The sequence below is a fragment of the Erinaceus europaeus genome, chromosome 3 (genome assembly GCF_950295315.1).
Source record: "Erinaceus europaeus chromosome 3, mEriEur2.1, whole genome shotgun sequence".
Classification (NCBI taxonomy): domain Eukaryota; kingdom Metazoa; phylum Chordata; class Mammalia; order Eulipotyphla; family Erinaceidae; genus Erinaceus; species Erinaceus europaeus.
In genome coordinates this window covers 47,895,521-48,035,457 of record NC_080164.1, presented here as the reverse complement: position 1 = coordinate 48,035,457, position 139,937 = coordinate 47,895,521, and the positions used below count along the sequence as shown (strand labels likewise).

The window sequence follows — 139,937 nt, the reverse complement described above, 5'->3', positions numbered from 1 at the left end:
GGTGATTTGGTGGGTTCCTGAAGTCATTCTAGTCCTGCCTTGTTGTGGTCCCAGATGATCTCCTTTGGTATTCCTAGTTGACCTGGGAGAGGAGAGGAGAGAAACACAGCTGCTGCTGTTCCATAGCCCCGCCTCTGGAATGACTTAATACATTTTCAATTCATTTCTCTGAATATGGGTTTTGTTCATCTCCACAAAGAAGATATATAGTATTTCCCTTAGAGAGTTTTTGTTGTGTCTAAATAATGCATATGAGCCACCTGGCATGTATGGACACTCAACAAATACTGATTTCCTTTCATTCCCTTTGCTAAAAGCATTTTGGAATTTAAATGATCAGCGATTTTCAACTCTTGGTCTGTGTTAGGATTACCTATGGAATCCATTTATTGAACATAGGCCTGAGTTCCAACTTTAGGGATTCTGATTTTCTGTGTGTAATTTTTATCAACATTAAAGTTAAAAACCTCCAATAAGGGTGTGGTGGTTTGAATAGACCATGCATGGTTGTGAAATTCTTCCCCTTAAATCTTATAATTCTATAAAACTTCAGAGTACTAGTAAATAAGGAGGAAAAACCCTCCAATAAATTGATTGAATCCCACTAGGTAGAGCTTATATTTTTTATTGACTTATATTTTATTTATTATTTTTTTAAAATTGCAACCAGGGTTGCAGATGGGGCTCAGTGCCAGCACTCTGAATCCACTGTTCCTGGCAGCCATTATTATTATTACTTTACTTTTTTTCCTTCTTCTTTCTAATTGATTTGATAGGACAGAGAGAAATCGAGATGAAGATGGGGAGGTAATGAGGGAGAGCAAAAGATAGACACCTGCAGACTTGATTCACTGCTGTGAAGCATCTCTCCCCAGCAGGTGGGGTGCAGGGGCTCAAACCCGAGTTCTTGCACATGATACTATGTGTGCTCAACCATGTGTACTACTGCCTAGCCCCCTACTGAATGTTATATCATTGTGCTATAACACTATATAAATTTCAGATGTGCATCATTAAAACAAGAAAACAAGGGGCAGCTAGCATAATGGTTATGCAAAGAGACTCTCATCCCTGAGGCTCCAAAACCCTAGGCTCAAACCCCTCCTCCCCCATCATAAGCCACAGCTGAGCAGTGTTCTGGTTAAAAAAAAAAATCAGGCCTACATTAAAAAATAAAACACACATATTAATTTCACCACTTAAATGCTTAGTTATATCGTTCACCACATAATTACTCACTTTTGCTCTTCCTACTTTTCCTAATTGTTCTGAAAATTTCATTAAATTCACATGTTTGTTTCTCTATATATCATACAGGATAGTTAAGTTATATGTTTATCTTCTTCCCTCTGACTTATTTCACTAAGTATAATGCCCTCAAGGTCCATCCACATTATTGCAAATGGCAAGGATTATGTTTTTTTAATATAGCCAAGCAGTATCTGATTATGCATGTATACCACATCTTTATCAATTTGTCTGTCACTAAGCACTAAACATTTCTAGCTTTTGACTATTGCAAATAATGCTGCATTACACTTGGCTGTGTATATATATCTTCAAATTATCAATTTTGTTTGCTGCTTACAGATTGTTATAATAATGTAGGTTTTTTTGTTTTTGTATTTTGCTTCCAGGGTTATTGCTGGGACTTGATGCCTGCACTACAAATCCACTGCTCCTGGAGGCTATTTTTCCCCTTTTGTTGTTCTTGTTGTTTATTATTGTTGTTGTTGTTATTATTGTTCTTACTGCTGTTGGATAGGACAGAGAGAAATCGAGAGAGGAGGGAGAAGAAAGAAAGGGAGAGAGAAAGATAGACACCTAAATATCAGCTTCACCACTTGTGAAACTATCCCCCTGCAGTCGGGGAGCAAGGGGCTTGAACCAGGATCCTTGCACTTCATGCCATGTGCATTTAACTCTCAGTGCTACCACCTGCCCCCTAAAAGACTTCACAAAGCAGCTCCACCTACCTTTTGCATTTAACCCTCTGTGCTACCTCCCGACTTCCACCTACCTTTTGTAACTGTTTTCACTTTTGTTTATATTTCCACTCCAGTCATACTTCCCCCCCACCCCCAATTCTTGGAAAGATCACTCACTGCCTTCTGTAATCTCTTCCTGCCTACAAAGCCCCAAGGTCTAAGTACTCTTGATTCCTTCTCTCATTCTTATTCCTACTTCAAGATCAAGGCTTTAAATTTTTTTAAAAATTATCTTTATTTACTTATTGGATAGAGACATCCAGAAATCTAGAGGAAGGGGGAGATAGAGAGAGAGAGAAACAGAGAGACACCTGTAATACTGCCTCACCACTCACAAAACTTTCCTTCTGCAGGTAGGGATTGGAAGCTTGAGCCAATATCTTTGCACATTATAAAAATGTGCACTCAACCAGATGCACCACTGCCCAGCCCCTTCAAGATCAAGTTTAAGGCCTTAGCTCCTCTCGTTCTTTTTACTTCTCTCTGCTTTTTTGGTAGGCCCTGTAACACCTCTAAATTTCTCTTCTCTCTGTATGGCTGGGCACTGAGCAACAGTCACAGACCATGTTGGTTGAAGTTAGCAACCATATTTCCTGTTTTAGGGTTTGTATTCTAAGGGGCCAGAAAAAGTATCTGTACTTTCTTTTTTTTTCCCAGTCATGTCTAACACTTAATTCAATGTTAGTGCATAACAGGTACTTTGTAAGTAACTATTGGCTAAAAGATGCAGTCAGGACTGTCCTGTTACATTGATTTGATCACTGCAACCATGATGGCAAACACTTTCAGTCTGCTACTACCCGTCTATGTGCTTTGCAGACATGAGTCCAGCTAATATTCATAAAAAGCCTCAGAAGATTCACATCATGTACCTCCCACTTTATGGATGAGGATACAGTGGCACAAAGACATGAAGAAAATAGTTCAAGTTTGCTAAGTGAGAAATCATCAGACCCAAGACTCTACCCCCTCCTGACTACCCTAGAATTCAAGCTCTCAGCCCTCTACTTTAAATAGCCCTTGCAGAATAATAGAGTTTAATTAATGAAAATGCATTCCTGTAGCTTACAGTTCTGTGAGGCAACTTCAATTCCACTTTTACAAATGAAGGAAATGAGATACATCAAATTGCCCAGGAATCCATGCCTGTAGCTGAAGGGGATTCACATTTAGGTTTGCCTGGCTTCTGAATCCATCTGTTTAAATGGCTCTGTTCTATCATGGATATATTTGCTTTTGCCACCTTTTAGCTAGCTATTTTTTTTAAAGATTTTATTTATTTATTAATGAGAAAGATAGAAGGAGAGAGAGAAAGAACCAGACATCGCTCTGGTACATGTGCTGCCAGGGACTGAACTCAGGAACTCACGCTTGAGAGTCCGATGCCCTATCCACTGTGCCACCTCCCGGACCACTAGCTAGCTATTTTGTTACCATAAGAACAGCCTGAACTGGAATTGACATATTGCACCAAAGTAAAAGAATAAAAATAAATAAATAAATAAATAAAGGGAAACCTCTATGGTCAGACAATGCTATGCAAATAGATCTGCAGTGATGATACTGGTTTTGAGGCTTCAGAGGATGCTATTTTCAAAAATTGCCACAAAATATTTTCATAGCTGATTACCTTGTGTATCTCTGTACATACCTTTGCACTTGCATATATTCCCAAAACTTTAAAAAATACCCACTCTACTAATATCTTTGGGTGCATGCATAGAACATAACTGCAGTATAATCAAGTCATATTTTGATGATTTTCAAGTGAGAGGTCCCAGGTTCTTTCTCCTGCGCTGCTAATAAACAGAGCTGAGCTGTACTCTGGTCATATATTAGGGCACCTACCTTGCCGTGGCATGGCCTGGATACAAATCACAGTGCCATATCAGAGAATCCTGTCACCAGGAATGCTTCTGTGTAGTAATATCTCTCCACTCTGAAATAAAAAGGTCATATTTTGTCAGCAATGAAAAAATGAATGATATACTAGAAAAACAGGCAGTTTATCAAAGAAGAAATATGAATATCAAAATAAAGATGAAAAGATGGTCATCACTAATCACAAAAGAAATTCTAGTTATGGGGAGTTGGGTGGTAGCCTCAGTGGGGTTAAGCCCATGCCATGAGAAGTACAAGGACTGGCACAAGGATCCCAGTTCCAGCCCCTGGCTCCCTACCTGCAGGGGAGTTGCTTCACAAGCAGTGAAGCAGGTCTACAGGTGTCTATCTTTCTCTCCCCCTGTCTTCCCTTCCTCTCTCTATTTCTCTTTGTCCTATCCAACAACAATGACATCAATAAGTACAACAATTTTTTAAAAAGGGCAACAAAAAAGGGAATAAATAAATTTAAAAAATTTCTTCAACAAAAAGAAATAAAATGAGTTATCATTTCATATGATTGCTCCAAGTGACAAAAACTAACCACTCCTGGTGTACAAGGGAACTAATGAATTTGATGCACTGATGTTGGGGAAATAAAATGGTGCAACCATTTGAAGAACAGTATGATAATTTATAAAACGGTTAAACCTGGTGGACATCCCACTCTTGGGCCTAGTTTTTTTTTTTTTTCTCCTGTGTTCTTAATTTTTCTCTTTTTGAGAATCCAAAGAGTAAGAAGAGCATATTTTTACATAAAATATGAATATGAATGTCCATACTACCTTTATCAGAAAGATTCAGAAAATGTAAACAACCAGAGTGCCTTAGACACATGCTGTTTATTATATGCCAACTATATTTCAATGAAGACATGCTTTGGAGCTGAGGCTTTGAATTTGAAGTTTGACAAAAACAAGTGCCCTGTTGTGTTTCTAGCTGTTCATGATAACTTCTTTTTTTAAATTTTAATCTATTTATAAAAAGGAAACATTGAAAAAAACCATAGGATAAGAGGGGTACAACTCCACACAGTTCCTACCACCAGAACTCCATATCCCATCCCCTTACCCGATAGCTTTCCAATTCTTTAACCCTCTGGGAGTAAGGACCCAAGGTCATTGTGGGATGCAGAAGGTGGAAGGTCTGGCTTCTGTAATTGCTTCCCCACTGAATGTGGGCATTGAAAGGTCAATCCCTACTCCCAGCCTGTCTCTCTCTTTCCCTAGTGGGGAAAAGCTCTGGGGAATCGGAGCTCCCAGCACACATTGGTGGGGTTGTCTCAGGGAAGTCTGGTCGGCATCATGCTAGCATCTGGAACCTGATGGCTGAAAAGAGAGTTAACATATAAAGCCAAACAAGTTGTTGACTACATGATAACTTCTTTTTAAAAAATATATTTTATTTGTTTATTTTCCCTTTTGTTGCCCTTTTTTATCATTGTTGTAGTTATTGTTGTTATTGATGTTGTCATTGTTGGATAGGACAGAGAGAAATGGAGAGAGGAAGGGAAGACAGAGAGTGGGAGAGAAAGATAGACACCTGCAGACCTGCTTCACCACCTGTGAAGTGACTCTCCAGCAGGTGGGGAGAGGGGGCTTAAACAGGGATCCTTCTGCTGGTCTTTGCATTTTACACCATGGTGCGCTTAACCCGCTGCACTACCACCTGATGCTCCATGATAACTTCTTAACAGAACCTCCCCGATCTCAGCACTATGACAGGCTAGTCTTGAAGTCAGTAGTGACTAAAATACCATCTCTTATTTTTCTCAGTGGTGAGGCAAGAGGCACTTGAGAATAAACTCTAAATACACTAGAATGCTTTGGAAATGTAATGTTTAGCTTGAGATTTCTTGCTCTTTCAATATTAATCAGTTACCCTCATAACATCAAGCCTTTAATGTAATAATCTTCCAAAAGTTGTAAGGTCAGCCTTCTGCCCTGCCTTTCCGTCTCCTTTCCTCTCCTTCCTTCTCCTTTCCTCCCTTCCCCTCCCCTGCCCTTCCCTCCCCTCCTCTGCCTTATTTATTTATTTATTTATTTATTTATTTATTGCCAACAGGATTATCTCTGAGGGTTGGCACCTGCATGAGAAACTCACTGCTCCTGATGCTCATTCCCCCCCCCCTTTTGTTTATTTTGATGGAGACAGAGAGAAATTGAGAGGGGAGAGAGATACAAAGACAGGTAGAGAGAGAGAGAGAGAGAGTAGAAGAAAGACACCTGCAGCACTGCTTAACCTCTGTTGAAGCTTCCCCCCAGCAGGTAGGGATCAGGGGCTTGACCTTTAAGTGCACTGATGTTGCTGAGATTCTTTCTGCTGACTTAAGACCTGCAACACTGCAGGTGGTTTTTATGAGCATCATCTCTTATTGAATAGGCAAGAGAAAGAGATGGGAAAAGGAAGAGGAAGGAAGTGGGTTGTGTCTGGGTAGATTCAGGACACCACTAGGAAGCTGTTTTCTAAGCCACCTCCACCCCTTACATCCTTCATCCTGACCTGTTTCTCTCTCTCTCTCTCTCTCTCTCTCTCTCTCTTTCTGTGTGTGTGTGTGTGTGTGTGTGTGTGTGTGTGTGTGTAGCCTCTTTTAAAAACTGGATTATAGAAGAAAGTTTCTGTTATTTTAGAGTCTTAATCAGTTGGACTTTGCTTCACCAAAAGTTTTCTATAATTAGAGAAGTTACTGCTGAATAATATTTCAAAAGAAATAGATAATCTGCTGTGTGCAAATCTATGAAAATGACTAAGTTTCACAAGAAAGGCCAGAATTACAGAAGAGTTGTGAGTTAACTGGTAAGCTCACGCTATTATGAAATAATGTTCAGACACAAAGGAGTTTAACAAAACGTTAAAATAAGTTTCTTTTTGTAACTATTAAGCTTTTACCCTCAGAAAACATAAATTTGAATAATAGATAACAATAGGTTCTCCCATATCAAACAAGTGTGGACTTGTAAATGGGTGCACAAATGTCAGTCCTGCGAGTCTTGACTCTTCTACCTTTTGGAAAACCTAAAAGATTTGAGGATCTTAGATATCAGCTGACAACTAGGGAGATAGTTTCTTGGGTAAAGCAGCTACTATGATGGAAGTTGCCTTTCTACTCCATGAGGGTGGTGTTCTAAAGGTCTTTCTCTTCACTTCCACACAGACTGTGAAGGACTCAAGAAGACTAGGACATTGACTTAGCCCAGTGAAATATGTATCTCAAAGGGGGTAGGCAGATCATGCCCTGGTACAGTTTAAAGGGACTGCGACTGCTGATTACCTGGTACCAGAGGCAAAGAGAGGGACATGTACTGGAACTAGTCAGTGCCTCCAGATTGTTGGGTCAATCAGCATTTCTTAGGGTGGGCCACAGGTAAGAGACTGTTATTTGGGCTTTAAAAGAGAGGATTGACTGATATGAGTTTGACAAAAGAAGGGGGCCACTGACTTGTCAGAAGATGGACAGTGTAGGCAATCAGTTATGGGCTGGATAGTGTTTGTAAAAGCTTACCAAAGTCTCCCTGAAGTGGAAGATTTCACTTTGAACAAGGAGAGAGAGAGAGAGAGAGAATGCTTGTCATTTTAAACCATTGGAATTGTTTGTTACTACATTATTATTACTTTGGCCATCCTAGTTTAGTCAAGACAGAAGTAAAAAGGCAAAAGAAGTGAAATTCCTGATTAACTTACTCCCCTGAACCCCCATAAATATCAACATTTTTTCTTTAGATTCATCTCTAAGGTCATTGGGTAGAAATAGTAGACTCTTCTAAGGCTTTCCTTGTACTTCTATTTGGACTCTAATCTAAAAGTAGTTCAGAAGGAAAGAGGCAAGCAAATAAAATGTCATCATATATCAACATCTAGTGTGGAATGTTCTTTATTGTTAGTGTCATGACATAGAAGGGAGAGGACTTTCTGGCCGCCTTATCTTTGGGTTAGTAAATGAGGTCAACATAAGGCCAGCAGGTTCATGGCCCTGGTTTGGCCGTTTGTTTCCTGTCACAGGGAGTGACCCAGTTGAATAAGCAGCCTTACTGCTCTTGTGTCTCCCTTCCCTGAGAGCTTGTTTGGAGGTTCTAGCAGGGGAGGTCAGCTACTCTTATACCCTCAATCGAAGATCGGTCTGTCTCTATTAGGGGAAGGTCATCTTCTTCAATCCAGAGCACAGCTTCTGGGAGGAGAGGCGAGGGAGGAAGGGGACACCCACCTAGCCAGCCAGATCAGCCCGAATCAACCCTGGCGATCAATGGGATGACAGATGTCCCAGTCAGATAGCCCTCACATCCAGTGCCCCCCTGCTTCCTGTTAACCTTTCAAAGTTGTGAGATGTTGGTAGTATAGTGGTGAACATAGTTGCCTTCCAAAGTTGTGAGGTGTTCAGACCTCACACTGATTTCATGTTAAGCATTGCTGAGCTAAGATCTTTACATTTTAATATTAGCTTTGAACTTGCCCATGTGTTCCTTGAGAACACTAGTACAGTGCTTTCACTTGATCCTTCAGTGAGTACTATTTTTTTTATTGTACAGTGTAGATCTTTTCTCATTTTCTTTCTTTTTATTTATTTATTATTAATTTTATTAGTGATTTGATATCGATTTATAAAATTACAAGATAACAGGGGTACCACCAGAGTTCTGAACCCCCATTCTCTTCATTGTAAGATACAGCAGTTCTCCCAAGGTTGCAGATAAGGATTACCTATTATTTTTACAACTATCTGTCTACATTTGTATATATTTGCCCATTTTTTTTCCTGTGGTCCCATCTTCTCTTCCCTTACAAGTCACACATACACCTATTACTATATCCAAATGTCCCTCACTTTTAAAAAAGTGTTATTTTTAATTTTTTTATTGTCTTTCTTTACATTTTTTTTTATTTAAGAAAGGATTAATTAACAAAACCATAAGGTAGGAGGGGTATAACTCCACACAATTCCCACCACCCAATCTCCATAACCCACCCCCCTCCCCTGATAGCTTTCCCATTCTCTATTCCTCTGGGAGCATGGACCCAGGGTCATTGAGGGTTGCAGAAGGTAGAAGGTCTGGCTTCTGTAATTGCTTCCCCGCTGAACATGGGCGTTGACTGGTCGGTCCATACTCCCAGTCTGCCTCTCTCTTTCCCTAGTAGGGTGGGTCTCTGGGGAAGCTGAGCTCCAGGACACATTGGTGGGATCTTCAATACAGGGAAGCCTGGCCAGCATCCTGGTGGCATCTGGAACCTGGTGATTGAAAAGAGAGTTAACATACGAGGCCAAACAAATTGTTGAGCAATCATGGGCCCAAAGCTTGGAATAGTGGAGAGGAAGTGTTAGGGAGGTACTCACTGCAAACTCTAGTGTACTTCTGCTTTCAGGTATATATTTTGCAGTAGTTCATGGATACGTGTGAACATAAGCTCTCTCTCACAGAAACTGGTGTATATCTAGGTTATGGGACTTTGTTAGAAAATGAACCACCTGAGTTGGAATTAGAGTATACTATGAAAGGAAAGGTCTCACCCAAGTAATGAAGTTGAAGGGTTGTCATTCCACACGTGAAGTCTCTGGACACAGTCTGAGGTGAAGCATGTTGAGGTGGCAATTGTTGCGTTGGTTAGGTTGTGATCGGCGGATGCAATATTATTTGGTATGGATTGGGAGAGGCATATGGGAAAGTGGGCCCTATCCAAGGGTTCCAGGACTGGGGGAAGTAGGGGCTCTATAGTGGAGATGTGAGGTTCCTGCTGTCTTAGGGTTCTAAAAGACAATCTATAGTTAATGTTATCATCACATTATTTGGTAATTGGGTTAACTTTGAAAAGTCCTTTTGTTATGGTTTGCTGTACAGTACCCAGTATCTTGTATATAGCTGTGCTATTGGATGCTTCCTTTCTTTACATTTTGGATAGAGACAGCAAAATTGAGAAATTCAGAGGGAAGGGAGTGGTAGAAAGGAAGAGAGACAATAAGACACTTGCAATAGTGTTTCACTACATGCAAAGTGTTCCTCCTGCAGTCGGGCACCAGGGGCTGGAACTGGGGTCATTGTACATTGTAACACTGTGTCTTCAACCAGGTGCACCACCACCTGGCCCCAATCAAATGTCCCTCCCTTTTCCCACTTCTTTCTCTGGGTCCAGATGAAGCTGGATTTCAGAGCCCACTGGTAATCTTCCCCCATCATTTTCCTCCAATGGAGTACTGACCAAAATTCTTTATGGGGTGCAAAAGGTGGGAGGTCTGGCTTCTGTAATTGTGTCTCTGCTGGATATGGGTATTGACAGGTTGATCCATACCCCCAGCCTGCTTCTATCTTTCCCTAGTTGGGTATGGCTCTGAAGAGGTGAGGTTCCAGGACACATTAGTGAGGTCATCTGCCTAGAGAGGTCAGAATGGAATTGTGATAGTGTCTGTAATATGGTGGCCGAAAGGCAGAAGGATAGAAATCAGGACAAAATGATTAATGAGCAGGAGTCAAAAAGGAATAGAGCAGATGAGAATAGGGATCTTAATGTGGAAAAAAGTGTGGAAGTCTATTTTAAGTATGCTCTTTGGGGCCTATGACTATTGTGGTTTTTGCTTTAGTTTTATAGCTAACATGGAGTTGGACAAAAATATTGTCTGAGAAGATGGCTTCAGAGTTGAGAAAAGGTCTAAAAAGTTGAATTAGAGGAGAGAGCAACTCACAATCTTGAAGGAAATCTATGAGTAAAATTAACTGTTTACTTTTTCTACCTGACCCAGGCCCATATTTGTTTGTATTCAGAGGAGTCTGTGCAACCTCTGAGTCCCTGTCAGTCTAAACTCACAGCTCATGGTCACAGCTTGGAATATTCTAGGTTGTACTCATTTCAGGATCAGTCTTCCTCGAGTGGCAGGGCAGGGTGATCCAGCCTCCCTTCGGAGAGTGGAGAGTGGGACAGTTCCTACCATTGCTACTTTATAGTGAGGGTAAGGTCCTGGAGAGGCCCACAAGAGGATTTAGGCTGATATTCCTGATGGAAGTTACCAATGATGGTGGAGAGAGGGATCTGTTAGAGGTGTATACCACTCATATTTGCAAGGGAATCCCAGGATTCCCTGGCTAGGGCCCCAGATGATGGGGTGGTCTGGTATTGACCAAAATGGCCATCATTAAAGTGAGCCAGTATCTTGCCCTTTCCAGCTTTTGTAATCCTTTCTTTATCTGAAAAGCTTAGATTTTCTCCCAGTTGTTCAAGTGTTGAGTGTCATTTGGTGTACCCAACCAGAATTAGGTTTGCTAAGGTCAGTCAGTAGTATTTCAAATGGAAAGAAAACCACACTGGAAAACGCTTTGCTGCTTATGGAATTTAGCATAAACAGTAGCTTCAGTGTTCTATTTTCTGTTTCTACTTGAAAAAAAAGTCTCTAGTGGAAAATTATGAATGAATGGGATTGGCAGGGTTAGAGTATCTGGCTTTATTTAAGGCTTGGTGATAACCAGCAGACTCTGCCACAGCCATTCAATTCATCAGATGTGTGATCTTGAGAAAAGTCTCTTGCATAGACTTCTCCACAAAGAGAGTCTCTCTACAAAGTGTTCACAAATCAGCATTTTATAAGTGCATATTGGTCATGCTGGGGGTGTTTGGAACTTGGCATCCATGGAGGACAGTGGTAGTGAGGTCTGTTAATGTAATGCAAGAGAGAAAAGACAAAAGTGAAGGTGATGCAGTGAGAGGGCAGAAAGGGGCTTATGATATAAAAATAGAAGCTTTTAAGTAGGGAGTGTAATATAGATTTTTTTTCTAGGCACATCACTGTGAAACTTAAGACTAAGAGAGAAAAAGGAGAAAAAATTGGACACATATAAGAGACTGGGAATGAAAATGTTATTGGACTCCTTAACTGGCTTTGAAACTAGGACACAACAATAGATTGATGTCTCTGTAATTCTGAGTAGAATTTATTTTTGGTTTCAAATTCTGTATTTTTATTCCTTAAACTAGTATACTTTTCATTCCCAAGCCATTCTGTGTTTCCACAGAGAAAATCACTTCAAATATTTAGCATCTCCCCTGTGGGCACTGAGATTGACCCTCCTCTCTGCTTGACCATTTCCCAACCTCTATTCCATCCACTTCTGTTTTTATTTTGTTATTCAGTTTCTAACCTTCTATCAATAGTATTATTGAAGATGCACTTTGTGTTACTGTGTTTTTTTTCTTGTTGCTTTAGAGAAATCTGAAAATAGGTACACGAAGTTCTCTTTCATGCTGTCATAAGGTGAAAAGCCCTTTCCCCATCTCTTACTCATCCAGTCTTTCAACAGATACTTACTGATTGCCTACTTTTGAAAAGACTGAGAAAACAGAGCAAAAGCACATCTCTAATGGCCTCTTTTTAAAAAAATATTTATTTTATTTATCTATTCCCTTTTGTTGCCCTTGTTGTTTTATTGTTGTAGTTATTAGTGTTGTTGGATAGGACAGAGAGAAATGGAGAGAGGAGGGGAAGACAGAGAGGAGGAGAGAAAGATAGACACCTGCAGACCTGCTTCACCGCCTGTGAAGCGACTCCCCTGCAGGTGGGGAGCCGGGGTTCGAACCGGGATCCTTATGCCGGTCCATGGCCTCTTTTAAGGCAACATATCAGTTGTTCCAATTCTACCTCATTCTACCCAGTCAGGTGGATAGCTAGGTTAGGTTTTTATTTTCAAGAAGCAATACATATATGGCATATTCATTTAAAAATTTTTAATCTTTATTTATGTATTGGATAGAGACAGGCAGAGATTTAAGAGGAAAGGGGAAGATAGAGGGGAAGAGAGAGCGATATCTGCAGCACTGTTTCACCCCTTGCAAAGCTTTCCTCCTGCAGGTAGGGACTGGGGTCTCTAACCTGTGTCCTTGTGTAACATTGTGCCCTCAACCATGTGTGCCACCACCCAGCCCCAGTATATGGCATATTCATTATGGTTTTCCTGCTACATTTTGCACTCATTCATTAAGCTATCATTATACATTCAGATATTTGCTCTAAATGTTCTCTCTCTAGATGGACATTGCTCAGGATGCACTAAAGAAGTCCCCATTATTAAAACTTGGAAAAAAACTTTTAAGTTAGTTCTTTTCTATTCCTCATTGTCTTTATCCTTACCTTTCATTTGCCTTTGCTTATGAACTTCTTGTATTTGTCAAGTGAGTCAGCAAAGTTGCAAATATCCTCTTATTAAACTTACTGTTGTTTTGGGTTATAGCCAATTGTCTTTCCTGAGGATACCATTCTTTCTTAAGTCCAACCCTTCCACCTAGAGGTGAAATAAACTAATTTCAATTCCAGTTACTTGTAACTAAAGAGTTGGACAAATTCCAAGATTATGCAATCAGCAAATACAACTACATACTCAAATTCTTGATCCTGGTAGAAATATTACTCCCTCTGCTGGCAGTTGATTAGAATTGCATCTTTAAAGATGAGGCTGAAAGCTTTGGAATCTTCTTACCTGTGGCCAAGAGGTATGTTTGACCTTTCTAAGGCTACTTTGCTTCTCTATCCTTCTTTAAAAAATTTTAATTATTACCATAAAAATATACTTTAATATTTTTATTGGTGATATAATAGTGATTCACACATTACAAGATATTAGGGCTACAATTCCACACCATTCCCACTGCCAGAGTTTTGTGGCCTCATCCCTCTCCAGCAGAAACTGTCATAGTTCTCCTAAGGTAGCAGATATTGGTTGACTGACTATTCATCTGTGTCTGTCTAATTATCTATATATATTTTCTGTCCATTTTCTTCCCTTCTATTTTTATATATTTCATTATTTATTGAATAGAGACAGAGAGAAATTGAGAAAGGAAACTAGGAAGCAGGGAGAGAGAGAGAGAGAGAGAGAGAGACAGAAAGAGAGAGATCTGCAGTACTGTTTCACCACTCATGAAGCTTTCCTTCTGCAGATGGGGATAGAGGCTTGAACCCAGGTCTTTGTGCATTGTAACACTTGTGTTCAACCAGATGTGCTATCATCCAGACCCCCCCCCCAATTTTTAAAATTAGTTTTATTTATGTATTGGATAGAGACAGCCAGAAATCAAGAGGGAAGGAAATAGAGAGGTAGAGAGATACCTGCAGCACTGCTTCACCATTTGCAAAGCTTCCCCCCTGCAGGTGGCTTGAACCCAGGTCCTTGAGTTATAATATGTACGTTCAGCCAGGTATGCCACCACCTGTCCCCTTTTTATTCACTTCTATAGCTCCATCTTCATTTCCTTTCTAAGTCACATCTACACCTATTATTACTTCTGATGCTGAGTGCCCCTCCATGTCCCTTCTTTCTGCTCAGATAAGCAAAAGAGTGCCTGACTTCCTCTGTTTTCCAGATTCTTTCTCCTCTAAGTGATGATATAAAAACAAAGATTCCTAGTCACAAACTTTCTGGTTCCTGGTGGAACTGAGGTTGAGAGCTCTCTGGTCATCCTCCTCTAATGTTTTCCTCCTCTGGGAGTATGGACCAAAATTCTTTTTTCAGGTGTAGAAGGAAAGAGTTCTGGCTTCTGTAATTGCTTTTCTGTTGGGTCTGGATTATGATGTATTGATCCACAACCCCAACCTGTCTCTATTTTCCCTAGTAGAATAGGGCTTGGGAGAGGTGAGGATTCTAGGACACGTTGGCTAGGACATATGAGACAGAAAGGGAGAGAGAGAGTGCTATTATAATGGGCTAACATTAGAACTAACTTATTAGAAGCATTCTAACTAAGGAAAGGGTCAAAACAAATGTGTCCATAATGTCTATGACTATTTAATATTATACTGGATGATTTTGTAAATGTACTCATCAATGAGAAAACAGAATCATAATAGATATGATGGGCCTAGACCTCTCACAGATGCTTCTCTCAACCATCACTGGTCCTCTCCATCAGGAACAACATCATAACCCCTCTTGTGGACCTCTACAGGACCTTGCCCTCAGTGCAGAACAACGATAAAACTGCCACACTCTCCAAAGGGAGGCTGGGTCAACCATACTCTGCGACTTGAGGAAGACTGATCCTGAAGTGAGTGCAGCCTAGAATGTTCCTAGCTATGACCATGGAATGTGAGGTCAGACTGACAGGAATGCAGAGGTTACACAGGCTTCTGTGCTGAATATGAATAGACAGTGGTCCTAGGTCAGATCAGTGGTGTTTACACTTAATGGTATTTATATACTTTTCCCATATTTGAGAGCTACTCTCTTCCCTCATCCAGCTTTCTAGTCCTATTCCTAACTCTGACACCATCTCCCCAGACAATACTTCCAGCCCACCTGCATGTTACCTGTGGGGCTCAGGCAAAAATTAGTAAAGTCATGGGCCCTTGGAATATACCTAAAATAGATTTCCTAGCTTCTTCCAACATGAAGACCCCAAATCTCATCTGTTCTATTCTTAACTTTAGGTTCCTGATTATTAAACAGTTTGTTCTGCTTTATATCTGAATGCTTTTCAGCCACCATGTTGTAGATGCTACCATGATGCCAACCTGACTTCTTTGGGCAGACGACTCCACTAATGTGTCCACTTCCCCAAGCACTGCCCTACTAGGGAAAAACAGATACAGGCTGGGGTATGGATTGACTTGTCAAAACCCATGTCCAGCACAGAAGCAATAACAGAAGGTAGACTTGCCATCTTCTGCACCCCATGGTGATTCTGAATCCATACTCCCATAGGGATAAAGAATAAGAAAGCTTGCAGTGGAGGGGATTGGGTATGGAACTCTGGGTGGGAATTATATGGAGTTGTACCCCTCTTATATTACAATCTTGTTGATCATTATTTAATCACTAGTAAAAAAGTATAAAAAAGAAGTAAAAAAAAAACCCAAACTGAATCATAAGAACAGAAAAAAAATAAAAGCTCAATTTGCATGTAGTATGATAATACATGTGGAAAAGCAAACAGAATCGATGAAAACACTAATATTAAAAAAATGAAAAAGTGAGCAGGCCACAATTTTGCTCTGCAATATCTAGCAAGGTAATAGATCTCTGGAATGTGTGGGGGTCCTGAATTTTAGCCCCAACATGCATATGTCAGAGAAATGCTCTGTTCTCTTTCTCATAACTAAATAATTTCTTAAAGGGCCACTAAAATTGTGTGTGTTTAGATGCTTGTTTTTCCAGAGGACTGTTCATTTTTGGCTTATGGTGGCACTGGCAATTTAATCTGGCACCTTGGAGTCTCAGAGAAGAAAATCTGTTGCATAACTGTGTTACTATCTCCCCAAGCCTGCATGTATGCTTGCAAATGATAGACAACGAAAGAAAAAAATTCATCTAAAGACTTAAAATATAAAAATACTTGAAAATAAACTTTAAATGTGCAAATTTCACATGAAAATGTTCTTGGCCTTGGATATGACAATCTGACAACTAATAAATGTGAATTTCCTGAGTGTGACACTACTCTAATAAAATTTTAACAACTATTATTCAACATTTAAAAGCAAAAACAGACCAATGTACATGTGTAGAAAATGTGGGTGAGGGGGTTGGACAGTAGCTCAATGGGGTAAGCACACATGGCACAAATCCTAAGGACCAGCGTAATGATCCCAGTTTAAGTCCCCAGCTCCCCACCTGCAGGGGAGTCACTTCACAAGTGGTGAAGCAGGTCTGCAGGTATCTATCTTTCTCTCCCCCTCTTTTTCTTCCCCTTTCTGTTGATTTCTCTCTGTCCTATCCAACAACAATGACATCAATAACAACAATAATAATAACCACAACTCGATAAAACAACCAGGGTAACAAAAGGGAAAAAAAAAGCCTCCAGGAGCAGTGGATTCGAGGTGCAGGCACCGAGCCCCAGCAATAACCCTGAAGACAAAAAAAAAAGAAGAAAAAAGAAAATGTGGGTGAGTTGGGAGGGGGAAATCCATAAAAATTGGTCATACTAAATACCATATAAATACTAATAATATCCTATAATTAAAACTGTATCCTATGAGTATATAAATAAATCTGGAACATAGCTGAAAATTTATGACTAGAACTGACTCCAAAGAAGAGGCATTATATGAAGAAAGTGCAACCTCAATCACTGAGGACAGATAGATAAGAAGAAGTGATGTTAACAGCAACAGAATCATTTGAAGAATATGATATTGGATCCGTAACCTACACCACACTCCAGGAAAATATCCAAATGAAAAATTGAGCCATTTAAGTTCTAGAAGAAAATCCAAGTAAATTTGTTTTTATAATACAGGAGAGGCTCTTAAGATATGCCTATTGAAATATATATGCAGTAGGCAAGATCATTACAGAGAAATAAGAAAAGAGTCAACAAGAACATAAAACAACCTTGAAATGAAAGCTAGAATGGCTATAAGCAAATTACACTTATTGGAAAAAAAAACTATCTTAAATGTTGATGGCTTAAATTCACTAGTCAAAAGATTCAGAGTGACTGAATGGATTTAAAAAATCAAGATTCATGTGTTCTATGTTTTCAGGAAACCTACATTTAAAAGAAAGGCAAACATAAGCTCTGGTGACAGGCTGGAACAAGGTATTCCAAACCAGTAGTGCAAACAAAAGGGCAGGAATAGCTATTCTAAATATCAGATAAAAGAAACTTTCTGACAAAGATGTAGATAAGAGACAGAGATGGATGCTACATATTAGAAAGTTATAATTTTGTCAATATCTAAACTTCCAATATGAACGCACCCATATATAAAAAACAAAGTACTTACTGACCTCAAGGGAGACATTACAGCAACACAGTATTAGTATGAGACCTTAGCACACCACTCACAGCAAGAGACAGATCATTGGGATAACAAATCAGTAAGGACATAGAAGCCTTAACTGAAATCGTAGATGAGATCAACTTAACAGATATATTCAGAACTTGTCATCTCTCCCCCCACAAGAATATATACTCTTTTCAAGTGCACATGGAACATTCTCAAAGATTGACCATGTGTTGGGACATAAAGACAGCCTTAATAAATAATGTAAATATTGAAATCATAAATCATATTTTTTTTGCCTCCAGGGTTATTTGTGCCTGCACTATTAATCCACTGATCCTGGTGGCCATATTTTTCCCATTACTGTTATTTTTGTTGTTGGAAAGAACAAAGAGAAATTGAGAGGGGAGGGGGAAGACAGAGAAAGACACCTAAAGACCTGCAGGTGAACACTCTGCAGGTGTGGGGGGGAACTAGGGGGGTCTAACTGGGATCCTTGCATAAAATGTATCTTTTATGATTTTGAGTTTATGAGGCTGGAAATTGACTACAAAAAGAAACAAAGAAATACTCCCAAACTATGGAAACTGAACAATACTCTTGTGAAGAACACCTGGATCATTAAAGAAATCAAAAGAGAACTTAAAAATTATTTGGAGAACAACAAAAATATAGAGACCAACTACCAGACCCTATGTGAGGTGGCTAAAGAGGGAATATACAGGCCCATAAAAATAAGCAGCAAAGAACTCAGGTAAGCTACCTAACATAACAACTGAGTCAACTAGAAAAGGAGCAACAAAGAAACCCAGAAGTCAGCAGGAAAAAGAAAATAGTTAAAATCAGAGAAAAAATTAATGAAATAGAATTTAGAAGACAATCCAAAAGATTAATGATACCAAGAGGCTGGTTCTTTTAAAGGATAAGTAAAATAGATAAACCACTGGTTAGACTCACAAAAAAAGACAATAAGGGAAAGCTATGACAAAAACAATCAGGAGTGAGAGAAATGAAATTACAACTGAAGATGGGAAGATAGAAGAACCATATGTGGGGTTCAGGTGGCACAAAGCACAAGGACTGGCTTAAGGATCCTGGCTCAAGCCCCTGGCTCTTCACCTGCAGGGGGAGTCACTTCACAAGCGGTGAAGGAGGTCTGCTGGTGTCTATCTTTATCTCCCCCTCTCTGTCTTCGCCTCCTCTCTCCATTTCTCTGTCTTATTAAACATAATGACATCAATAACAACAATAATAATAACTACAACAATAAAACAACAAGAGCAACAAAAGGGAATAAATAAATATTTTTTAAAAGAACGATATGTGAATACTATAAACGCCTTTATGCAAATAAGTTGGACAACCTAGGATGGATCTATTTCTAGAATCATTAACACCTGCCAAGCCTAAACCAAGAGGAAGGAGATAGCTTAAAGTCAGTCACTACTGTAGAAACTGAATTGGTGGGGAGTCGGGAGGTTGCGCAGCGGGTTAAGCACACGCCAAGCAAGGACCAGCATAGGGATCCTGGTTCAATTCCCTGGCTTCCCACCTGCAGGGGAGTCGCTTCACAGGTGGTGAAGCAGGTCTGCAGCTGCAGGTGTCTTTCTCTCTCCCTCTCTGTCTTCCCCTCCTCTCTCCATTTCTCTCTGTCCTATCCAACAACGATGACATCAATAACTACAACAATAAAACAACAAGGACATCAAATGGGAATAAATTAATTAATAAAAGAAATTGAATTGGTGATAAAACAATCTTCCCAAGAATAAAATCTCAGGCCCAGAAGGCTTTACTAATGAATTCTATGACTTTAAAAGTACTAAAACTGATTCCTGTCAAACTCTTCCAAATTAAAGAAGGGCAAAAACTCCCACACACATTCTGTGAGGCTAACATCACTTTGATCCCCAAAGCAGGAAAGGACTCTACCAGAAAACTATAGATCTCTCATATGTTTTCGACTCATTCAGTAAAAAAGTACTGAATGCCTGCTATAGATCACACACTCCTATATGTGGGGAGTGGAAATAAACTAAATATCTTAGATGATTTTCCAATTCTCTTTTCTTTTTTTTCCAATGTAGTGCCAGGGGAATTAACTGAGAGGAGGGTCTTGGGTATCACTGAGTGGTCTCTCTGGACTAATTCTCTCACTCTTTATTGAGAGAGAAAGAGAGAGAAAAAGGGAGAGGGAGAGAGAGAGAGACTGCCACCATAGTACAGCTTCCACTACCATCTATGGAGATTTTCTAGTACCGTACTTAGTGTTACCATATGATGCCCAGGGTTGAACCCAAATCCTTGCACATGATAACACACACTCTTACCAAGTGAGCTCTCTCCTGATCTCTCATTCTGTTTCCTCATACATGAAATGGAGATAGCACTGTCCCCCTGAGCCACAATGTAAGTATTATGCTTTTACAGAGTGAAGATTAAATAAATGGTGGTTATTATAATTAATACCTTTGTTCATGTTGACCTAATTTCATTTGATGGTTTTTAACTGCATATTTAATAAGAATGTGTGATAATTCACCCTATGTATTGTTCTTCCCAATCCACTTCCTGATACTACTATTCATTTTACTTTTGTTAACATTACTGGTCATTTGTAATTTTAGAGCAATACAAAGTTAAAGTGGTTAGTGACATGTTGATATATTTATTAAATTAGGCTTGTACAGACATATGAGTATTCTTTTTTATTTTAATAGTGATTTAATATTGATTTACAAAATTACATGTCAATAGAGGTGTAATTCCAGGACAGTTACAAACATCAGAAGTCTGAATCCCCTCTCCCTCCATTGTAAGCCATAGCAGTTCTCGTAAGGTTGCAAACATGGGCTTACTGTCATCTCTACAACTGTCTGTCTATATTTGTACATAATTGTCCCCTTTTTCTTCCAGGTCCCATCCTCTCTTCCCCTCCAAGCCAAAAAAAACCCTATTAATACATCCAAATGTCCCTCCCAAAACCTCCTCTCTCCAGGTCCTGATGGAGCTGGAGTTCAGAGCCCTCTTTTGTTTTTTAATGTTTATTTATTTATTACCTTTTGTTGCCCTAGTTGTTTTATTGTTGTAGTTATTATTATTGTTGTCATCATTGTTGTATAGGACAGAGAGAAATGGAGAGAGGAGGGGAAGACAGAGAGGGGGGGAGAAAGATAGACATCTGCAGACCTGCTTCATTGCCTGTGAAGCGACTCCCCTGCAGGCGGGGAGCTGGAGGCTTGAACCAGTATCCTTAAGCCGGTCATTGCGCTTTGCACCATGTGCGCTTAACCCACTGCACTATCGCCCGACCCCCCAGAGCCCTCTTATCTTCTTCCTCTTCCTCTTTCTCCTATCACTTCTCCTCCACTGGAAGTATGGGTCAAAATTGGTTTTGGGGTGTAGAAGGTAGAAGTTCTGGCTTCTTTAATTGCTTCTCTGCAGGACACGGGCATTGGCAGGTCAATCCATATGTCCAGCCTGTTTCTAATTTTCCCTAATGAGGTGGAGCTCTGGAGAGGTGAAATTCCAGGACACATTGGTGAGGTCCAGACATATGAGTATTCAAAGGTCTAAAGTTCATATATGCAAACAGATTTTATTCATGATTATTTCCTGGTCCAAAGCTGTGTTATAAGCTACAAGAAACTAAAGAAATGTTTCTAGATTTTAAAAAATTATTGAACTTATTATATATTTTAAAATACTGGATCTTAATTTTTTTGTCTTTAACAATCATTCATTCTTAATAGTATACTTATGTACATATATTTATACAGTATACATTGTGTGTCTTATACAAGTTGTATATTCATCTATGAGTAAGCTCTTCTTTGCAGTCTACTCCACCCATTCCTGTGCTCAAATGCTAGTGGCTTGGGCTGATAAATGCATAGTTCATCCTAAGCCTGCACCTTAGACTTTATCACTATGTTCCAACGCTTTCTTTTCAATGTAGCCTGTAAACATAAATAAGATGCATTTTAGTGCAACAGTGGTAAAAGATATACTTTTCTTTATTTATTTAATAATAATTGACAAGATTTTAGGATAAGAGGGTACAAGTCCATACTCCCACCACCAGAGATCCATATCCCATCTCCTCCACTGCAAGCCTTCTTATTCTTTATCCCTATGGGAGTATGGATTCAGAATCACCATGGGATGCAGAAGATGGCAAGTCTACCTTCTGTTATTGCTTTTGTGCTGGACATGGGTTTTGACAAGTCAATCCATACCCCAGCCTGTCTCTTGTCTTTGCCTAGTAGGGCTGGGCTCGGGGAATCGGACACATTGGTGGGGTCATCTGCCCAGAGAAGTCAGGTTGGCATCATGGTAGCATCTACAACATGGTGGCTGAAAAGCATTCAGATATAAAGCAGAACAAACTGTTTAATAATCAGGAACCTAAAGTTAAGAATAGAACAGGTGAGATTTGGGGTCTTCATGTTGGAAGAAGCTAGGAAATCTATTTTAGGTATATTCCAAGGGCCCATGACTTTACTAATTTTTGCCTGAGCCCCACAGGTAACATGCAGGTGGGCTGGAAGTATTGTCTGGGGAGATGGTGTCAGAGTTAGGAATAGGACTAGAAAGCTGGATGAGGGAAGAGAGTAGCTCTCAAATATGGGAAAAGTATATAAATACCATTAAGTGTAAACACCACTGATCTGACCTAGGACCACTGTCTATTCATATTCAGCACAGAAGCCTGTGTAACCTCTGCATTCCTGTCAGTCTGACCTCACATTCCATGGTCATAGCTAGGAACATTCTAGGCTGCACTCACTTCAGGATCAGTCTTCCTCAAGTCGCAGAGTATGGTTGACCCAGCCTCCCTTTGGAGAGTGTGGCAGTTTTTATCGTTGTTCTACACTGAGGGCAAGGTCCTGTAGAGGTCCACAAGAGGGTTTAAGATATTGTTCCTGATGGAGAGGACCAGTGATGGTTGAGAGAAGCATCTGTGAGAGGTCTAGGCCCATCATATCTATGTGGGAATCCAAGGATTCCCTGACTAGCGCCCCATATGATGGGGTGGCCTGGTAGTGACCAAAAGGGCCACCATTAAAGTCTGCCAGTCTCTTGCCCTTACCCAGCTTTTGTAGTCCTTACTTTCTCTGACAGGGTTAGACTTAGAGTGATTGAGGGAAATGGAATAGGAAGTAGGTGAGAAGGGTATCTAGGTCTAAGTAGAAAATATTCAGTTAAGTACTTTATGGTGTCTGTTTTTTTTTTAGGTTTATTTGCTTACTGCACCTATTGAGTCACTGCAAACTATTGTGCACTTTTACATTAATGTCTCTATCTTCCCCTAACTTATGGATACATGTGCACATGTGCCCCATTTTATGAGCTCTGGCCTACATCTAAGTTCTATAGTTTTGCTAAGAGGTGTACCACCCAAAATGGAATTAAAGAGGCCTATGAGTTAAGAAAGGTCTCATCAGAGTAATGGAGCTGAAGGGCTTACATCCCACACCTGGTGTAAAAGACATACTTTAATACAACAGTGTTAAAAACTCTAAATATCATTCATATAATATGCAAAAGTAATAATTAAAACAGATTAGAGTGATCCAATAATTAAAGATAATAAGCAGTGTTTTTCAGTTACAATAATTTTCAAGTGCTTATTCAAAAACTAAATAATTTCAATATACCTATTTTTTTACAGCTTTTGAAAATACTAGAACAGTTGTTCATATATTAGATTTAATATTAAATATATATATATTTATATTATCACATATAATTTATGGGCTGACAATATAATAAAGTATTTCCAGTACACATTATGTGTAAGAGTAAAGTAAATACAGAAATATTTTAAGAATTACTTATGGAATAGATGTTATATTCTGGGTTTTGAGAATATAGAAATAAATAAATGGTCCCTATAATTAAGAATCTCAGAGTATAAGGAGGGAAACAAACAAATATTAAACATAATAAATCAGCTTTGAAAGTGGTATGTCAATAAACAAATAAACTATGAAAACCTAAAGAGGGCTACTTAATTCTGAACAGTAACATTAGGGATAGTTTCTAGGTCAAGACTTTGAGTTTTATAAGATTTTGGAAATAAAATCAATGGTAGTTGAAAGACCAGAAACTGGATTCTCTGAGCTTTAAGTCCCTTGTAACTTGAAGGGCAACAATGGTGATCTGCTTGATCTTACAAAGGAAATTAAAAAAAATTTTTTTTTGATTTTATTTATTTTCCCTTTTGTTGCCCTTGTCTTTATTGTTGTTATAGTTATTACTGTTGTCGTCGTTAGATAGGACAGAGAGAAATGGAGAGAGGAGGGGAAGACAGAGAGGGGGAGAGAAAGATAGACACCTGCAGACCTGCTTCACTGCCTGTGAAGTGACCCCCCTGCAGGTGAGGAGCTGGGGAGCTGGGGGCTCCAACCGGGATCCTTATGCTGGTCCCTGCGCTTCGTGCCACATGTGCTTATCCCGCTGCACTACCGCCAGACTCCCCATAAAGGAAATTTATATAGTGTATGGGATCTTTCTGATATTTGCCCATTTGCTAAGAAGTTGTTTCCTGGATTCCTATTTTTTTGTTCTTTAGAACAGTTTAAGATGAAAGCCCCATACTAGCTAACGTGTCTTGTAGATACTTTCTACTATCATGCTGATCACAAATTTAGGATGAACAGCCTGCTACAATAAGTACTGTACTATTGACTTTTAAGAAAAAGTGAATAGGTCAGGGGAAGATAGCATAATGGTTATGCAAAGGGACTCTACTGTCTGAGACTCCAAAACCCAGGTTCAGTCCCTAGCACCACCATAAGCCAGAACGGAATAGTACACTGGTTAAAAAAAGAAAAAAAAAAAGAAAAGAAAAAAAAATAAAGTGTTCTTAAAGTCTGTGAACTCAAAAAATCAAGTATTTAGAGTTCTTTGAAATGATATTGTTCTTTTAAATGTGGAGGAAAAAAAGGAACTGAAACTCCTCTGTTTGGGCTATAATATAGTACACTCAAATGGTGATATCAGGCTATTAGAAAGTTTACCAACATGAAAAATGTGGCACTATTGATGATGGTAGCTTGCGTTCTTGAATTATTTCATGTATTTTCAGTGACTGAGAACAATTTCAGCTTTTAGGCAATTAATCTTATTGGTTTTTTATGTCAGGCCAGATTAATTTTAAACAAGTTTAATATATTTTAAAATGGTTCCAACACTTGACTATCCATGTTCTGCTGACATGAAAAATTTAAAGTTATTGAAACATAAATGTGTTCTACATGTAAACAAATTGCTATTCATTTCATTTAGTTAATCTTCCTAAGAGCCTAGTTATACCGACTGCTTACTGAAACTTTAATATGGTTTCTTCAAATGGTTTTCTGAATTTCTGAAATATCAATAAGCTTAAAATACCGGTCAAATGTTTATCATTAAAGCACTATATATACTACCACAAAAACATGAAATAAAGTATTTGGAAATTATGTTATCAGTATAGTATGTTACACAAATATCATTTCATGATTACCATAAAACCAGAAAAAAAATTTTTACTAAAGTGCAAAACTAAAACAAAGCTTGGCTTTGATATTTTTTAAATGCTCAACATTTAAAAATTAAAAAAGAAAGGATATTAGATATACTTTTTCCATCTTAAGTAAAAACTGAAAGTATATTAGATACACCTTCTCCATCTTAAGTAAAAACTGAAAGTATATTAGATATACCTTTTCCATCTCAAGTGAAAACTGAAAGTATATTAGCTATCGTTTCTTTTTTTTGCCTTCAGGGTTATCACTGAGGTTCAGTGCTGTAACTATGGAGCCACAGTACCTGGCAGCCATTTTCCTTCTCCCCTCCCCATTTTATCTGATAGGACAGTGAGAAATTGAGAGAGGAGGACAGAGAGGGAGAGGAAAATTCCAGAGTAGGAATCTCCCAGCCCCTATTTATTATTGTTTTCTTTTTAGTTCTTCATCTAGAATTTCACCCCATGTATCTGCATCCAACTCGCACATGAATATTCCTGATAAATCGTCAGGAGATTGTATATTGCTGTATCTTCCACTTAGCCATTCACATTTCACTTGGCTCGTACGGTAACTCTTCACTAGTATTTCCTGAAAGAGATAAACAGTCATTAAATTGAGAATGTAGTAGGTGGTTGATTATTGAGCTTGTTTGAAACTACAGGAATGAATTGACTGGGTTGAAAAGATTAAGTATTTACACTTATTTACACATACGCAAATGAACGTGTGTGCATGGCTGCACGTGTGTATATTTGTAGAGTTAGTCTTAGCCTTTGCTGGGTGTACTGGATAAAGTGGAGTGAAAAGTAGTAAAATATTCCTTTTATTTAACAGAGGAGAATGCCTGAATTCATATATATTCATATATATATATATGTATATATATATATATATACATATATATATATATATGAGAGGATGTGATTTGCAGGAAAAGGATAGTAATTCAGCTTGAACTCTTTTTTTTTTTTTTGCCTCCAGTGTTATTGATGGTGCTAGGTGCCAACACTATGAATCCACTGCTCCTGGAGGCCATTTTTGCCATTTTATTGCCCTTGTTGTAGTTTAGTTATTGTTATTATTGTTATAGCTATTGTTGTTGGAAAGGAAAGAGAGAAATCGAGAGAGGAGAGGAAGAAAGAGGGGGAGAGAAAGATAGACATCTGCAGCCCAGCTTCATCACTGGGGAGTCGACTCCCCTGCAGGTGGGGAGCTGGGGGCTCAAACTGGGATCCTTCAGCCTGTCCTTGTGATTTGCATAGGTCCTTGTGATTTGAGCCATGTGCGCTTAACCACTGCACTACCGTTCAGCTCCCTTGAATTCATTTTTTGAAAGCCAACACACTGTCATCTGGCATATGAAATCCTACTGCCTCTACAGATATGGCAGAATACAGAAACCTACTACATAAGCATTCTCAAAAACACTGCAGACTACAAATGCAGAACTTACCTTCCAGGACAAATCCCCCTTTTTAATATCATTATCTATTTCTCTTGGGCACACAGATTTTAAAGCAATACAATGTCTCTTCCATAAGGAGTCATTTAATGTTATTATGTGATTCCATCCCTTGCATGTCACTGAAGCATTGGATAAACTCTGTATATCCAGCATACTGAAAATTTGAAGAATAAGTTCTATAGGTAGCTGTTCAACAGTTACTTTGCTTCTCTCTATCATCCTGAAGATCCACAGAATTTGAGTGTATGTCCAAAACTCCAGAATTTTTGTTCCAGTTGGAGTTTTCTGCATAGTTTGATGTTTTGTAAATTTTACTCATGTGCAACCTAAAAAGACAAGGCACAAACATACTCAGCTTCTTCATGTTAGAGCACATGTCCTAGTGTGAGCCAGATACCTTCTGAATTTAATTTGAAGAATTTTAACTTTCATAGCCTGAGTTTTTAAATCTGTAAAATTGGGGCAAGGATGTGCCTCTCCTCAGTGTTTTTGTAAATATTAATAGGAATATTGTGTACACCATTTAGTCTCACATACAAATTGTACACAGGAGGTGCTCAACATCTTTTTAAATACTTGTAAATGGGTTTGTTCCTAAACATTTATTTGGGTTTTCAAAAACCATTCTCTAAAAAATAGAAACGAGTTTTCATGTCAGATTATAATTTATTTTGTTCAGTAGCAGAAATGAGTGGCTAAGAAAGTTGTTATATATATATATATATGTATATATATATATCTTAATACTACTCAGCTATTAAAAATGATGAAATCATCTCTGTTGACTCATCTTGGATGGAGCTTGCATGAATCACGCTAAGTGATAAGCCAAAAAGAAAAGGATGAATACTGGATGGTCTCATTCACGGGTGGAATTTAAGAAATTAGGACAGGAAGGGAAAACACTAATTAAATTAATCTGGGTTTGGTGTATTGCACCAAAGCATGGGACTCTGGAGAAAATGGGGGTGAAGGGGTTGGGGGTCTTGGGACAAGAACCTAATCTGGGAGGTAAGAAGTGTTCTCAAACACCTATCAAAGGGGATGAGAAATTGTACCCATGTGTCAGCAATTATACTCTAATGGATTAACCTCCCAATAAAGTAAACAACAAACAAACAAAAACCACTGAAAGAATACACTGTTTTTTTTTTTTTTTTTTTTTTTTGGCTCCCGAGGGTTATCATTGGGGCTTGGTGCCTGCACTATGAATCCACTGCACCTGGGGGCTATGTTTTCCCTTTTGTTGTCCTTGTTGCTTATCATTGTTATTATTGCTGTCGTTGTTGGATAGGACAGAGAGAAATCGAGAGGAGAGGGAGACAAAGGGAAAGACACCTGCAGACCTGCTTCACCACTTGTGAAGCGACCCCCGCCCTGCAGGTGAGGAGTGATAGGCTTGAAATGGGACCTTATGTGGGTCCTTGTGCTTCACGCCATGTGCACTTAACTCCCTAGACTACCACCCGGCCTCCAGAACACACTGGATTTTAAGTATTAAGAATTTTTCTTAGGGGTGCTGGTAGATAGGTCACTCAATAGAACACACACTTTACTATGTGTGAGAATCCATGTTTGAGTCTTCAGCTGTCACATGAGGACACTTGTAAGAAGACCGGTGGGGTGTGATACCTAAAACAGACTGACTAGCTTTTTCCAAAATGAAGACCCCAAATCTTCATCTGCAATATTCTTTCCTTTAGGTTCATGATTAGTCAACAATTTGTTCTGCTTTATACCTTAACTCTTTTTCAGCCACCAGGTTCCAGATGTTACCATGAGGCCAGCCTAACTTCTCTGGGCAAAGGATCCCACCAATATGTCCTGGATCCCCACCTCCCCAGAGCCCTACACCACTAGGAAAAGAGACAGGCTGGGAGTATGGATCGGCCTGTCAACGCCCATGTTCAGTGGGGAAGCAATTACAGAAGCCAGACCTTCCACCTTCTGCATCCCACAATGACTCTGGGTCCATACTCCCAGAGGGATAAAGAATAGGAAAGCTATCAAGGGAAGGGATAGGATATGGAGTTCTGATGGTGGGAATTGTGTGGAATTGTACCCCTCTTATACTATGGTCCTGTCAATATTTCCATTTTAGAAATTAAAAATGAAAAAAAAAGAATGTGAGGAGTGAGGCTTCATGAGTAATGAAGTGGTACTGTGGTGTCTCTCCATTTCTGTGTTTCTCTGTCTCTCACTCTTTACTAAGAAAACAAAATGTCTGCCAGGAGTGGTAGAATTGTGTAGGCAAGGAGCCCTAGTGTAATTTGGATAGCAAAAATAAATAAATAAAATAAAGACTATTATTTATTTATTCCCTTTTGTTGCCCTTGTTGTTTTATTGTTGTAGTTATTATTGTTGTTGTCATTGTTGGATAGGACAGAGAGAAATGGAGAGAGGAGGGGACGACAGAGAGGAAGAGAGAAAGATAGACACCTGCAGATCTGCCCCACCGCCTGTGAAGCGACTCCCCTGCAGGTGGGGAGCCGGGGTTCGAACTGGGATCCTTATGCCGGTCCTTGTGCTTTGCGCCACCTGCGCTTAACCCGCTGCGCTACAGCCCGACTCCCTAAAGACTATTTTTGAACATGCACACAATTCGATTCTATTAAATTCTTGAATACTTCTCTGGAGGAACTGATGTCTTGATTATTAAGGTCTTCATTTATAATCTATGACTTAATCCTAAACCTGATGAGCTTTAAGTAGTAAATCTAAGTAAGACTGGTTTTGTTACTTGTACCTCATGTATGTATGACACATGTGTGACTGGTGCTTGACACAACACTATATGAAACATCTGAGAGGGACAAAGTGAAGTGGGGTTATAATACAAAGTTTCACACATTCATTTGTAGGATTGGTGTTTTCAAAAGGTCTCTGGAAGTTATTTAACACACATAGTTAATTATTAACTGAGGATAAAGGATACAGATACCATCAAGTAACAGAGATCACCAAGTAGAAACAGTGTTTATTATAATTCTGCTAGGTATATCTGTGACTTAAGATTCAAAGTTCACTTTCAGCTTTACCTAAGAGTTTTGTAGTTAGGTGAACACATGCAGCTATGTTTGCACATAGAGTTCATATTAAGATAATTTTATTACATTCTGCATCTTCTTTTGTAATAAAGCATAGGGATGGAAGAGGGATTTGAGGTACAGCGAAAATACTCCTGTTCACTCAGCAGAAAACAGGACTCCCCCTTCTAGGTCTGTTACTCACTTGTTTCTAGTCTTGCCAACAACACAGTAGCTTCCTTTCATTTGCTTATGATCCAAGTGGGCTATGGTGGTTAGCATTTTAAGGTCTGTATTGCTCAGAAGACACCGTCTTGAGGATTTGGGTAAGCAATAAAGCAAACTGGTAAAAACAAAATTATAAGTCAAGAGCATGGTTTTGTGACATACTTCCTCTAATCAACAAAACAAAGTGAAACCACCATGTTCTTGGATCTCACGACAGGAGGACCTTACTGTGCATTTAAACATTTGCTATTTTTCACTGGCCAGATAAGCTCCCTCCCATTATGGTTACTCCACCTTAAGAGACTTTCGATTTAAAAAACTTTTGACTTAGTCCGAGGAACACTTGAGTTTCTTTAAATCTCACTAGACATCTTCCTTCTTCTAAGTCCAGTTTTGCCATGACTGGAGAAGCATTCTCCTCAGTCCTTTTTCTTTTTTATGAACCAAATTGTTGAACTGTCTCTCCAATTTCAGGTGTCATAAGAAAGGAGGCGAAAGTGAGGCAGCGCTGAATTGCGAGGCAGGTGTCACCCGCCCTTCAGGAGACCTCTTCCCTGTCAGACAGACAGCACCCCGGAGGATCGAAGGAATGGCTTCGCCGGGACTTCTGAACTACCCTCCTCGCACATCCTGCAGGTGTTGGACTTCTAGAAGTATCACCTCCAGGGCTATCTGAGCTACTGTCCTTGCGTACTCGCGAAGGATGCAGATGTCAGAGTTCCATAAACATGGTGTAGAGACACATGAATCACAACAATCCTCAGCGCCTGATACACCCAATTGAGAGAGTTAGCCTGGTGCCAGGGGATGCACGACAGCTTGACCGCCCCGACGACGGCCGTAAATGAAGAACTTCCTACCTCCAAGTCCAAGGCGGCACCTGCGGGGACCAGCCATAGGGCCGGCGGCGGCGGCAATGTCAGCCGTGTCTCTAGGAGGGTTGAGTCCTTTCTTCTGCGAGAGGAGAATTCAAATCCTTCGCGTCCACCTCACAAGCCCCGCCCCCACACAGCCCGCCCCTCGAAGCCCCGCCTCCCAGAAGCCCCGCCCCTGCACTGGAGCCGCGAGCGCCGCGCATCGCCTTTTGGGTATTGTAGTTCTGCTTGGGCTTTTCAGCTTGTCAAAGAAGCACATGCAAGGCTTCCAGAACTACACACAATGTCGGGAGTATTCTGGGTGTTCCTGCGCGTGTCGCTGTTAGAGAGGCGGGGCTCCAAACCCGACGCCGGGGCTGCTTGGGCTACAAGAGTCTAGAACAGTCTAGAAGACTTAAAAAAAAAAAAAAAATCTCCCTCTTCCCGGGTTTACTGGAACCCTGTAGAGCTCCTCCCTTCCGCCTCCCCCACACTGAGAAAAGCAGAAACGGCCGTGGGGGCTGTCTCCTGTCGAAGGGAGCTTGTCCTTTCCGCCATGTCAGGGGCCTTCGAGCTGCAGCCTCTGGATGGTGGTCCCCGGCTGGCCCTGGCGCCCGGGGAGACAGTGATCGGCCGCGGCCCTCTGCTGGGAGTAAGTGTGCGAGGTCCTGCTGCGCCCGCCCTTCCCGTCTGCTTTTTAGCACATTTCTCAGTCCACTTGAGTCCTTCACAAAAGTGCCTTTGAAAAGCAAAGACTTGCGTTAGCATTATTATAGTCTCATCCAGGAGTCGGCAAAACTATGACTCCCTCTGCTTGCTTTTATATAAGCTCACTTAAGTATTTTTTAAATCAAAAAGTGCCAACAAACAGCCTCTCCGGGAGAAAGTCGCCTCGAAGGCTGAGGATAGTTTCTTTTGGCCAGAAAGACAAGTTTGCCAGCCTTTGATCTCCCAGAATATTTTAGGCGTTTGGGTTTTTTTTTTTTTTTTTTTGGACTTTTCCATAGCTAATCTTTATCTGGTTTCCTGACTCTGATTTTAAGGCTGTACATATATCAACATTTTTAATCCCATCGAAACCCTCTGGCTTAGAATCTCTTAGCGTCCTTGTTCCGGTTGAGAAAATTGAATCACAGACTCAAACTTACTTAAAGAGAACACAGAAGTGACATATCATGCTGCTTACTTATTTTTTTCTCGCCTTTTTTTGGGATGTCTGGGAGTTAGAAATGTTGCGTCCTGCATTCTGCAATTCTGTAGATCTCTAGAGGGACATGTATTTATTATGATTATTTTTTGCCTCCAGGGTTATTGCTGGAGCTTGGTGCCTGCACCTCGAATCCACTGCTCCTGAATGCTATTTTTTCCCCCCTTGCAACTCCCACCTTTTTTTTTTTTAATCGTTGTTATTATAGCAGTCGTCGTTGTTGAGTAGGACAGAGAGAAACCAAGACAGAAGGGGAAGACTGAGGGGGAGAGAAAGATGTGAAGCGACCTTCCTGCAGGTGGGGGGCGGGGGCTCAAACCGGGATCCTTACACTGATCCTAGCGTTTCACACCATGTGCGCTTAACCTGCTGCTCTAAGGCCCAGCCCCCACATTGTCTTTTTTTAACATTACACATTTGTTTAATGGCCACTTTGAACAGTGTATTTTTCAGATCCTAGAGCTGTTGGACATGTAATCATGTCCTGGAATCCATTACCTCTATTTTTTTTTTTTTGTGTGCCTCCAAGGTTATTGCTGGGGCTTGGTGCGTGCGCCAGAAATCCACTGCTCCTCAAGACTATTTTTTCCTTTTTGTTGCCGTTGTTTTAGCGTTGTTGTAGTTATTATTATTGTTGTTATTGATGTCGTTGTTGGATTGGACAGAGAGAAATGGAGAGAGGAGAGGAAGACTGACGGGGAGAGAAAGCTAGACACCTGCAGACTTGCTTCACCAATTGTGAAACGACACCCCTGCAGGTGGGGAGCCCGGGTCCAATCAGAATCTTTACTGTGGTTCTTGCGCTTTGCGCCACCTTGTTTAACTTGTGCAACTGCCTGGCCACCCTTCCCTCTAATTTTCTATTGTAATTGTTCAGACAAGTTTAAGATTGTGATGGGGAAGTCAGTACTAAAGATAGGTGTGTGGGGGTGTACCTTTATTTGTATGTATTGAGGTCCTTGAAAATATTCTGCAGGGTATCATTTCTTAAATGGGGAAAGTACTTAAACATCTAAATAATATCTTATCTTCTTTTTAATAGTTTACCAATCCATACAAACATTTATTTTTCTACACAGACATTTGGAGGAACTCTTTTGAATATTTATTGTCCCATCTTTTTATATGATTTTTCTATTTTTTTCAAATTGATACCAGGAATACAGCTGGAGCTCAGTGCCTGCGTGAGGAATACATCACTTCCAGTGGCTATTTTTCTCTCTCTTTTATAGGGAGACAGGACAGCGAAATTGAGAGGGGTGGGGTGGGGGAGATAGGGAGCAAGAAAGGACACCCAAAACACTGGCTCACTGCTTGTGAAACTCCGTCATGAGGTAAGGCCTGAGGGCTTGAACCTAAGCCCTTGTGCACAGTAGTATGTGTGCTCAACCAAGTGCACCTGCTGACCCTGTTTATTTTGGTGTGAGAGAAAGAGAGACAGCGGGTGAGCCCACAACCAGAGCACTGCTCATCTCTGTTTTATGGTGTTTCTGATATTGAACCTGAAACCTCTGGGACCTTGGAATGCAAATCTTTTGTCCTCTTTCAGCTATATCCTTACAGCCAGGCTTTCTTTTTCTTATAATACCTAAGTTAAAAACTTAGGCTATGTACTTCATTTAGAAATCTTAGGTCTGGTAATTAGTGAGTTTTGATTTGCTTGACAAGTTTTTATCACCAAGTACTGTTGATCTGGTTACAAGACTGATGGATCGTAGGTCTGTGTCTTGTGAACATGGCAAAAAGTTGCAGGCTATTTCATTCTTTGTAGTTTCAGCTTTTGTTACAGGCTTACAAATATGAGAGGAGTCTATTTAGGTCGACATCATGCTAGCATCTGGAACTTGGTGGTTGACAAGAGAGTTAACATACAAAGCCAAACAAATTGTTGACCAGTCATGGACCTAAAGGCTGTAATAGTGCAGATGAAGAGTTGGGGGGGGGGGTTCCTCCATTTTGTAGATAGCTAGTAGGGATATTTTAGTTATATTCCAAAGGGCCTGTGGCTATACTAGTGTTTTGTTTTGTTTTTGCCTGAGCCTGAAACCTGATATGCAGGTAGATCCTAATTATTGTCTGGGGAGGTGATGTCATGGTTGGCAGGAGGACCAGAAAGCTGGGTTAGGGAAGAGAGTAGCTAATATGGGAAAGGGGTATAAATATTGCTGACTGTAAACCCCATCGATTTTATGTGATCTGGGGCCCATATTCAGCTTAGGAGCCTATGTGACCTCTGCATCCCTGTAGATCTGAGCTCACATTCTGTGGTCATGAGTAGGAACATTCCAGGCTGCCCCAATGTTGACCCATCTTCCTCAGGTGTAGCAAAGAGTATGTTGTCCAGCCTCCCTTCAGATATTGGAATATTCTCTACCATTGTTGATCCAAGTTGAGGGCAAGGTCTTATGGGGGGCCCACAAAGGGGTCTATTTTGTTGTTCCTGATAGAGATGACCAGTAACAATGTTGAGAGGGATTTATTTGAGGTCTAGGCCCATCATGTCTGTTTGGGAATCTCAGGACTTGCTGGATAGGGCCCCCGCTGATGGGGTGACCTGATATTGACTAAAGCATCATCATTGAAGTCTGCCAGTCTCTTGGCCTTATTCAGCTTTTGCAGTCCTTGCTTTGCTAAGGTTAGCTTTGGAGTAAGAGAACTGTAATAGGAAGTAGGTGAGGAGGGTATCTAAGTCTAAGTAGACACTATTTCATTATGAACTTGATACTGACTCACTACAGACTATTGTGTACTTTTGCTTTTAGGTATATATTTTGCTCTGATTTATGAATACATGCGAACATATGCTCTATCTCATGACCTGGTGTATATCTAGGTTTTGGGACTTTGTTAGGAAGTGAACCACCTAGAATGGAATTAAGAGAATACTAAGAAAGGAAAGGTCTCAAGGGTGAAGGGTTGACATTCCACACCTGATGTCTCTGGACACAGTCTGTGAAGCACGCTGAGGTGGTACTCGTTTCGTTGATTAGGTTATGATCGGTGGATGCAGTATCATTTGGTATGAATTGCGTTAAACACGCATGAAAGTGAGCCCCACTCTAGAGGTTCCAGGACTGGGGGAAATATAGGCTTTATAGAGAAAGTAGGAGGTTTCTGCTGTCTTAGGGTTTAAGAAGACAATAGATAGTTATTGCTATAATCACATTATTTGACAGTTGGATTAACTTTGAAATATCCCTTTGTTAGGATTTGCTGTATCATACACATTTTCACCATAATTTATGTCCTTTGACATTATTTGTATATAGCTGTGCCACGGGTTGCTTCTGTTCTCCCTGATCTAAGGTTTTTTTTTTTTTTTTTTTTTTGCCTCCAGGGTTATTGCTGGGGCTGGGTGCCTGCACCATGAATCCACTGCTCCTGGAGGCCATTTTTTTTTCCCTTTTGTTGCCCTTGTTGTTGTAGCCTTGTTGTGGTTATTATTGTTGTTGTTGATGTTGTTCATTGTTGGATAGGACAGAGAGAATTGGAGCGAGGAGGGGAAGACAGAGAGGGAGAAAGATAGGCACCTGTGAAGCGACTCCCCTGCAGGTGGGGAGCCATGGGCTTGAAACAGGATCCTTAGGCTAGTCTTTGCGCTTTGCATCAGGTGCGTTTAACTCACTGAGCTACCGCCCGACCCCCCCCCATCCCCCCCCCCCCCCCCCCCGTCTAAGTTTTTAAGAGTCAAGTCAACATATCAAAGACTCAGCCTATTCTTCTTCTAGGGTTTGCCCTTCTTCCGTAGCCAGTTTATGGCTTTGAAAGTGACTGGGATCCATATGGATTCAGTCGGCTAGGAAGGATCGTCAGTTTCCCCAATGAATGGGTGTTTTAAAAAGTCTCAGTCTGTGATTTAAAAAGTTTGAGACATTCAATTTTTCCCCTCTCATATTAAATAGTGATCTGTATGACTACAAATTAATAGGAGTGTACAGAAACACCATTCCCACCATCAAAAGACTGTGTCCCATCCCACCTTCCCCCCCCAAACCCCCGCCCCATGAAGCTGCACATCCATCCTCACCCTCAACCCTCAACCCAGGATTTTTACTTTGGCGCCCCACTCCAATTTTAGTCAAATCCTGCTTTGAGTTTCCCTTTCTGTTACTCTTTCTCAACTTCTGTTTGTGAGTGGGATCATCCCATACTCATCTTTATCTTTCTGATTTAGCTCACTTAACATGATCCAACTTTTTTTTAAAGCTTGTTTTCTTTCCTTTTTTTTTTTTTTAAATTTATTTAAGAAAGGAGACATTAACAAAACTAGGATAGGAGGGGTACAACTCCACAGAATTCCCACCACCAGATCTCCATATCCCATCCCTTCCCCTGATAGCTTTCCCATTCTCTATCCCTCTGGGAGTATGGACCCAGGGTCATTGTGGGTTGCAGAAGGTGGAAGGTCTGGCTTCTGTAATTGCTTCCCCGCTGAACATGGGCATTGATTGGTTGATCCATACTCCCAGTCTGTCTCTCTCTTTCCCTAGTAGGGTGGGGGTCTGGGGAATCGGAGCTCCAGGACACATTGGTGAGGTCATCAGTCCAGGGAAGTCTGATGGGCATCATGCTGGCATCTGGAACCTGGTGGCTGAAAAGAGAGTTAACATACAAAGCCAAACAAATTGTTGAACAATCATGGACTTAAAGGCTGGAATAGTGCAGATGAAGTGTTGGGGATATTCCCTGCATGCTCTTGTGTACTTCTGCTTTCAGGTATATATTTTCCCCTGGTTTATGGACACATGTGAACATATGCTCTATCTCAGGGGACCTGGTCTATATCTAGGTTTGGGGACTTTATTGGGGAGTGGACCACCTGGAATGGAATTAGAGAATACTATGAAAGGAAAGGTCTCACCCGAGAGTTGAAGCTGAAAGGTTGTCGTTCCACACCTGAAGTCTCTGGACACAGTCTGAAGTGAAGCATGCTGGGGTGGCACTCATTGCCTTGATTAGGTTGCGATCGGCGGATGCAATGTTATTTAATATGAATTGAGAGAAACATGCAGGAAAGTGGGCCCCACCCTAAGGTTCCAGGACTGGGGGGAATATAGGCTCTATAGTGGAAATGTGAGGTTCCTGCTGTCTTAGGGTTCAAGAAGACAATGGGTAGTTACTGTTATCATCACATTATTTGGTAATTGGGTTAACTTTGAAAGTCCCTTTGTTAGGGTTTACTGTATAATACCCAGCATCTTGTATATAGCTGTGCCACCAGTTGCTTCTGTTCTTCCTCATCTAGGCTTTTGAGAGAGTCAACATATCAAAGACTCAGCCTATGTATTAAAAAGCCTCAGTCTGTGTTTTAGAAAGTTCTAGACATATGATCAATTTTCCCCTCTCATGTTAATTAAATAATGGTTTATATGACTACACTTTAATAGGAGTGTACATAAACACCATTCTCACCACCAAAAGACTGTGTCCCATCCCCCTCCCCGCCGCCCAGGAAGCCGGATGTCTACCCTCCCCCTCACCACAGGGTTTTTACATTGGTGCCCTACTCTGGATTTAATCAGATCCTGTTTTAGTTTCCCTTTCTGTTCTTCTTTCTCAGCTTCTGTTGATGAGTGGGATCATCCCATGCTCATCTTTGTCTTTCTGACTTATCTTACTTAACATAATTACTTCTAGCTCTGTCCAAGATGGGTCAGATAAGGTGGGTTCATTGTTTTTAATAGCTGCAACTTTTTTTTTTAATTACAGCTGTCACAGTGCTGAGACAGTAGTAAGGAGAAGAATTTGTAATGCAGTCCTGCTACTCCCCCAATTCCCACCCGCTGACATTGTCATAGTTGTTTTCAGTATTAGTTAGAAAAATGAATTTCTGGATGTAACCTATCACAGTTAAAAGGTCATTCAATTGGAAGTATTGTTTCAAGGGAGTTGGCAGTGGCACACCAGGTTAAGGGCACACAGTACCAAGCGCAAGGACCCACTTAAGGATTCTGGTTAGAGCCCCTGGTTAGAGCTCCTGGCTCCCCACCTGCGGGAGTGGGGGTAGCTTCACAAGTGGTGAAGCAGGTCTGCAGGTGTCTATCATTCTCTCTCCTTCTCTCTCTTCCCCTCCCCTCTCAATTCCTGTCTGTCATGTAAAAAAAAAATTGAAAAGAGTGGCCACAAGAGCAGTGGATTCATAGTACTAAGGAGCAGGGTCAGAGAAGGCTTCAGAAACTTCGTGACATATCAAACTCAAATATGACGTGAGAGCTATTAGAATTTTAGTGGTAGGGAGGGTAGGATTCTTCCAGTTAAATGAATATATGATTGAAGCTCCTGTGATATGACAGTGTATGGCATATTGATAATTGAAAGACAGGCTCATTATACAACATAGTCATTTGACATTAATAATCCTATTTAAATTTTATAGACATTGCATTTACAATACATATTAGTATTCTGTTAAAAATAGACTTTATTTTATTGAGCAAGGCTTTTTTGTGTGTGTACAGCAAAACTAAACTGAAACTACAGAGTTCGTAAATTACCCTCTGCCCCTATACACAGAGTCAACACCAACAGTCTGTTATAGTAGTATGTGATTGATGCATTATCCCAAGTCCAGAGATTACTCTAGGGTTCACTCTTGGTGTACATTTTACGGGTTTTGACAAATGTGTAAATCTAGTGACATGTAATCACTATAGTGACATGTAATTCCAGTTTCTAGTAGGATAGTTTGACTGTCTCCTCTCCCAAGTCTTATATTCAGTCTGTACATCCTTCCCCCACCTTCAAGCCCCTAGCCATAGGCAACACCTCCATAGTCTTACTGTTTCTAGAGTACCAAACAATTCCAGTTGCAATCATACAATCTTTTAGAATTTTTAGATTAGCTTCTTTAGTGTACTTAATAATGTACTTAAGGTTTCTCCGTGCCTTTTCATGGTTTTTCAGTGAGTAAAACACATGCCAGTGATGAACAATATACCACTTTATCCATTTGCAGTCTTTGATACTTGTGACTAAAGTGACTATAAACCGCTGTTTATAAGGTTTTTTTTTTTTTGGTGTGGGTGGACGTAAGTTTTCAATTTATTTGCGTAAATGCCAAGGAGTGAAATTGATAGACTATATGGTAAAATAATATTTAATTTTTGTAAGTAACTGCCAGTTGTCTTCCAAAGTTGTACCAGTTTGCATTTCTACCAACAATAACAGAGTTCTTATTGTTCCGTATTCTTTTTTTCTTCATTTTTTTGATTTATTTTAGTTTGCAGTTTAGTAAATTTTTAAAATTTTACTTGCTTTGTGTTCATAATTAACTGATCCTAATGAAGTCTCTTTTATACTGTATAGCTTATTATGTTATCATAGTTTATTTTTTTAAATTTATTTTTTATTTAAGAAAGGATAAATTAACAAAACCATAGGGTAGTAGGGGTACAGCTCCATACAATTCCCACCACCCAATCTCCATATCCCACCCCCTCCCTGATAGCTTTCCCATTCTCTATCCCTCTGGGAGCATGGACCCAGGGTCATTGTGGGTTGCAGAAGGTAGAAGGTCTGGCTTCTGTAATTGCTTCCCCGCTGAACATGGGCGTTGACTGGTCAGTCCATACTCCCAGTCTGCTTCTCTCTTTCCCTAGTAGGGTGGGTCTCTGGGGAAGTGGAGCTCCAGGACACATTGGTGGGGTCTTCAGTCCAGGGAAGCCTGGCCGGCATCCTGATGGCATCTGGTTGTTCCGTATTCTTATCAGCTTTTGTGTTGCCAGTTTTTTAGGTTTAGGACATTCTAGGAGGTATGTAATGAACAATTTTCATTTGTGTGCTTATACATATGTGTTTGTTTTCTTATTATTCCTATATTATTATTATCATTATTATTGGTGTGTATAAAACTGGGGCTCACACAGTGGTTCTGGGTTGCTTTTTCATTCATTAGTACCAGAGCTTCTGTTGATGCCATAGCACCTCTTATGTGATGTCAGGTAGCAAACCTGGTACCTGGTTCACACAAATGGCAAAGCGTGCACCTTACCTGGTATACAAATTCTCATGTGTCACCACTTAACCTTAATATATCATCTTCTCATGTGATCCATATATTTTTCTTGAGCTCTTTTTTTTTGCCTCCTGTTGCTGGGGCTCAGTTTTTTTGCCTCTAGTTGTTGGGGCTCAGTATCAGCACTACAAATCCACTGCTTCTGGCTGTCTTTTTTTTTGATAGGACAAAGAAATTGAGAGGGGAATGTAGATAGAGGGAGAGAAAGATAAATACCCACAGACCTGCTTCACCACTTTTTCAGGCGGGGAGTGGGGAGTGACTTGAATTAAGATCCTTTGGAAGGCCCTTATACTTAATACTATGTATGTTTAACTCGCTGTGCCACCACCTGACCCCTTTTAAGCTTTTTTTCTGGTAATGTAGATTTTTAGGTAGCACCTGAATGTCTTTATTTTTTAAAAGCTTTGACAATAATTATTTGTGAAAGTAGAGTTAAAAATAACTTCTAGAAGTATTATGTAAGATGCTTGGCATACAGTAAGCCCTTAAGAAATGTTTGAACTGAACAAAATAAGTAACTATTCAGAAACTTTAATTTTCTAAAGTACCAAGTAGAATTAAATACAGTTTTATCTTCCTGAACTCTGATTTTCACTCTGTCATATTTTATTTTAAGTTTTTAATGTTTATTTATTTTCTCTTTTGTTGCCCTTGTTTTTTTTTATTGTTGTAGTTATTATTTGTTTTTATTGATGTTGTCGTTGTTAGGACAGAGAGAAATGGAGAGGAGGGGAAGACAGAGAGGGGAAGAGAAAGACACCTGCTTCACTGCCTGTGAAGTGACTCCCTGCAGGTGGGGATCCAGGGGCACAAACCAGGATCCTTACTCTGGTCCTTGCACTTTGAGCCACGTGCTCTTAACCCGCTGCGTTACCACCTCACCCCCCTAATGTTCACATTATTCACAACAAAGTGTAGTCACAAATTTCAAAGACCACTTCACATCCAGTATCCTATTTAATAACCTTAAAAAAAAAAGAAAGCTTATTTGTAAATTAGTATGTATCTTAGAAAGCCTGTGTCCAAAATAAAGTCCATTTTTTTAAACCTGGTCATTTTTTAAAAAATATTTATTTTATTTATTTATTCCCTTTTGTTGCCCTTGTTGTTTTATTGTTGTAGTTATTATTGTTGTTGTTGTCATTGTTGTTGGATAGGACTGAGAGAAATGGAGAGAGGAGGGGAGGACAGAGAGGAGGAGAGAAAGATAGACACCTGCAGACCTGCTTCACCGCCTGTGAAGCGACTCCCCTGCAGGTGGAGAGCCCGGGTTCGAACCGGGATCCTTATGCCGGTCCTTGTGCTTTGCGCCACCTGCGCTTAACCTGCTGCGCTACAGCCCGACTCCCAAACCTGGTCATTTTTAAAAAAGTTTTCTTTATTGGGGAATTAGTATTTTACATGCAACAGTAAATACAGTAGTTTGTACATGCATAACATTTCTCAGTTTTCCATATAACAGTATAACCCCCCACTAGGTCCTCTGTCATCCTTCTTGGACCTATATTCTGCCCCCCCCAACCCACCCAGAGTCTTTTACTTTGGAGCAATACACCAGTTAAACCTGGTCATTCTTAACATTAGACATTGAACTGTGATACATTCCAAGTGCATTCCACATGGAGTAATATTAAAATATCTTTTATCAACTGACCTTTGCCCTAGAGTCTCAGTAGTGAGGATTGGGCTCTGTATTGTATGTTGAACCCTTTGCCAGGAAGCTCTCTGGGTAACATTTTTATGGCAGCCAGCTGAGGAGGTGGCTCAGCAGGTTGAGTACATTCTTTGGATATATGGAACTTTCAGTTAGTTTCCTGACACTGCATTTCCCAGAGCTGGACTCCAATTTCTCTTTGTCACTCAATAAATGAATCATAAAAAAGAGAACATTTTATGATGATGTGTCAGCTGGTTCATAGTAAGCAAGTAACCTATTAAATTATTAATTTTAGGTTTTGACACAAAAAAGGGCAAATATTTAGGTAAATTATGCCAAAAATAGCTTCCTTGTCCTTATATCTAAACATCTCTTCGTAATACAAACTCAAATTCAGTACCAGGTGCATTTATGTCTTTTACCACCAAAGGTTTGAATTTCTCTCTAAATTTTTATTGTTGACAGGGTAATCTTGTGTGGAAACACTGTAAATTATAAAGTATTACACATGACAGTTTTTATTCTGTTATGCAGTTTATTCTGAACAAACTAACATTACGTCTTCTCTGCTTTCACATTTATAGAATCCAGGCTAAATGGGAATATTGGATTCATGAGCTGTATTCTGCCTATCTATAATATTCAAACATTTCTCTAGGAAAATGTCTTAAAAATTACCTGGTGTTGATTTTTCAGAAGTATTATATGTAGGCAAAAATGAAATGAAAGGTACCATTCTATTCTATTTCCGGATCTGCAGTCTTTTTGCTTTTACTTTATTCAAGTTTGTTTTTCATTGTTAAATTTTTGAGAATAATAAATAGGTCAGAGGCCTTGACTCAAAACAGCTCAACATTTGCTGGTAGCATAAGAAAATGTTCATTTTGTTTGACTTCAATAAATGCCCAAAATAAATGTTTGGTTAAAAAAAAAAATCACAAACAGTTCTTTTATGTTTTCATGTATTTATCTTTTCTTTGGCCCAAACTTCTTGTCTAAAATAGAGAAAGGATGTGTATGTACATCATAATATATGAAATACTCAGCTCAAAGCCAGAATGTCAAAGATGAAAGATCCACATTGTATGAACACAAAAGTGATATAAAAAACAGAAAGTACTGTCCTCATTTAAGAAACTATGAAAAATTCAAATAAAAAGGACATTTTTTATATTATCTGAAAAGAAAATGCTGTCATTTTAGCTGTTACCCAGCATAGGAATGATTTCAGTGTTTCCTTCAGGCAGTATATTTTATGGTTTATTTCTAAGTTCTTGCCCATGTGCTATGCAGTTCTTGTAATATTAAAAAATATTGTACCTGACCACACACTTTATATGAATATAACTAATATATATTACTGTCATATATATTATTATCACAGAATAAATTTGTAACTATAATACATTTTAATATTTCAGATTTTTTACCCAGCTTTCTAAAACATACCCTTTCAGCATTTCTTTTTATTTCTTTTTAAAATATATTTACTTGTTTTCCCATAGGTTCTTTGCTGGGGTTTCTCCCTTCCCCCTTTCAATAGCATATTGAAACACAGAGAGACACCACAGCACCACTCCACTGCTGCTGAAGTTTCCATTTGTATATGGTGCTCCCATGTGGTGCAAGGGGCTTGAATGCATGTCCTTGTATATGCTAAAGTGTATATGCTATCAGTGGAGCGACCTCCCAGCCCCAAGATATATATATGTATATATATGGCTTGAGAGAGACTACCGTCTACTCAGTTCTAGCAAATGCACTGTGAGGGATTGAATTGGGGCTTTATGCATGCAAGTTCTGTTCTATATTACTGAACGTGTTGGTCCCTTTTTAGCATTAAAACTGTTTTTTAGGATGCAATAAGATATTATTTAAGCTAGAAAATGTTCTGTCTTTTATGACATTAGGTTTCCATGCCAATTGTTTCATGGAATGTCTACAATTTTGACTTGTCTGATTACTTCCATATAATTAGATTTAGGTAAAATGTTGAACAAGAGAGACTAGAGCTCACAGCAGCTTATCAGGAGACTCACCCATTACTTCTCTCTTCTAGTTACGTTCTAAGTATGAACATCTAGGGAAGGTAGAGTCTGCCAGATTTCTCCATGTGAAGGTTCTATTCCTTTTGAGCGTATCTATTGAGTGATCCTTTGAGATTTTAATCATATTCTAGTTTCCATCAAGTTTTCACCTGATAGTTTAGATCCATTCATCCTAAACTGAGCTAATTACTATATTAGTAGTTATAAAACAGTGATTTTATTATTTATGTTTTATTAGTGATTTAGTATTGATTTACAAAATTACATGTCAACAGGGGTATAATTCCACACCGTTCCCACCACCAGAGTTCTGTATCCAAGACCCCTCCCTTGCAAACCACTTCGGTTCTCCCAAGGTTGCAGGCCTGGGTTAACTGTCATCTCTACAACTGTCTGCATTTGTACATAATTGCCCCCCCCCCCTTTTTCTTCCAGGTCCAGTCCTCTCTTCCTCTCCAGGCCACTCATGAACACTATTACTACGTTCAAATGTCCCTCCTTTTTTCTTCCTCTCTCTGCGGGTCCCAATGGAGTCCTCTTATCCTTTTTCTCCTGTCACTGCTCCCCTACTGGGAGTATGGATCAAAATAGTTTTTGGGATGTAAAAGGTAGGAGTTCTGGCTTCTGTAGTTGGTTCTCTGCTGGACTTGACCGTTGGTAGGTTGATCCATACCCCCAACCTTAAAACAGTGATTTTATGGTTTTACTATTTCTTATATATTTGCTGATCTTCTTTTATAATGAATGCCAGCTATAACCCTGGATCCTTTCTTGAGTTAAATATTATTTCATGGGGTTATTTGCTTTATCTTCCATTGTAATGATTCATATTGATGCTCAAATTTTTCCCTACTGACTAGAGCTTTAAACTGTGCTGGATGTGAGTTATATTTTTAGTTTTTCTACTGAGGTGTGACTTTTTTTCTGGGAATTATGTTGTGTCTTGACACCTTTAGGTTTTTACTCTCTTCACTTTCCTTCTCACTTGCCACCTGACTCTTCTGTTCCAGCTTGGGTCCTGAAACTTAATATTCTGCATCTGGACTTTTTTTCATTTTCTCATCTTACATGTATATTAATCTTTGTGTTAATCTCTGTCTCCTAATTGTGCTTTTTATTAGTTATTTAATATTGACTTACAAAGTTAAAAGACAACAGGGCTATAATTCCACACTGTTCCCACCATCAGAGTTCAGAATCCCCAGTCCCTTTATTGTAAACTCCAGCAGTTTTCCTAAGGTTACAGATATGGGTTAATTATTCTTTCTTTCTTTTTCTTTTTTTTTTTTTTTTACTTTTTCTTTTTATTTAACAAAGGAGACATTAACAAAACCATAGAATAAGAGGGGTACAATTCCGCACAATTCCCATAACCCGATCTCCATATCCCATCCCCTCTCCTGATAGCCTTCCCATTCTCTGTCTCTCTGGGAGTATGGATCCAGGGTCGTTGTGGGTTGCAGAGGGTAGAAGGTCTGGATTCTGTAATTGCTTCCCCGCTGAACATGGGCATTGACTGGTCGATCCATACTCCCAGCCTGTCTCTCTCTTTCCCTAGTAGGGTGGGGCTCTGAGGAAGTGGGGCTCCAGTACACATTGATGTGGTCATCTGTCCAGGGAAGTCTGGTCAGCATCTTGCTGGCATCTGGAACCTGGTGACTGAAAAGAGAGTTAACATACAAAGCCAAACAAATTGTTGAACAGTCATGGACCCAAAGACTGGAATAGTGCAGATGAAGTGTTGGGGGTATTCCCTGCATGCTCTTGTGTACTTCTGCTTTCAGGTATATATTTTCCCCCTAGTTTATGGGCTCGCTTCAGACTGTGACCAGAGACTTCAGGTGTGGAATGACAACCCTTCAGCTTCATCACTCGGGTGAGACCTTTCCTTTCATAGTATTCTCTAATTCCATTCCAGGTGTTCCACTCCCCAATAAAGTCCCCAAACCTAGATATAGTCCAGGTCCCCTGAGATAGAGCTCACCCGTGCCCATAATTATTATTTCTACAACTGTCTATATTTGTATATAATTGCCCTACTTCCACTTTTTTTTTTAAGTTCCTATTGTCTCTTCCTTTCCAAGTTATATGCATATAACCCTACTACTACATTCAAAGGTTTCTCTTTTTCCTCTTCTCTCTCTGGGTCCTCAGGGAACTGGAGTTCAGAGCCCTCTTACCCTCTTCCTCTTACCACTGCTCCCTTACTGGGAGTTTGAATCAAATTTTGAGATGCAGAAGGTGGGAGTTCTGGCATCTGTAATTGCTTCTCTGCTGGACATGGGCATTGGCAGGTCGATCTACATCCCCAGCCTGTTTCTGTCTTTGCCTAGTGGGGTAGGGCTCTGAAGAGGAGAGGTTCCAGCACACATTGGTGAGGTCATTTGCCCGATGGAATCATGGTAGCACATGCAACTTGGTGACTGAGGCTGTAGATGTCTCAGTTGTAGTTGGTGGATTTGGTAAGGTCTATAGTTGTAGATATTTGTTGTTTGGGGGATTCATTTCTGTTCATTGTTACTCCATAGCTATGCCTCCTGGAAGTCACTAGTTGTGCTTTAGATATGAGATATAGGTATCCTGTTTGCTTTTTTATTATCGTTGATTTTTTGGAGGATGTGTGATATAACTAGAGTTTATCTATCTGTTCTAAAGAAAATGGGAAGATGTCTGTTTTTTTTTTTTTTTAAGTTTTTATTTATTAAATGGCAACACTGACAAGACCATAGGATAAAAGGGGTACAATTCCACACAATTCCCACTACTGGAACTCCACATCCCATTCCCTCCCTTGATAGCTCTCCTATTCTTTAATTCTCTGGGAGCACGGACTGAACATGGGCGCTGGTAGGTTGATCCATACTCTCAGCCTGTCTCTCTTTTTCCTTAGTGGGACAGGGACCTGGAGAGGTGGGGTTCCAGGACACATGGTGGGGTCATCTGCCCTGGGAAGTCCGATTGGTATCATGGTGTCATCTGGAACCTGGTGGCTGAAAAAAGAGTTAGGATAGAAAGCAGAGCAAATTGTTAACTAATCATGAAGTCATCCTCGGGTGATAGGCGGAGTATGCTATCCAACCTCACTGCGGAGAATGGAACATTCCCTATCATTGTTGATTCATATTGAGGGCCAGGTCCGATAGGGGCCCGAGAGGGGTCCATTATGTTGTTCCTGATGGAGATGACCAGTGACAGTGATGAGAGGGATTTGTTAGAGGTCTAGGCCCATCCTGTCTGTGTGGGAATCCCAGGACTCCCTGACTAGGGCCCCTGATCTCTGTTTTAACTATTTTTAGGGTTTTCTAAAGTGTAAAGTGTCTGACTTCCAAGTGAAGTTTTCATTTAAAGCTGATGATTCTTGGTAATCAATAAGTAACCTTATGTGAACCTTAAGTATGTTTGAAAATTTGGTATGGCGTTCAATTGCTCCTAGGCAGCATCCTGCTTTTGAGTTTTTGAGTTTTTTTGCTTTTCTCTTTCCACTTGCAGACCAATATGTTATGTCCTATAACTGCTCACCCCCACCTTTTCAATGATAATTTACTTAGTCCTTTTCTCTTTATTACTTTTGATGAATAGATAATTAGGGACTGAGATAACTTTTCTTGCTAGACTTGGGTCTAGCAATAAACAGGACCAAATGAAAGCTTGAAGGAAGGCCTCACGGAGATTTATTTAGGGCTTGAATTTTTCTCAGAATGTCAGCTTGCTTATTAAATAGCTATACTGTTTCCAGTTCTTCAGCACCTTCTAGTTTAGACAGTGAAGCTGCTGGTAACTAATCTAAATATTATATATTTAAAAATCCAGTACTGGGGAACCAACCCAGGACTTTGCATCACTGAGCCCAATTTTCTATTCTTTATTTCTTAGAGAGGAGAGAGGCAGAGGTAGAGGCAGACTCATAGAGGTGAGAGATAACACAACAGCTTTCTGTTATCCATGGAACTCCCTTGGTGCCATCCTTGGTGCTCTCATCTGGCTTTGGAATTGGAATCTAGGGCTTCATGCATAGCAGTCACTAGTTGTTTTCAGAGAGCTATCTCTCTTCCCATCCTCCCAACTAAATTTTATGTAATGATAATAAGTAGCTATTGTAGTGTTAAGAGCAAAGGTGTCTCTAGGATCAGATTATTTAGATTCAAATCTTGTCCCTGCTGTCAATTATGTATCTCAAAGTAGTTGTTTAACCTTATTGTACTTCCATTTCTCATATATGAATGAAGACAATAGTATCGGTTTCATGGGAATTAAAATAGGTAATACATGACAAGTATAGAACAGAGCCATGACCTTGATAAAAAAATTGATGCTACAGTAATATATATATATTTAATATTTATTTATTTGTTCCCTTTTGTTGCCCTTGTTGTTATTGTTATAGTTATTATTATTGTTGTTGTTGTTGGATAGGACAGAGAGAATTGGAGAGAGGAGGGTAAGACAGAGAGGGGGAGAGAAAGATAGAAATCTGCAGACCTGCTTCACCACTTGTGAAGCGACCCCCCTGCAGGTGGGGAGCCAGGGGCTCAAACTGGGATCCTTACACAGGTCCTTGTGCTTTGTGCCATGTGTGCTTAAGTAATATATTAATAAGAACATATAAACAATTATTCTGCAGTAGTTAGATGTTAAATAAAACAGGTCATGTGTGGTCTGGGAGGTAGTGCAGTGAATAAAGAATTGAGACTATTAAGCATGAGGTCCTGAGTTCAATCCCCAGCAGCATATGTACCAGAGTGATGTCTGGTTCATTCTTTCCTCCTACTTTTATAATAAACAAATAAATAAATAATCTTTTTTAAAAAAGCAGGTAATGAGCTTTTTTGTGTATTTGTTTTGTCCTTTGTTTTTGGATAGTCTATTTGTGACCTACCCACCACCCACTTTCAGCTTTAGTGATCATTTTTCAAGATTGAATCTTTCCTTTGAGGAAACAATTAATTTGTATTTTACTTAATGTTTAGAGGTATCAATTGAAAACTACAATTATAGCTAAGTGCCCAGTTTCAAAGATTCTTTAAAATACTTTTTTGGTCCTCTATTGAGATGCATGGTTGGTAATGAAATTATGTTGTGGAATCATGTGTCCACTAGAGGTCATATACTTGTACAATATATTCCATAGTTTTTTGTTGTTGTTGTTGTCAGTGAAGCTCAGTTTGTTGACTTATTGTGACAGGAAAAACCCGTTATTGCCTCATGCAAAAAAACTATAGTTTGAAAAATCCAAGCTTGTCTATTAGAGAAAGCGTCACTATGTGTCATGGTTTTATACTGATACATTACTGCTCTAGTGATTAGAAAGTATTTATATTGTTGAAGTTAGTAGTAACCTGTTCATATAGAAACTTTTTACTCCTGGCTACAGAATAATTTGCATTTCTTGAAAGTACTTTTGAATGATGACATGTGGTCAGTCTAAAATCATAAATAGTTCCTCACTTTTATTCATATAAGTACTATGCGCTAACCAATTGCACCACGGGAGCACTCTCACTTTTAATCATAAGAGTATGGATGTGGTGCATTACATACTCAAAAAGTAACCTGCACATTGAAATTTTCTAGACCTTAAATTTCTCAGTATATGGCAGCATTATGCTATATCTCAGCATTTAACTGAAAAACTCTCTGCAAATTATAACACCTTTGCAAATGGTTTTGGCCCACTAGTATATTATGGGAAAGAATGTAGGAACTTTCAATATTTTTATCCTCACACATGATAGACTTGATTATTTATTTATTTGGTCATATGCAGAGAGGCAGAGTGATGAAGAGAGAAAATGAAAGAGACACAGCATTGAAGTGCCCTTCAGTGTGTTGGGGGCCAGGCTGAAACCTGGGTTGTGCACATGATAAAGCAGCGCACTATCCAGGTCAGCTGTTTTGCTGGCCCTACATTGTTAGTTTGTACTTCCCTTTCTCAATAGTCATTGTGGCTAATGGTGATTTATTTTAAATGAACTACTTTTTACTTTATTTTAAGACATTTTGTAAAAAATTAACTGTGACTATGTGGAAAACTCATATATGTATATATATATATGTATATATATGTATATATACATATATATATATATATATATATATATATATATATATATATATATGAAATCTACTCTGCTGTGAGGCTGGATATTTTAGTATAGTCACAATTTTAATATTAGGCTGATACGGAGTTTTAAAAAAATGAGTTCTGGTTGCTAGCGGTTTCACATATTTATAATATTTTTTGGTGGAATTGATGTGTTTAATTGAATTCAGGTGTACCTGTTGTCTGCATTACTGATAATTTTGGTTCTGATTTGGATAATTCCAGAATTGAAGTGATAGATACTGAGGTACTTAGGAGTGACCCAAATAGTTGTGGTGTTAGATAAAATTGGTGCTTAAAATGCTTTCACCAAATACAAAGCAGAACTTGGACCCTTCTTCTTCTAGCGTTTGCCCTTCTTCCGTAGCCAGTCAACAGCGTCAGGTTGAGCCTGATGCAAAGTTTCGAGACCTCCTTTGAATCTGGAGAGGTGGCAGTCATTGACTATGTGGGTCATAGTCTGTCTGTAGCCGCAGGGGCAATTGGGGTCGTCTCTGGCTCCCCAGCGATGGAACATAGCGGTGCACCGGCCATGGCCTGTTCCATAGCGATTGAGGAGGGCCCAATCATAATGTGCTAGGTCAAAGCCGGGTTGACGCTTGCAGGGGTCTGTGATGAGGTGTTTGTTCTTTACCTCAGCTGACTGCCAACTCTGTTTCCAAGAGACTGGAACAGAGAAGTTCAGTGTAGGCGTAGGAGACCAGATTGGGTGACGAGACGTCAAGCGTTGGACAGGGTGGGCGAAGATATCCGCGTATATTGGCAGGTCCGGTCGAGTGTAGACGTGGGAAATGAACTTAGATGATGCCGCATCCCGACGAATATCTGGCGGGGCGATGTTGCTAAGAACTGGCAGCCATGGAACCGGGGTGGAACGGATGGTTCCAGAAATTATCCTCATGGAGGAATATAATTTGGAATTGACCAAGTGGACATGGGGGCTATGGAACCATACTGGGGCACAGTATTCTGCAGTGGAATAGCATAATGCCAGAGATGATGATCGTAGTGTGGAAGCGCTCGCGCCCTATGAGGAGCTGGCCAGTCTTGCAATGATGTTATTCCTCGCGCCCACCTTTGCTGCAGTTTTTATGAGATGTAATCCTCTCATGTGCAATATTAAGTGACAATATTTCATATCCAACCTACTAATTTTAGAAACACTGCTATAGAATTCTTCTTATTCTTGTTGTTTAGAAAGGTGATTGTGTTTGAAATTTTCCTTTTGTTCTTCCCCTGTAGATAACAGACAAGAAAGTGTCCAGAAGACATGCCATTCTTGAAGTGGTGGGTGGTCAGCTTAGAATCAAACCGGTAAATATGTATTCATGATTTGTTTTTTAACTTCTTGTTTATCACCTTTGTCTAACTCCTAATCAGAGGGGTTTATCAAACTTATAGGAATAGGAAATTATGCCATAGTTTATCTTTCTTATTGCCAGAACACACTATAAAGGGTTAGAATTATAATGAAAGTTTGTAATGTATGTTTGTTTACATTATGATTTTTAAAAATCTACCCACCCATCAATCCATTCATTTATTTTTATGCCTTTTTCATTTTCCTAAAATTTTTAGACTTTTATTGATTTACAAAATTATAAGATAATAGGGGTATATATAATTCCCCAACTTTCCCACCACTAGAGTTTATGTCTCCATTCCCTCTATTGGAAACTGCATTAGTTCTCCCAAGATCACAGATACAGATGGACTGTTATTTCTATCACTATATTTCTATCTGTATAAAGTATATATATTTCCCACTTTTTCTATGTTCCTGCCTTATCTTCCTTTTTAAGTTACTCCTACTACTTCTTAGTGTCCTGCCTTCCTTCCTTCCTTCCTTCCTTCCATCCTTCCTTCCTTCCTTCTTTTTTTTTTGTTTTGTTCTTTTCTTTTCTTGCTCCCAGTCCTGATGGAATTAGAGTTCAGAGACCTCTTTGGTCATCTTCCCCCAACATTTAACACTCTGAGAGTATGGACCACATTTCTTTACAGGGTGCAGAAGCTGGGAGTTCTGGCTTCTGTAATTGCTTTTCTGCTGGACATGGGCAGGTTGATCCATACCCCTAGCTTGTTTCTGTCTTTCCCTAGTGGGGTAGAGCTTTGGAGAGATAAGGTTCTGGGACACATTGGTGAGGTAATCTGTTTATATATATATTTTTATTTATTTTACAAGAGTATTACTTAGCTCTGACATATGGTGTGACTGGGGATTGAACCTGGGACTTCAGAGCCTCAGGCATGAGAGTCTTTTGGCATAATGTTTCCCCAGCCACCCTCAGTATGATTTTATTCATAACTAAATGCTATAAATAGGGTCCATAAGAAATATAATAGTTATTTTGGGGGACCTTGGGTACCAACCAAAGTCACTTTAGGTGCTGCAAGGTTATATTTTAAAAGATTTGTATGTCTCTGTGCAGAGCTGAATATTTTTAGGACCAAGCTTTGGAATAAGTTTAAAATTTTAAAAGTAATTTAAAAAAAATTTATATTTGTAATTTGTGTTATTAGTGATTTGGCATTAGTTTGCAAAATTAAGATTTCAGGAGTATAGTTTCATGCTCATATGTATGTGTGTAAGTCAGTGCACTTAACCATCAAAGTTCTGTATCTCCTGCCCTCACAGTTCTCACAAAGTCTTAGAGATAGTTTAGTTATTGCTTACTCTTGGCAAACTTTTTTGACTTAGTTATCTGAATTTCATGCATGAGTGAATGCATCTAGTAGTTGCTTTTTACCTTTTATTTCATTTAACATAATCACTTCCAGTACCATCCATTTTGTCTACAGGGATGCTAACTTACCTTTTTTTTTTTTTTTTAGTTTTCTTTTTTTTTTTTTTTAATTGTTGCAGTTATTATTGATGTCCTCGTTGGATAGGACAGAGAGAAATGGAGAGAGGAGGGGAAAACAGAGAGGGGGAGAAAAAGATAGACACCTGCTGACCTGCTTCGCTGCCTGTGAAGTGACTCCCCTGCAGGTGGGGAGCCGGGGGCTCGAACCAGGATCCTCACACCGGTCCTTGCGCTTTGCACCACATGTGCTTAACCAGCTGTGCTACCGCCTGACTTCCGATGCTAACTTATCTTTTAAAATTGTTGAGTGGTTTTTTTCTCACGAGAGAGGTGCACACTAGATAGAACACAGCTCTGTTACTTGCAGTGCTGGAGACTGTACCCAGGTCCTCATATGTACAAGGCATGCACTCTATTGCTGAGTCTGATTTCAAAAGTAATTTTTTTCAACTCCAATATAATTTTACTGAGAAAATATTAATTTACATGATTTTTGTTTTCACAAGGGTACATTTCCCCATTTTTAAAATTATCTTTATTTATTGGATAGAGACAGTGAGAAATTGGGAGGGTAGGGGGAGATAAAGAGGGAGAGAGAAAGAGAAAAGATACCTGCAGCAGTGCTTCACCATTCACAAAGCTTTCCCCATGCAGGTGGGGACCAGGAGCTTGAATGCGGACCCTTGTGCATTGTAACATGTGTGCTCAACCAGGTGTGCTACCACCTGGCACCCCCATTTTATTTTTAAAGATAGGTATCAGTACTGTCAACCAAACCCCCTGTATAAGCAGACTGTTGCTTAATATTTGGAATTCCATTTTTTTTTTGCAGCTTTGCTTTTTCTTCAAATGAATTCTGAAAAATTCATAGTAACGGAATAGTTGTAAACTAGGAAATGATAAATCAAGTACATCACTTTATATTCAGACTGAATTGTGAAGAACTGAATAAATATATTGTAATTTCTTTTTTAATTTGTGGGAGATAGTCAAAAGGAAAGTCTTCATTAGGCCTTTGACAAACAAGAATGTCGGAAGATAAAGCATGGGAAAGGACCCCATGGCCTTTGATTGAACCCGCAACTTCCCCAGTTATGTCTGCAAACATTAGCAGAACATTCTGACCTGGCCTTGGCTTTGCTAGCTGCTGAATAAACCCAAACATATAGTAAGAGTTCATAAACATCAGGTGCTGCTTGAATTTATGTAACTGCTTGCTTATTCTTTAACTGATGATGTGAAATATATATATACTGTATTATTCTAAATAAAGTTTGCTGTGCTGTGTCTTTGACACAAGCCCTCCCTACCCATCAGCTCTGGTTCGTCCTCTCAGGACCGTTTGACTTGTCCCCACGCAAGACGTGGAGACTAGATTCATTCTTTTTTTATTTTATTTTAATTTATTTTTTAAATATCTATTTATTTATTTTCCCTTTTGTTGCCCTTGTTTTATTATTATAGTTATTATTATTGTTGTTACTGATGTCGTTGTTAGATAGGACAGAGAGAAGTGGAGGGAGGAGGGGAAGACAGAGAGGGAGAGAGAAAGATAGACACCTGCAGACTTGCTTCACCGCCTGTGAAGTGACTCCCCTGCAGGTGGGGAGCTGGGGGCGGAGCACAAACTGGGATCCTTATGCTGGTCCTTGTGCTTTGCACCATGTGCGCTTAACCCGTTGTGCTACCGCTGACTCCCTCTTTTTTCATTCTTTTTAAATTTATTTTTCCCTTTATTGGGAGGGGTTAATGTTTTATATTCGACAGTAAACACAGCAGTCTGTACATTCATAACATTTCTCAGTTTTCCACATAACAATACAACCCCAAGTAGGTCCTCTGTCTTGTACTACTTGGCCCTGTGAGTTTCTAAAGAAGTCCCATTTATACTCTGTGGGTTCTGTGGCAGTTATTCACCATATCTCCCCAATTCATCAGGAGAACAATGTGGAAAGGCTTCCACTATACAGCCCCACCTCTAACCTTCTGAGGTGTAGATATTCTTCTGTTCTATGCTGTTCTATGTCAGCACGGGGCCTTCTGGCTGCTGCTCCAGCCTCCGAGGGGCAGTAGCAAAGGAGACTCAACAGTTGCATTTGGTGAGCCTTTGGAGAGTCCTCTCCTCCCTTCAGCAGTCTTTTTGTTGGTAAAACAAACTGGAGGTGGAGCCTCACCTAATAAACTGCCAGATTGTTACCAGCAGTTTGGGAGTAGATATGGACTTTAGCCCTGGGAATCTCTCATTAGGCTCCTCGCTGTCCATGAGCCACACGTGTTTGCACTCACTGGTGATTTGGTTGGTTCCTAAAGTAGTTCTCTCCTTTTTATATTCTTACTTTACTCAGTACAAAGAAGAAACCCATCTGATAATTAAAATTACATGGGACTGATTTCTTTAAAATCACTTGATTGGGAAAATTAATAATTTCTAAGCTAATTGTTGTCTCATGGTTGGGGGCCCTGTGCACTATGAAGAGAAACATTTGTGCAAGCCAGATCTCAAACATACACGTCAAGAGATATGTGCCAGGACATAAATAACAGAATTGCCTATGTAATAACAAAAACCTGAAATAACAGATTTTCATCAATACAGAAACAATCAGGCTATATTGATACTTTTTATTTAGTGAAACACATATATGTATATATATTTTACTTGTCAAGGCCTCATGGATACATGATTTTATGACTCTGGGCCAGGTCTTTTCATTTAGATGGAGACACAGGGACAGATAGGGAGTGACACCACAGCACTGTTAACTTCTGCCAGGGCTACTGTAATATTCCTCAAGTAGTTTGCTGAGGCTTGAGTACAGGATTAGTTCATGGAAAGGTAGGTGTCCTATCTAGAGCTATTTCTACAGATATTAATGAAAGATGTTACAACAATGAAGATAAATTACAGTGAAAGCACGACTAAATGTGGATTAAAATCAGGAAGCATAACTCAGTGATATAAGCAGCATTGAAGGATATAGGTAATATGGTCCATTTCTATAATTTTTGTATTATACAAAATAAACTATCTTCTCAGTCATAATTATAAGTGATAGGACCACAAAGAAAATCAGAGATATGATAAATTCAAATATCAGGACTCTAGCTGTCCATCAATCACAGATTGATCTGTGAAAATAAGTTTATATATATAGTTGAAATAAGATGTTGAGAAAAATCTTTGTAAGGGCTGAGAAGATGGCTCAGCAGTGGGCATATAAGCACTAGACTTTAATCCCTGGGACTACATCAAATGATGATGTGGTGCTCTGTTTTTTATGTTATTATAAGAATACCTTGTGTATCTGTAAATAAATATAACAAATATTTTGCTGTAATTATTCCTCCTGTATTCTATACATATATTCCCAAATTATGTTAGGAGTCATGATTACCTAAATCATTTTTTTAAACCAGAACACTTACCAACTGTGGTTTATGGTGGTGCAGGGGATTGAACCTGGGATTTCAGATCCTCAGACATGAAAGTTTCTTTGCATAATCATTGCTACCTAGCCTTGCTATTCCCAAATTATGTTTAATTATTAAACATTTTTCTGTTTCAAATTGGAAATCACACCTACTAGCAAATGGAAAAATAGTCTTAACAAAGATGAATATGTTTAGGACAATTACAGTTTTTTTTTTTTTAAATGGGGATAATTTTTTTCTCTAGTATTTCCATTTAAAAAGGCTCTCAGCATTTCTGGGAAATATTACATGAGATTATGTTAATTCTTGAGAAGATGATGTTGGCTATTTCTGTGAGCCATTTATTCTACATCCTGCTATCAGTGGGAAGAGAATGCAGTATCAAGAGGAAGTGTTAATATTCAATTAAATGACTTCATCACCAGTGGGTGGTATATCATAGGGTGAATTCATAGTTACTAATACTTTTATTCCATTTTAATAAAATCTTACTCTGGAGGTATTTTGAATGATCAAGGGAATATATATATATATGTATATGTATATGTATATGTATATATATATATATATATCCATCCATCCATCCACAAATATGTATATAGCAAAATTTTAAATTATAATATTTTACTTATTTTAATGAGAATGAAACACAGGGAAAGAAACAAAGAAAAACCAGAGCACTGCTCAGCCTTGGCTAATAATATGCTGGGCATTGGATCTGGACCCAAGGTCATTGTGGGATGCAGAAGGTGGAAGGTCTGGCTTCTGTAATTGCTTCCCAGCTGAACATGGTGTTAACAGGTCGATCCATACTCCCTTCCTGCCTCTCTCTTTTCCTAGTGGGGAAGAGCTCTGGGGAAGCAGAGCTTCAGGACACATTGGTGAAGTTGTCTGTCCAGGGAAGTCTGGTTGGCATCATGCTAGCATCTGGAACCTGGTGGTTGAAAAGAGAGTTAACATACAAAACCAAACAAATTGTTGACCAGTTATGGACCTAAAGGCTGGAATAGTGCAGATGAAGAGTTGGGGGGGGGGTCCTCCATTTTGTAGATAGCTAGTACACATATTTTAGTTATATTCCAAAGGGCCTGTGGCTATACTAGTGTTTTTTGTTTGTTTGTTTGTTTGTTTTTGCCTGAACCTGAAACCTGATATGCAGGTGGATCCTAATTATTGTCTGGGGAGGTGATGTCACGGTTGGCAGAAGGACCAGAAAGCTGGATCAGGGAAGAGAATAGCTCCCTAATATGGGAAAGGGGTATAAATATTGCTGACTGTAAACCCCATCGATTTTATGTGATCTGGGGCCCATATTCAGCTTAGGAGCCTATGTGCCCTCTGCATCCCTTTAGATCTGAGCTCACATTCTGTGGTCCTGAGTAGGAACATTCCAGGCTGCCCCAGTGTTGACCTATCTTCCTCAGGTGTAGCATAGAGTATGTTGTCCATCCTTCCTTCAGAGGATGGAACATTCTCTACCATTGTTGATCCAAGTTGAGGGCAAGGTCTTATGGGGGCCCACAAAGGGGTTTATTTTGTTGTTCCTGATAGAGATGACCAGTAACAATGTTGAGAGGGATTTATTTGAGGTCTAGGCCCATCATGTCTGTTTGGGAATCTCAGGACTCGCTGGATAGGGCCCCAGCTGATGGGGTGACCTGATAGTGACTAAAGCATCATCATTAAAGTATGCCAGCCTCTTGCCCTTATTCAGCTTTTGTAGTCCTTGCTTTGCTAAGGTTCGGTTTGGAGTGAGTAAGAGAACTGTAATAGGAAGTAGGTGAGGAGGGTATCTAAGTCTAAGTAGACACTATTTCATTATGAACTTGATACTGACTTGTGGGATTATGTGTAAGCTTGGTAGAGTTTAGGGAAAACTTCCCCCATCCCTGGATGGAGGTCTGGGAAAGACACCCCCTTGTTAGCCTCTCTCACAGAGATGAGCAAAGGGAAAAACAGTCTCTCAGACTCAGTTTCTCCTTATCAGACTCTCAAGCCCACAGAGATCTCACTGTTTCTCCCCGCTAACTGAAGGCCACATGGCTGCCTGCTTTAAGGTTCATTCAAAGTTCACATAGTCACCCAGAGTTCACACAACCACCTCATTTTTGATCACTAAAGAGAACATACTCCATCAAACACCTCCCTGACATCAGTCAGTGAAGCCCCCAAAACACTATTTCCGTATAGACTTTGATATCTTTGATTTACATCAAGTTTGTTTATCTTCTCTCTATCTCACCCTGCTGGTTAAACCCCTGTGCTTGTCTCAAATGCCTTAGATAATTAACCTGTTTGCATCATGGAGAATAATTGTCTTGACCTTTATGTATCGCATCAGTTCTTGTCATACCAGCCCCCTACCATAGGGGCAAGCTGACCTTTAAGAAACCTGTAATTTCTGATGTATTTGAAAAATGTTATTTGTCTGCATCCCTATTTAAACCCAAGCCCACCCCCAAATAAATGAGAGTGTTCCAATTCTCCCCGGTGTCTCTTGTCTATATCGTTGAGTCCTCGAGCTAGTGAAGGAGAACCAGTAGTTTACCTTCCTGGCTGAGAGTCACCCTGTGTGAGCCCCAGCACTGACTCACTACAGACTATTGCGTTCTTTTGCTTTTAGGTATATATTTTGCCCTAATTTATGGATACATGCAAACATATGCTCTATCTCACGGCACCTGGTCTATATCTAGGTTTTGGGACTTTGTTAGGAAGTGAACCTCCTGGAATGGAATTAGAGAATACTATGAAAGGAAAGGTCTCACCCAAGTAATGAGGGTGAAGGATTGGCGTTCTATGCCTGATGTCTCTGGACACAGTCTGAAGTGAAGCATGCTGAGGTGATACTTGTTGCATTGATTAGGTTGGGATCGGCAGATGCAATATCATTTGGTATGAATTGAGAGAAGCATGTAGGAAAGTGGGCCCCACCCTAAGGTTCCAGGACTGGGGGAAATATAGGCTCTACAGAGAAAGTGGGAGGTTCCTGCTGTCTTAGGGTTTAAGAAGGTAATAGATAGTTACTGCTATAATCACATCATTTGGCAGTTGGGTTAACTTTGAAATATCCTTTTGTTAGGATTTGCTGTATCATACACAACATCACCATAATTTATGTCCTTTGACATTATTTGTATATAGCTGTGCCACTGGTTGCTTCTGTTCTCCCTGGTCTAAGCTTTTAAGAGAGTCAACATGTCAAAGACTCAAGTTTTTGTATTAAAAAGACTCAGTCTACTTTAAAAAGTTTGAGACATTCAATCAGTTTTCTCCTCTCATATTAATTAAATAGTGATTTATATGACTACAAATTAATAGGAGTGTACATAAACACCATTCCCACCACCAAAAGATTGTGTCCCTTCCCATCTGCTGCTTCCCTCCCCCATCACCCTACCCCAAGCCCATGAAGCTGAACATCCACTTCATCCTCAATCCAGGATTGTTACTTTCATGCCCTACTCCAAATTTAGTCAAATCCTGCTTTTAGTTTCCCTTTCTGTTCTTCTTTCTCAACTTGTGTGGGATCATCCCATACTCATCTTTATCTTTCTGACTTAGCTCACTTAACATAATTCCTTCTAGCTCCATCCAAGATGGGTCAGAGAAGGTGGGTTCATTGTTCTTAATAACAGTGTAGTGATTACATAACTTTTTAAACAATCCAATACTGCATAATACTGCTTCTCCATTCTTAAGCAGTCTTGTGAATAGTATGTAAAATTACATACTAAATGGTAATCAAATTCCTAATAGCTTATCTTTTAAGTTTTTAATGCTTTATTTTACTTTTCTTTTTTAATTAAAAAAATATTTTCCCTTTTGTTGCCCTGTTTTTCATTGTTGTTCTAGTTATTGTTGTTATTGACGTCCTCGATGTTAGATAGGACAGAGAGAAATGGAGAGAGGAGGGGAAGACAGAGGGGGGAGAGAAAGATAGACACCTGCAGACCTGCTTCACCGCCTATGAAGTGACTATCCTGCAGTTGGGGAGCCGGGGGCTTGATCTGGGATCCTTACACTGGTTCTTGCGCTTCACGCCATGTGTGCTTAACCCACTGCGCTACCACTCAACTCCTCCTATTTTACTTTTCTTATATTTGATAGGACAGAGAACAACTGAGAGGGGAGGGGGGTCTAGAGTGGGAGAGAGAGGAACACCTGTAGCACTATTTTACCTCTTGTGAAGCTGCCCCTCCTGCAGGTGTGAACTGGGGACTTGTATCTGGCTCTTGGGCATTGTGCCATGTGTGTTTAGGTGAGTGTGCTACTACCAGCTCCACATAGTCTCTCTTTTAAATTTTCATTAGATGAAAATTCAATACTATTTGGTCAGTACACTTTCTAAAAAGTCAATATGTGTGCTACAGGTATTTAACTGATTCAGAAAAGGTTCTGAATTATAAGGATATCTGTAGTTTAAGATACTTTAATGAAATATAACTAGAAAAACTAGACCTGTTTTGCAAATGTCTAGTTCCAGTGTGGCAGTTAACTTGCTATACTGAGGAGGTTTCTGCTGTCTCTAGAAAAAGTAAAATAAAAGTATATTTTAGTTAGTTAATTGACAACTTTTCTATTTTCTTTGGTTTGTAGAGAAATAGGAGATAGAGCTTTTTTTTCTTCCTGTATATGATTAAATTATATATAGCTATATATAATTATGATACCTGTAAATCCCAGATTTCTTAGATTTTATATCTAACTTTAGAGTTAAATTTTCTTGATACTACAATAAAATTATTTTATATTTAACTATATTTTGTCATAATTTTGAATTTTAGAAAATAATAGTTAAAAGCTGCATCCCTTTTGTTGTTGTTGTTAGATACACACAAATCCATGTTTTTACCAATCTTCTGAGAAGAGCCAGCTCTTACCATTGAGAACAGATCTGTGGCACTGGTTGAAGCCAGGAGATAGTTTTTCTTTGTCACCTGACAAATACATTTTCCGTGTTTACTCTACACACCCTGAAGTGGAGTTGGAATGTACGTTAAGGTAAGATCACTTGATGAAGTGAGATTAATTAATGGCATATGTAATATAAATCTTCAGCCAGCAACAAATGCTTTAGTATAAACAATTCTACAGTTATGCTGTAGTAGGGATATAGGACTTATGTGGGGTATATATGTTTATGTGTTTCTAGAAAACATTTGACCTTGGAAAATTATACCTCCTTTGTGACTGCTTTTATATGTAGTATCTTCTGCCATTTCTTTCATAATGTATTTTCTATCTAATGGTAACGGAGACACTTCATTTGAAACTGATTACCTATTTTAAAGTCTTTTAAAATTTTTCCAAGGTAGTAACTTCTTATTTTGGTGCTCAAGATTTTGCAAGCATGTTGTAATAACTCAAATCTGCTCTTGTAGCACAGAAGCAACTGTAGGCAATATATAAGCAGATAAACATGGCAATTACAGTAATGCAGTAGTTATAGAAATAGGTGGCAGATTGACTAATATTGTAGTCTGTTGACTTATATTAAAATAAAAAAGTTAAGTTGTATAAGCAACCAAACAAAAAACCAAAACAATTCAACTGCTAGAGATAAACAAGATAGACTTTTTTTTTTCTGTTACATAATAGTCTAGAGCTGCAGGTACACTTTCTTTCATGAAGTAACTGGTATACTTCAGCTAATGGAGATGCTCATCCTAAATATGTTGTTTCCAAACTAGCATCATTATTTGTATTTCCGTCTGATGGAAAGAAAACAAAGAAGTGGATCCAGGATAAGTGTCTTACATGTATCTTTTCCATTATATCCCTGTGAGGGGGAAACACTAGACATATGGCTGTGCTAAATGACAAGGAAGACTGGGAATGTAGCCTCTAGGTGGGTGGACAGACATTGATATAGATGTTTATTGTTCAGTGATATTCAGTTTTTTCTGTTTAATATGCAAGTAACACCTCTTTAGCCTTTGTTGGTTAAAGTATTTTTTTAAAAAACTTTTTTATTGGGGGGATTAATAGTTTATAGTCAACAGTAAATACAGTTGTTGCTACATGGATAACATTTCTATTTTCTACATAACACTAACCTCACGCCTAGCTCCTCCTCCACTGTCATGTATGAAGACCTGAAACCCCTCTCCCCCGGAGTCCTTTACTTTGATGCAAAACGCAATATAACAAATATAGTCCAAAGTCTACTTTGTGTTTCCCCTTTCTGTTTGACCACAAACCATTAATCACCTCAATAAAGGAAAAAATATAAAAAAGAAACCTTAGTTCTATTGTCAGCATCCAAGGATTTGTTGGAGTTTTTCCCCTATTAGCTCTGTTTTTTTATATTCCATACAAAAGTGAAATTATCTGAGCCAATAAGCATGTGAAAAGATGTTCCACATGATTAATTAGTAAAATGCAAATCAAAGCAACAATGAGATAACACTTCATAGTTTTATGACATCATTAGTAAAAGATAATAATGTTTGGTCATGAGGAGACAGGAAAATTATATTTCTCTTGTATAGCTTATAGGGTAGTAAAGTGTTATTGTCCTTTTGGAATATATTCTGGCTGTTTCTTAAAATGTTAAAGATAAATTTACACACGGCCCAGTAGTTCCATTCATAGTTCTGTCCCCAAAAGTATTAAAACTATTTCTTCACAGAAAAGTTTGTATGGTTCTATTTACATGAAATGTCCAGAAAATATAAAGCCATCAAAACAAAGCTGGATTAGTATTTGCTAGAGGGTGGAGGAAAGGGAATGACAAGCTATTTCTAAAGCTTACATGCTTTTGGCATAATAAATATGCTCTAAATTAGATATTGATGGTGGGTGCACAACTTTGTGAATACACTAAAGACCGTTGAATTTTATACTTCAGTAGGATAAACTTTATGGTCATGTGAATTATGTCTCAGCAAACCAATTGTTAAAGAGAAGAATAACTGTTATCTTTCCGTCCTGTATTTAGATACATTTCCAAGCTTTTACTTTATTACTTAACAAATTCTGGAAACACTGTTATAAATCCTGTGATAGATGATTGCTCATGGAAGTATTTGCAGATAAATAAAAATACATCTGTATCACAGTGATAGTGTTTCTATCCAAAGATGCAGGAGTCTGTTCTGTACTTTGACCTGTTTGAAACTTGAGTGCTACATAGAATTTTGTTTGGGATTGAATTTTGTTAGCTTTTTTTTTTTCTTGGTAAATGTTAATGTCATTTGGGGCAGAATGGAAGGAACTGGAGGTGATTATAGTAAGTGAAATAAATGAGGTGAAAGACAATTACTGGATGGCTTTGCTCATATGTACAACATAGTAACTAAAGTAAGTGAACTAGAAAAAAATAGTAATCATGTTGTCTCCTACATTTTGTGAGAACTGTGGTGGTCATTTAGTGGGTTGGATCGAAGAACTTGGGTGATGGATAGGATGGCTTACATTGTCATATACGAGTGTGAAACTGGAATCTTGAAAACTTATAATTTTTTAAACCACAATTAAATCACTAGTGATAAAGTTTAGAAAAGATCTTTAAGGGCCATGACCATGTATACTAGTTTTGAATTTATTCCAGAATAAAAAAATAAACTAGAAACCTAATAAATAATATTGCTAATGAATATTATAATATTCGTATAGTACTATGAATTCATTACTCTTGCATGTCTCAATATTTTTCAAGTTCAACATTCAGAAAACAAAAATGTCACAAACTGGAAGCACACCTGTATCCTATGATTAAAATGGATCTGATCATGGTGCTGGGAGAGTGATTTCAGAGATTAGACTGGATTCCCACAGTGCTTGACAAGTGCAAGCTATTTTAAGAATATTTAGAATGAGCAAAAATTGTGGCGCTGCACAATAATTTGATCTAAGTAAATTATTTTTTTTGCCTTTGGAGTCTATGTTTTCTCAAAAGATTCATTTACTAATTTATGAGAGGGAGATTGATTGATTGATTGATTGATTGATTGCAGTTGAAGTGACAGATGGGAAAGAATCAGAGCATCACTCTGAGACATACAATACCCGGGCTTGAAACCAGGTAACCCACTTGCTGCACTGTCCCATACAATGCCCAAATGTGTTTTTCAAGTAGATTTTTCCTGTATGAGAAATACTAAAATGTGAAAACAAGCTATTCTTATTATTTAGAACTAATTTATTTTTGTTTATTTATTTGATAGGACAGAGAGAAATTGAGTGAGGAAGAAAAGATAGAGGAGAGAGGAACTGGAGCTGGGCAGTGCTGCATCTGGTTGAGCATATATGTTACAATTTCAAGGACACAGGTTTAAGGCCCTGGTCCTCATCTGCACAAGTAGTGAAAGACTGCTTCGAATCTCTCTCTCTCTCTGTCTTGCTTACTAACATGAGGGAGAGAACCAGAGCATCACCCTGGCATATATAATACTTGAGCCTGAACTCAAGATCTCATGCTTGAGAGTCCGGTATCATCCACTGTGCCACCTTTCAGGTCATTATTCATTCTTTTCTAAGAGAATCTTTTATCTAAAATCTTTCATCTTCTTCAATTTTTAAAAATTACTTTTTATTGGGTAAAAATTTATAAGCAGTAAAATTGATTCCTTTTAAATGTTAAATTCAATTTATTTTGATAAGTGTTTACAGTCATGTCAGTGTCATCACAGTGAAATGTAGAACACTTACTGCCATTTCTCCAACAAATTTCCTTGTGCCCCTTTATAATCCGCCTTCTGCCTTCACTTCCAGCCCTTGGTAACTACGGCTTTATGTCCCTATAGCTGTATCTCTTCAGAACATCATATAAATAGAATTATATGATATATAGCCTTTTATGTCTGGGTTCTTTCACTTAGCAAAATGCCTTTGAAGTTCACGCATGACGTGTGTGTATCATTAGTTCATTGATTTTTATCCCTGACTGGTATTTGCATTTCCAGTTTTAATTTCTCAAAAATAAAAATTAGTTGGATCATTTTGATGAGTTCAGCTTTGGGTTGTTTACCACACTTCTCAGCAAGTAGGAGGTAACCGGTTCTGTTAGTATGTTAATGTGTGACTGTGTATGTTCCAGAATATCTAGTTTTCAGTGTTACTACTAATTTGTGAAGATTCCATAATGACTTTACTAGCCAGAACCCTAGTAGCAGCTATGTGCAAAGTTGACATTGGGATTTTCTTTTTTCTTGATGTGCTTAACATACTTAGCTGATGTTCTTTTTTTTGCCTCCAGGGTTATCTTTTTTTCTACTTTTAAAATGAAATTTATTTATAAAATGGAAACACTGACAAAACTATAGGATAGGAGGGGTACAACTCCACACAGTTTCCACCACCAAAACTCTGTATCCCATCCCCTCCCCTGATAGCTTTCCTATTCTTTATCCCTGTGGGAACATGGACCCAGGATCATTATGGGATGCAGAAGGTGGAAGGTCTGGCTTCTGTAATTGCTTCCCCACTGAACATAGGCATTTGCAGGTTGATCCATAAGATCCATACTCCCAGCCTCTCTCTTTCCCTAGTGGGGCAGGACTCTGGGGAAGCGGGCTCCAGGACCCATTGGTGGGGTCAATCTGCCCAGGGAGGTCCGGTTGGCATCATGTTAGCATCCAGAACCTGGTGGCTGAAAAAGGAATTAACATATAAAGCCAAACACATTGTTGTCTAATCATGAACCTAAAGGCTGGAATTGTGCAGATGAAGATTGGGGGTGGTGTGTTTCCATTTTGTAGATAGTTAATAGGCCTATTTTAGTTATATTCCAAAGATCCCATGGCTATATTAGTTTTTTTTTTTTTTTTTTCCCCTGGGCCTGACATCTGATATGCAGGTGGATCTAAGTTATTATCTGGGGAGATGATGTCATGGCTGGAAAAAGGACCAGAAAGCTGGATCAGGGAAGAGAGTAGCTCCCAAGTATGGGAAAGGTGTATAAATATTGTTGGCTGTAAACCCCATTGATTTGATCTGATCTGGGGCCCATATTCAGCTTAGGAGCCTATGTGACCTCTGCATCATTTTAGATGAGTTCACATTCTGTGGTCATGAGTAGGAACGTTCCAAGCTTCCCCAATTTCAGAACCCTTCTTCCTCAGGTAGAAGATAGAGTATGTTGTCCATCCTCCCTTCGGAGGATGGAACATTCTCTACTGTTGTTGATCCAAATTGAGGGCAATGTCCTATAGGGGTCCACAAAGGGGTCTGTTGTGTTGTTCCTGATAGAGATGACCAGTAACAATGGAGAGAGGGATCTGTTCAAGATCTAGGCCTATCATGTCTGTTTGGGATTCTCAGGACTCCCTGACTAGGGCCCCAGCTGATGGGGTGACCTGATAGTGACTAAAGTGTCATCATAAAAATATGCCAGTCTCTTGCCCTTATTCAGCTTTTGTAGTCCTTACTTTGATAAGGTTAGCTCTATTTGAAGCTACAGGGTTATTGCTGGGGTTTGGTGCCTGCACTACTAATACACTGCCCTTGGAAGCTATTTTTTTCCCTTTTGTTGCCCTTGTTGTTTATCCTTGCTGTTGTTGTTATTGTTGTTGTTATTGCTGTCATTGTTGTTGGATAGGACAGAGAGAAATCAAGAGAGGAGGGGAAGACAGAGAGGGGAAGAGAAAGATAGACACCTTCAGACCTGCTTCACCACTTGTGAAGCAGCCCCCCTGCAGATGGGGAGCTGGGGGCTCGAACTAGGATTCTTAATGCTGGTCCTTGTGCTTTGTACCATGTGTGCTTAACCCGCTGCACTATCACCCCCTTGCAGTCTGCATTTTCTTTTTAGAAGCTGGCTGCTCATCAGAAGCTTCTGTGGTCTGTCTAGAAAAATACTGAATAAGTAAATAACTTTTAAGTCTTGAGAGATACTAGTGTCTATGTCATAACTAGCTGTGTTTTCTAGGCCCATACTTTGGAGCGATTGATATATTTTGTCATGATAAAGTAAGTGTAAGTTGAAAATATTGTAACCCAAACGGTTTATTCTAGTTTTTTAGCTTGGTAAATCTGGAAAAAAAAAAAAGGAACACAGTGCAATAGATGTATTTGAGAGACATATTTGCAAAGAAAAAGATGATAGACAATAAGTGTTTTATATTTAAATGATTAATTTAAATTATTATTTTTATTTTATAGAAACAGCCAAATGTTTGATGAAGATAGTACACTGAATGAAACACCAGTATCTTCCTTGATGAACTTACCTGATGTGGTAACTGGTACTTCACAGCTGGAAAGAAGATTAGCCATGACAAAGACTCAGACTTCTACTCCTAATTGTGTGGTGAGAAGTCTTACTTATTTGTACATTTTTGTCACTGTGAGGGCTTCAGTCTTCTGGACTAAGTTTTTTTTTCAGACAGAGAAAGGGAGAGGTCGTAAAAAAGGATGAGGAGGAAGAGAAAGGGAGAGAGGTAGAGAGATACCACAGTACCAAACTTCCTTCAGTGCTATAGTGCTTCCATGTGGTGTCCTTTGGACTCAAACCTGCTTTTTAAAATTTTTTTACTAGTGACTAAATATTGATTTACAAAATTGTAAGATAACAGGAGTTTAATTCCATACCTTTCCCACCACCAGAGTTCTGTTTTTATCCCCTCCCCTGGAAACTGTAGTAGTTCTTCCAAGATGACAGATATGGGTTGACTGTTATTTCTTTAACTATATATATTTATATATATTTGCCTATTTTTCTTTATTGGAGTTTAATGGCTTACAGTCAAGAGTAAAATACAGTAGTTAGTACATGTGTAACATTTCTCAGTTTTTCACATAACAATTCAACCTCCTTTAGGTCCTCGCCTGCTATCATGTTCCAGGACCTGAACCCCCCACTCTCCACCCCAATACACCAAACCAGTCCAAGTTCTGCTTTGTTTTTTCTTATATTTCAACTTATTTTTTAAATTAGTGACTTAATAATGATTGACAAGATTTTGGGATAAGAGGGGTACAGTTCCATACAATTCCCACACCAGAGTGTCATATCCGATCCTCTCCATGGAAGGTTCTCTATTCTTTATCCTCCGGGATTATGGACAAAAGATCTTTGTGTGGTGCTGAAGGTGGGAGGTCTGGCTTGTGTAACTGCTTCTCTGCTGGACATTGACAGGTCAATCTATACCCACAGCCTGTCTCTGTCTTTCCCTAATGGGGTAGATTTGCCCCTTTTTTTCTATGGTTATACTTTCTCTTTTTAAGTCACACCTATTACTTCTGAGTCCTTTCTGTTTTTATTTTTTCTTCCTCTCTGGCTCTTGATGGAATTGGAGTCCAGAGCCTTTTGGTCATCTTTCCTTAACATTTACTCCTTTGGGAATATGGACCAAAATCCTTTTTGGGATACAGAAGTTAGAGTTCTGGTTTTTGTAATTGCTTCTCTGCTGGACATGGGTGTTGGAAAGTCAATCCATACTCCCAGCCTGTTTCTATTTGTCCCTAGTAGGGCTCTGGGGAGGTGAGGTTCCGGGACACATTAGTGAGGTCATCTGCCCAGGGTGGTTAGGATGGAATCATTGTAGCATCTGCAACTTGGTGGCTGAAAGGCAGTAAGATAGAAAGCAGGACAATATGTGTAATAAACATGGACCATAAAGTAGGAATATAGCAAATGGGAATAAGGGATTTTAGGGTGGATAGAAGCTAGGAAGTCTATTTTAGATATGTTCCTAGGGGTCCATGACTATGGTAATTTTTGCTTAAGCTTAATAGCTAACCTTTAGGGAGACTGAAAATATTGGGAAGATGATGTTAGAGTTGAGAATAAGACTAGAAAGCTGAATCAGGGAAGAGAGTAACTCCCAAACTTGAAGAAAATATATAAGTACAATTAACTTTTTACCATGTCGATCTTACCTGGGGCCCAGATCTATTCATATTTAGCACAGGAGCCATTATTCAGTGAGCCAGTCTCTTGCCTTTTCCAGCTCACACTTGGGTCTTATGTAAAGCTGGCCAGGTGTCCCCCCACTTTATTATCAGTTCATTTCTTATCTATAACATGTTGTTTATTTTGAGGAGAGAAAAGGCAACGAAATTAGACATACCGCTTGGCTATTATGGCAATATTGCTTTAATTGTTATTTGCTTTTTTTTTACTGGAGCTCTTGCTCAGTCTGGCTTTGGTAGTGCCGAGAATAGAACCTGGAGCCTCTGTGCCTCAGGCATGAGGGTATATTGCACTACCAATGGCACTAAATACCCTACCAAACATTGTCTTTTTAAAACCTAATTGTTCATTTTGGATAGAAACAGAGAACTTGAGAAGAAAGGGGAAAGAAAGAGGGAGAGAGAGAGAAACCTGTAGCACCACTTCACTGTTTATGAAGCTTCCCCCCAGCAGGTGGGAATAGAGGCTTGAACCTGGATCCTTGTGCATTGTAGCATTGTGTACTGTACCATGTGCACCACTGCCTCACCCTGTTCTAACACTGCTGTTTTTAAAGTAACTAAATTCTGTTCTTTGAGTAATTTGATTAACTAGATTCATGGTTGCAGATAGACTTGCTGGCATTTTTTCTGAAAAAATAACTTCACAACTCATTTAAGGCATGATTATTCTTAGTAATTAATATGTAGATGCCTTTTTAGTTTTCCTTAGGTGAATGTAGAGAATTCAGTAAACAGCAGTCAAATCCTACCCAGAGGAAAAGAATTCTTCCAGCATGGATGTTAACAGAAAATTCAAGTGGCCAAACTTATTCAGCATCAATCATCAGTGGAGGTAGGTTTTCTTCCCTCCCTCCCTCCCTTTCTCCTTCCCTCTCTCTTCCGCAGAACACTGCTCAGCCTTGGCTTATGGTGGTTTGAAGGCTTGAACCTTGGACTTTGGAGTTTCAGTCGTGAGTCTCTTTGTATCACATTATGCTATCTTCCCCACAGAGGTAGACCTTTCTTTGAAGAAAACATCTAGCATAAATTAGACGTTTTTCTGAATAGATGGAATAGTATCATGTCAGTGTGTAAGTATAATATTTTTTAGATGTCCACATGGAGTCTAATTTAAATCATGAGCTGTTTCTTATGCTGTTTGTTAATTAATTTATTATTTTAATTGCCACCAGGATTCATGCTGAGGCTTCATGCCTACACAAAGACTACACTACTGCCAGTGATCATCTTTTCTTTTTTCTTTTCTTGATAGAGAGAGAGAAATTGAGAGGGGAGGGAGATAGAAAGAGACATATACTTGCAGCACTGCTTCACTGCCTGTGAAGCTTCACCCTGCAGGTAAGGTCTGGGGGCTTGAACCTGCACCCTTACATATAGTCAAGTGTGTGCTTTACTCTTGTGCCACCTACTGGTCCCTTTTTATGTCTTTTATCAGCCCTGATTCTACTGATTGATTTTTGATGCAACAAGAGCCATTTTTCTTCTTTTGATTTTATTTATTTATTGATTTATTTCTTAATGAGAGAGGGAGAGAGAGAACTGGAACATAACTCCACTACATGGAATGCTAGATATCTCATGTTTGAAGGTCCAAAGCTTTATTCACTGTGCCATCTCCACGATGTATCATTTTTCTTAATTTGCTATACTTAGCATATTAATACAGATTTGCAAACAATAATTTGGTGGTGTTATGTCTAAGCTAAACGGGCCATCATAATAAGGACCTACTAAATTAATTAAATTGAAAAGTGCTCACTCATAGAAGTTGAAAAGCAAGATCAAAATGGAAAACACTAAGCAGTACTTGGACTGGAGTTGGTGTATTGCACCAAAGTAAAAGACTCTGGGGTGTGGGAGAGGGTGTAGGTCCTAGAACATGATGGCAGAGGATGATCTAGAGGGGGTTGAACTGCTATGTGGAAAACTGTGAAATGTTACACACACACACACACACACACACACACACACACACACACACACACACGCGTGCGCTAGGCATACAGTATTAAGGTGTTGGAGGATTCAAAGAAGAGATGATCTATCCTAGTACATTGGCCTATCATGGCAGATACCACAGTGATTGATATCATCAACTGAATATCTCCATTAAAGATTAAATAAGTGAATACATTTTAAAAAATGGATAAATATTTACTACATTGTCTTATTTAATCAATAATTCATTTGCAACTTTTCAGTCAGGTTTAGTTTCTATTAACTTTTCTGTGGGATACATTTCCCTTTTAAATGCTCATGTTTTGCAGCTTCCTACTGGATGTTATAGATATTATATCATAGAGATTTTGGATTTTATATTCTTCTGAATATTTTTCTCAGTAGGCAATTAATTTGACCTGGTAGGTAAATTAAATTATCTTCAAATAAGTTGGAAGTTAATTTTACAGGGCTAGATGCTTTTTCAGGTATGAATTTTTGTCCACCTTTCAATGCCTCCAGATAGTTTAAAAATATTTTGTCCAGAGGAAGTTTTGTCCAAAACTTTCATGAGCTTTGTTTGGCAAAATTACATCACAGATGTGGGTCGACTATTATTTCTGTAACTGTCTATATTTATAGATATTTTACCATTTTTTCTTTGGCCTTGCCTTCTCTTCCTAAGTCACACCTAAATCTATTACTACTTCTGAATGTCCTTCCTTTTATCCTTTTCTCTCTCAGGGTCCTAATGGAGTTGGAATTCAGAGCCCTCTGGTCATCTTCCCCTAACATTTCTCCCCTTCTGGGGAGTATGAACCAAAATTCTTTATGGGGTGCATAAAGTGGGGATTATATGGTTTCTGTGATTGCTTCTCTGCTGGATATGGGCATTGGTAGGTCAATCCATATCCTCTGCCTGTTTCTATCTTTCCCTAGTGGGATAGGTCTCTGGAGAAGTGAGGTTCCAGGACACATTGGTGAGGTCTTCTGCCCAGGGAAGTCAGGATGGGATAATAGTAGCATCTGCAAATTGGTGGTTGAAGGCGGTACATATAAAGCAGAACAAAATGTTTAATAAACAGGAACCAAAAAGTAGTAATAGAGCAGATGAGAATAGGGATCTTAGGGTGGAAAGAGACTAGGAAGTCTATTTTAGGTATGTTCCAAGGGGCCATCACTAGTAATTTTTGCTTGAGTTTGATAGCTAACATGGGATGGATTAAAAGTATTGTCTAGGAATATGGTGTTAGAAATGAAAATAGGGCTAGAAAGCTGGATTAGGGCAGAGAGTAGCTCCCAAACTTGAAAAAAATATATAAATACAATTAACAGTTTACTCCATCAGTGTGACCCAGGGACCATATATAATCACATTTAGTAAAGAAGCCTGTGTAACCTCTGAGAAGCTACAACTATAAGGAAACAATTCAGCAATCTGTCTAAATTAAAAATTAAAAAATATTTGTGTGCAAGATATACCATAAACAAAGTTAAAAGGAAATGGCAGACTAAACAAATTATATATATTATATGTAATTCTTAGAAAATAATATTTTTTACTTGTCTACTTAGTAACTAAAAACGATAAAGTTTGGTACAATTATAGGCATTGTATATTGTAAATTACAGTATAGATACAAATAACCAGTATAAAACAGCTGTCAGGAAAGTAGAAATTAAAACAATTACACACCGTATTTTTCATTCAAATATAGAAATATAAGTAACTGATAATGTTCAGTGCCAACAAAATGTATGTGTTAACCATGGCAAACTGCCATTTGGGCAGAAGCTGTGTCTTATTAATTTATATTTATATTAATTTTTAGTATAGTAAAGTATACCTTTTTATTATTTCCCATGATTTGACTAATTAATACCTGTTGTGCCTTTTGGATGTTACTATCAGTCAATTTTGGTGGAAGTACAGATTGGTATAGCCTTTTAAAATATTAATTTTATTTAATGAAGGAGAGTATAAGTCAGATTTTTTCGTTAGAGATTTTCAGCTAAAATTAAAAAAAAAATTGATAGCTAACATATGTCAGCTACTCCATTACATGGTTTGTTTTTTTATCTCACTTAATCTCCCAAACAACTCTGTGAGTTATTATAATTCCTATTCTGTTGATGCTGTTATGTGAAATAGCTAATGGATAAAGTCTTCATTAGCTTATAGACCTGGATGGCTCCATCTTTTTGAGATTTCCAGTAAATATTTTCAAATTGGCATTAATATAAATGCAGCTTTAATTTTACTTGTCCTATTGTGCTCTACCTTCTAGCCTTTCTTCCTTTTTTTTTTCTTCCTTACCTATGTCTTTCTTTTTTCTTTTAAACTTATTTATTTATTTAAAAAAGAAGACATTAACAAAACCATAGGGTAGGAGGGGTACAACTCCACACAATTCCCACCACCAGATCTCTACATCCTATCCCCTCCCCTGATAGCTTTCCTATTCTTTATCCCTCTGGGAGTATGAACCCAAGGTCATTGTGGGTTTCAGAAGGTGGAAGGTCTGGCTTCTGTAATTGCTTCCCCGCTAAACATGGGCATTGACTGGTCAATCCATACTCCCAGTCTGCCTCTCTCTTTTCCTAGTAGGGTGGGTCTCTGGGGAAGCGGAGCTCCAGGACACATTGGTGGGGTCCTCTGTCCAAGGAAGTCTGGTTGGCATCATGCTGGCATCTGGAACCTGGTGGCTGAAAAGAGAGTTAACATACAAAGCCAAACAAATTGTTGTAACAATTATGGACCTAAAGGCTGGAATAGTGCAGATGAAGTGTTGGGGGTACTCACTGCAGACTCTTGTGTACTTTTGCTTTCAGGTATATATTTTGCACTAGTTTATGGGTACATGTGAACATAGGTTCTATCTCAGGGGACCTGGTCTATACCTAGGTTTTGGGACTTTGTTAGGAAGTGGACCACCTGGAATGGAATTAGAGAATACTATGAAAGGAAAGGTCTCACCCGAGTAATGAAGCTGAAGGGTTGTCATTCCACACCAGTGGTCTCTGGATACAGTCTGAAGTGAAGCATGCTGAGGTGACACTCGTTGCATTGATTAGGTTGTGATTGGTGGATGCAATATTATTTGATATGAATTGAGAGAATCATGCAGGAAAGTGCTCCCCACCCTAAGGTTCCAGGACTGGGGAAAATATAGGCTCAATAGTGGAAATGTGAGGTTCCTGCTGTCTTAGGGTTCAAGAAGACAATAGATAGTTATTGTTATCATCACATTATTTGGTAATTGGGTTAACTTTGTAAAGTCCCTTTGTTAGGATTTGCTGTATAATACCCAACATCTTGTATATAGCTGTGCCACTGGTTGCTTCTGTTCTCCCTGGTCTAGACTTTTGAGAGAGTCAACATATCTAAGACTATGTATTAAAAAGACTCTGTGCTTTAAAAAGTTTGAGACATACAATCAGTTTTTCCCCTCCCATATTAATTAAATAGTGATTCATATGACTACAGTTTAATAGGAGTGTACATAAACACCATTCTCACCACCAAAAGACTGTGTCCCATCCCACCTACACCCCCCCTTTCCCCGCCCCCTGCCGCCCCAGGAACCCGAATGTCTACCTTCCCCCTCACCACAGGTTTTTACTTTGGTGGCCTACTCTAGGTTTAGTCAAATCCTGCTTTTAGTTTCCCTTTCTGTTCTTTCTCAACTTCTGTTGATGAGTGGGATCGTCCCATACTCCTCTTTATCTTTCTGACTTAGCTCACTTAACATAATTCCTTCTAGTTCCATCCAAGATGGGTCAGAGAAGGTGGGTTCATTGTTCTTAATAGCTGTGTATATGTCTTTCTTTTATATAAATCAACATTTGAAGGTATGATATGACTTTCTTATTTTTCCTTAAGATAATAATGTAATTCAGGGAAGTGGGAAAGAGGCAACCTACAAAGATACACCCCCACCAGGAAACATAACACTGCAAGGAAAAAAGCGATTAATTTCTGCCAGAAGTTCAGAAAGCATACCAGCAGAGCAAGACCCAGGGAAGAAATGCAGAAATGCTGACCAGGGAGAGTCTATTATTTCATCCAAGGTGATTTAAAAAAAAATTATCATGTGATTGTTTCTTTTCTCTGCTAAGTGTTCTAGATAGGAATTTACTATATGCTATACAATACAAGTTAAAATCAAAGCTGCTTTTTATACTGAAATTAATGTTTCATGCTATTTGTGAGGTAGAAAATAAAAAAAATTAATTTAGACATTATCAGACTGTAAAAACACACACACACAATTTGACACTGGTCATAATTTGGTACCTCCTTTTTTAAAAAAAGAAATTGTTTTTCTAATTTTTAAATCTCAATTTTTTTTGTTGTTGTTGTTGATAGGACACAGAGAAATTGAGAGAGCAGGGGGCAAGGGAGAGAAAGATACCTGAAGCACTGATTCATTGCTCACTGAAGCTTCACCTTCCGTAAGTGAGGACTGGGAGCTTGAACCTGCATATGGTGTGTGTATGCTCAGCTGGGTACTCCACCACCTAGCCACTCGTCCCTCCACTTTGAAAATCTGGTTTCCTCTATTTTACACTTAACTATATTGGTCTTGCTTTAAGTACTAAGAGAAGAATAACTGATGGCATTCCCTGTTTTAGGATTATGAGGGGTTAATGAACAGTGTTTGTGAACTTATACTTTTTTTTTTTTCCAGTCATCATCAGAGCATCACCTGCCTGGTATTTTTCATGTAGAGACAGAAACAACAGAGACAGACAGACAGACACACTAGAGCACCAGATGTTCCTCCAGTGTTGTGGGGGGCTAGATTTGAATCTGGGTCTTGCACATGACACAGCAGGCTTGCTAGCTAGCTAGCAATTTTGCCAGCTCTCATTGTGTGTTTTTTTTTTGGGGGGGGGGGTTGTTTTGTTTTAGAGGAAAAAAAGAGTGTTTTTCTGTGTTTGCTTTAGTGTTTTATTTATTTATTTAATCCACACACAGGGAGTGAACCCAGGTCCTTGCACATGCACAACATAGTGAGCAGCCTCCCCTGTCTAATTTTCTGTTCCTTATCTTTTAGAGAATGAGGGAGAGGAAGGGAGAGACACCACAGTGTCATTCCATCATCCATGGACTACTCTGGTGCCACTCCCAGTGATCACATGTGTGTGCCAGGGGTTGAACCTAGAACTGCACACACAACAGGGAGGCAACTCTGTAGTATCATGTGTGCACAAGCCCAGGGTTCATTCTTTGCCATGACTTTCAAAAAAGAATCTCAAAGGTTATAAAATGGCAAAATAATAATAATAATAATAATAATAATAATAAATGTATATATAAAACTATTTCTTCACTTCAAAGACTTTCCTACCAATAATTAGTGCAAAGAATACAAGAAAAGATGTCAATTTTGACTTTTTGGGCTTGAAGTGCATAGAATATTGAGGAAGAAATGTCTTGCTACCAGTTGAATGTATGATTATTCAAAGTTAAAGAGTAAAGTTGGGAGGTTGGAATTTTTACTCATTATTATATGGATGCCAGTGAGATTGATGAAAAACATTCTTTTCAAGGCAGGCTTGCAAACAACAACACATTAGCTCATTTTCCAGGGCTAAGTCTTTATCATGCCATACAGTACATTAAAACTTCAGATAGTTGAGGGGTAGAGCAAGACTTGTTGGGAAAGTTAATGGGCTATTTTAACAATCTCAACAGAGCATTTCAGCTGTCTGTAAGCATCAAGGTCACCTACCAGCTCTATACTGCCCAAACTCTTTGAGATCTCCAGGATGGATTTTTATGGTCCAGGAACCTGGCCTCTTTATCATGAATATTCAGCCTTTCACACTTCCTTTTTCATATTTCTAGCTAACTTAAGAAACAAGTAGTATGCACTTATAAAATAGGGACTTTTCTATTCTTTTTAATTTCTTCCAAGTCCAGAGCACCTTTCAGCTTTCTTGTTCCTTACTTGCCAATTCAGTTATTTGCTCTGGCTCATAAACTTTATAATTGGCACAGAACAAATTTTATGTCTCAGCAAACTTACAGATTACTGCATGTAATGGATTTTTTGGATCATTTATAAATAATTGAAGCCATGAATGTTAAATTCTTGAATGCTAAGGGTCTACAGAATATCAATATTTCATGGAGTTCCATAAAGAACATTATGAATTCTAGTTTTCATGCCCCTTAAAATATATTTGAGATCCTTGATTTATTGTATTCACGTCTGTGACTTTACCATTCCTCTTTGTTCTGTAATAAATTTACATGTAAATTCCTTGTGAAGATTTTTTTTAATTTAATGGAATAGAGGGCATTGAAATGATACTAAATGTTCCATAACTTATATTTTATTTGAAACGTTTTTCATTTTAAATGGCAAAATAATACCTGCTTATAAAAATAGCATGTATAATAAAAAGTGAAAAATCTTTTTTTGACCTTTCCTTTAATACCATTGCATTACTAATACTTCATTTAGTATGCTTCTTAATCTTTTTATTTGGATTTACACAAGTACACATAGATATATAGGGATAAAAAAGCAAACTAGAATATATATTATATATATAAATATATACTATTTATTTGTACTTTATATTTTAGAGAGAGGGAAGGAGAGATGAAAAATGAGGGAGAGACAGAGAGAGCGATACTACAGCATCATTTTTCTATACATGAAGCTTCCCTGTCTGTTTTTCATGGTGCCCTGACATGGTGCTGGAGCTCAAGCCCAGTGCACATACATATACTCTATCAGGTGAGCTGTTTCCTGGCTCCTTGTTCTTTACTTTAAAAAGCTTTTGGAGGGCTGGGGAGATGGCATAATGGTTATAAGAAGTTTTTTTTTTTTTTGCCTCCAGGGTTATTTTTAGGGCTTGGTGCCTGCACTAACAATCCACTGCTCCCTTCCCCCCCTTTTTTTTTTGTTGCCCTTGTTGTTTTATTGTTGTTGTGGCTATTATTGTTATTGCTGTCATTGTTGCCAGATAGGACAGAGAGAAATGGAGAAAGGAGGGGAAGACCGAGAGGAGGGGAGAGAAAGATAGATAGCTGAAGACCTGCTTCACCTCCTGGCCTGTGAAGCGACTCCCCCCCCTGCAGGTAGGGAACCAGGGGCTCAAACCAGGATCCTTGAGCCGGTCCTTGCACTTCGTGCCATGCGCATTTAACCTGCTGCACTACCACTTGACCCCTTGTAAAAAGTCTTTAGATATGTTTAGACCTACTTTTTTTTTTTAAACCTCTGAATAAGGGTTAAGGTTACCCAACAAGATCTCTTTCACTCTCTGACCCAGTTTCTATAGTTCTAATGAGAATACTTGCTTGGCTCAAAATACCTTTAATTGGTTAAATTATTCAGACTACTTTAAAGGAATCTGTTTATTTTCTGTATTGCTCGTAATTTAACTTCATGTACATTTTTTTCTGTGAGGGGGAAGTCATTTTCTCATTTAACTATATTTCTCAAAAATGTAAATGATTATAATTAGAGGGTAGAAATAAAATAATGCAGTAATATATAAGAAATTATAATCTTTGTGCATGTTAAAACATGACCTTATTGTAAAGGAAATATGAAAGTCTAGGAAATTCTTTTGGGGAAAGATTATGTTCAAATGAAAACAGATATGTTTTCCATATTTTGTTTGTATTTTTCTGATTATTTTTTCACTGAATGACATAATTGTAAAGGTTTACTACCACTATGAATTATTTTCTCACATATGGATATTAAACTAGAGACAAAAATAGAGAGTTTTAGATAGCTCTACAGTATGAATCTTAAACATTTAAAAAGTATATGTTGCTTGAATCTCATTTTTCATTCCTGTTGTTCTTGGTCTAATTTCTTTCTGTTTTCTGATTTATTTACAGGAAGTATCACAGTGTTCAACAATAAATAACACAGAGGTAAATAATGTAAAGATTGATCCACAAAGAAACATAATTCCAGTAGAAGAACTTGGTGAAGTTTCTGAACAGAAAGCCACCACACAGCATAAAGAAAACAACGCAACAAACTATTTGGAAAGTTCTTTGTGTACTCCAGGCAGGTTATTCAGTGAGTCTCAAGGATCTCATCCTGAGTCTAGCTCTGATCCCTCCAACCCTGCAACTTTGTGTGCAAAGGCAACTGATTCAGATTTACAGGTTTCTGAGGAAAACAAGGTTAAAAGAACATCCTGCATGTATGGTGCAAACTGCTACAGGTAAATGAAATTGCAAGTAACATATTCATTTCTTTATTTCATCATCAGGTATTTCTGTAGACATATGCTATAAGGTATTGTTAAAAGCCCAATAAGCCTCATACATCTAAAGGTTGGATCTTGGTCATACCTTTACTTCTTTGTCCTTTCTCAGTATGTGTTCTAGAAATACTCTGAGAAGCTTTTAAGATACAGTAAGGAATTAAACGCTTCATATGTAGACATGCTGACTGATGCAAAGATCTGAACACTGAGGAATCCAGACTTGAATATTGAATCACTCAGACCTAAATACCTGCATTTTATTTAATTAATTAATTAATTAATTTTTTAAAGAAAGGATAAATTAACAAAATCATAGGGTAGAAGGGGTACAACTCCACACAATTCCCACCCATCCCCTCCCCTGATAGCTTTCCCATTCTCTATCCCTCTGGGAGCATGGACCCAGGGTGGTCGTTGTGGGTTGCAGAGGATGAAAGGTCTGGCTTCTGTAGTTGCTACTCCGCTGAACATGGATGTTGACTGGTTGATCCATACTCCCAGTCTGCTTCTCTCTTTCCCTAGTAGGGTGGGTCTCTGGGGAAGCGGAGCTCCAGGACACATTGGTGGGGTCTTCAGTCCAGGGAAGCCTGGCCGGCATCCTGATGGCATCTGGCACCTGGTGGCTGAAAAGAGAGTTAACATACAAAGCCAAACAAATTGTTGAGCAGTCATAGACCCAAAGGTTGGAATAGTGGAGAGGAAGTGTTGGGTGGGGGGTACTCACTGCAAACTCTAGTGTACTTTTGCTTTCAGGTATACATTTTGCACTAGTTTATGGGTACGTGTGAACATAGGCTCTATCTCAGGGGACCTGGTGTATATCTAGGTTTTGGGGCTTTGTTAGAAAGTGAACCACCTGGGATGGAATTAGAGAATACTATGAAAGGAAAGGTCTCACCCGAGTAATGAAGCTGAAGGGTTGTCATTCCACACGTGAAGTCTCTGGACAGAGCCTGAGCTGAAGCATGTTGAGGTGGCAATCGTTATATTGATTAGGTTGCGATTGGCTGATGCAATATTATTTGATATGGATTGGGAGAGGCATGCGGGAAAGTGGGCCCTATCCAAAGGTTCCAGGACTGGGGGAAATATAGGCTCTAAGTGGAGATGTGAGGTTCCTGCTGTCTTAGGGTTCAAAAAGACAATGGATAGTTAATGTTATCATCACATTATTTGGTAATTGGGTTAACTTTGAAAAGTCCTTTTGTTAGGGTTTGCTGTACAGTACCCAGTATCTTGTATGTAGCTGTGCTATTGGTTGCTTCTGACCTACTTGGTCTAGGCTTTTGAGGGAGTCCGCATATCAAATACACAGCCTGTATATTAAAAAGACTCAGTCTATGTTTTAAAAACTTCACACATACAATTAATTTTTCCCCTCTCGTATTAATTAACTAGTGATTTATATGACTACACTTTACTAGGAGTGTACATAAACACCATTCCCACCACCAAAAGACTGTGTCCCATCCTACCCACTCACCCCCACCGGCCCAGGAAGCTGCATGTCTACCCCTCACCACAGGGTTTTTACAGATCTTCTTTCTCAACTTCTGTCGATGAGTGGGATCATCCCATACTCATCTTTATCTTTCTGACTTAGCTCACTTAACATAATTCCTTCTAGCTCTGTCCAAGATGGGTCAGAGAAGGTGAGTTCATTGTTCTTGATAGCTGTAAATACCTGCATTTTAATACTCTTATTTAGTTACTAGAGAGAGTCTTCATAAGTAGATAGAAGTACGAAGAAAATTTTGGATTGTGTCTAGGCATCTAATTGTTCTTGAGCATTTTCTTTTATACAGTAATCTGTTGGTGCTTTTGAATTGTTATAATGCCAAACAAAGGAATTTAATATATGTTTTCAGGGATGATTGGTTAATTGGATATTTAGTTCATTTATCTTATATTTTCTAATTTCCTTCTTTGTTAACTCAAATTATAATACTTTAGTTTTAGGCTATGTTTTTATCTATAATGCTTATACTTATATGTTTACAGTTGCGTAGCCCTATTCAGAATCTTTCTCATCTAAATTTGTCAAACCAATTATCTAATTAATACACTCCGCAGAATTTATTTTATTTTATATGTATATTATTTATATATATTTTTTTCCCTTTTGTAAATCAATATTAAATGACTAATAAAAAATTAAAAAGGGGCTGGATGGTGGCACCCTGGTTGAGTTCACATTTTACAATGCAAAAGAGGACTGGGGTCGAGCTCCCTATCCCCACCTGTAGGGGAAAAGCTTTGTGAGTGGTGAAGTAGTGCTGTAGGTGTCTCTCTGTCTCTCTCCCTCTCTGTCACCCCCTTCCTCCTCAATTTCTGCCTGTCTCTACCAAAAAAATAAAGATAATAATAAAAATTCCTTAAAATTAAAAAAAAAAGGGCACAGGAGCTGAATAGACACTTCATCAAAAAAAAAGCATACATATGTAAGATATATTTAAAAATCATCATTTACCCCTTTATTATCAATAAAGTAAATGCAAAACAAAACTATAATGAGATATCACCTCACATCTATAGAAATAGCCTATATCACAAAGACCAGAAACCAATCCAAAAGTAACTCTTGGATTTGGACCACAGAATAGATATTATCACAATAAATAGTATCATAATGTACCCAAAGGGTCGAGAGGGTCCACTAAATTATGGTGGAGGCATATCAACACTTGGGTGGTGAAGTGGTGAAACTTCAGAGGGGATGTGGAAAAGCCCTCTTGGAACATAAACAGTGATCATTAACCAATAGTGTAAAGTGAAAATAAAAATTACCATTTTAGCACTTGAATAACAATATTTTTCAATTTCAAAAGTAACAATTTATACATTTATTCACAGTTTAGTCTGTTTTCAATGACCTTAGTTCTCCATATGGAACATAATGTTTGGACTTGTAGAATAGAATTAAAACTGGCCACAGAAAGAGTTCAGTGGGTAAAGTACATTCCTTATAGGCTTGAGACCCAGGTTCGGTTCCCCAGCACTGTCTGTGACTTGAATGATGCTCTAGTTTCTCTCCTATAATATGCAGATGGATGCAGCTTTGGAAGTACATAAACCTTCTGTTATTTTGGATTTTTGAAAAATCATGTTTGGTATTTGTATTAGTTCCTTAGGACTATCATAATCCTCAGAGCCCTATCCCACTAGGGAAAGATAGAAACAGGCTGGGGGTATGCCAACATGCTGGACCTGCCAACACCCATATCCAACGGAAAAGCAATTACAGAAGCCAGACCTTCCACTTTTTGCACCCCATAAAGATCTTTGGTCCGTAATCCCAGAAAGATAAAGAATAGGGAAGCTTCTAATGGATGGGGATGGAATACGGAACTCTGGTAGGAAATGTATGGGATTGTACCCCTGTTATCCCACGATCTTGTCAATCATTATTAAATCACCAAAAACAAAACAACAACAAAAACAGTTCAAACTGACTTGGTGAAATAACTCACGTGAATAGTGTGCTGCTTTGCTATGCGTGTGACCCAAGTTTGAGGCTGGCCCCACTGCATCGAAGGAAGTTTCAATGCTATGGTCTCTTTTAGTCTCTCTGTGTCTTTTCTGTCTAAATAAGTAAATAATTTTTTCTAAAGGCATAGTCCAGACTGCCCTAATTCCTGTTATTTCTTTGGATGGTCCATAATGCTTTAAATATTCTGATTCCTTTTTCTTATCCTTACCTTAATTAACAATCCTGCTCCTATTCATCTCTTTTCTGAATCCTTTTCAGATGTGCCCATTCTTCCCCAAATTGCACATCCTTTGTTTTATGCTATTTTTCTAATATAGTTTCAAATAGTTGATTTTATTTTTAGATACCATATTAAATATGTAACCATTGATTGGTAATTCTTTCTTTACATGTCTCTTAATAGAATGTTATTCCTGTAGGATATTTTGGGGGGAAGGGGTTCTTTTTAGATCATTGCACGAAGGAGCCACTCGACTCCAAGTTAGAAGCAGACTCCTCCAAAATGGTTATATCATACAAGTTGTGAGGATTTTAAACTTGTGACAAGGAACAGAAGAAAAAATCTACTCACTGCAAGGAAATCATCACTTAAGCTTCAGTGACTCTAGGGCATTTGTGTTCAACACTTTGGTGCCTTGCAGTTGACTCTTATCTATGTATTTAACACAAATTTCTGTTTTGAATTTTAGTTTAGATATCCAGCAGTTATATCTGCAGACACTTCAGAGTCAACATTTCAGGCAGTCATGTCTTACTTAAATGATTTGTGAAATAAAATAACAAAACAGCATTTAAGTTTGTGGGGATAATTTATTACAAAAATCCTTTAAAATTTTATTATAATAATTTATTATTCTGCTTATTTGTTTGTTTCTACCAGAGCACTGCTCAACTCTAGCTTACGGTGGTCCTGGGGAATGAATCTGGGACCTTTGGTGCCACAGACATGAATATCTGTTTGCATGTTACACTGTCTCCTTATTGTAATGATTTTATGTATTTCAATTGTATGTGAAATTATAATGTATAAGTATAGCACAAAAGTGTTTAGAGGTTATAGAAACTGCTCTAGTTTGGATAAGTTACATAAATGGCATTATACACAATTATTGCTTTGACTGACTTATTTCATTTAGCTATCCTCAAATATAATCCAATATGTGCTAGAATGTCAATTGATTAGCATTCCTATCTATCTTAATAATGGCAACATATATATATATATATATATGTGTGTGTGTGTGTGATGTAATATTGCATATTACTGAGAAAACAGTGAAATTGTAGACACACATGTATTTTTTTATTTCTTAAGTGTGCTTTAGGTTAAAAAAATATAATTTATAGAGTCAGTTGACAGTTAAACTGGTAAAGTGCATGTTTCATTATGTATGTGTATCTGGATATAAAACACAGCACCACTTAGACACAACATAGGCAACAATAAAGAAACTTTATGGATGGTAAAAATAAAAAGGCTGAATAATGTTCCATTGTATGTACAAACCACAGTTGATTTGTCAGTGAATACTTGGCTTGCTTCCATATCTTTGCTCTTGTGAATAATGATGCTATGAATATAGGTATGCAAATGATTATTCATTTATTTGTTTGTTTTTTAATTATAAAAAGGAAACACTGACAAAAACCATAGGATAAGAGGGGTATAACTCCACACAGTTCCGGCCACCAGAACTCCATATCCCATCCCTCCCTGGTAGCTTTCCTATTCTTTATCCCTCTAGCCCTAGTGGGGGAGTCCTGAGATTCCCAAACAGACAGGATGGGCCTAGACCTCAAATAGATCCCTGTCTCCATTGTTACTGGTCATCTCTATCAGGAACAACACAATAGACCCCTTTGTGGGCCCCCATAGGGCCTTACCATCAACGTGGATCAACAATGGCAAATGATTTTTAATATCCTACTTTTAATTCTTTTGGATATGTAAGAAGTGAAATTTTTATATCACATGGTAGTTTTATTTTTAACTTTTTGAGGAACCACCAAACTGTTTTTCATAGCAGCTGTACCATTTTATATTCCTGCCAACTATGTACAAGGTTTATAATTTCTCTATATCCTTACTAACACTTGTAATTTCCTGGTTGTTTTCTGTAATGATAGCCATCCTAATGGATACCATTTGTCATTGTTTTTGAATTTCTTTCCCAAGTGATTATGTGATGTTAATAATACTTTCATATGCATACTGATCCTTTGTATATCGTCTTTAGAGAAATGTCTGTTCAAGAACTTGCCCATTCTTAAATCAAATTATTTCATTTTGGTTATTGTAATAAGTTATTTATGCAGTTTAGATAGTAAAGTGACTCTTTACTATGTACATGACTTGCAAATATTTTCTTCTGTTCTGTGGGTTCTTTTCAATATTAGTTGTGCTCTCAAATGCACAGTAAGTTTTAATTCTGATAGTCCGATTGCCTTTTAACAGTGTTTTAATTCTGATATAGTCTGATTGTCTTTTAACAAGAAGTTTTAATTCTGATATAGTCTGATTGTCTTTTTAACATCTGTTCCATTTGTATGTAGCAAGAAATCTTTTTGTTAAATTCAGTATAAAAATTTTCCTTTGTATTCTTCTACAACTTTTCTGTTTGTGTCTATGCTTCATTTTGAGTTGATTTAAGAGTAAGGTCCAACTTTATTGTGTGTGTGTGTGTGTGTGTGTGTGTGTGTGTGTGTGTGTGTGTGTGTATGTGTGTGTACATTTCCCCCCCACCTCTGTTGGAAAAAACTCTTCTTTCCCTTATTGAATAGTGACAGCACTGTTGTTTCAAATCAGTTGTTAATCACATATGTGAAAGCTTATTTCTGGATTCTCTTTTGTGTTTATATGTTGTTCTTATGCGAGTACCATACTGTTTTGCTTGCTATAGATTTTTAAATGTAAAAATTAGGAGTTATGAGAACATTAGCTTTTTTCCCTGAGATTTATTTTGCAGTATAGGATTCTTTTGGAATATTAGTGATATTCTGTTATAATCTTAACAAACAGTACTTTGGTATATTCAATATACTAAATCTTTAAAAGCAATAATATGTGTATAGGTTATATATATGTATACATATACATATATATATTCTATATAAAATATTTACAAATTATCCATTGACATTATGACCTACTATATGTCATCAGAAATTTGTTTTGCTGCCATAGAATTCTGTATTATCTTGATGTCATGAGCTATTTTTGTTAAAGCAAATGTAGCCAATGATGAATTAGATATACTTTGGTTTCCTGATATATCCTATTATATTTTTCTAATCTAACTAGAAACCTGGTATTCATGAACTTTTTTATGATAGAACTTTTCTCATTTTAATAGGAAGAATCCTGTCCATTTCCAGCATTTTAGTCACCCTGGTGATAGTGATTATGGAAGTGAACAAGCTATGTGTCAAGATGAGGCTGATGAACGACCTTTATGTCCTTATGGAGCATCTTGTTACAGGTAGTTAAACGTGAAAGTTTTAGCTGTGAATTTTTTTTAACCTAATCTCTGATATTTATACTGGAAACACTTTATCTCAAGCCATTAACTTTCTGTTTTTACCTCCCACATAGATTATCACTTTGTCAATAGGCAGGTTTATAATGTTTCTCTTATCTAATTCTAAATTGGTTATTTACAAGCCTTGTAAAATTTCCTAAATGTTATGACTATTTTTTTTCCTCATTTCTAATTTTTTCCCAAAATATAAATACTTAAAATTTGCCAGTGCTACCCCCTCCTTCCTACACATTATCCAAGCACTTCAGTGTGATATAAATCAGGTCAGGCTGTTACCTCTGTCAAGTAAACTTCTAGTACTCCAGTATTCTTGCTATACTAAGAATGAAACTCCATACTATGAGAAAAAGTAAGAGTACTTCCCTTTTGTCCTATATTATATTATGCCCATCTGTATTATGCACTGTAGAATTTGTCTCATGAAATGTTTGCTGCTTTACTGGAATTATTTCTTCTGCAAACATTTACATGTGCTTGTAAAAGAAAAGCATTTATATGTCTATATTTTCAGAAAAAACAAACTTGAAATAGCTTATATAAAAATTCATGATAACATTCCAAAATGAAGTATGCATTAAAAAGTTTGAGACATTCATTTTCCACCTCTCATATTAATTAAATAGTGATTTATACGACTACAAGGTAACAGGAGTATACATAAACACCATTCCCACCACCAAAAGACTGTGTATGAATTGACCTGTCAACGCCCATGTTCAGCGGGGAAGCAATTATAGAAGCCAGACCTTCCACCTTCTGTAACCCATAATGACCCCAGGTCCATGCTCCCAAGAGGGTTAAAGAATAGGAAAGCTATCAGGGGAAGGGATGGGATACGGAATTCTGGTGGTGGGAATTGTATCCCTCTTATCCTGTGGTTTTGTCAGTGTTTCCATTTTATAAATAATTTTTTTTTAAAAAAACTAAGATAAGCAAAAAAAAATTCATTATACTTTTTTATTAGTGATTTAATAATGAGCAATTCATGATACTTTAGTGATATACCTTTTTGCTTTTAAAAAAATGTTTGTTCACTTTTAGATGATAAATTTCCCAATAGTAGTCTCATATTATATGCCACCTACCTAATTTTTAAAAATTATGTAGTATTTCCAAGTATTGTTATCTATTGTAAGAAGCTTTCATCATGATTGAGCAAATATGAAAACACAGTGCTACATATATAGATGATTATTTTTTTTCAGCCATTCTATTCCATGAGTAAACAGAAAAACAAATAATCTATCTAGAATAAAGAATATATATACGATATAAGACGACTGTTTAGAAAAAGATACTTATTAGATTTTTTTTCTGTACTATAGACAATGTTAACATTTTCTCATTTGCTATATTTTTTAAAAATCTGAAGTTAGATCAGCTTAATAATGATCATTTGGAAAAACTAGTTGATACTATTTTAAGTATCAAACCCAATTAAGTGATTTGTTCATTTTATTTTGGACACTAGATCATCAGAAGACTAGCTCAGTTTAGTGCATTTGATTAGCCCAAGGTACTTGTGTGAATTATGACATTAGACACTTGATATCCAGAATAACCCTGTGATTTCTGTGCTTGCCTCTGACTCATTTACTTCCGCTGGTGCCTAATAGACTATATACAGAGCTTAACTCCCATCCTCACCTGTTCAATTAATCATTGCACCTATAGAAATGGAATTCATTTTCAACTAGTTCACTGCAAAAATGTAAAGTTAAACTTACATTCATTGTGTCAGATTTGCAAAACATTAGGTATATATTATACAAATGAAAATGTTGATACTTGATGTTTTTAGAAGTCTGTGCCCCACTTAAAAACAGTGATTACCTTCTAAGAGGGATGAGTAAGGAATTGTGTTTGTTGTCAACTATGGTACTCTTATCTTAATGAATCCACAGCATGATCTGCTTGCTTGAAAAACACCATTTGCCACAACCAAACTCATTTTTCAAACTGAGTATTTGGTGATAAGTGAATTTATTGTATTGTTATTTGTTGGACCAGATTTATAGGTACAATTTAAAAACATTTTCTATTTTTCTTTTATCTATGAAAGTTCTTCCAACTTATTACAGTGTTACGTTAAATGATTACAAATGCAGATATACATTAGCCTTGACAAAAAAACACTGGAGTGCCTTCTATGTTTTTTTTCTTTTTTCTTTTTCTTTTCTTTTTTTTTTTTTTACTTTTATTTGCTATTAATTTAACTACATATTCACTTTAATACTAATTTTTTTCCTCTATGGTATTAATGTTAATTGGGCATATAAGAATTTTTTAGCATAGATAATAAGTTTCAATTATCTTCAGTTAATAGATGGGCCTTTTTTAAATTGGATGTTTTCTATTCTATTTCTCTTTTTGTTATTTAAGACTATACTTTTTCTTTGAAATTTTGAGACTTTAATGTTTGATAACATAGGATTTATTTGGGGGAGGGAAGGCTTACCATAAGTTTTGGGTTTCAGAACTACAAGAAAATTATTTTTGGAATAAAACAACACTATGATATGACCACTCACTGAACAAATCTTCAGTATCTAACATGCTAGTTGCTATTATGGAAACTAATATAAAATAATACCTAGATTCATTCAAAATGCTTAACAGTGAGATTTGGTATTGAATTATCAAGTTTTGGAAGGAAATAAAAATAATTTGCTCTTGCTGTAAGATTCCACTTTTCTGGACCAACTTTTTCAGATAGAGTGAGAGAAAGAGAAAGTGGCAGAAACACCACAGCACTGAATCTCCAGCCAGTGTGATAGTACTTCCATATAATGTGCAGGGAGCTTCAACCTGGGCCTCTGTGCATTTTAAGGCAGGCACCCTACCAGGTGAGCTATCTCACCAGCACCCCACCTCAAAATTATCATTGTGGTGCAACTACTGTTACCTAATATCTAAGTACCTCTTTATGCTGGAGTAAGAATGCTTTTTTTAAAAAAGTTTTTTAAAATTTTATTTATTTATTTTCACTTTTGTTGCCGATGTCTTTTTATTGTTGTAGTTATTGTCGTTGTTATTGATGTCATTGTTGTTAGATAGGACAGAGAGAAATGGAGAGGGGAGGGGAAGACAGAGAAGGGGAGAGAAAGATTAAGACACCTACAGACCTGCTTCACCGCCTGTGAAGGGACTCCCCTGCACGTGGGGAGCTGGGGGCTCGAACCGGGATCCTTACTCCAATCCTTGTGCTGTGTGCCACGTGCGCTTAACCCTTTGCGCTACCACCCAAATCCCAAGAATGCCTTTTAAAACCATCAGGTTTAGATTCTAGTTATGGTTTTTGTCAATACCATAGCACAATTTTGCATGATTTGTTTTCCAGGGTTTTAACATTTAGATTCTATTGAAAACCTGCAAAAACCTCAGAGGTTGATGTTCTGGAACTTGCACTCAGTAATGAAGAAATACAGAACAAGGAACAATATACATCTATAGTATGTACATAAATTCAGATCAGTTATATTCTTTCTTAGTTTTCTTGGATGTCTCCTCTTTTTTCCTGCCTATAATTACTTCAGATTTAGTCCCTTGATCCCATTATCCTGTTTCCACTCCCTTGGTGAGCAAATTCAATCTAATGATTACAAACTCATATATTTAAATACCATACTTGGTTATAAAGTTGGTAGTTTAAGCTTAACACAAGTGAAACAAAATGCTTGATTTCTTTCCAAATCATTTTATTGAGGGTGTAATGTTTTATAGTGCAGTTGTTGACACATGAGTACAATTTCTCATCTCCCCATGATGGGTGTCTTTAAAACACTCTTATTCTCAACTTAGGTCCGTTGCCACCATCATGCACTAATGCTATCTTCCCACCCTGTCTTCTCTCCCAGAGTCCTTTGCTTTGATGCATTACAACACAGAGATCTTGATTTTTATCATGAAACTTCTCCTTTCTCAAGTTCTCTCCATTTTTACAAATGACTTCACTGTTCATATAGTGTTTACGTCCCAAACGAAGAAGCACTCTTCATTTTTCTCTTTTCTTCACATCAGTCTGTCAGCAGCCCCTGCCATTTCAGCTTTTTTTAAAAAAAATTCTTTATTGGGGAATTAATGTTTTACATTTGACAGTAAATACAATAGTTTGTACATGCATAACATTTCTCAGTTTTCCACATAACAATACAACCCCCACTAGGTGCACTATCATCCTTCTTGGACCTGTATTCCCCCACCCACTCACCCCAGTCTTTTACTTTGGTGCAATATGCCAATTCCAGTTCAGGTTCTACTTGTGTTTTCTCTTCTGATCTTGTTTTTCAACTTCTGCCTGAGAGTGAGATCATCCCATATTCATCCTTCTGTTTCTGACTTAGTTCACTTAATGTGATTTTTTTCTAGGTCTGTCCATGATCGGCTGAAAATGGCGAAGTCACGTTTTTTTTTAATAGCTGAGTAGTATTCCATTGTGTATATAAGCCACAACTTGCTCAGCCACTCATCTGTTGTTAGACACCTGGGTTGCTTCCAGGTTTTGGCTATTACAAATTGTGCTGCTAAGAACATATGTGTACACAGATATTTTTTATGGGTGTGTTGGGTTCCTTAGGATATATCCCCAGGAGAGGAATTGCAGGGTCATAGGGTAGGTCCATTCTAGCCTTCTGAGACTTCTTCATCCAGGTTGTTCTCCACAAAGGTTGGGCCAATTTACATTCCCACCAGCAGTGCAAGAGGGTTCCTTTGACCCCACAACCTCTCCAGCATTTTCTGCTATTACTTTTTCTGGTGTATGACTTCACAGGAGTGAAGTGGTATCTCATTGTTGTCTTTATTTGCATTTCTCTGACAATCAAAGGCTTGGAGCATCTTTTCATGTGTTTCTCAGCCTTTTGGATCTCTTCTGTGGTGAATATTCTGTCCATGTCCTCCCCCATTTTTGGATGGAGTTTATTTGTTTTCTTGTTGTTGAGTTTGGCAAGCTCTTTATATATTTTGGCTATTAAACTCTTGTCTGATGTATGGCATGTAAAGATTTCTCCCATTCTGTGAGGGATTTCTTTGTTTGGGTAGTGGTTTCTTTAGCTGTGCAGAAGCTTTTTAATTTGATGTAGTCCCATGGGTTTATACTTGCCTTAGTCTTCTTTGTAATTGGATTTGTTTCATTGAAGATGTCTTTAAAAAATGATGCAGAAAAGAGTTCTGCCAACATTTTCCTCTAAGTAGCTGATAGTTTGTGGTCTAACATCCAAGTCCTTGATCCACTTGGAATTTACATTTGTGTTTGGTGAAATATAGTGGTTCAGTGTCATTCTTCTGGCATGTTTCAACCCATTTTTTCCAATACCATTTGTTGAAGAGACTCTACTTTCCCCATTTAATAGTTTGGGGCACCTTTGTCAAAGATTAGATGTCCATTTAATAGTTTGGGGTTTACTTCTGGGCTCTCATTTCTATTCCACTGGTCAGTGTGTCTGTTCATGTTCCAGTACCAAGCAGTTTTGATGCCAATGGCCCTATAATACAGTTTGAGATCTGAGAGTGTGATGCCTCCAGTTGTGTTCTTTCTTCTCAAAATTGTTTTGGCAATTCTAGGTCTTTTATTGTTCCAGATAAACATTTGTAGCAATTGTTCTATTCTCCTAAAAATGTGTTTGGGATCTTGATGGGGACAGCATTAAATCTGTATATGGCTCTGGGTAGTATATTCATTTTGATGATGTTAATTCTTTCAACCCATGAACATGGAATATCTTTCCACTTCTTTGTGTCTTTTTCAATTTCCTTGAGTAGTGTCTCATAATTTTCAGTATACAAGTCTTTCACTTCTTTGCTTAGGTTTATTCCTAGATATTTTATTGTTTTTGTTGCTATAGTAAAAGGAATTGATTTCTGGATTTCAACTTCTTCTAACTTAGTGTTTGCATAGAGGAATGCCACTGACTTTTGAATGTTAATTTTGTAGCCTGACACTTTACTGTATTTCCTGATGATATCCAAAAGCTTCTTGCTGGATTCCTTAGGTTTTTCTATGTGTACTATCATGTCATCTGAATATAAGGAGAGTTTGACTTCTTCTCTTCCAATCTATATGCCTTTAATTCCTTTGCTCCTGCCTGATTGCTATGGTAAGAACTTCCAACACTATGTTGAATAGTAATGGTGATAGTGGGCATCCCTGTCTAGTACCTGATCTAAGGGGAAATGTTTCCAGTTTTTCACCATTGAGTATGATGTTGGCTGTAGGTTTGCTATATATAGACTCCACTATCTTGAGGAATTTTCCATATATTCCTATTTTTTGTAGTGTTTTGATCACAAAAGGGATTTTGTATTTTGTCACAGACTTTCTCTGCATGTATTGATAAGACCATGTGATTTTTGGTCTTGCTTTTATTGATGTGGTAGATCATGTTGATTGATTTCCGTATATTAAACCAACCTTGCATCCCTGGAATAAACCCCACTTGGTCATGATGAACAATCTTTCTAATATACTGCTGTATCCCATTGGCTAGAATTTTGTTCAATATTTTAGCATCAGAGATATTGGTCTGTAGTTTTCTTTTTTGGTTGTGTCCCTGTCTGCTTTTGGTATCAAAGTGATGTTGGCTTCACTGAAGCTGGAAGGGAGTATTCCAGTGTCTTCAGTCATCTTGAAGACTTTTTATTTTTATTTTTTATTTAAGAAAGGATTAATTAACAAAACCATAGGGTAGGAAGGGTACAATTCCACACAATTCCCACCACCCAATCTCCATTTCCCACCCCCTCCCCAATAGCTTTCCCATTCTCTATCCCTCTGGGAGCATGGACCCAGGGTCATTGTGGGTTGCAGAAGGTAGAAGGTCTGGCTTCTGTAATTGCTTCCCCGCTGAACATGGGCGTTGACTGGTCGGTCCATACTCCCAGTCTGCCTCTCTCTTTCCCTAGTAGGGTGGGTCTCTGGGGAAGCAGAGTTCCAGGACACATTGGTGGGGTCTTCAGTCCAGGGAAGCCTGGCCGGCATCCTGATGACATCTGGAACCTGATGACTGAAAAGAGAGTTAACATATGAAGCCAAACAAATTGTTGAGCAATCATGGACCCAAAGCTTGGAATAGTGGAGAGGAAGTGTTAGGGGGGGTACTCACTGCAAACTCTAGTGTACTTCTGCTTTCAGGTATATATTTTGCAGTAGTTTACGGATACGTGTGAACATATACTCTTTCTCACAGAAACTGGTGTATATCTAGGTTTTGGGACTTTGTTAGAAAGTAAACCACCTGAGATAGAATTAGAGTATACTATGAAAGGAAAGGTCTCACCCGAGTAATGAAGTTGAAGGGTTGTCATTCCACACGTGAAGTCTCTGGACACAGTCTGAAGTGAAGCATGTTGAGGTGGCAATCGTTGTGTTGGTTAGGTTGTGATCGGCAGATGCAATATTATTTGATATGGATTGGGAGAGGCATACGGGAAAGTGGGCCCTATCCAAAGGTTCCAGGACTTGGGGAAGTAGAGGCTCTATAGTGGAGATGTGAGGTTCCTGCTGTCTTAGGGTTCAAAAAGACAATGGATAGTTAATGTTATCATTACATTATTTGGTAATTGGGTTAACTTTGAAAAGTCCTTTTGTTAGGGTTTGCTGTACAGTACCCAGTATCTTGTATATAGCTGTGCTATTGGTTGCTTCTGATCTACTTGGTCTAGGCTTTTGAGAGAGTCTGAATATCAATTACACAGCCTATATATTGAAAAGATTCAGTTTGTGTTTTGAAAAACTTCGAGAAATACAATTAATTTTCCCCCTCTCGTATTAACTAGTGATTTATATGACTACACTTTACTAGGAGCGTACATAAACACCATTCCCACCACCAAAAGACTGTGACCCATCCCTCCCACCCACTCCCACCCCCCACTGTCCCAGGAAGCTGCATGTCTACCCCTCACCACAGGGTTTTTACTTTGGTGCCCTACTTAGAATTTGGTCAGGTCCTGCTTTTAGTTTCCCTTTCAGATCTTCTTACTCAACTTCTGTTGATGAGTGAGATCATCCCATACTCATCTTTATCCTTCTGACTTAGCTCACTTAACATAATTCCTTCTAGCTCTGTCCATGATGGGTCAGAGAAGGTGGGTTCATTGTTCTTATAGCTGCATAGTATTCCATTGTGTATATATACCACAGCTTTCTCAGCCACTCATCTGTTTTTGGGCACCTGGCTTGCTTCGAGGTTTTAGCTATTATGAATTGTGCTGCTATTAACATAGGTGTACACACCTCTTTTTGGTTGGGTGTTATGGAGTCCTTGGGTTATAACCCCAGGAGAGGAATTACTGGATCATATGGAAGGTCCATGTCTAACCTTGTGAGAGTTTTCCAGACTGCTCTCCACAGAGGCTGTACCAATTTACATTCCCACCAGCAATGTAAAAGGGTTTCTCTGTCCCCACAACCTCTCCAGCATTTGTTGCTGCTGTCCTTTTTGTTGTATGCCATTCTTATAGGAGTGAGGTGTTATCTTAGTGTTGTCTTAATCTGCATTTCTCTGACAATCAGTGACCTAGAGCAGTTTTTCATATGTTTGTTAGCCTTTTGGATCTCCTCTGAGGTGAATGTTTTGTTCATATCCTCTGCCCATTTTTCGATGGGGTCATTTGCTTTTTTGGTGCTAAGTTTGCTGAGCTCTTTATATATTTTGGTGATTAGTTTCTTGTCTGATGTATGGCATGTGAATATCTTCTCCCATTCTGTGAGGGGTCTCTTTGTTTGTTTAATCATCTTGAAGACTTTTAAAAGTAGAGGTATTAGTTCTTCTTTGAAGGTTTTGTAGAATTCATTTGTAAAACCATCTATTCCAGGACTTTTATTCTTGGGAAGGTTTTTTATAACTGTTTCAATTTCATTAGCTGTGATGGGCCTGTTCATGTTATCTAGTTCCTCTTTACTTAATTTTGAAAGTTGGTAGGTATATAGGAAATCATCCATTTCTTCCAGGTTTTCTAGCTTGGTGGCATAGAGTTGTTCCTAGAAGCCTCACATGATATGTTGAATTTCTACAGTGTCTGTTGTGGTATCTCTTCTTTCATTTTTCACCCAATTTATTTAGGTATTCTCTGTTTTTTGTTTTGTGAGTCTGGCTAAAGGTTTCTCGATTTTGTTTACTCTTTCAAAGAACCAGCATTTACTTTCATTAATCTTTTGTATGGTTTTCTTATTTTCAATGTTATTGATTTCTGCCCTAACTTTAGTGATTTCTGTCCTTCTGGTTGCTTTAGGATTTCTTTGTTCTTCTTCTTCTAGGTCTATAAGATCTGCAATCAGGTTGCTTAGTTGTGCTTTTTCTTATTTTCTAATATGTGCTTGTATGGCTATGAACTTCCCTCTCAGTACTGCCTTAGTTGTGTCCCAAATATTTTGATAGCTTGTGTCTTCATTTTCATTGAACTCTCAAAACATTTTGATTTCTTCCTTTATTTCCTCTTTGACCCAGTAGTTGTTAAGTAGTATACTGTTGAGCTTCCACATTTTGGGACTATTACTAGTCTTTTGTTGATTGTTAAGTGTTAGTTTAATTCCACTGTGGTCTTAGAAGATGCTTGGGATGATTTCAATGCTCTTGACTTTGCTTATGCTATCTTTGTGGCCTACCATATGGTCTATCCTTGAGAATAACCCATGTGGATTTGAGTAGCATGTGTATTCCACTTTCTTGGGATGAATGACTCTGAAAATGTCCAGTAGTCTAGTTTTTCTATCTCCTCATGTCTTTTTTGATTTTCTGCCTGTTTGATCTGTCAAGTTAAGAGAATGGGGTCTTGAAGGCTCCTGCTATGACTGTGTTGCTGTTAATATATTGCTGTAGCTCTTTCATGAGATGTTTGATGTATTTAGATGGCTTCTCATTGGGTGCATAGATGTTAATAATTGTTAAGTCCTCTTGATTGACTGATCCTCTGAGCATTAAGTAGTGTCCATCCCTATCTTTATTAATCTTATTGATTTTAAAGTCTATCATGTCAGATATGAGAATAGCTGTTCCTGCCCTTTTATGTGGGCCATTGGCTTGTATGATAGTTTTTCATCCTTTCACTTTGAGTCTTTATTTGTCTTGTTGAGTTAGGTGGGTTTCCTGTAGACAGCATATTGGTTAAGTTGTGTTTTCTGATCCATCTTCTTACTCTGTGCCTTTTAATAGGTGAATTAAGTCCATTGACATTTATTGATATCAAAGATTGAAGATATTTTAACGCCATTCTTGTAGAGTTTTAGAGTGTTCTGATCTATGGCCTATTTATGGTGGTATGACTGTTTATAGGAGACCTTTGAGAACTTCTTTCAGGGCAGGCTTGGTGATAGTTGATTCTTTCAGCTGTTGCTTGTCTGAGAAGGTTTTGATGCTTCCATCTAGTCTGAATGACAGTCTAGCAGGATACAGTATTCTTTGTTGAAAGCCTTTCTCATTGAGCACTCAATAGATATCTTGCCATTTTCTTCTGGCCTGTAGTGTTTGTGCTGATCTTATGGGTTTTTAAGTCTGCTGCTAATCTTATGGGTTTTCCTCTGTAGGTGACTCTTTTTCTCTTGCAGCCTTCAGGATCCTTTCTTTATCCTTATTCTTTTCCATTCTAAATATGATGTGTTTTGGTGTTTAAGTCTGAGTTAATTCTGTTTGGGACCCTCTGGTCTTGAACCTTTATGTCTTTTATGTAGTCTAGACTAGAGAAGTTCTCAGCTATTATGGCCTGAAGAATGCTTTCTTCTCCTCTCTTTCTTCCTCTGGTAAACCAATAATGCATGTATTATTTCATTTGAAGTCATCCCATAGGTTTCTGTTGTTGTTTTCAGTATCTCTTAATCTCTTTTTCAGATTTCTTATTTCTTTTTTAGTTGTCTCTAATTCATCCTCAAACTTGCTAATTCTGTCTTCATCCTCATTTATTCTATTCTCTATCCCTGTGTTGTTTTCTGGAGTTCATTTATTTTGTTACCCTGTTCTGATACTTTTTTAGCTTGTTCAGCTAGTTGTGTTCTTAGCTCAGCTATTTCAGCTTTCAGCTCTCTAATAACCTTGAGATAATTAGTGTTTTCTTGCAGGATCTCATTTGTTTCTGCATTTCTGATGACAATTCTTTCAAATTTTTTACTCATTCCTGTGATTATTTCCTTAACTAGTGTTTGGATGTTGACCTTATTATTTTGTGCTTCAACCTTTGGGGGGCTTTTAGCTGGACTGTTGTCCTGGTTCATTTCTCAAATATTTCTTCTTGTTGGTTTAACCATTCTATATAGTATGTTATGAGGTACCTCTCTCAGTACTTTTCAAATTACTGATCACTGTTGCCTAGATTGACTTGTGTCTAAGTAAGGTAATTAAAGGGTTCACAGTTGTGGAAATTGACAGTTGTTTCAGTAGTATTTTGATCCCTTAGTTGGAACTCAGTGGCTTAAAAGCCTCTTTTGTTGTTTTTCTTCCCCGTAGGCTATGGGAGCCTATGGGCTTTTAAACTATAAGTAGGCTTATTAGCTTAATCACTGACTCCTGACCAAGAGATAAAGCAGGGTGGGGCAGAGATAATCCAGTGGTTTTACAAAGAGACTTTCACAGCCCCACTGCTAGACCAAGATATAGATATAGGTATAGATCTTCTCCTGAGTTTCCTTGTTAGTTCTCTGTCCCCTGGTATCAGCAGAGGGCCTCCTCACCGCTGCTCCAGCTTCTGAGGGCAGTAGCAATGGAGACTCACAGTTACATTTGGTGAGTCTCAGGGGAGTCCTCTCCTCCTTTCAGCCATGTTTTTGTTGGTAAAACAGACTGGAGGTGGTGCCTCAACTGGTAAACTGCTGGACTGTTACCAGCCACTTAATCTCTCCCTAGGCTCTTCTCTGTCCATGAGCCATATGTGTGTGCACTCACCAGTGATTTGGTGGGTTCCTGAAGTCGTTCTAGTCCTGTCTTGTTGCAGTCCCAGGTGGTCTCCTGCCTTTACCATCTTAATCATAGCTATACATCACCTATTACCTGAATACAGTTTAGTTTTAATTGGTAATTACTTTTTCTGACATAGTTTTCAGATTCGTTGATTTTTGTCATTAAAGTTTGGGGCTCTAGCAGGCCAGGCTAGCTTCGCGGTGGTAGACAGAGACTCGGTGACACATGGCTGGGCAGAGAACACAGTTTAATCTTTATTCACAAGCGGGCAAATCACCACACCATGTGCTTCTCCATCTTTCTCCCCCCAGCGCTGTCCGTAGGGTTTTTGGGGGCGGGGAGAAGGGGCACGTGAAACTAGCAGGGGCTAAACCACCACCTCCCAGAGGCGGGGGGGAGGGGGGGGTGAGGCCAAACTAATGTGAAGCATAGCAACAATTCCCCCTTTTCTTTTACATACCCCCCAATATCCAGCTAGCAAAAGCCTTAACTACATTAAATCTCTTTAATATTTACAATAATTCAGACCTACCTCCTATTATTCTTCACTGGCAAACACCATCTACCCTCCCAGCTATTAAGGTCAAATGGAAAGACCCACTCAATAAAATTTGAAAAGGGCGCTGCTAGGATTTCACAGGGAGTGGTAAAACCTGGGGGTGTAGGGAGTCGGTCTGTAGTGCAGCGGGCTAAGCGCAGGTGGTGCAAAGCACAAAGACCGCCATAAGGATCCCGGTTCGAACCCCGGCTCCCCACCTGCAGGGGAGTCACTTCACAGGCGGTGAAGCAGGTCTGCAGGTGTCTATCTTTCTCTCCTCCTCTCTGTCTTCCCCTCCCTCTCTCCATTTCTCTCTTTCCTATCCAACAACAACAACAACAATAATAACTACAACAATAAAACAAGGGCAACAAAAAGGAATAAATAAATAAAATAAATATAAAAAAAAATTTTAAAAAACCTGGGGGCGTAGACTGCATCTGAATAATTCCTCAACATCATCAAGCCCGGCCTGCTGGAGCTCCGAACTTTAACAACAGACTTTTTTTTTCTTTATTGGAGGGATTAATGGATTACAGTCAACAGTAAAATATAGTAGTTGGTGCATGTGTAACATTTCTCACTTTTCCGAATAACACTCTAACTTCTCACCTAGGTCCTCCTCCACCATCATGTTCCAGGACCTGAACACTTCCCCCTGCCCCAGAGTCATTTACTTTGGTACAATAAGCAATATTCTAGACTTCCTTAAAAAAAAAGATTTATTTATTTATGAGAGAGAGAACCAGAGCATCATTCTAGTTCATGCAATGCTAAGGATCAAACCTAGGGCCTCATGTTTGAGAGTCCAACTCTTTACTTACAATATCACCTTACTTACAATATCACCTTTACTTTACAGTAGCACAGATTTGTTGACTCTTAAAGTAAAATAGATTTCTATATCTATAAAAATATCTGGCACCTTTAAAATGTTTAGTAGACTGAAATGTTTATTCACATTTCCATGTTTAGCCATTGGGACTACCCTATCTGTGATGGTAATTTCTTTTCAAATTTATTTAGTAATTAGAGAGATTGAAAGGAAGAGAACCAGAGTATAACTTTGATATATGTGATGCTATGGATCGATCCTGGGGGCTCATGCATGCAAGCAGGGCACTTTACCCACTGAGAACTTTCTGGGTAGAAGTATATCTCTCTGCTTTCTATATAGATGAGGAGTTAAGAGACTTGATTCATAAAGCTTGCCCTGAATCTCATAGCCAGTGAGCTGTGCAGTATGAATTTAGACTTGACTCTTTGATCCCCAGACCTGAACCCTTCCTGGTGATCTAAGTTATAACAAGTCAGATGAGAAAAGGTTCAAGACACAGTGGCATTTTTATCTTAAGCATTTGTGAGGGACTCTGTGTTCTTTGCTACTCTGAGTGATTGATAGACTAGAGCTAAGTGTCTCTTAATGCAGAACTGCCAGTATCTCAGGAGTCAAACTGCAGTGGAATCTGCTTAATCTGACTGTCAGGTATTTGTTATTTCCTGAGGAAATCGTATGACTTGCTAGTGAGAGGAAATTCTAGCATTTCTAATCATTGGTGTAAAAAATTTAGTGAATCTTTGATTATTGATATTGAAAGTGTGTCTGTAGAAACATTGTTGATACACTGACAGTCTTTTCAATCCAATGAGAATAAGTACTTTCTGTACTATTGCTGACAGGAAGAGTACTTTTTCCCTGAATTGGCTTTGGTAAACTTTTGTTTGTATCAGAAATGCTCTTACAAGTTCCTTGCAATAAACTCCCCCCCCCTTTTTTTTTTATCATCACTGGGACTTCATCTCTGTAACATGATTTTTGTCAGGTAGAAAGACAGAAGCAGAGACAGAGGGAGACAGGGAAAAATAACAGTGACACTTTTCCCAGTGTGGTGAAGGCTAGGCTTCAGCCTGAGTCCTACACATGACAAAGAGGGATACTAGATGAGCTGCCTTGCAGGCCCAAGCTAATCACTTTCTTAGGAAATAGAAATGACATGATTTTTGTAGTCTGTCACTTTGCTATATTTCCTAACTATATATATATATACATACATATATATATGTATATATATATATAGTTAGTGACTTAGTAGTGATTACAGGTTTATAAGATAATAAGGGTATAATTCCACACCATTCCCATCACCCAAGTTCTGTTTCCCTACCCTCACTCCCAACAGTAACCACCATAGTTTTCTCAAGATCATAATTATGGCTGACCATATATTTTATATATACTCTTTGCAAATTCATGTGTTTCAGTTATCTGTATTCCACTTATGAATAGAATTATTCCATAACAGTTCTTCCTTTTTCCTCTTCCCTTTTAGATAAGAGAAACAGTTCCTGACTTTTTCAGGTGTTCTGTAGATTCTCTTGCCTCTTAGTAATGGTGTAAAAAGAAAGGTTCCTTGTTGTAAGAGTGGGTCCCAGTAGAACTGGGGTACAGAGCCCTGTGATCATTTTCTTTTCACATTTCCCCCCTCTGGGACTATGGACCAAGCTTCTTTTTGGGGTGCAGATGGAAGTTAGTTCTGGCTTCTGTAATTGTATCTCTGGTGACATGGATATTGACAGGTTGATCCACACCCCTAGCCTGTTACATTTCCTTAGTAGTGTATGGCTCTTGAGAGGTGTGGTTCTGGGATGCTTTGATGAGATCATCTGCTTGGGGAGGTCAGGATGGAATTATAGTAGCATCTGGAATTCAGTGGCTGAAAGGCAGTAAGATATAAAGCAGAACAAAACGTTTAATAAACAAGGACCAAGGAGTGTGAATAAAGCCTATGAGAGTAAGGACCCTAGGGTGGAAAGAGACTAGAATATCTATTTTGGGTATGTTCCTAGGTACCTGGAATGTTAATAAAGTTTGCTTGAGCTTGATAGCTAACATGAAGATGGGCTAGAAATATTGTTTGGGAAGATGGTGTCAGAGTGCAGGGCAGAACTTGAAAGCCAGGTTAAGGCAGAGAATGGCTTTCAAACTTGAAAAGATAGCTATGAACTACTTACCACATCAATCTACCCAAAGTATAATCATATTTAGCACTGGGGCCTGTATGATCTCCGGGTCCCTGTCAGTCTCATTTTAGGCTGCACACATTGCAGGACGTTTTCCTTGAGTAGTATACTAGGATAACCCAGCCTTCCTTTGGAGAGTGGGGCAGTCTTTACCGTTGCTAGTTTGTAGTGAGGGTAAGGTCCAGAAGAGGTCCACAAAAGGGCTTATGAGAACATTCCTGATGGGGCAACTAGTTATGCTAAAAAGAGGAATCCACTAGAGGTTTAGGTCCATAATATATTTGTGGGAATCCAAGGATTCCCTGAGTAGTACCCCAGGTGATGAGGTTATTGCCTAACAATTTCCAGAAGTTTTCTGCTGGATTCTTTCAGATTTCCTGTGTATAGTATCATATGCAAATAGCAAATCAATAGCATAAGGAGTACAGAAATCAGTTCCTTTTACAATAGCAGCAAAACTGAAAATTATGAGTCACCACTAAAGGAAATAGAAAAATACATAAAGAAACAGAAAGATGTCCCCTGATGATGCGTTGGGAGAATTAATATAGTTAAAATGACTGCTGTACCTATATACAAGTTTAATGTAATCCTTATCAAGGTTTTATAAAATTTCATCAAGAGGAAACTGAAAAATACCCAGAATTGATTATCCCAAGGGGAAAAAAAAGAATGGAAGTATCATGCTTCTTGACTTCAAATTATTCTATAGGGCTGTTAGAATCTTTTTTTTTTTAAACCAGATAAGCTCTTATGGTGGTGTAGGGAATTGAACCTGGGACTTCAGAGACTCTTTGCATAACCATTATGCTATGCATAACCATTATTCACCCCAGGACTGTTATAATCAAAACTGACTGGTACTAGAACCAAAATAGATGCACAGACCAGTGTAAGTTAATTGAAAACCCAGAAATAAGTTCCCCTCCTACAGGCAATTAATTTTTTTACAAGAGGGCAAAGGCCATTAAGTAGAGAGAATCTCTTCATCAATTGGTACTTGAAAAATTGGGTGATGAAATAGGATTGCATATCACCGCATATTACCATACACAAGAGTCAACTCTAAATGGGTCAAGGACTTAGACATTAGAGCTGAAACTATGAATTATATAGAAAGCAACATTGGCAGAACACTCCACTGTCTGCTTTGGAAATGTCTTTGAAAAATCAAGTCCAATAGCAAGGAAAAAACAAAAACAAACTATAGTGCAGGTGGTGCAAAGACTGGTGTAAGAATCGCAGTTCAAGCCCCTGGCTCCCCACCTGCAGGGGAGTTGCTTCACAAGTACTGAAGCAGGTCTACAGGTGTCTGTCTTTCTCTCCCTCTGTCTGTCTCCCCCTCTCTCCATTTCTCTCTATCCTGTCCAACAACAACATTAATAACAACAACAACAATAACTACAATAATAAAAACAACAAGGCAATAAAAGGGAATAAATAAATACTTAAAAATAATAATCAAGAAAAATAAACCAATGGGATGATAAATTGAAAGGTTTCTGCTCAATGAAAGGAATCATCATCAAAATAGACAACCTACTGAATGGGAGATCCTTATATGCCATATATCAGACAAAGGGCTAATAACCAAAATGATAAAATCTTCTTTGAAATTTTTAGTTTTTTAATTTATTTATAAAATGGAAATATTGAAAAGACCATAGGATAAGAGGGGTACAAATCCACACAGTTCCCACCACCAGAGTTCCATATTGCATCTCCTCCCTTGAAAGCTTTTCTATTCTTTATCCCTCTGGGAGTATGGACCCAGGGCCATTGTGGGGTGCAGAAGGTGGAAGGTCTGGCTTCTGTAATTGCTTCTCCGCTGAACATGGGCATTGGCAGGTCGATCCATACTCCCAGCCTGTCTCTTTCTTTCCCTAGTGGGGCAGGGCTCTGGAGAGGTGGGGTTCTGGAGAGGACACATTGGTGAGGTCATCTGTCCAGGGAAATCAGGTTGGCATCATGGTAGCATCTGGAAACTGGTGGCTGAAAAAGAGTTAACATATAAAGCAGAACAACTTGTTGATCAATTATGAACCTGAAGGCAAGAATATTGCAGATGAAGATTTGAGGTCTCTGTTTTGGAAACAGCTAGTAGGTCTATTTTAGGTATATTACAAGGGGCTCATGACTACTAATTTTTCCTGAGCCCCATAATTAACATGCAGGTGGACCCAAGGTACTGTCTGGGGAGATGGTGTCATAGTTGGAAAAAGGACTAGAAAGCTGCATCAGGGAAGAGAGTAGCACCTAAATATGAGGAAAGTATATAAATATCATTAAATGTAACCCCCGTTGATTTGATCTGGGATCCATATTCATCTCAGGAGCCTGTGTAACCTCTGCATCTTTGTAGCTCTGAGCTCTTATTCTGTGGTCATGCCTAGGAACATTCTAGACTGCACTAATTTCAGGACCCATCTTCCTCAAGTGGTACAGAGTATATTGACCCAACCTACCTTCAGAGAATGAGGCTGTCCCTACCATTGTTGATCCTCATAGGGGACAAGGTCCTATAGGGGCCTGCAAAGGAGTACACTGTGTTGTTCTTGATGGAGATAACCTGTGACAGTGGAGACAGGAATCTTTTGGAGTTTTAGGCCCATCCTGTCTATGTGGGAATCCTAGGATTCCCTTACTAGGGCCTTGGGTGATGGGGTGTAGTAACCAAAAGAGCCATCATTAAAGTTTGCTGGTCTCTTGCCCTTACCCAGCTTTTGTAGTCCTTACTTTTTCTGACAAGGTTAGCCTTGGAGTGACTGAGGGAAGTAAATAGGAAGTAGGGGAGGAGAGTAGCTAGGTCTAAGTAGAAACTATTTGATTAGGTACTTTATTTATTTATTTTTTTAGATCTTTCTACTTGCTTGCTTCATTTATTGACTGACTGCAAACTGTTGTGTACTTTTGCTTTAAGATATGTACTTTCCCCTAACTTATGGATACATGAGCACACGTGCCCTATCTCATGGGTCCTGGTCTATATCTAGATTCTGAGGCTTTATTAGGATTGAGAAACACCTGGATGTATACTGATCTCATCTAAAGTAACTTTTCCTGTGTCCCAAATATAGTATGTGATCATTTGAGAGGTGCCCAGACACATGCATCACAATTATAATTCCAAGCAATTATAACCCCAGACTTTATCCAATCATTATGAAATGTACTAGACAGTTTGACTTGTACATTAATCTCTGGTTAGACATCTTTTCTTTATAATTACACTGAAAATCGTCATTTCGCAAATTAACTTTCTTTATATTTGTCCCCATTTGGATAGAGTTGGTTTAATTGATACGTCATTTTAGTCATCACTATCTTAAATAGTATTGAAGCTGGGAGACAGATTATACTGTCAGGTAATACTCGACCATCTTGCTGACCTTTCTTCAGAGTTTGATTCATCACCTTCTCAAATATCTGAAAAACAAAGTAAGAGTGAGAAAGTAGAACTCAGATGCCAATTGGCTGCTCCCTTAATTCAACTTTAGGATGGTGATTAAATGGATGTTTGCCTTCTTGCAGATCAATTATTTTGAGGACTCAGAATGTCTTGCTGTGTCTTGAATTGTGCTCATGTTTTTTCAATAGGCCATAAAAATTCCTGCAAATAATTTGTTTAAAAAATGATAAAATCATCTCCTCTGCCTCCTCTTGGATGGAACTTGAAGGAATTGTGTTAAATGAGATCAGTCAAAAGCAGAAAGATGAATACCAAATGATCTCACCTACAGGTGGAATTTAAGAAACAAAGAGGGAAAGGCAAAACACCAAGTGAAAGTTGGACCACACGTAGCCTGTTGAACAAAGCCAAGGATATGGGGCCCTGGGGGGGAGGGTTGAATGGGACCGGGGATCCAGTGTACAATAGTGTATAAGAACCTAATTGGTTTGGAGGTCAGGACACAGATTCCTATCATGGAAATATGAGAGATTATACTCACATGATATCTTTCCTGTAAGTCATTATTCTCTAATAAAACAATAATAGAGTAAAACAAACATCTTTTCCTAAATAGAAATAATATAAACCATTTCATCATTTGGAAATCATATGTAAAACAATTTAAAAAGCCTTTTGAGAGGGAAAAACAAACTACTATACTTTGTAGTAGTTCTGTTAATTTATGAGAACCATAGGTACTGTGAAAGTTATTAAAGGGCTGAGGAGATAACATAAAGACTATGCAAAAGACTTTTCATGCCTGAGGCTCCAAGATCCTAGGCCAGAGCCTAGTTGTGCTCTGATTTTTTTTCTCTGTGGCTTTTTCTCTATCTCTCATTAAAATAAAATAAAAACCGGGAGTCGGGCTGTAGCGCAGCGGGTTAAGCGCAGGTGGGTAAGCAGGTGGTTAAGCAAAGCACAAGGACCGGCATAAGGATCCTGGTTCGAACCCGGCTCCTCACCTGCAGGGGAGTCGCTTCACAGGCGGTGAAGCAGGTCTGCAGGTGTCTATCTTTCTCTCCCCCTCTCTGTCTTCCACTCCTCTCTCCATTTCTCTCTGTCCTATCCAACAACGACGACAACAACAATAATAACTACAACAATAAAACAACAAGGGCAACAAAAGGGAATAAATAAAATAAAATATTAAAAAAAACATTACACCATCTAAAAAAATAAATAAATAAAAACCAACTGAAAAAAGAAAGTCACAAAAAAGTGTCAAATGGATGAGTTGAGGAGGCAGCACACCTGATTGCACCATGTGGAAGGATCTGGGCACAAGACCATCCTCTCCACCTTCACAATCATTGAAGAAGTAATTCAGGTTTCTTTCCACTAGCTTTTCTATCTCCTAGCCCCCTCTCAGTTTTTCTCTGTTCCATCTAATAAAAGAAAAGGAAAAAGAAGAAGAAAAAAAATCTCATGAGTCCAACCCCCACCACACTGGAAAAAACTTTGGTGCTTTGGTGTCTTTCCTTCTTGCCCTCTCCCCCTCTCTGTTTATCTGTCTTTTTCACTAAAAAACTCAGCTCTGAGTAGTGAAATTCTGGTGAGGGAAAAAAAAGAAAAGTGTCAGAAAAAGCTCATGACCCAAAGCCACTCATCTAACAGATGATAGAGATAACACATGCCTTTTTATGTTTTTAGTGATTTAACATTGTTTTATGAAATTATGGTATAACAGGGGTATAATTCCATATTGTTCCCACCACCAGAGTTCTGTGCTCCCTTTATTGGAAACTGCAGTAGTTCTAGGGGCCAGGTGGTGTCACACCTGGTTAAGTGCACACATTACAGTGTACAAGGACCCAGGTTCATGTCCCTGATCCCCACCTGCAAGGAGAAGCTTCACAAGTGGTCTCTTCCCCTCCCTACTTCCCCTACCCTCTCAATGTATCTCTGTCCACCCCTTAATAAGTAAATGAAACTACAGTAGTTCTCCCAAGGTCACATATGTAGGATAACTACTATTTCTATGACTATCTATATGTATATATGTCCCCCCTTTTTTATAGTCCTTCTTGTGTTGAAATTTAGATTGTTTAGGGAGCTGTATGGCCAGTGCCAAATGGTAGGTTAAGCAAGACATTCTTGAGCTATTTCCTAGTAATTACTAGACTTGTAGGAGATATAATTTCTACTTAGGCTGTGTAGAGTTGGAAAACTATTATTGACTAGAAGTCTAACAACCTATCAATGGGGAGGAATGAAAAACTACAGAGTAGAAGTGACACACTGAGCAACAAATTATAAAATGCATTGAGGTTAATAGAAATGTTGAAAGAGGATAAATTAAGATTTTTAACATTTACAATACATAATTTTAAAAGTTTATGGTGCTGTGTAAACAGAGTATGTCTAAGATTTGTTTTTGATACGTGTTGTATGTTTCCGCTATTGTTGAAATTTATCTGCTCTGTGAGTTATATTTATCAAATAAATAATAAAACATATTTTAAATACCCAAAAAGAAAATTTTAAAATTGATGCAGAGGATCTTTCCCCTTTCATTTGCAAAGAAATAACTAAGAAGAAACTATGAATTATTACTTTGTTTTAAATTGGAATATTATTCTCTAGTTGTAGAAAGTCACCAGCTTAACTAGTTTCTCTGATCCATATTGCAGCATTAACCTGTTTTTAAATTAAAAATAGTAAGTTCTCCTAGGAAAAGTACTGACCCTACTAGCAGAATCTAAAATAAAACTACTTTTCTCTCTGTAAAGTTGATGAAAACCGTATGTGGAACTGAAAGTTAAGTTCTATCTAGTTTTTAGTGATTACTAAGTACTTTTTAATTGTTGATTGTACATGGAAGTAAAACTAAGTACAAAATTCTCCAACACGTTTTTCTACACTTCACTTTTGGAATATACAACTTTATTGGGCTATCAGAAAAATCATGATGACTTTTTTGCATAGAAAAAACAGAAAAACACATGATCTTTCTGGCAGTGTAGTAAAGCTTTTTTTTTTTTTTATTTGGTTTGCCTTTTTCTGGGCAGCTTGTGGGATTAGTTTGTGTTGATGGGTTTATAAGTGCAACTGCGCATATGCTTCAAGACAACTAAGTGAGCACCATTCTCTGCAATTTAAGACTGAGCCAGTATTCCTGCTGTACCTCCTGTTTTATTAGATTCTGTCTTCACCTTACCTTTTTTAAAAGCTTTATTCGTGGGAGTTGGTTGGTAGCGCAACGGGTCTACCTTCCTTTCCCCCTCTGTGTTTCCCCTGCCCTCTCCATTTTTCTCCATTCTATCCAATAACAGCAACAACAAGGGCAACAAAAATGGGAAAAATGGCCTCCAGGAGCAGTGGATTCACGGTGCCCGCACCTAGCCCCAGCGATAACTCTGGAGGCAAAAAAAAGTTTTATTCGTTTTTTTTTTTTACTCTTTTTTATTCATTCATTTTATTTTTTTTTATTGCCACCAACACTGTTGCTGGGTTTTTAAAAATTTCTTTATTGGGGAATTAATGTTTTACATTTGACAGTAATACAATAGTTTGTGCATGCATAATATTTCCTAGTTTTCCATATAACAATACAACTTCCACTAGGTCATACTTTTTGGACCTGTATTCTCCCCCCCGACCTACCCCAGAGTCTTTTATTTTGGTGCAATACGCCAATTCCAATTCAGGTTCTGCTTGTGTCTTCTCTTCTGATCTTGTTTTTCAACTTCTGCCTGAGAGTGAGATCATCCCATATTCATCCTTCTGTTTCTGACTTAGTTCACTTAACGTGATTTTTTCTAGGTCCATTCAAGATCGGCTGAAAATCGTGAAGTCATGTTTTTTTAATAGCTGAGTAGTATTCCATTGTGTATATATACCACAACTTGCTCAGCCACTCATCTGTTGTTGGACACCTGGGTTGCTTCCAGGTTTTGGCTATTACAAATTGTGCTGCTAAGAACATATGTGTACACAGATATTTTTTATGGATGTGTTGGGTTCCTTAGGATATATCCCCCCAGGAGAGGAATTGCAGGGTCATAGGGTAGGTCCATTTCTAGCCTTCTGAGAGTTCTCCATCCAGGTTGTTCTCCACAGAGGTTGGACCAATTTACATTCCCACCAGCAGTGCAGGAGGGTTCCTTTGACCCCACACCCTCTCCAGCATTTGCTGCTGTTACTTTTTCTGGTGTATGACTTCACAGGAGTGAAGTGGTATCTCATTGTTGTCTTTATTTGCATTTCTCTGACAATCAAAGGCTTGGAGCATCTTTTCATGTGTTTCTCAGCCTTTTGGATCTCTTCTGTGGTGAATATTCTGTCCATGTCCTCCCCCCATTTTTGGATGGAGTTTATTTGTTTTCTTGTGGTTGAGTTTGGCAAGCTCTTTATATATTTTGGCTATTAAACTCTTGTCTGATGTATGGCATGTAAAGATTTCTCCCATTCTGTGAGGGATTTCTTTGTTTGGGTAGTGGTTTCTTTAGCTGTGCAGAAGCTTTTTAATTTGATGTAGTCCCATAGGTTTATACTTGCCTTAGTCTTCTTTGTAATTGGATTTGTTTCATTGAAGATGTCTTTAAAAAATGATGCAGAAAAGAGTTCTGCCAATATTTTCCTCTAAGTAGCTGATAGTTTGTGGTCTAACATCCAAGTCCTTGATCCACTTGGAATTTACATTTGTGTTTGGTGAAATATAGTGGTTCAGTGTCATTCTTCTGGCATGTTTCAACCCATTTTTTCCAATACCATTTGTTGAAGAGACTCTACTTTCCCCATTTAATAGTTTGGGGCACCTTTGTCAAAGATTAGATGTCCATAGGTGTAGGGGCTTACTTCTGGGCTCTCAATTCTATTCCACTGGTCAGTGTGTCTATTGATGTTCCAGTACCAAGCAGTTTTGATGCCAATGGCCCTATAATACAATTTGAGATCTGGGAGTGTGATGCCTCCAGTTGTGTTCTTTCTTCTCAAGATTGTTTTGGCAATTCTAGGTCTTTTCTGGTTCCAGATAAACATTTGTAGCATTTGTTCTGTTCTCCTAAAAAATGTGTTTGGGATCTTGATGGGGACAACATTAAATTTGTATATGGCTCTGGGTAGTATATTCATTTTGATGATGTTAATTCTTCCAGCCCATGAACATGGAACTTTATTCATTTTTATAGGAGAGATCAGAGAGAAGAGCACTGCTCAGCTCTGGCATGTGGTCTTGCCAGGGATTAAACCTAGGCTTCCGGAACCTCAGGCATGCAAGTTCTGAGCTCCAATGCTGAGATAGCTCCTGGGTTCTCATTCTTCCTTCGTAAAAACTACTTTCTAGTCATTCTCGCCTGAAAATGGATGTTAATAATCCTTCAAGTGATATTTGGTGTTAAGAATTTTTCTTGAGTTTCTATTCACTCCTGTGATGCCATGTCTGTCTTTGCTTGTTTTTAAAACCTGTTTTTATTCATTCGAAAGTTTCCAAAGCAGCTTTTGAAGGCTTGAATGACAAACTTAAGTCATATTTAACTTTCCAGTGGTCCTAGTAAGTTAAAGATAAAGCAGAATAATATAGGTCTGTTTGATACCTAAAGTAAACATGCACTTAAAGAATAGAGGAAAAAACCTTTAAATTTCTGGTAACTGTAGATAGGCACTTATTATTGAGACATATATGTAGGTTGTTAAAACTTGAAAAATCATGAGGAAAGTATATGGAATATCTGTTTACTGGTTTTCTTGCCATTTATCATTCAATTTGAATTTTTTTTTTGTGGGGGTGGCTGGAAGGTAGTGCACCGGGTTAAACGCACATAGTACAAAGTCAAGGAACCATAGTACAAAGTCAAGGAACCATGTAAGGAACCCCTGGCTCCCCACCTGCAGGTGGTCTCTTAGCAAAAGGTGAAGAAGTTCTGCAAGTGTCTTTCTCTCCCCTTTTCTGTTTTCCCTTCCTCTCTCAATTTCCCTCTGACCTATACAACAACAGCAGCAACAACAATAACAATACCAGCAACAGGCACAGGTACTCAGCCCCAGAGCTTTTAAAAACTTTTTAAAAAAAAGTTCCTTTTTTTTTGCCTTCAGGGTTATTCCTGGGGCTCAGTGCAGGCACTAGGAATGTACTGCTCCTGGTGGCCATCCCCCCCCACTCCATTTTTATTGGATAAGACAAAGAGAAATTCAGAGGGGAGGGGAAGACCTGTAGACCTGCTTCGATAGCTTGTGAAGTGACCCCCTTGCAGGTGGAGAACCGGGGGTTTGAACCAAAATGTTTTTTAAAATTTATTTACTTTTTAAAAAATTATTTGTTTGATAGGACAGAGAGAAATTGAAAGGAAAGGGGGAGATAGTGATAAAGAGAAACAACCTGCAGCAGACCTGCTCTAGCACTTGTGAAGCTTCTTTTCTGTAGATGGGGATGCTTAAACAGGTCTGTCACTGCCCAGCCCCCGAAATCTTGTAAAATAAAAAGTGACCAGTATAATTTACCATAATAAATAATTTTTAAGTTACCAGATATCTCAAATGACCAAGTAGTTTATTGTTAAAAAAATAATCATGGTATTAGAAACATTCACTTTTTTAGTGACATGTGCCCTTGTGTTCAGTAGAGAAGGATCTTCCCACAAATAACCGTTGCAATTTTTTTTTTCATTTGCAACTGACATCATCACATTTAAGTTGTCCAGTTCATTTCTTTCAACTATGAAGTTTGATTTTCATCAGAAGGTCAAGTTTAGGTTAATTACATCAAACACATATTCTTATAGAAGCCTTTTTATACTTTTCAAAACTTCTAAAACTGTTGAGTTATGATCCTAATTAATGGTGTAGTTGTTCTCTTGTGCTCTGTTTAAATGCTTAGATGGTAGGAAAAAGTATCTCAAAGAAGAGATGGTATCACTAAGAAATGACACTGATGCTTTTTACAGAGTCCAGCATGTAAATCATGCCTCTGGCAATTTCTTGAACCATTGATGAGTGAATCAATGGGTAACATTAATTATTTACTAGCTACCAAGTCTTTAGACTAAGTACATACTGTGTATTTTTCAAGAACAATCACAACAGCTTCATGATAACTGAACGCCTTGCACAAATCTATTGTCAGTGGCCCCAACACTTAACCCTTTGATGAAAATGAAAAAGTTAACAGTATAATTTAGCACACACAATTTTTTAAATAGCAAATCATCTCAAATGACCAAATAGATTATTTCTTCTGTTCTTCCCTTCATGACATCTTCTTCTCTCAGTCTGTCTCTGTCTCTCTGCTTCCATTTTCTATCTCTTATAAAAACATTTTATAAAAAAAAAATCAGATCATTGCTCAGCTCTGGCTGGGGATTGAACCTGTAACCTCTGGTGCCTCTACATGAAAGTCTTTTTGCTTAACTATTATGTAAAATATTATACGCATAAAAATGAATCTTTATAAAAAGTAAAATCAAATAATAGAAGGATTAATAAGTGAATATAATCCAAAAAGGTTTTGTTGTTGTTCTTGCTTTTTGTTATTGCCACTGCTTCACTATTTTGGCCAATTTTTTAGGTAAAGAAAGACACAGAAGGAAAGACACTATAACACCTAAGCTTACTCCATTGTGATAGGGCCTGAGCATGAACCTAGGCCACTTGCATAGCAAAACAAGCACCCATCCAAGTGAATTATCTCTCTGGTCCAAAAGTCTTGGGTTGCAAGAAAAGTCATGATGCATTTTTTCATAGAAAAATACAACCCCACCAATGTGCCTTGGAGCTGTTTCCCCAGAGCCCTTCCCCACTAGGGAAAGATAGAGACAGGTTGGGAGTATGGATTGACCTGTCAATGCCCATGTTCAGCGGGGAAGCAATTACAGAAGCCAGACCTTCCACCTTCTGCATCCCACAATGACCTTGGGTCCATACTCCCAGAGGGGTAAAGAATAGAAAAGTTGTCAGGTGAGGGGATGGGATACGGAGGTCTGGTGGTGAGAATTGTGCAAAGTTGTACCCCTCTTATCCTATGGTTTTGTCAATGTTTCCTTTTTATAAATAAAAAAAATTAAAAGAAAATAGAGAAAAAAAAAAGAAAAATATTGAAAAGTACATCATGACTGCCTACAACCCAACAGATATTTAAACATTGGTTCCTGTTTTACTTTGCAATACATTATGTGAATTTCAGCACACAGATACTCTTACCTATTTTCTTATATTGATTGCTAATCTTTGTAAAGATGTGACTTATGTGCTTTTAATTTTGGACTAAAAATAAACTGAAATGAGCTTCTTTTTTTTTTAAAAAAAAGATTTTATTTATTTATTAATGAGAAAGATAAGAGGAGAGAAAAAAAGAACTAGACATCACTCTAGTACATGTGCTGCCAGGGATTGAACTCAGGACCTCATGCTTGAGAGTACAATGCTTTATCCACTGTGCCACCTCCTGGGCCACCTAAAATGAGCTTTTTATTTCTTTTATGATAGTTTGTGGTCAAACTATCAAATACTTAGAGGAAAATATTGGCAGAACTCTTTTCCGCATAAATTTTAAAGACATTTTCAATGAAACGAATCCAATTACAAAAAAGACTAAGGCAAGTATAAACCTATGTGACTACATCAAATTAAAAAGCTTCTTCACAGCAAAAGAAACCACTACCCATACCAAGAGATCCCTCACAGAATGGGAGAATATCTTTACATGCCATACATCAGATAAGAGTTTAATAAGCAACATATATAAAGAGCTTGCCAGACTCAACAACAAGACAACAAATAACCCCATCCAAAAATGGAGGGAGGACATGGACAGAATATTCACCACAGAAGAGATCCAAAAGACCGAGAAACACATGAAAAAATGCTCCAGGTCTCTGATTGTCAGAGAAATGCAAATAAAGACAACAATGAGATATCACTTTACTCCTGTGAGAATGTCATACATGAGAAAAGGTAACAGCAGCAAATGCTGGAGAGGGTGTGGGGTCAAAGGAACCCTCCTGCACTGCTGGTGGGAATGTCAATTGGCCCAACCTCTGTGGAGAACAGTCTGGAGAACTCTCAGAAGGCTAGAAATGGACCTACCCTATGACCCTGCAATTCCTCTCCTGGGGGGATATATCCTAAGGAACCCAATACATCCATCCAAAAAGATCTGTGTACACATATGTTCTTAGCAGCACAATTTGTAATAGCCAAAACCTGGAAGCAACCCAGGTGTCCAACAACAGATGAGTGGCTGAGCTAGTTGTGATATATATACACAATGGAATACTACTCAGCTGTAAAAAATGGTGACTTCACCGTTTTCAGCCGATCTTGGATGGACCTTGAAAAAATCATGTTGAGTGAAATAAGTCAGAAACAGAAGGATGAATATGGGATGATCTCACCACTCTCAGGCAGAAGTTGAAAAACAAGATCAGAAGGGAAAACACAAGTAGAACCTGAACTGGAATTGGAAAATTGCACCAAAGTAAAAGATTGGGGTGGGTGGGTGCAGAGAATACAGGTCCAAGAAGGATGACAGTGGACCTAGTGGGGGTTGTATTGTTAAATGGGAAACTGGGGAATGTTATGCATGTACAAACTATTGTATTTACTGATAAATGTAAAACATTAATTCCCCAATAAAGAAATAAATTTTTAAAAATTTTATGTTTTTTATTCATTTAATACTGATTGACAAGATTGTAGGATAGGAGGTGTACAACTCCATATAATTCCCACCACCTGAGTTCCATATCCCATCCCCTCCATTAGAAGCTTTCCTATTCTTTATTCTCTGGGAGTATGGACCCAGGATCATTATGAGGTGCAGAAAGTGGGAAGTATCCCTGTATATGTATTAGGTATATTGTATATTATTTTGCATTAAACATATGATATGTGACATTGACACTTTAGAAATACAGTGTACATTAAAATATGATTTATTTCATTTATGTCTTAGCTTGTTTTTCTTTATAGTTTAAAGCACAATGGAAGAATTCTGTATGTTCACCACTGGATCTTTGCATCTAGAAATCTTCCTATCATGGAATGTTGTACCTCAATGAATATTGTAATTAGAAAAAAAAAAAGGAAAAGAAAAAATTCATTTATACAAGACTTGTTGAGACTTAATTTTATTTGTCACTGAGTATGCTTAATTCAGATTGTTTTATTAGATTGTAGTAAATTAAAAATTAGACCTTATTTTTATTTCTTTTTCCTTAGGAAGAATCCACAGCACAAGATAGAATATAGACATGTTACAATTCCAAGTAAGTAATTTTTCTTCAGGAAACTCAAAACCTTCAAATGATTATCCTATTAAGCCTAGATAAGGTTTCCAGTTATTGTGAATTTTTAAATTTCTACTTCTGTGAGTAAGTTGAATTATAGAGTTTAGTAATTTTTCTTATATTTAAAATAAAATAAAACTAGGAACCCTGGAGGTAGCTCAGAAGGTAGAGTTCATGCCTTCCATTGCTGAGACCCTAGGTTTGATCCCGGCACCACATGGAAGCAGCATAGACAAAACCAAGAACAAAAGCAGATTGGGCTTCATGTACTACTACTTTGCTCTTTCTCAATCTCAAAATATAGAGTAAAAAACTGGACTAAGGAGGCTGCTTAGTGATACCGTACATGTGTGAGGACCTAGATTTGTTCTCTGTTTCCACATGAAACAATCATAGCTTTTTGTATAAATCTACAGTTAGGTTTCAACAAAATGTATATTTGTCCTTATACCTAGTAGGATTCTTTTGTCTGTAGGTACTTGGAAAACAAAATCTCAAAATAGCCCGATAATGAAAACTGATTAACATCTTTAATTATAAAGCCCAAATAAGACTCTCACAAAGCTTTCCCCCTGCAGGTGGAGACCAGGGGCTCAAACCCGGGTCCTTGCACATTGTAACTTGTGCACTCAACCAGGTGTGCCACCACTCAGCCCCGGCCAAATAAGACTGTATTTAACAAAATTTGTTGCTTTGGTTCATTAAAAATATAATAATGTCACCAAAAATCCCATTTCTTTCCATCCTTTCTTTAGAGAAATAATTTTCATCAAAAATTTGATTTCTTGCCCCACCAAGAGACAGTATGCATCTGCATTCAGCTGAGATGTAGGCATCTGAGTTTACATTTAAGAGAAAAGATAAAATAATTTTGGCTCTCTTTCTTCCTAGGAAAAGTCATGAAATACACTTTAAAAAACTGACTTAAATTGTGTATTTATTCTTGAACCAATGACCATTATACTCACTGATTGGTTTATATCACTCCTAGAACTACAGTGGTGCCACTTATTCAAAACTACAGGGATCACCAATATTTGGGGGAGAAAGAGGAGTGACAGATACCAGAGAAGCAACTATTAATTCCCTTGCTTTCAGATGCTAATATTTCCCCCATTTAGTGTCTTCTAGCTTATTTGTATCATTAATTCAGGGGCACTCAATACAAACTACTTCTGTCCTTTTTTTTTTTTTTTTTTATAACCAGAGCACTGATCAGCTCTGCCTTATGGTGGTACAAGGGGTTGAACTTGAAACTTGAGAGCCTCAGGCATGCGAATCTATTTGCATAACCATTATGTTACCTCCCCCATTATTCCTGTCCATAGAGTGAGAGAATAAAATGCATGCTCTCCAGTCTATAGTTGTTTGTATTTATATTTGTACTAACAACAAATTGTAGCAAAGTGATAAAAAGAATTAGTTGTACCACAAAGAAGTTCCATTTGAGATTTCTGATTAAAGCATACTTCTGTTCTTAACCACTCCATATACAGATAGACTCTTTTTTTCTGAAATAATTTGGTATGGAGGTTTTATTTTATTACCTGTTATGCTTTTCTTTATTCAAACTGTACCTAATGACTAGCTGTTATCATGATTAACTTAAATTCCTTTCCAGTAACCACAGAATTCTGTTAATTAAAAGCTTTATTTTATTGAGAATGGTTATAATTATGCCATGAAAGAACATTGGACACATCTGTATATTTTTAAAAATATTTTTGCATAGAGACAGAGATATTGATTGGGGAGGGAGAGGTAGAAAGGGAGAGAGACACCTGCAATACTGATTCAGCACTAGTGAAGCTTTGCCCCTGCAGGTGGGGAACAGGGGCTTGAACCTGGGTCCTTGCACACTGTAATGTATATGTTTAACCAGATGTGCCACCTCCTGGACCCATCACACCTATGTATTTTTTTATACAAACAGAAACCATTTTCCTTAAAACTATCAATATGCAGTAATAGGAAATAGTTTAAAATTTCTGGTAAGTCCGTTGGATAAGAGGGGTACAGTTCCACACAATTCCCACCACCAGCATTCTCCATCCACCCCATCCATTGAAAGCTTTCCTATTTTTTATCCCTCTGGGAGTGTGGGTCCAGGGTTATTATGGGCTGCAGAAGGTGGAATGTCTGGCTTCTCTGCTGGACATAGGCATTGGCAGATTGACCCACACTCCCAGCCTGTTTCTGTCTTTCCCTAGTGGGGTCGGTGTCTGGAGAGGTGGGGTTCCAGGACTTTCTGTTGAGGTCAACTACCCAGGGAAGTCATGATGATGTCATAGTAATAGTAGCATCCACAGCTTGGTGGCTGAAAAGCAATAAGATATAAAGCAGAACAAATTGTTGAACCTAAAGGCAAGAATATTGCAGATGAATATTTGGGGGTCTCTGTTTTGGAAGAATCTAGTTGGTCTATTTTAGGTATATTCCAAGGGGCCCATGACTTTACTAGTTTTTGCCTGAGTTTGACAGCTAACTTGCCCATGGTCTAAAAGTATTGTGTGGGGAAATAGTGTCAGAGTCGGGAATAAAACTAGAAAGCTTGGGGGAGTCGGGCTGTAGTGCAGCGGGTTAAGCGCAGGTGGCGCAAAGCACAAGGACCAGCATAAGGATCCCGGTTCAAACCCCGGCTCCCCACCTGCAGGGGAGTTGCTTCACAGGCGGTGAAGCAGGTCTGCAGGTGTCTATCTTTCTCTCCCCCTCTCTGTCTTCCCCTCCTCTCTCCATTTCTTTCTGTCCTATCCAACAACAACAACAACAATAATAACTACAACAATAAAAAAAAAAAGGGCAGCAAAAGGGAATAAATAAATAAATATTAAAAAAAAAACTAGAAAGCTTGGAAGAGAGTAGCTCCCAAATATGGGAAAAGGATATAAGTACCATTATTGTAAACCCCACTGATCTGATCTGGGGCCCATAATCAGCATGAGAGCCTGTGTAACCACTGCTTCCCTGTCAGTCTGAGCTCACATTCCATGGTCATTCCCACTGCTTTTAGAGAAGCTTCAGTGTCATGGTGTCTTTCCCTCTCTCCATTTCTCTTTCTTTACCTCTTTCCCTCTACCCCTCCCCCCTTCCTTCTTCCCTCCCTTCGTTGTTTCCTTCCTTCCTTCCTTCCTTCCTTCCTTCCTTCCTTCCTTCCTTCCTTCCTTCCCTCACTCCCTTCCTTCCATCTTTTCTCTTTCTTTTTATTTATTTTTCCTCCAGGGTTATTGCTGGGCTCGGTGCCTGCACCATGAATCCACCGCTCCTGGAGGCTATTTCCCCCCCCCCCTTTTGTTGCCCTTGTTGCTGTAGCCTCGTTGTGGTTATTATTATTACCATTGTTGATGTTGTTCGTTCTTGGATAGGACAGAGAGAAATGGAGAGAGGAGGGGAAGACAGAGAGGGGGAGAGAAAGATAGACACCTGCTTCACCGCCTGTGAAGTGACTCCCCAGCAGGTGAGGAGCCAGGGGCTGGAACCGGGATCCTTACGTGGGTCCTTGCGCTTTGCGCCGTGTGCGCTTAACCTACTGCGCCACCGCCTGACCCCATTTATTTTTTTAATAAGTGACAGGAGGTGGGGTAGAGACTGACCAGTGTTCTGGTGGTACTCATGGTGGTACTGGGGATTGAAATTGGGATTTCAGAGCCTTGGGCATGAAAATCTTTCATATAACCATTATATTATCTCCCCAGCCCTGTCTATAGCTTTCTATATGAAAAAGCTGGGCCAGGGTAGTAAATACTCACAATGACAAAAAAGAAAAAAAATTTAAATGTTTTTTATTTTGTGTAGGAAATTTTCATGTTTAGAGATACCAGTCTAAAATACATTCTCTTTTTTTTTTTTTTCCTAGTTGACTGGGGAGAGCATAGCCATGCCTCCAATAGTCTTTTATTTATTTATTTTTTTCACCGCTCCTATCATCAAATGTCTGTGTCCCCATCCCCACCTTCACAGATAACCACCATAGTTCTCTCAGTCTTAAATACTGGTTGAAATTTTGTTTTTTTTCACACTCATATGTTCTGTGTTGCCAGTAATATTATATTTAACCAGAATGTAAATTGTATGAAAACAGGTATTTTTGGTAAGTTTTTAAAAAATATTCCCTTTTGTTGCCCTTGTTTTTTTGTTGTATTATTGTTGTTGTTGGATAGAATAGAGAGAAATGGAGAGAGGAGGAGAAGACAGGGGTAGAGAAAGATAGACACCTGCAGACCTGCTTCACCAATTGTGAAGTGACTCTCCTGCAGGTGGGGAGCCCGGGGCTCGAACCCGGATCCTTCCGCCAGCCCTTGCACTTTGCACCATGTGCGCTTAACCCGCTGTACTACGGCCCAACTCCTGAAAACGGGTATTTTTGTTTTTAGAGTATCAATAACTGAGTAAGTATTCACAGGGATAAATTCGTGCTTATGTTACTATCTAGGAATTCAGAAATTCTCACCTGAGGCCCCAGAGGTCCCAGGTTTAATCCCTGTCACCTGGGTTCAAGCCCCTGGTCCCCACCTGCAGGTAGAAAGCTTCAGAGTGGTGAAGCAGGGCTGTAGGTGTCTTTCTGCCTCTCTCCCTATCTACCTTTTCCTCACCTCTCAATTTCTCTCTGCCTTTATCCAATAATAAATAAAATAAAAAGATTTTAAAAGATAATTATTATTTTAACAAATTATAACTTTCCCTTTGTACAAATGTGTAGTGGTTGGCTATGTAGCAAATAAAATTAATTCTTGATAAAGTGGTTTTATAGTAAGACATCTCTAACCTCAGATTGAGTAGTGGTTGATGTGTCATGTGCCAAACTTCTGTTTTTCAGTGAGAAGCATTTCAGATGATGACAGTGATAATGTTGGACAACCCAATCAGTATGACCTGAATGACAGCTTTGTGGATGATGATGAAGAAGAATTTGAGCCAACAGATGAAGATTCTGATTGGGAACCTGGAAAGGAAGACCTAGACATGGAAGATATGGAAGAGCTAATGAAAGAAGCAAAAACATTTATGAAAAGAAAAAAGTGACACTTCTCTACAATAATTTATAGTTTATATGGAAAAATTCAAGAACTACATAGGTACTTAAATGATAATTGGTTTCCTTTTTTAATATATATACCAGAGCACTGCTCAGTTTTGGCTTATGGTGGTTTGGAGGATTGAACCTGGGACTTTGGAACACCAGGCATGATAATATATTTTTCATAACCATTATGCTATCTACCCCCACCCTGGTTTCCCTTTGTTATAGTTATGGCTTCATTATTGACTGTAAATAAAACATTGAAACATCAACCTTCACTATAGTAGATAAAATTTGTTTTACTGCTTTGCTTTTTTTCCCCTTTCCCTTTTTGACAGCACTTAAAGCATCTAGAAATCGGAACAGAGTTAAAGAGAAACAACAATTTTTCATGTATTTTGTGGGTAATAAAACATAAAAGCTTTGGATTACACAAAAACATTGGTCTTTTTACCTTGGTTACAAAGATTCTGACTTTATAGAAGACTGCAAGTATAACTGGGAAGGTTACGTCATAGGTGGGAGAGTAGGACTCTTTGCTATTGAAGTAATTCTTTAAGTAGCACTAGGCTTTTTAAAAAATGACAGCCACCATATAATGACTACTCTTCTAGTATCTTAGATGTGAGCTTTGCTATTTCCTTGCCTACTCTAATACTTTTCATTTTGGGGAAATTAATGCCGGGTGAGTACTAAAATAGATCCAACTATAATATACAAGAGAAATATTCACCATAAAGAAAGTGTTTGTTTTTTGTGTATTATATCTGCAACTTACTATCTGATATTTTTAAAGATTTGTTTTCATGAGATAGTAAGAGACAGAGAAACTAGAGCATTGCTCAATTCTATACATATTGGTGACCGGGATTAAACCTGGGACCACTGGGGCCTCAGATGAGAATTTTTGAAATTCCTAGATGGTAACATAAGCATGAATTTATTCCTAAGAATACTTATTGAGTTATTGATTCCCTAAAACCAAAAAAAAAAAACAAAAACCTGTTTTCGTAGAATTTACATTCTGGTGAAATACAATGAAACATTGCTGACAAACAGAATAACTACCTTAATATTAAACATAGAACATAAAAGCTTTGGATTACACAAAAACATTGGTCTTTTTACCTTGGTTACAAAGATTCTGACTTTATAGAAGACTGCAAGTATAACTGGGAAGGTTACGTCATAGGTGGGAGAGTAGGACTCTTTGCTATTGAACACACAATATAAAGCAAAACTGAGAATTGTTGATTATAAGAAAACTGGGGTATAATTCCACACAGTCACACTGTTCCTACCACCAGAGTTCTTCATCCCCATTCCCTCCATTAGAAACTGGAGTAGTGCGCCCTTCGATAGCTCAGCTGGTAGAGCGGAGGACTGTAGGTGCGGCTCCCGTAGAAACTGGAGTAGATCTCCCAAGGTCACTATTATTTTCTATTATTATTTGACTATTATTTCTATTATTACTATAACTATGTTCAATTTGCCTATTTTGTCTATGGTCCTGCCTTCCCTTCCTTTCTAAGTCATACCTACACCTATTACTACTTCAGGATGTCCTTCCTTTTTTCCTCTTCTCTCTCTGGGTCTTAGTGGAATTGGAGTTCAGAGCCCTCTGGTCATCTTTAAAAAAAAAATATATATATATATATATATATATATATATATATATAGAGAGAGAGAGAGAGAGAGAGAGAGAGATATTAAGCCTGGGATCTTTGATGGCTCAGACATGAAAATCCTGCATAACCACTATGCTATCTCTCCAGCCCTGCAACTGTTTTTGAGTCTTTTCCTGGTCAAAGTTTCTTTTGATTGAACTCCAGAATTTTGTTTTCATTTTTCTTAAACTAGCCAGGATCAGTGTCTTTTAAATCCATCAAATAGAACAACCCCCTTTTCATTATTACACTGGAGTGTACTTTATGATTAAGCTATGTAATCAACACCACAGTTTTTCTTTAATTAAAGAAATTTTAATGACTAATTGTTATGATCTTTCTTTTCCTGCTTCCTCCAGAAGTCAGTAATTAAAGTGGGTGTCTGACATGGAAATGCTGAAAAGTTTGTGCTTATCTTTTCAAACATCTGATGCAATGCTGTAACATGAACTTTTGGCATTTTTCCGAGAAATGAGCCTCAAAGTTTATTCTGTTACACAGGTGCTGTTTCAATGCTACTGAGCATATATATATATATATATATATATATACACACATATATACATATATATATGTATATATATATATATATATGCGGGGTACTTCTTAAGGGGAGAACGTCCTTGCAGCTCTTTAAACCCCAGTATGCTGAGTGCCACTGCAGCCTTCACTTAGCTTCTTACTAGAGATTTAACTATAGCTTTAAAAGGCTGCAGCTGGAAACGAAGCAAGAAATTAATGACTCTTATTATAAAGTATTAAGTAAACACAAATCCATGTGAACACATGGAGATGCTACTACTACTACAAACAATAAAGTACATTTCTTACTGTATGCAACTGTAAATATCGATTTAACATCAATTCACATTTTAAGATTTTAGTAGTACAGCTTCACACTTGGATGTACATGTGCATGACTCACCAACAAATATCCAGTGCGATTACACCAAAAAGACCCGGCATATTCTGTCACCCCCTTCCAATTCCCTCTGGTAATCATACTAGTTTTCAGAGTCTTAAGAGTCTCTTTACTAATTATTATTACTGAATTTTTGTTTTTCTTAAATATTTATATTCTACATATGAGTGAAGCCATCCTTTTTGCTTAGCATAATCACCTCCATCCTATCTATCCATCTTGTTCTAATACAATGTCATTTTTTTATTGGTAGAGTAGTATTTCTTTCTTTCTTTTTTTTTTTACTTCTGTTGTTTATTCTAGGTATCTGTATCTCAAAGACAGAAAATTCACTTACAAATACAAACCTACTTAATATAGACTAACTCAGTAGAGATGAACTATCATAACCTCTAGCAAATCATACTATCATTAGAAATGTTTGATAAATCAAAAAGAGAGAATTTAAAAAATGTGAACAATAACTATACATTAAGCAGAAATTTGAATTACCAAGGGACATAAGCACTAGTTACATTAGAATAGAAGATTTTCCACTTTTATGTATTGCTATGAATACTTTTTTTTATTTATAAAAAGGAAACATTGACAAAAACCATAGGATAAGAGGGGTACGACTGCAACCAGTTCCCACCACCAGAACTCTGTATCCCATCCCCTCTCCTGCTAGCTTTCCTATTCTTTATCCCTCTGGGAATATGGACCCAGGGTCATTGTGGGATGCAGAAGGTGGAAGGTCAGGCTTCTGTAATTGTTTCCCCGCTGAACATGGGTATTGATAGGTCGATCCATACTCCCAGCCTATCTCTCTCTTTCCCTAGTAGGGCAGGGCTCTGGGGAAGTAGACCTCCAGGGCACATTGGTGGGGTCTTCTGTCCAGGGAAGTCAGGTTGGCTTCATGGTAGTATCTGGAACCTGGTAGCTGAAAAGAGACTTAACATATAAAGCCAAATAATTTTTTGACTAATCATGAACCTAAAGGCTGGAATAGTGCAGATGAAGAGTTGGGGGTGGGGTTCTCCATTTTGTAGATAGCTAGTAGGCATATTTTAATTATATTTCAAAGGGCCTGTGGCTATACTAGTTTTGTTTTAATTTTTTTACCTGAGCCTTAAATCTGATATGCAGGTGTATCCAAGTTATTGTCTGGGAAGATGATGTCATGGCTGGAAAAAGGACCAGAAAGCTGGATCAGGGAACAGAATAGCTCCCAATTATGGGAAAGATATATAAATATTGTTGACTGTAAACCCCATCGATTTTATCTTATCTGTTGCCCATATTCAGCTTAGAAGCCCATGTGACCTTTGCATCCCTGTAGATCTTAGCTCACATTCTGTGGTCATAGGTAGGAATGTTCCAAGCTGTCCCAATTTTGGGACCCATCTTCCTCGGGTGGAGAATAGTGTGTTGTCCATCCTCCTTCCTGAGGATGGAACATTCTCTACAGTTGTTGATCCAAGTTGAGGGCAAGGTCCTATGTGGGCCCACGAAGTTGTCTATTGTGTTGTTCCTGATAGAGATGACTGTTAATATTGGGAAGAGGGATTTATTTGAGGTCTAGGCCCATCATGTCTGTTTGGGAATCTCAGGACTCCCCAGATAGGGCCCCAGCTGATGGGTTGGCCTGATAGTGATTAAAGAGTCATCGTTAAAGTATGCCAGTCTCGTCCTTACTCAGCTTTTGCAGTCTTTGCTTTGATAAGGTTAGCTTTGGAGTGAGTGAGGGACCTGTAATAGGAAGTAGGGGAGGAGGGTATCTAAGTCTAAGTAGACACTATTTCATTATGAACTTTATACTGATTCACTGAAGACTATTGTGTATTTTTGCTTTCAGGTATATATTTTGTCCTAATTGATGGATACATGTGAACAAACATATGTTCTATCTCATGGGACCTGGTCTATATCTAGGTTTGGTACTTTGTTAGGAAGTGAACCACCTGGAATGGAATTAGATAAATTATGAAAGGAAAGATTTCCCCCGAGTAATGAGGGTGAAGGGTTGACATTCCACGACTGACATCTCTGGACACAGTCTGAATTGAAGCATGTTGAGGTGGTACTTGCGTTGATTAGGTTGGGATTCACAGATGCAATATTACTTGGTATGAATTGAGAGAAGCATGCAGGAAATTGAGCCATACCCTAGGGGTTCCAGGACTGGGAGAAATATAGGCTCGATAGAGGAAGCAGGAGGTTCCTGCTGTCTTAGGGTTTAAGAAGGCAATAGATAGTTATTGCTATAATCACATTATTTGGCAATTGGGTTAACTTTGAAATATCCCTTTGTTAGGATTTGTTGTATCATACACAACATCACCATAATTTATGTCCTTTGACATTATTTGTATATAGCTGTGCCACTGGTTGCTTCTGTTCTCTCTGGTCTAAGCTTTTAAGAGAGTCAACATATCGAAGACTCAGCTTATGGTCTGTGCATTAAAAAGTTTGAGACAGTCAATCAATTTCTCCCCTCTCATATTAATAAAATAGTGATTTATATGACTACAAATTAATAGAAGTGCACATAAATACTATTCCCACCATCAAAAGACTGTGTCCCATCCCAAACCAGCCCCCTCCCCAGTGAAGCCCAACTTCTGCTCTCACCCTCAACCCAGAGATTTTTACTTTGGGGCCCTACTGAAAATTCAGTCAAATCTTGCTTTGAGTTTCCCTTTCCATTCTTTTCTAGTCCCTTTGGATGTAAAATTAGATTTAAAATTTTTTTATTAAAAAATCTTAGACTAAATCAGGAATAACAGAAAGCTCATCCAGTAATATAAATGCCTTCCTGTGCATGAAGCCTTGAGTTCAGCTCTGCTACCACATGGGAACAACATGGAAGATACTAGGGAAGCTTCACGACTGACAGAATAATACTATGATATCTTCACTTTTTTCTCTCTTTATAAAAATCAAGAATTGGAAATATATGCCAGGTAGGCAGCTCCACTGTGTTACACATGTATGAAGCCCTGGGTTTATTCCTTAGGACCACGGTAAAACAAATACAAAACAAAAATAATTTACAATAAATTAAAGGGGAATGTGGAAGTGATTTCTCAAATCACAAAAGAAAGTGATGCACACCCCTATCCTAGTTAATCTAAAACCAAAAGGATGCTATGCTAAAAATATTTCAAGTTGGCCTCATTCTTTCATTTTTAACTTTATGTTTTATAGGGAGACACATATGTGTATATATGTATATGCATATATATATATATTATATATATACTTTGTTGCCCATGTGGTCAAATATAAAATATTTGGAAATTACTTCTATGCCTATGATCTCTTTTAAAAAATTTTTTTAATATTTATTTTCCCTTTTGTTGCCCTTGTTGTTTAATGTTGTGGTTATTGATGTCATTGTTGTTGGAAAGGCCAGAGAGAAATGGAGAGAGGAGGGGAAGACAGAGAGAGGTAGAAAAAGAGAGACACCTGCAGACCTGCTTCACCACTTGTGAAGTGACTCCCCGGCAGGTGGGGAGCCAGTAGCTCGAAGAGGGATCCTTACACTGGTCCTTGTGCCTTGCGTTTTGTGCCATGAGCGCTTAACCCTCTGTGCTACCACACAACTCCCTCTTTATTTTTTCTACCAGAGCACTGCTCAGCTCTGGCTTATGGTGGTGTGGAAGATTGAACCTGGCACTTTGGAGCCTCAGGCACGAGAGTCTCTTTGCATAACCATTATGCTATCTACCCTCTGCTATGCCTACGATTTCTCATGCTTCCATGACAACTTTAGAACTGCTATCAAGTCATTTAGAATAACCCCATTGCAGGTTTGTAGGACAGAGAGAACACAAGCAGGGTAATCAAATAAGCAGAATTCTTGAAGGGGCAGTCTTCAATTATTTTTTCTTTCCCACTTTTACCTAAGCATCAGAAAGCAGAATTGTGTGGCTGTACCAAGACTCAGCAAAGTTGAAGAGAGCTCTGTAGATGGATTTTTTTTTCTGTCTTAAAAAGCTTTCACTTTGCCCCAATGGGAGGCTAAAAGAAGTGTAAGCATGATAATATAAATCCTGATATGGGTAATTAGTCCTAATTGTAGTCAGTCTCTTACTTGGACTGAACTATGGACAACTAAGGCCCTTTTGTGTCCTGAAATAGGAGAAATGATTGCAGGAAATTTCAGAGTTTTGGGGACTTTTTTGTTTGTTTTTTTAAAATGGTTAATATATTTTACAAGGTAGAGAGGAAGACCTGTCAGAGCACTACTCTTTCAAATGTCTTTAGGTGTTCTGCAGATCAGATAGGGTGGGAGGAGGGTTCACACATGAAAGGTGTACACTCTACTCGCTGAACTGCCTTCCTAGCTTCTTTTTACTCTGAGGGCCAGCAGGAAAGCTATCTTAGGCATGTTATGTGGATCTTATTTGTTTGAGAGTGAAACTGTGCTGTCTTTTTATCACATATATAGCCATTATATGTGTATATCAGTAAGTATTCTAGTAAGTGAAATTTGGACTTTGTGAGTATGGGAAAATTAGAATTTTCTTTAGAAAAGAAAGTGACATACATTATAGCAAATAGACTATAAGACTTTATCAGGTGAATGGTAAATCCATAATACAAGAAACCTTGTAAATGTTTTGGTTATAACTACTAGTAACACCCAAATTATTAAAATTTAAAAAGTGTTGAATGAAAATAATAAAGATGTGTGTGGTCTGGGAGGTGGCACAATGGATAAAGCATTGGATTCTCATGCATGAGGTCCCAAGTTCAATCCCCAGCAGCACATGTGCCACGGTGATATCTGTTTCTTTCTCTCTCTCCTCCTATCTGTTTCTTTCTCTCTCTCCTCCTATCTTTCTCATAAATAAATAAATAAATAAATAAAGTATTTTAAAAAGAAAATAATGAAGATGCATATGAATATTAATGAAGTATGTGCTGCTATACTTTTACTGATATAAAAGAAACTGAACTTAAATTCAAGAACCTCTGTTGTGAGGTACAAATTTGAACCTTTGTTTTCATTTTTTAATTCACGTTAATTTTCGTTTAATTCAACTTAAAGATAATTTCATTACTTTGAACATTATTGTGCTTAAACTATAAAAAAGCTAGTAAGACTGAGTTAGTCATGTCCATAAAGTAAAATAATATCTTGAATTGATGACATGTTAGTTAATATTCCTGAACTTTTCTATATGATTCATTAGGTTTGTCAGACATTAACTTTAGAAAGCATTTCTTTTTCATCATGATAACTGGAGAGTATTGGAAAAGAGCAGTCAAGATATCATTGTCACTTATCTTTACTTCTGGGAGAAACTTTAGAACTTATTGAGAAGCAACATAGACTGTGGGAGAATGTTGACTATACTTTTAATCAATTATGAATTACTTCCTCACTATGTCCCCAAGTGTAAATGAACATCAAAATATGGAAGAACATTTTATCTGTAGCAAGCAAGCAGAAGGACCTTTTTTCTTTTTTTAATAAAAGAATATTTTATTTTTTCCTCTTTCCCTTTCCTCACCCCTTTCTTTTCTTGTTTCTTTTTCATTTTATTTTTTACTTTTTAAAATTGATATAATAATGGGGGGTCGGGCGGTGGCGCAGTGGGTTAAGCGCATGTGGCGCAAAGCGCAGGGACCGGAGTAAGGATCCCTGTTCGAGCCCCCAGCTCCCCACCTGCAAGGGAGTCGCTTCACAGGCGGTGAAGCAGGTCTGCAGGTGTCTATCTTTCTCTCCCCTTCTCTGTCTTCCCTTCCTCTCCATTTCTCTCTGTCCTATCCAACAACGAATTGCATCAACAAGGGCAATAATAATAACCACAACGAAGCTACAACAAGGGCAACAAAAGGGGAAAAAAAAAATGGCCTCCAGGAGCGGTGGATTTATGGTGCAGGCACCGAGCCCAGCAATAACCCTGGAGAAGGAAAAAAAAAAAGAAAAAAAATTGATATAATAATGATTGACAAGACAATTAGGATAAGAGGGGTACAATTCCACACAATTCCCACCATCAGAGTTCTGTATTCCATTCCCTCCATTAGAAGCTTTCCTGTTCTTTATCCCTTTGGGAGCATGGATCCAGGGCCATTATGGGGTGCAGAAGGTGAAAGGTCTGGCTTCTGTAAATGCTTCTCTGCTGGACATGGGCATTGGCAGGTTGAACTATATGCACAGCCTGTCTCTGTCTTTCCCTAGTAGGGCAGGGCTCTGGAGAGGTGGCATTCCATGGTACATTGATGAGGTCATCTGTCCAGTGAAGTCAGGTTGGCATCATGGTAGCATCTACAACTTGGTAGCTAAAAGAAGCATTAAGATATAAAGTAGAACAAATTGTTTAATAATCAGGAATTTAAAGGTAAGAATATGGCTGATGAGATTTGGGGTCTCCATTTGGAAAAGAAGGTAGGTCTATTTTAGGAATATTCCAAGGGGCCCATGACTTTACCAGTTTTTGCCTGAGCCCAACAACTAACATGCAGGTGGGCTAAAGGTATTGTCTGGGGATATGAAGTCAAAGTTGGGAATGATTTCACCTTTTTCACTACATCTTGAATGGAGCTTGAAGGAATAATGTTAAGTGAGATAAATTAGAAACAGAAGGATGAATATTGGATGATCTCATTCACAGGTAGAAGTTGAAAAACAAGACAAGAAGAGAAAACACTAAACAGAGCTTGGACTGGAGTTGGTGTATTCCACCAAAATAAAAGACTGGTGGTGGGAGGGTGTCAGGTCCTGGAACATGATGGCAGAGGAGGACCTAGTGGGAGTTGTACTGTTATGTAGAAAACTGGGAAATGTTATGCATGTACAGACTATTGTATTTTACTGTCAACTCTAAACCATTAATCACCAATGAAGTTTTTTTTTTAAAGAGCCAAAATGTCCAAATTTCATCTCATGTTTTGACCTTGTTTCAGAGCACTACTTTGGAATCAAATCCGATGAATCCACTTATCAACCCTAGCAAAATCCATCATTTTAGTGAATTAAGGCTTTAAAAAATATTTATTTTATTTTTTCTTTTTCCTTTCTATTATACTTGATAGGACAGGCAGAAACTGAGAGAGGAGGGAAGATAGAGAAAGACACTTGCAGATCTGCTTCACCACTCATGAAGTTTCCCCCCTGCAGGTGGGTATCAGGGGCTCCAAGCTGGCTCCTTGTACTTGCTAATATGTGCATTTAACCAAGTGTGCACTACTGCAAGGCTTTCTCTTGAGCTAAGGCTTTATTGTTTAGACTTTTTCTTTAAAAGAATAAGATAAATCAATAGGGGAATAAAATTGATTCTGTTCTGACATCATTCTTTTGGTTATAAGTCATATATTTCTGAAACAGGCATTTCTGATTACAGATTAAAAAAATAAATATACTACCATACTATTTTCAGCCCAACACTGGCCTTGAAATGTCTTCCTGCCTCTGTCACTCTCAGTGACTGACAGCTGGAGTAATAATTCAATTCAGGCAATGTTTGTTTTTCTCGACCTTTACTGAGAAATTAATTTTTGAGTTCTGGACATAAATACAGTACTTTAATTTGGGGAGAATAATGTGTTCACTTCATCCCTGGCAACCCATGGATCTGATTACCTGTGTTGTTTCTACATTCTACTTCACAAGCAGACTTCTAGAGGATGACTGGTAGTTGAAGCCGTTCTGTTATTAATTTCCAGCTTGACTCTCTGCACGTTATATCCCTCCTCCCCGACAAAGGGTATATTTGTTTCTGTTTGAATGAGTGATGGCTCTAGCTGACTGTTGCTCTCAAGAAAGTCTAAGATCTATTTATTTTAAATTCCTAGACATTGGTTAAGGTTGTGTTTGTGTGTGTGTGTGTGTGTGTGTGTGTGTGTGTTTACATTTCCTTCTTTGCTTCCTTTACAACCATCTTCTAGGGAAGGCAGGGAAACTCAGATGCATTGGTAGAATGAGATGAGATCACATGCATAAAGTACTCAATAAGTGCTTGGTGGTACTGTGGTAGACAACAGATCCACATAACTTCTGTTTTTTTCATATATACCCAAAATCTTCTTTATGACCTTTATTTTTACCTTCTGTGTGAGCTTTTTTCCAGATTACCCTTAAAAAAATTCTAGCACATTTTTCTCAAAATTTTCAAAGGGAATTAATTTCTTGAGGGAAAATCTCTCTTCTCTGTGCTGACAAAGAATGCCTTGGCAGACTGGGAGTATGGACCGACCAGTCAACGCCCATGTTCAGTGTGGAAGCAATTACAGAAGCCAGACCTTCTACCTTCTGCAACCCTCAATGACCCTGGGTCCATGCTCCCAGAGGGATAGAGAATGGGAAAGCTATCAGGGGAGGGGTTGGGTTATGGAGATTGGGTGGTGGGAATTGTGTGGAGTTGTACCCCTCCTACCTTATGGTTTTGTTAATTAATCCTTTCTTAAATAATAATAAAAAAAAAAGAATGCCTTGGTTTTGTTTGGCTTGGTTATTGCAGAACATTTTAGTCTTGTCCTTTGTCTGGTTGGCATCTGCCTTAGAATTTCTCTACTTCGTGGAGAATGTCACCTTAAGGGTCCACTTTCCCGTATGCCTCTCCCAATCCATATCAAATAATATTGCATCTGCTGATCACAACCTAAGCAACACAACGATTGCCACCTCAACATGCTTCACTTCAGACTGTGTCCAGAGACTTCACGTGTGGAATGACAACCCTTCAACTTCATTACTCGGGTGAGACCTTTCCTTTCATAGCATACTCTAATTCCATCTCAGGTGGTTCACTTTCTAACAAAGTCCCAAAACCTAGATATACACCAGTTTCTGTGAGAGAGAGCATATGTTCACACTTATCCATAAACTACTGCAAAATATGTACCTGAAAGCAGAAGTACACTAGAGTTTGCAGTGAGTTCCCCCCTGACACTTCCTCTCCACTATTCCAAGCTTTGGGTCCATGATTGCTCAACGATTTGTTTGGCTTCGTATGTTAACTCTCTTTTCAGTCACCAGGTTCCAGATGTCATCAGGATGCTGGCCAGGCTTCCCTAGACTAAAGACCCCACCAATGTGTCCTGGAGCTCTGCTTCCCCAGAGACCCACCCTACTAGGGTTGATCCATACTCCCAGCCTATTCCTGTCTTTCCCTAGTAGGGTAGGGCTCTGGAGAGGTGAGACTTTGGGACATATTGGTGAAGATGTCTGCCCAAAGAGGTTAGGACGGAATCATAGTAGCATCTGCAACTTGGTGGCTGAAAGGGGCTAAGATATAAATCAGGGCAAAATACTTAATAAGCAAGAACCAAAGAGCAGGAATAGAGCAGATGGTATTAGGGGTCTTGGGTAGAGAGAATCTAGGAAGTCTATTTTAGTTATTTCCCAAGGGGCTCATGACTTTAGTATTTTTTTCCCTAAGCTTGATAACTAACATGCAGGTACACTAAAAATATTGTCTGGCAAGATGGTGTCAGAGCTGAGAATAGAACCAGAAACCTGGATTAGGGCAGAGAGTAGCTCCCAAATGTGAAGGAAGTATATAAATACAATTAACTGTTTATCACACCAGTCTGACCTATGGCCCATATACATTCATATTTAACACAGAAGCTTGTGTAACCTCTGAGTCTCTGTCAGTTTGAGCTTGCAGTCCATGGTCACAGCTGGGACTGTTCTAGGCTGCACTCATTTCAGGACCAGTCTTCCTTGAGTGGTAGAGTAGGATGACCCAGCTTCCCTTCAGAGAGTGAGGCAATCCTTATCATTACTCCCTTATAGTGAGGGAAAGGTGCATGAGAGGCCCACACGAGGTTTTATGATGATGTTCCTGATAAAAGTGTGCAGTGATGGTGGAGAGAGGGATCTATTAGAAGTCTTTGCCTATATTGTCTATAGGTGAATCCAAGGATTCCCTAACTGGGACCCTAGATGATGGGGTGTCCTGGTAGTGACCAAAAAAGCCATCATTACATGAGCCAGTCTCTTGTCCTCATTCAGCTTTTGTAATAGAGAATACATTCTACAGAAGAGCAGCCATCTAATAGTCTTAGAACCAATTTTTCAAAATGGAAGCTATTCCCAAATTTATTTCTGTTTTGTACTGAAATGGAATAATATGCCAATTCATATATTTTAGAGTCATGTTTTACCATTGTTAAGAATATCATTTTTTGTTTGTCTTTAATAAATATTTTACAAGACAAACTCATAAAGTATCATATTGTCTTTATGAATCTATAACATCTTTTAACAAAGTACTTGAGGTTCTGAAAAAAATTATAGCCCTGATCAGTTATACATGATATAAATATATTTAACTAGAAATAGGAGAACCATCAAACTATTTTTCTCTGAGAGACAAAAAATCTGGAGCACATATAGAAAACACATTTTAAATGATCATACTCAGTCCTTCCTTATTAGTAATGATGTTACCTGGAGATGGCTTAAATTTCTTTATAAAAATAGATAGATTGGCTACATGGGTTAAAAAAAAACAACTAGGATTCAGCTGGGTTATACACTATCTACAAAGACTTTACCTCTAAGAGCATGCATAGTGTGAAAGTAAAAGGATGACATAAGATACTACAATTAGAAACCAAAAGAGAGCAGGTGTAGCTACATAGTCATGGAACATGATGTAATGATATTTAGGTCAGTGACCAGTCACATATATGTCAGTGGTTTCTATACACACACACAAAGCTTGGAGTTAAAGCAGAGTTAAATGAATTTAGAACAATGAACATTTCATTTAAATAAAAATTAAAACTGTACCCCTCTTATCCTACTATCTTGTTAATCATTATTAAATCACTAATAAAAAATCACTAATAAAATTTTTATTAAAGTAAAAAAAATTATGACTTCAAGAGATAATAAACACATCTTCTGTACTTGGACATGCAAATGGAATATTATCTTCTTAAAATCATTTCCTTTTCTCTCTCACTCACTCTACTGTGTTGGGGCCAGGGGTTTTTAAAGGATTACAGCATAGTTGTTGACACACAGGTACAATTTCTCATCTTTCTGTGATAGGTGTCTGCAAAACACTCTGTGTTTCTAAGTTTCCAGCCAGGAACAGAAACACTGAAGACATTTTCCAGAAGGCTGAATAGAAAAACTAAAGAAGTTTGATGACCCTAGAGTCTATCTAGCTTTATCTGTCATTTGCAGTTTCACTTATTTACATTGCCTTCCAAGCAGACATTTGAGTTTGCTACTTATTAATAAAAAATGTTTTTACTATACAACCTCGTTCAAGTATATGTATTTAATTTGCTTGTAAATCTTGGAGTTTTCCAGACGATTTAAAAAAAATCTACTATCAATCTGCTTACTTTTTCAAGGACCTCTCATGAAAGGAAGCAATGTGCTGTTTGTTCCCCTTCTTGCAGTAAAATTGAAAGAGCAGATAATAAATGACAGCATAAGAACTTGAACTTAGTTTGTCTGATTCCAAGGCACATGTTCTGTCCAAGACTTGATGCTGTCTTTTTCATATCTTAAAGCAGGAGAGATCACAGATGATGGATGATAATAATAGCCACTGTTTGCTGAGTGCTGCCAGGTCCTGCAGTAAGCATTTTAGGTTCTAAAGCACTTCAAAGTTTCCAAGTCATTGTTTTAGCTGCTAAATTGGGGTATTTTTTATACAGCAATCGATAATTAATGTAATTAATGTTTAATTTGATTTCTTGTTAACCAACCTCCCAAACTTACTAAGCTTCCATTGCTGCCTAAGAAACTGACCCAGAGAAAACAGATGATTCCAAGGGGGTCTGTATGTTCAAGGTCCCATGAGGACATTTTTTATTAAAATTCATACATGGAAATGATTTTTCCCCTTCAGTATCACATGCTGGATTAGTAGGAATCCACCTCTAAGAGATGAAACAACCTTAATTTGACCATAAAATCAAGTTGCTGAGCTGGCAAGACTGTGGGGTATACCCCAGATGACTGTGAACACAGAGAAATAGTTGATTTTCCTGCAGACATGACAGACTTCAGATAATTTCTTCAGTGAATGTACCTGCTTTTTCACACAAAACTCCTCAATATGGCTACAGAGGAATAAGAGTAGGATCTGGAAAACCAGAATCTCATGAGACCTGAATATGCAGGGAGGGGCCCATTAATCATCTGTTTTCAGTTGCAGTCTGGCTTAATTTTAAAATATCATTTTCCATCTGTTTTGACTTTCAATGAAAACTGAATAATGTTGAGGTGGTGGTTAAAGGAATCGAATCTTTGTGGGTATTATTAACTTTTTATTGCTGCATTGAAGTAGCAATAAATGGCAAGAAACACTTACGTTTCACTCAATTTGTATCAATTAGAAACCTGAGTATACTTTAGCTGGGAGGCCCTCTGGATTAGGATCTCTCACAGGACTACAATCAAGGTGTCAGTTGGGGCTGTGATTATCTCAAGGTACAATTAGGAAAGAATTCACTCCCAGGGAGTCGGGCGTAGCTCAGCGGGTTAAGCGCAGGTGGCGCAAAGCACAAAGATCGGCATAAGAATCCCGGTTCGAGCCCCCGGCTCCCCAACTGCAGGGGAGTCGCTTCACAGGTGGTGAAGCAGGTCTGCAGGTGTCTATCTTTCTCTCCCCCTCTCTGTCTTCCCCTCCTCTCTCCATTTCTTTCTGTCCTATCCAACAACAATGACAGCGATAACAACAACAACAATAAACAAGGGCAACAAAAGGGAAAATAAATAAATGTAAAAAATTATTTAAAAAAAAAAGATTTATAAAAAAGGAATTCACTCCCAGTCTCACTCATGTGGCCAGTGGTGGGGCCTAGATCTTTGCTGGTTGTTGGTCAGAGACGTCATCAGTTACTAACCACAGAAATTTTTCCATACAGGAGTTCACAATATGGCAGCTAAGCAGCTCTAAATCAAATGAGAAGAGAGTGAAATAACACACCCAACATAAAACCACCTTAGCAGAGACACAACACACTTTTATCATATTCTGTTTTCTAGTGATGAAACACTAGGACCAGACAATGTTCAAGGGGAGTAGCTCACAGAGGACATAAAAACAAGATGAGAATCATAGAGGGGGTGGCATCTTAGAAGCATCCTACCATAAACCTCCTTGTTCTTTTTTCAAAGTTCTCATAAGAATACTTGCAGATGAACGTTAGATTCAGTTTGTGCCATTCACTAAGGAATTCTACTCTGATTTAATGGGACTTTAATAAACTTATAATTTAATTTGGGAATTGCTAACATAGTTACAAAATTGTCTCCTTGCCACATGTGCCTGCACATGAATACCGCTTATTCTATTTAATGCTTTGCCCCCACCCCTTGTCAAAAAGTAGATGTCTGTAAGTGTGGGGGTTTATTTATGGGTTCTCAATTATATACCACTGGTCTAGGAGTCTGTTTTTGCTCCAGTACCACATAGTTTTGATTACAATATCCCTAATTCTCTCTCTCTCTCTCTCTCTCTCTCCTTCCTTCTTTCTTTCTCCCTTTCTTTTCCCCTTTCATCCTTTCTTTCTTTCTCTCTATCTCTTTCTCTCTATCTCTTTCTTTCTTTCTTTCTTTCTTTCTTTCTTTCTTTCTTTCTTTCTTTCTTTCTTTCTTTCTTTCTTTCTTTCTTTCTTTCTTTCTTTCCCTGGCTGTTCCCATGCCTGATATTTTGGTGGCTGTTACTCCATGGCCATGTCCCTTGGCAACCTCTCATTTTTTAAATCTGAGTTCAGTATTTTGTCTTCATAAGACTTTTTTCTTGACTCTCTATTTTGTTTGCATGCCCTTATTTTGTTTCATTTCTCTGACCTGAGTGAGGCCAGAGAAATTTTGTAAGATTGTCACCTGATTTCTCATCAGAATATCTAAAAGTTAGAAAGGATTGGCAAAATATAATGAAAGTTTTGAGTGACAGAGTTACCTATCCATGGATACTCCTCCCTACTAGGTTACCAGTCAAGTTTGGAGGAGTAAAGAATAGACAAATATTAGCTAAAAGAATACATTATCACTAAATTAACCCTATAAGAAATGCTAAATGGACTTATATAAAATGAAAATATAAAAATTTCAATGATTTTTTTACTCTCCTGAAAATATGACTCATACTTTTTAAAAAAAAAACTTCTTTATTGGGGGATTAAAGTTTTACAGTCCACAGTAAATACAATAGTTTGTACATGCATAACATTTCCCAGTTTTCCACATAACAATACAACCCCCACTAGGTCCTCTGCCATCATGCTCCAGAATTAAACTTTATATGATATTGAGACAAATTCTTCCTGGTTTTTTATTTTTTGTTGTTTTTTAGTTAAACAGGCATTAGGCCACACAGTGGAGATATTTCCCAAGGTGCTTTCCAGAGTTATTAAAAAGAGACTACATAAAACTTCATGTAATTCTTTAAAAGGAAATTTTGTGTTGCTCATTTTTTCACTTCTGTAGAATAGAATCAAGACACACTACAGGAGAGTTAACTTGGATCACATGTGAACAACACCCTAGGGGCTGAGGAAACCCAAGAAAGCAGAAATTTGAATTCTCTGCAAGGTCTGTTAAAACAAACTGCCTCTTAGACCACTCCTTGTTTTCTATTTAGTTTTATGAAAAAATAATTAACTTATTTTGGCTGAGCTATTGTATCAAATATTATGTTTTAGAGTTTCTTACTTTATCACCTAATTAATACATACTAATCATCAACATCCGCCCTGTGGTTGGGAAGCTAGGGCTCCGATCCATATCCTTGCGTGGGTCCTTACACTTAGTACTATGTGTGCTTAACCAGGTGTGCCACTGTCTAGTCTTCCTGAGAGATATTTATCAACTCTCTGCAGACAAACAGACCTGGAAATTGCCAGTTTCTTTTGACTGCTAGTAAGCAAGCCACACTCTCACAGTCTGTAAGTACCCAGAAGATCTCCTAAAGCACAAGTGCCAAGCTACAAAGATATCCTCCATGTCTGTTGTATGTCCATGCTAGTCCACATTTTGTCAGACTCTATTCTGTACCCTGTCAGTCCAGGAGTGGGTTGGAACTTAGTAAGTCCTTGGGACTGAGGCCCCAACTTCCTTTCAAACCTGAAGCTATATCTACAAAGACCTAGTGTCTTCTGGAAAGTCACAATTCTTTTTTCAGTCACCAGGTTCCAGATGCTAGCATGATGCCAACCAGACCTCCCTGGGCTGATTACCCCATCAATGTGCCCTGGAGCCCCACTTCCCCAGAGCTCTGCATCACTAGGGAAAGAGAGAGGCAGGATGGGAGTATGGATCGATCTGCCAACACCCACATTCAACAAGGAAGCAATTATAGAAGCCAGACCTCCCACCTTCTGCACCCCATAATGACCCTGAATCCATGTTCCCAAAGGATTAAAGAATAGGAGAGCTATCAGGGGAGGGGATGGGATATGAAGTTCTGGTGGTGGGAATTGTATCCCTCTTATTCTGTGAGTTTGTCAGTGTTTCCATTTTATAAATATTAGTTAAAAAAAAGAAACCGTATTGTTAAGGAATACAATACCATGGGCTTTAACTCCTTAAATTGTTTAAGGAATTCTATATCTCCAAAAGTTAGGGACAATTCTATAATTTTTAAAAAATTTTTATTTATAAAATGGAAATATTGACAAGACTACAGGGTAAGAGGGGTACAATTCCACACAGTTCCCACCATCAGAACTCCATATCCCATCTCTTCCCTTGATAGCTTCCCTATTCTTTATCCCTTTGGGAATATGGACCCAGGATCATTATGAGGTGCAGAAGGTGGAAGCTCTGGTTTCTGTAATTGCCTCCCTGCTGAAATAAGCATTGGTAGGTTGATCCATACTCCCAGCCTCTCTTTCCCTAGTTGGGCAGGGATCTGGGGAGGCAGGGCTCTAGGACACATAGTGGGGTTGTCTGCCCAGGAAAGTCAGGTTGGCATCATGGTATCTGCTTCATAATCCTCTGATTAGATTTAGATTTAATAAGCTTGGAAATCTAGTAGAATGGCCTAAAGTAGAATGACCATAAACCCTTCAAGTATTTATTACTTAGCCCTAGACATTTTCCTCTCATACCCCTACTTTACTTCCCCCATTCACTTGAATTATTCAAAGAACTGTACAAGATACGATGGGTCTAGACCTCTAACATCTCTCTCTCTCTCTCCCCCATCACTGGTCATTTACATAAGGAACATCATCATAAGCCCTGTTGTGGGCATCTCCGAGGCCATACCTTCATTATATATTAGGAATGGTAGGAACTGTACCACTCTCTGAAGGGAGGCTGGAACATCCTACTCTGGCACTGGAGGAGAATAACTGGTCTTGAAATGAGTGTAGCCTAGAATGTTCCCAGCTGTGACCATGGACTGTGAGTTCAGGCTGATAAAGAATGTTATAGAAAGTAATTTCTTGGGGCCAGGCAGTGACGCACCTGGTTAAGCATACACATTACAGTTTAAAAGGACCCAGGTTCAAGTCCCTGGCTCCCACCTACAGGTGGAAAGCTTCACAAGTGGTGAAACAGGGCTGCAGGTGTCTCTCTGTATCTCTTCTTCTCTATCTCTCCCTCTACCCTCTCAATTTCTATCTCTATACAATAATAAATAAAAAATATTTTTTTCAAAAACAAAAACAATTGCTAAAGGAACACCACTAAACCAGCTCTATAAGAAAAGCTATAATGACTTCTATAAAATAAAAAAATCTAAGTATCTCACATATCTTGTATATAAAGAAATAAAACAAGGAATATCAAATGAAAACAAACCCTTAGACTCAGACTGGACTATAAAACTGAGGTTAGCTTGGATTGAAAGGATGAAGAGGATCTGACAAACTTTGGTGGAAAGTATTGGATTTTTGATGGTAGGCATTGTGTGGTAAGTAATATTTTGAATTATAGTTAGTGAAATCATAGCTAATCATGTAAACTAATGTTATGATGTTATCTCAACAAAGACTAAAATAGAAAAATGGAAGCAGTTTAAACATCATAGAGTATGATATGAATAAACTGGCATATCCTTTCATTGAAAAAATACAGGAATTTGAAGGAATTATAGTATAGAAGAATTATCAAATTGATAATTGAATAAAGAAAACTATAGAACAGAACATAAGATATACTTTCATTTAGTAAACGTACATACATGTACTCTCCCTGTTTTGTTCATTTCATCAAAATGGAGTGCAAAATGAGAGCAATTCCTTTTTAATACAAAACCTTTCATATCATCCTAATATCTCTATATATCCATATCG

The 139,937-nt window shown here is 38.3% G+C and overlaps 2 protein-coding genes across 4 annotated transcripts; one reads left to right on the top strand and one right to left on the bottom strand.

The window, feature by feature from the left end:
* Window positions 1-25,254: 25,254 nt before the first annotated feature.
* Window positions 25,255-30,570, bottom strand: FBXO48 (F-box protein 48). Its single transcript, XM_007521280.2, is given in 4 exon segments — window positions 25,255-25,667; window positions 26,533-26,740; window positions 26,742-26,870; window positions 29,777-30,570. Coding segments are annotated over 4 exon segments (675 nt in total). The 5' UTR covers window positions 29,947-30,570; the 3' UTR covers window positions 25,255-25,499.
* Window positions 30,571-31,029: 459 nt separating this feature from the next.
* Window positions 31,030-120,409, top strand: APLF (aprataxin and PNKP like factor). Of its 3 annotated transcripts, none has more exons than XM_060187171.1 (10): window positions 31,030-31,305; window positions 50,925-50,996; window positions 60,750-60,922; window positions 67,025-67,172; window positions 69,479-69,611; window positions 74,601-74,788; window positions 78,591-78,925; window positions 85,814-85,939; window positions 115,051-115,093; window positions 119,928-120,067. In XM_060187171.1, the coding sequence occupies exons 1-9, from the start codon at window positions 31,210-31,212 to the stop codon at window positions 115,067-115,069; spliced, it is 1,290 nt and encodes a 429-aa protein (XP_060043154.1). In that variant the 5' UTR covers window positions 31,030-31,209; the 3' UTR covers window positions 115,070-115,093; window positions 119,928-120,067. The 3 variants fall into 3 exon arrangements, with proteins under 3 accessions (XP_060043154.1, XP_007521324.2, XP_060043155.1); XM_007521262.3 differs by having other exon boundaries at window positions 31,032-31,305; window positions 115,047-115,093; window positions 119,928-120,409; XM_060187172.1 differs by lacking the exon at window positions 60,750-60,922 and having other exon boundaries at window positions 31,035-31,305; window positions 115,047-115,093; window positions 119,928-120,409.
* The last annotated feature ends 19,528 nt before the right edge of the window (window positions 120,410-139,937 follow it).

Bases quoted from the DNA above. Each gene is read 5' to 3' on its own strand.
- APLF (XM_007521262.3), top strand. From the start codon at position 31,210: ATGTCAGGGGCCTTCGAGCTGCAGCCTCTGGATGGTGGTCCCCGGCTG. The intron at 67,173-69,478 runs GTGAGAAGTCTT...ATGCCTTTTTAG, and splicing joins CTTCTACTCCTAATTGTGTG to TTTTCCTTAGGTGAATGTAG. The intron at 69,612-74,600 runs GTAGGTTTTCTT...TTTTTCCTTAAG, and splicing joins AGCATCAATCATCAGTGGAG to ATAATAATGTAATTCAGGGA.